General features: G+C 45.0%; 5 protein-coding genes across 10 annotated transcripts in view; 1 reads left to right on the top strand and 4 right to left on the bottom strand.

The window, feature by feature from the left end:
* The window catches only part of ABCF1 (ATP binding cassette subfamily F member 1), a 12854-nt gene extending 7825 nt beyond the window's left edge, over window positions 1-5029 (bottom strand). Inside the window, exons 1-6 of one of the 2 annotated variants that reach the window (XM_082663821.1) lie at window positions 4915-5029; window positions 1241-1287; window positions 946-1041; window positions 659-788; window positions 471-508; window positions 276-386 (exon numbers count right to left, since the gene is read on the bottom strand). In XM_082663821.1, the coding sequence (XP_082519947.1) occupies window positions 276-386; window positions 471-508; window positions 659-788; window positions 946-1041; window positions 1241-1287; window positions 4915-4987 (495 nt within the window). In that variant the 5' untranslated portion in view covers window positions 4988-5029. The remainder of the gene's footprint in view (window positions 1-275; window positions 387-470; window positions 509-658; window positions 789-945; window positions 1042-1240; window positions 1288-4914) is intronic. The other variant, XM_082663822.1, reaches the window with a different exon arrangement.
* A 3727-nt stretch (window positions 5030-8756) lies between these two features.
* On the bottom strand, window positions 8757-13969 carry PRR3 (proline rich 3). Of its 2 annotated transcripts, XM_082663747.1 has the most exons (4): window positions 13798-13957; window positions 13010-13072; window positions 10327-10617; window positions 8757-10043 (listed from the first exon to the last, which is right to left on the bottom strand). In XM_082663747.1, exons 1-4 carry the CDS (start codon window positions 13901-13903, stop codon window positions 9937-9939), a joined length of 567 nt encoding a protein of 188 aa, XP_082519873.1. In that variant the 5' UTR covers window positions 13904-13957; the 3' UTR covers window positions 8757-9936. The 2 variants fall into 2 exon arrangements, with proteins under 2 accessions (XP_082519873.1, XP_082519874.1); XM_082663748.1 differs by lacking the exon at window positions 10327-10617 and having other exon boundaries at window positions 13798-13969.
* Window positions 13970-14757: 788 nt separating this feature from the next.
* Window positions 14758-22833, top strand: GNL1 (G protein nucleolar 1 (putative)). Its single transcript, XM_082663631.1, has 12 exons — window positions 14758-15123; window positions 15541-15706; window positions 16072-16208; window positions 16374-16525; window positions 16643-16714; window positions 17694-17901; window positions 18049-18144; window positions 18554-18748; window positions 21314-21492; window positions 21571-21733; window positions 21972-22112; window positions 22491-22833. Exons 1-12 carry the CDS (start codon window positions 15051-15053, stop codon window positions 22727-22729), a joined length of 1821 nt encoding a protein of 606 aa, XP_082519757.1. The 5' UTR covers window positions 14758-15050; the 3' UTR covers window positions 22730-22833.
* A 13547-nt stretch (window positions 22834-36380) lies between these two features.
* On the bottom strand, window positions 36381-52359 carry RPP21 (ribonuclease P subunit p21). Of its 3 annotated transcripts, XR_014297286.1 has the most exons (6): window positions 52247-52359; window positions 52070-52170; window positions 51893-51975; window positions 50768-50893; window positions 49298-50622; window positions 36381-36465 (listed from the first exon to the last, which is right to left on the bottom strand). XR_014297286.1 is itself a non-coding variant. In XM_082663094.1 (5 exons), exons 1-5 carry the CDS (start codon window positions 52301-52303, stop codon window positions 50562-50564), a joined length of 435 nt encoding a protein of 144 aa, XP_082519220.1. In that variant the 5' UTR covers window positions 52304-52359; the 3' UTR covers window positions 48943-50561. The 3 variants fall into 3 exon arrangements, 2 of the variants coding, with proteins under 2 accessions (XP_082519220.1, XP_082519219.1); XM_082663094.1 differs by lacking the exon at window positions 36381-36465 and having other exon boundaries at window positions 48943-50622; window positions 50761-50893; XM_082663093.1 differs by lacking the exon at window positions 36381-36465 and having other exon boundaries at window positions 48943-50622.
* A 1232-nt stretch (window positions 52360-53591) lies between these two features.
* LOC309828033 (E3 ubiquitin-protein ligase TRIM39) lies at window positions 53592-66461 on the bottom strand. Of its 2 annotated transcripts, XM_082663078.1 has the most exons (8): window positions 66395-66461; window positions 63870-64329; window positions 62735-62830; window positions 58239-58469; window positions 57033-57055; window positions 56340-56455; window positions 55412-55596; window positions 53592-55113 (listed from the first exon to the last, which is right to left on the bottom strand). In XM_082663078.1, exons 2-8 carry the CDS (start codon window positions 64320-64322, stop codon window positions 55042-55044), a joined length of 1176 nt encoding a protein of 391 aa, XP_082519204.1. In that variant the 5' UTR covers window positions 64323-64329; window positions 66395-66461; the 3' UTR covers window positions 53592-55041. The 2 variants fall into 2 exon arrangements, with proteins under 2 accessions (XP_082519204.1, XP_082519203.1); XM_082663077.1 differs by having other exon boundaries at window positions 53592-55596.
* Window positions 66462-108499: the final 42038 nt, after the last annotated feature.

Here is a 108499-nt window from a genome sequence, read left to right as displayed (position 1 = left end):
TATACATGGAGAAGTCCCAAGTAACCCTGCAGAGGGGTCCAAGTGGAAGGGCAAAGACCCAAAGGCCTTTGTTTTATATTTGGAGTTTGAAAGCAACAGGATCACTGTAAATTTCCGAGTGATGAAGAGTATTTTAAAAAGCTGACTCTGACAGTGTAAGCAAGACTGGCCTAGAAGAGCTAGCTGAAAAGTAAGAAAAGAAGCCGGGAAATTACCACACTGTGGCCAGAGGTGCTACACGGGGTGGGAGTGACTGGTAGAGCCACCACTATCACCTTATTGATCCGATTTTTCTCTGGCTTGGCTGGCTTAGGAGGATGTTTTTCTTCCTCCTCCTCTTCTTCCTCACTCTGATCCTGAATCAGGGCTGCAAAAACATTACCACCCTGGAGAATGAAAGGGCCAGAGAAGTCAGCGGGATGGTCAAGGCTGCACCCCTGGGGTCTCTGTCTACCACACAGATGGCTTACCTTGGTTTTCTTCCCTCCTCGGGGTACTGGGGCAGGTACTGAAATGACAAGGGGAGAAGGTGAGACAGGAAAGGAGAATTACGATGTCCTGCTCCTTAATCTAATCCAACTCCACAAGCAAGGAACGCAGCTCCTGACTCTTCATGACTAAAGAGTTCCAGGTGCCCATTTCCCCTCGGGACATTTACCCTCATCCTCCTCATCACTGGCCGGCACTGAGAGCTTCTTAAGACGCTCCATGAGCTCCTTCTCCTCTCCGTCATCATCCACATCCTTTTTCCGACGGCTTTTTCGAGCATCTCGCTTCTTTTTTTGCTGCTGAAAGCCAAACAGTGAGAGAATGAAGCCCAGGCCGCTGATGTATCCCTGCTCCCGAGAGAGCTCCCCGTCAGCTGAGTGAACCAGTGTGGGCTGCAGAGGGGCTGGCGGACCCATGGATGCCTCCATGTAGTGGTGGGTCCCCTGACACCTGTACCTGCTGCTGCTGCTGCTGCTGTTGCTGCTCCTTCTCCTTGAGCACTTTCTTTTCTTCCCCAGCTTGTCTGTCTTCTACTGCCAGCTCTTCGAAGAACTATAACGGGAGTTAAGATCCAGGTAAACATGGCTCAGAAACCAACCAAGCCCTTCACCACCACACACGAGCCCAGGGACCTTCCACTCCATCCCACCTTGCTCCCTCTCCTGACAAGACCTCTTCCCCTCCCTTGGGCCACCACCGCCTTCAAAGGGCCACCTTCTGCTCAGAAACACCCACAGTCCCCTCTCCTCACCGTCTTTTTGGTCTTCCTGTCCTTCTTCCCTTTCTTCACCACTTTGTCTAGAAGGTTAAGCAGACATTGTGAATGATGATTTGCAAATTCCAAAGCACTCTGATCTCTCCTGCCAAGCTCTCAGTGGTCCCCACCCTATTTACTGTTTTCCTAGCTCAACTACCGCTCCCTAGACATTGGCCACAGACACAAGACACTTGCAACCAGACAGACAATGGTGGCTGGTCTAGGGTAGCAGTGGGAGGCAGAGAAGGAGAATCCACAGGGTGATGGCAGAGGTGAGGAGTAAGAGTATTCAGAGATGACTGCAATGTTTTTAGCTGGCAAAATTAGCTGGGTTAGTGGTACCATTGATTATCGCAGGATATACTGGAAGAGAAGGACCCCTTTCCCCACTCCTACCACCCATGTGGGAGAAAGGTAGGACAAAAATATGAATTCAGTTGGGGATATGTCATTTTTGGAACCTGCAGGCCACGGAAACAGCCATCTAGTAAGTCAACAAGAACCTGGGTCTATGCCGCACCTGCTCCACTAGCACTTCTAGCACAAGTCACTAGCTGTGATTGTACTTAATTGGGCATCAGTCCTTCATCCTAGAGAGCGACCTGAGACTACTTAGCTCGTGTTCCCAGGAAGCAAAGTGGGAAGTCGATAAAAGTTTACTGACTGAACAAATTCCAGCTTCTCCTTTCTGTCCATTCCCATTATCCTGAAGGCAGGGGACTAGGTCTAACTCCCTCCCACATCAGACTGGGAGGCAGCCAGCAGCCTCATGACTTCCCTCCACGCCCAGGCCTGTCCACTATCACATTCGTCTCCCAACCATCCCATCCACCCACTGCTACCCAATTCTATCCAAAAGCACTCCTGCAATCACTTGGGTTTTTTTTCCCCAAAAAACCCCAAAACAAAGGCTTTCTGCTATCTACCACACTGAGTATTCTCACACCAGATTTCCACCTAGTCCATAGTAATCATTTATTCAGATACTGAGCATCTACAGTGTCAAAAACTGGAGATAATAAAGGACAATCGCTATAACTTAGGACCTCACAGACTAAAAGGGTGCATCCTATCTTGTCTGCTATCTCTGTTTCCCTAACCATACCCGTGTTCTGGACACTGGCTTCTCCCCGCTCCTTGGTTAACTCCCAGGCACGCTTATGCCTGTCTTTGCTTAATCTGTGACCTCCATCCTGAACACATTTCAAAATCTGATCCCCATATTGGGTGACTAGCGTGATGGAACTGAAAAGATGTGCAGGAGAAGATAATGAAAGGTTTTATAAGCTATTCCACAGAGTCTAACCCTAAAGCCATTAAGAAGGAGGATCCACTGCAGTACATGAGAAGGAATGACATGATCAGCTCACCCTAACAACACAGACTGACTTAGACACTAAGTATCTCCAAGGACTAACACAACCACACCTCCTGACCGTAGGGAGAGAAGCCTGTGCACAGGTTCAGGCGTGAGAAAGTATTATCAGCAAGGAACAGGAAAAGGCTAAGTGTGGCTAAAGCTATGCTGTATCCTCCACATCTCCCCCTCTAATGGCTCCTCCCTAAGTACATCACTGAAGTGACTCCTAATTTCAAAGCCAAGTAAAGCACTTTCCGTAACCTTACAATCTCCTCCCCCAATTACTGTTTCTATCCCGTCTTCATTGAGTCTCAGTGCAGTCTACGCTAGCTCCACCTCCTCATCTCCCGTTCCTTTTTGAATATACTGCAACCTGATTCAGCTGTCATCTTCTAATGAATACTACTTTTCTCAGAGTTGTCACTGTCCCCTTAGTTGTTCAACCCGAAAAGGTTTCTTTGTAGTCCTTATTTTGCGTGATTACTTGGCAACATTCCATGCTACCTACCTCCTCATGCTTTTAATTCTCCTTTCCTGTTGTTACTTAGCGTCAGGGATCCTGCTGCTGCTGGTCTGCCTCTAGTTTCTCTGGCTGCTCTCCTTTCTCGGTCTCATCTCCTCAGCCTCCTTCTCCACCTTACTTCCCTTAATCTTTTGGGTTCCCACCTTCTACGTCTTTTCGCTTCAATCTGCATACACTCTCTAGGGGATGCCCCGTACAACTACACTCACCTGTGGCTTTACTCCTAGTCCAGAGCTCTCTCCACAGCCACCGAACAAACTCTCTCCTTGCCATCTCCTCTTAAAATTCCCCAGAAATCTCCAACTCAGCATTCAAAAGCTGACCTTACCTCTTCCCGCTCCCCACTCTACAGCCCACTACTGCTTTCAATAAATAGCCTACTAACCGCTGCAGTATTCAAGTGAGTGTCAGCCTTAATTCTTCTCCCTTGATTTAGCTGGTTCCCAGTTCCAGTCAATGCCCTGGCTTACTCTCTTACCACTTCTCACCTGGCTCATTACCAGAGCCTCCTAAATGGTCTCCCTCCCTCCAACCATTCCTTATGCACTTCAATGGGTCCTCCTTCTTAATGTTTTTAGGACTAAGTTCCTTGGAGTAGTGTATAACACCTTTCATTATCTGTCTCCCACACGTCTTTCCAACCCCATCACACTAGTCACACAATACTGGGAACCAGCCAGGCTCAACGACACCTCTACCTCTGCACTAACTGCGCCCTCTGCTTGCTTAGGATGTTCTTCCCCTTGCTAACTCACACTGATCCTTCAAGAACGAACTCGGCTATCACATATTCCTGGGAGGCTTTGCTGACACTCCCGCCCTGTCTGATAGATGTTGCCCCTCTCTTTTCTAGTCTCAACACATTCATCACACTCTGTCAGCCTCTGTCTGATTAATGCTCTGTCCCCACCACTAGACTTGCCCCTTCTCGATAGGCAAGGCTTATCTTTCATCCCTACACCTCCAGTTCTTCTGCACAGCACCAGGTACAAAGTAGGCATCCAATAAATGCCTGTAAAATTAGTCACTGTATACCTACTATAATTATTTTCATTCATTTTTATCTCCCTCTTGAAGTACCTTCAAGCCTGGTAGGATGTCTTCGTATTTTTTTCTCCCCTCCCCAAAGCACAGCATTTACACTGCATAATTAAAAACAGGTGCTCCATAAACATCCGCTGCTTTTAAGTAAACCTTAATCCTCCATTCCAACACCCAGTGTCTATGCTCTTGCTCCAGCTGAGTCAGAAAGGTGTCTTACGAAAGAGCGCAAGGAGTCATCCTTTCTTAAGAAGCAGGTGGGATGATGGTTTCCACGGGTGAGTGTGAGAATGTGTGTGTGTTTGTGTGCGCGCGCGCACGAGAGAGAGAGAGAGAGAGAGAGAGAGAGAGAGAGAGAGAGAGAGAGAGAAGGTCGAGGCACAACTTATATCAATATGTAAGTGCCGGATGTGGAATACCGTGTGGTGGGGAAGATGTCCAAATGAGAAGAAATCAGGACTTTCTCAGTTCTCCCCATCTCTCCCTCGGTACCATACGCTCTTCCTCGTCTCTTTCCCAGTCTTACTGAAGTTCCTGCGTGACACCCCGGCACCTCTACTTTCGCCGGCACCCCAAAAGCCCTCCTGCCAGGGCAAACTCTTCCCGGCCCCACTGAACGCATGCGCAGTAGCCCTCGCACGGCCCGGTCAGTCTCGCGCCCCGTGACTCTCTCCTAAGACACGCACACACGTCTCTCTCTTCTTCTCTTGCCTATCTCCTTCCCTCCCTGCCTACCAGCCTCACCTGTGGGGCTCGTGGTCTCTCCGTCCCCGATCCACTCGGGCTCCGGCGGCTGCTGCTTGGGTCCCTTCGGCATCGCGATGGCAGTTACTGCAGTCTTGTCGGCGCCGGGCGCTATTTCCGGTTCCGGCAGCTTGGGGCCCGGAACGAGGCGGGCTCTCTACGTCTGCGCTGTCGACCCCGCCCCCGGACGGCCCACGAGCGCCGCGCCATCATCTCCGGGGAGAGCTTGCGGCGGGGGTTCGCCCACTCGGGTCGCGACAGCAAGTTTATGACGGTTGGGGAACCGCAATGCAGTGACTCCGGGGCGCCGCGTGACTAAGGACTGAACATAATTTCCGACTAGTATGAAAGAGTAAAGTCATGTTTTCTCTTTTCTTTTTTTAAGAAACTGAATGCAACCTTGTACCAGCCCCGTAACGTCTGGTTAGGAGCAGGAGGGCGCAGTCCACCGACTCAGGAAGAGGCCTTGTCGGTCAAGTGTTGAGATGTGTCACAAAATCCCGAGGTGTAGAGGTGTAAACGAGGAGGAACTCTAGCCTAACAAACAGAAATCACGGTGCGGTGGAGCTTCAGTTCACCGTTTTTTTTTCTTTTTTGGTAACAGCTTTTCTGAGGTGTAATTGAGTTACCATAAACTGCGTATACAGTAGACAGCCAATAAACTGCAAAGTGTACACTTTGATAAGTTTTGACATGTACACACCGGTTAAATCACCACCACAGTCAATATTTGGGTCACTTCTTTTGTGTGTGACTCTTGGATTCATTGGAACTTCCTGACTTTTTTTTTTTAAATAAATTTGTTTTTACTTTTGGCTGTGTTGGGTCGTTGTTTCGGTGTGCGGGCTTCTCATCGCAGTGGCTTCCCTTGTTGCAGAGCATGTGGGCTCTAGGCGCACGGGCTTAGTTGCTCTGCGGCATGTGGGATCTTCCCGGACCAGGGATTGAACCCGTGTCCCCTGCATTAGCAGGCAGATTCTCAACCACTGCGCCACCAGGGAAGTCCGGCCTTTGTGTTTTTAAGAGCTGGGCTGGCCCTCACATCTAGGCCATGGTGTTCTCACATTGAACATAACCTCAGAACACCCATGCCAGACAAGGCCAATCTGTGACTGTGATGAAGTAAGACAGAGTCTATAATCTTGTGTAAGTGCAGACAAAACAAGGTTACTATGCAAACCATAAATTCTGAACAGGTCCCTCTCAGCTAAAATGAGTAGTGGCTGCTTTTTTGCCAGTTACAGCTTCAGCCATGTTTCATTTCTCCCCCGAGAGGAGACTCTGTTATCTGTGGGTTCCACATATTCGGATTCAACCAACCTAGTATCAAAATATTAGGGGAAAAAAGAAATTCCAGGAAATTCCGAAAAGCAAATCTAAATTTGCTGCATACCAGCTAGTACTTACATAGCATTTACATTGTATTTATAACTATTTACATGGCACTCACATTGCATTCAGTATTATAAGTCATCTAGAGATGACAAAGTATAGGAGAGGATGTGTGCAGGTTATACGCAGATATTATGCCATCGTATACAAGGGACTTGAGCATCCTTGGATTTTGGCACATGAGGGGGTCCTGGAACCAATTCCCCATAGATGCCGAGGGATGACTGTATTAAAATGTGAAATGATACAATTGCTCCCACTTCCTGGGAGCACTCAATCTAGATTCCCCACTTCCTTGAATCTTCCCCCAAATCACAACACTAAACCCTAACACAAACACAAATCCTAATCACTCCTAACCCTCTCCTAGTGAGATCTCTGCAGGTGATAAACCCAACTTTGTTTAACTAGAGGTGGTTCCTGTGTGGTCTTTGGCTGGAGGGCACTGACACTTGACTGTCTTATTCTCTACTTCATGTCCAAATTCTAGCAGGGAGGCACTGGTAGAGGATGTTCATCCTCCTCTAATGTTTTTACCTGCTGAAGGGCCAAGAGTTTGCTTAGTACGTGGCTGCCTGAATAAAGAGTACTTTTCAAGCCTCACTGGGGCCAAGGATTGGCCACAGGACTAAGTTATGGCCAGTGATGTGTAAGTTAAAGAGGGTATGTTAGCTTGGAGGTAATTTCCTCTGCGCTTCCTCCGTCCTGAGGCTTGGAGCATGGATAAGTGAGCTAGAGTTTCACTGCAGACTGTGAATAGGAGGGTCTGGCCCCAAGAATCATGGAGCTGAGAGCTAGGGGGGAGCAGGGGTTCTGAACACCTGAGGACCTTGTGGTGGCATGATTGTCACACATGCCTTGTACTACACTTCTTGACTTGTGAGAGAAATAAACTTCTATCTTGCTTTAAGACTAATTTTGGTTTGTTACAACTGAACTTAAAACTCATAACTGGGTCATAATAGGTGCTTAATATTTAGAGTGAAGGAATGTGTCCACGCTCATAGCTTCAACCACTACCTATATGCAAGTAACTCAGATTTATGTCTCTAGTTTTAATCTGAGTACCAAATCTGTATATCCAGCTACTTACTTTCTCTCTCTCCTTGGATGTCTTAAAAGATGCAACCATTCCAAAAGCAAATTAGTGGCATTCTGCCTGTTTTCTTCTAATACCTTTTCAAACAGCACTTGGTTATGTGAGCCAGAACGACCTGACCCTGGGAAACCTAAAATACTTCCATTTTGGTCTATTTCCAAATGTTCACGTTTCTTCCACTCCGCTACCCAAGTCTATACCACCACCAACTCCCTCGGACTGCTCAAGTAACTTGCTAATGCCACTTCCAAGCCTGGCCAGCTCCATACAGAGGTCATCTCTTTGAAAAACCTATCTAATCTATGATACCCACCTGCCTAAAATTCTTCAAAGGCTTCTGTCTTAAGACCCAAATCCTCATGTTCTGCAAGGCCCTGAGTCGTCTAGCTCCTTTTCCTTCTCCTCTCCTCTCACTCTTCCCATCTCCTCCTAGCAACACCTTTGCCTGGACTCTGCTCTCCCACCTCACCTCCTGCTTGTGCTCAGAGCTTGTCTCACCTGCCATCTCCCCAGACTCCGTTTATTACATGCTCCCCCACCACGCCTTTTTTTTTAAAATATAAATGTATTTATTTTTTATTTATCTTTGGCTGCATTGGGTCTCTGTTGCTGCGCGCAGGCTTTCTCTAGTTGCTGCGAGCTGGGGCTTCTCACTGTGGTGGCTTCTCTTGTTTCAGGGCACAGGCTCTAGGCGTGCAGGCTCGCTAGTTGTGGCACGTGGGCTCAGTAGTTGTGGCTCGCGGGCTCTAGAGTGCAGGCTCAGTATTTGTGGCGCACAGGCTTAGTTGCTCTGCAGCATATGGGATCTTCACGGACCAGAGCTCGAACCCGTGTCCCCTGCATTGGCAGGTGGATTCTTAACCTCTGTGCCACCAGGGAAGTCCCCGTCTCACTTCTTCATAGCACTTCTGACAGGTACTTCACGCATACTGGTGACTTCTTCACTAACGTGTCTCCTCTTGTAGATTTTAAATTCATTGATTTCAGCTCTCCATTTTCTCTAGCATCTAGTACATTGCCTGGCCCACACGCACGCTAGAGATATTTGTTGAAAGATTGCTTTGTCATTACCACTCAATAAACCTCAAACCATAAATGCAGGTAAAATGTTTAAAAATTACTCCATGGATACCCGGCCTTTCCTTTTTCTCAACAAAACTTTACCCTTGAACAAAACGCAACCTGGTCGGGTTGATTCCCATGGGTTAATGGGACGCCACTGGTTTCCTCAGACTGGAAGAAACTTCCAGCAACACTGCGTATGAACTAAATGAAGAATAAACTGACTCCAAGAAGAACAGCCTCACCTGCACCTCCTGAGATGACTGGAACACAGGGATTAAAGAAAATGCTTGTTTCCGCTGCATTTATTACTAATATAAAAACATGTTAGAAAGAAAAAAAAAATTCATTCTCAGTTCTCCAACGGCTCTCAGCCCTCCCTCTTGCCCACACAACTCCTGACCCATTTCCCCAGGGCCAGTTCAAAACTGAACCTGTTCACTGCCGTTTTCACAGAAAACAACCAGTGCCAGGGATGCAGGGGAAGAAGGTTGGAAGAGGGCGACAGTACTGTCCAAGTTCCACCCACAGTTAGACCAGGTGGAGATTCACAGAATTCAAACGAAAGGGCTGGTGGCCTCACAATGACATAGTCTAACTAAAACGGGCTGGAGAGGAGATAGGGTAGAGGACATCTCTCAGGCCTGTGTCAAACCCAGAGAAACTGATACCAGGAGAATGGGGAGGACCAGGCAGGCAGCCTTGTGGAAGTTTCACAGTTCTCCCACGTCGGGAGGTGGGGAAAGTCTAGAGGCCACCAACGGCCCCACGCATTTTGGCAGAAAAACTCACTCTAGCGTTGGGAAGTCACAAAAATGCCATGGACACTGAGAAAGGCTATGAGGGGATGCACAGTCTCACAAAGCACAGTGATCACAGACCATAGCGGTGGAGATCATGCTACTGATGCAGAAACTACAAAATCCAAAAGCAGGGAACGTGGCCTCTCAGGAGTGACTCTGCACCAGTCATCCCAACTTGACCCCAGGTCAGACAAGCTGGTGAGTGTCACAGAGCAGCTGACAACACTGGGGGAAGGGGGTGTCACATAAAAAGGACTTAAAACAAGCAGCGAGAAGGGAATGGTAGGAAACTGCTCCAGGGCTCTCAGGAATCCAGGGCGCTACCTGGGGCTGGGTGGACAGATGCACAAGAAACAGCACCAAAGAGGTTTCCTGTTCTGCAGTCAGCTGGCGAGGGGGAAGAGGATCCAGGAGGCAGTTGAATGGAGCAAAGATGGGGTCCCGGAGACGAGTCTCTGGAGGCTGCATCAGAAGGAAGAGTGCACACCGTGCACCAGTCACGGAACACAGCTCTGGACCCCGAGTGGGGGAGGTGGTGATGGAGCTGGGCATCACTGACTGAGGGTGGCAGGTGAATGGCCTCGCGGTAGCCATCACAGGGCCACAGGGAAGTATATGGCCGCCAAGTCAGAGGGCTCCTTCCAGTCTGGATGGGAAGGCACAGTCTCACAGAGGAGGTCCATTTACGCCAGGGTGGTAGAAGGCACAGAGGTCCTCATATCGACAGTGGCCCTTTTTGGCAAAGTGTCGGCAGACGGGGCGGTCAGATTTGTCTGTGAACAAGCGAAAACCGGGCAGTTTAAAATGCGAGTGAGAAAGAAACAAATGTAACAAAAAGCAGAGATAGAGAAGGCAGTGAGATTTCCTACTCACTACCATTTCCAGATATGATGGAATGGTAGTCTTTCTCCCGGGAGAAAAAACATTCAGGGCTACTCCTACTTCAAAAGGACAAAGGACAGCCCAAAGAAGAAGAGCCATGGGCATTCTGGACATGAGGTCACTTTGGGAGTGATGGGTGTTCAATGTGTGCAGGCATAAAAAAATGGACCTCACCTTCCATAACCTGGGGTCCATCCTTGGGTGGGCAGGTATTCTTGATAAGAGACCAGCTTTTGAGCCTTCGAGGATTTCTCTGCTCTTTGTGAAAGCCTCCCCTGGAGGGACCCCCATGGCCTGGTCCAGGAAAAGGAGGCTCAGCATTGACCCCCCACCAACCACGACCATATGGGCCAGACCTGGGGCCTAGGCCTCCCCGAATTGGGCCTCTGCCCCGGGGAGGAGGTGGGAGACTCAGCAGTGGTGGGATCATTGGTCCCCTTGATCCCGGAGGACCTCTGTGAAGAGCTGAAGAGAGAGAGAGAGAGGGAGAGGGAGAGGGAGAGAGGGAGAGAGAGAGAGAGCAAGAGAGAGAGAAACATGGAAAGGTGATCAATGGCTAGCTTAATCCAGATAATGAAGCCCTGATTTTTTAAAAACTTTTTATTGAAGTACAATATACATACCAAAAAATACACAATTTTAAGTGCACAACTAAATCATCACCGAAGTAAACACACCTGTGTTTCCACTAACACAGGCTAGAGAAGGGATAGAGCCTTATTAGCACTTCAGAAGCCCCACCCCCTCGTGCCCCTCCTCCCCCACTATCCCACCCTACTCCCCAAAAGTAACAACTATCCTGACTTCTAGCATCATAGGTTAGTTTTTGCCTGTTTTTGAACTTTGCATAAATGAAATCATACAGTCTGCATTCTTTTGTGTCTGGATCCTTTCGCTCAACATCATGTTTATGAGATTCATCCAGGTTGCCTGTAGCAGGAGTTCCTTCATTTTCATTGCAGTGTAGTATCTCATTGTATGCACATACAACTTATTTAGCCATTCTACTGTGGTGGATTCCAGTGTGGGGCTATAACGAAAAATGCTGCTATGAGCGTTTTTATACGTGTCTTCAGTACACACATGGATTCATTTCTGTTGAGTGTATACGTAGTAGACATATTACTGGGTCCTTAAGTATATGTATGCTCAAGTTTAAGGAAGTCAAACTTTTTTTTTTCCAAAGTGGTTGTACCAACTCACACCCCCACCAGCAGTTGTTCCATAGACAACCTGTTGTTCCTTGACAACACTTGGTAATGTTGATCTTTTTCAGTTTTGCCATTCTGGTGAGTGTGAAAAGTGGTGTTTTGTTTTGAAATTGTGGTTAAAACATGTAACATAAATTTTGCCATCTTAACTACTTCTAAGTGTACATCTCTGTAGTGTTAAGTAAATTCATCTTGTTGGAAACAGATCTCCAGAAATTTTTCATCTTGCAAAACTGAAAGTTTATAGCTACTAAACAACTCTCTTTTCCCCTCCTCCACCCAGCCCCTGGCAACAACCATTCTACTTTCCATTTCTACGAATTTAACTACTTTAGATACCTCAGATCAGTGGAAACATAGAGCAGTTTTTTTTGTGACTGGCTCATTTCATTTAGCATGGCCTCAAGGTTCATCCGTGCTGTAGCATGTTACAGGATTTTCTTCCTTTTGGGGGCTGGATCATATTCCATTATATGATTATACCACATTTTCTTTATCCATTCATCCATCAACAGACATATGGGTGGCTTCCATCTCTTGTCTACTGTGGATAGTGCTGCTATGAACATGGGTGTGCAAGTCCCTCTTCAAGATCCTGCTTTCCATTCTTTTGGGTAAATACCCAAAAGTGGAATTGCTGGGTCATACAGTAGCTCTATTTTTAATTTTTTGAGGAATCTCCATAATGTTTTCCATAGTGGTTGGACCACTTTACAATCCCAGCAACAGTACACAAGGGGCTCAGTTTCAAATTTATGTGTTTTTATCTTGCATTTATTTGATGACTAATGATGTTGAGTTCTTATTCATGTTTTTGGCTATTTAGAGATTGGTTTTTATCAGGTGGCTGTTCTGGTCTTTTGCCCATTTTTCTAACAGGTTGTCAGAGAGTTTTTATATATTCAAGATATGAGCTCTTTATTGGTTATATTCGTTGCAAGTATCTTCTACTCTGTGGCTTCCTACTAACTTCTTAATGGTGTGATTTGATTAACAGAAGTTCATATTTTCTAACATAGTTCAGTTTATCTTTCCTTTATGGTTAGTGTGTGTGTTTCTTGTCTGTTTAAAAGCTCTCATCTACTTTAAGCCCATGAAATACATTTGTTTTCTAGAATTATTTCTTTACCCATGAATATCCAATTAATTCAGCATCATTTACTGAAAAGACCACTATTTCAGTTCCATCTTCATCATCAATGAAATGGCCACATATGTGTGGGCCTATTACTGGACTCTTTATGCCGTTCTGTTGATTTATGTATCTATTGTTGGGCCAATACCACACTGTTACAACTACTACAAGTTTACAATAAGTCTTGATATTCAGAGTAAGCCCTTCCACTTCAAGATTATCTTTGCAACCTCTCACCCTGATCCTCTGCGTTTCCATACAAAAACGTAGAATGTTTATTTCTACAAAAACACTGTAGGGATTATAATTGGGAGTGCACTGAATCTATAGGTCAGTTTGGGAAGAAATGACATTTTTACAACATTGAGTTTTTCCAGGCTGTCAATACACAACATCTCTCCATTCATTTAAGTACAAAATTCCTGATCTTTTAAGTCCTTTCTGGGTTTTAGTCCCTCCCTTGCTCCCTTCTCAGGACCTAATCAAAGGATGAGAGCCCCTTCCTCCTCACCTGACTTGGGGTCACCAGGCTTTCCATTGGCCATGGGGGGAGGGCCCAGAAGGCTGGGTGGTCCTAAGGGCAGACATAAAAATATGGTCATCAGAATGGACTAAAAAACTGATGATCCTGTTCTTAGATGTTTGTCTTCTATTACTCATTTCTTAATCTAACCAGCAAAGCCAGGTATGTTCTCAGCAGTGTTATGAGTTCTCACCCCATCTATTTCCAAAGCGTTTTCAGGATTTGCAAAGTGGAGACTCAGCCAAGTCAAGGGAGATAATGAGGGAAGGATACTACAAACTTTCTCTTTCCCTTACATTGTTGCTATCCAAAAGATCCCAAGGGATTCCAGAGGTAATCCAATTCCTCTCTTTCACTGCTGGCCAATCAGATAGCTCTCCCCCCACCCCCCACCTCCGAGTAGTTTACAGAAGGCTGCACTTCCACATTCCCCGTGAACGTCTGGTCACAAATTGTCATCCCAGTCATCGCAACCTACAACCTCTCTAGGGCCCCTCTCCCCTGTCGTTTTGCGGCTGCGCACACGAGCTCTTTATCTTCTCCCCTGCCTTCTTGAGAAAGGTTTAGTGGCTGGTTTGAAGTTGAGGGTTCAAGTAAGAGAACTCATTTAGTGTTCCATCCCAGCCAGGCCTCCCCCAGCCCCAGACCCATCCCCAGCCCCAGCGCGTGCGCCCTTCCTCCTTCCGTTGGAGCCCCCTCCCCCGCACCTTTTCAGCCCCCAACCCCTCGCCTCGGCCGGCTGACAGGCATGTGCACACAACTCCCGGGTTCCTCACCGATGGGACTCCCATCCTCCTCATCTCCAGTCTCTTCCCGCTCTGGCAGTGGGGGCTGCTGCTGCGGCTGCTGCTGCTGATGATTCTGCTTCTTTCGTTTCGGCATCGTGGTTGCCGCAATGGCTGCAGCTGGATTTGGAGGGCAGTGAGGAAGGGGCACGCTGAGATTCTGTTTCCGCTTCCGGGGGGGCAGTGGACAGGGAGGGTGAGGCTCCCGCCATTTCACTTCCGGAAGGCTGCGGGGAAACTTAGTGCGGCTGTTCTCACATCAGCCGCCTCCCTCAGTCTCTGCCAGGCATGGCAGCAATCTCAAACCTTTCCTTTGCTGCGTTTCTATAAACGCTGTAGAAAAAATTGCTCGCTCCTCCCCTCGCTGAAAAAACCCTACAGCCGGCTCCTCATAGTGTGCCATAGAGTCGACAGGCTCTCGGGCCAGAAGGCCTGAGAAAAGACGGCTGTCGCACCCTAAGATCGCCACATCCGGTCCCCGGTTTCTATGGTAACAACTGCAGGCACAACTTCGTGCCCTATGACCTCCTTCCAAAAATCCTTGTTCCACCTGGGTTTCCCTCCTCGGCCGCGCGCTTGCACTTAGGTGCTGCTTACCATCGTTCCCACGAGGAATTTGGGTCCCAGCAGGGCGGTGCCCAGGGCTCTCCAGACCACCACTCGCCCCTCAAGACCTCTCACCCTGTCCCCAGTGTAGCCCATCAACTTGGCTTCCTTCCCGGGACGCGCAGTCGCGACTTTCCTCTAAGGTCCAGCCGGAGGATTGGTAAAGTAGGTTCTGCGCGTCCACGCCCCTTTATCCCGCAGGTGGTAGGACCCGCCCTCCGCTCCACCGCCCCCTCCAGGTGAGTGGTAGCTTCTCCCCGGCTCGCAAGGTAGTGATGACACGCGTCCCCCCTCCTCCAAACGCGATTTGGTAGCGTCCGTGACGAAGTTAGCCCGACCCTCCCACGCGCGCCTCCTTCCTAGCCGCTGCTGCGCCCTCTCAGCTCCACTGGCTCTCACGTGCGGGTAGTCCACCCCGCATCCTCTCGCCTCGCTCCCAGTGGGAAGTGACTGTATTTCCCCCTGGTTGCCTTCCACCCGGGCTGCCTGGGCGCATCGGCCTGGCCCGCCCGCTGACGTCACCTTCCAGTCCCGCCCCCTCCAGTGTCCCGGGCCCTTGCGGCGGGGGCTGGCTCGGGGGGAGTCAGTTGAGGCGGCTGGAGCTCGGCGAAGGGCGGGCCAGGTGACTGGTCCGGGCCATGCCGAGGAAGAAGCCTTTCAGCGTGAAGCAGAAGAAGAAGCAGTTGCAGGACAAGCGGGAGCGGAAGCGAGGTCAGTGCGGGAGCCAGGGGAGGGGGCGGGGCTCGGACTCCCGCACATCTGGGAGGAGGGGTGTGCCCGTCTCACCTCTGGGAGGCGTGAGAGGGGGTGGCGGCCGCGCGCCGACGCGCGTGGGCGACCGCGGAGGGGATTCCCTCACCCCAGCCCCCTACATCTGGAAGGGGTGGGGAAGGATGGAGTGTTGGGGGAGGGGAATCCCTCCAGCTCCAACGGGGCGTCATCCCAGTAGATCCCTGGAGGAGAAGTGCCTCCCCCCACGCACATCCGGGAGGGTCCTGAGCAGAGTAGGTGGGAGGGTCCGGCCTCAAAAGACTGGGGTGGTGTGGGGAGGAGCCAGGCCGACCGGGTGGGGGGTCTTCTGGCCCGGGAGAGCTGGCCAGCCCTGGCGTCACCGGCTCCTCCCCGCAGGGCTTCAAGATGGGCTGCGATCCAGTTCCAACAGCCGCAGCGGGAGCCGGGAGCGGCGGGAGGAGCAGACCGACACCTCGGACGGGGAGTCTGTGACCCAACAAATCCGCAGGCTCAACCAGCAGCCTTCCCAGGGGCTGGGCCCACGAGGCTATGACCCAAATCGGTGAGAGTGGACAGGGGGCTCTGGCCCGGGCTTCCCCGCCTACCCGGAAGTCAGAGCGTTGGGGGAAAGCCTGCTGCCGTTGGGGGAGGCTTGAAACTGGTGGGGCTGGGTTACCACGGTTCTCCGCGGGCCGCTGGGTCACCGGAGCGGTCCACAATCTTCCCTTCTGGAGGGGCTGGAGAGAGTTTGGCTTTCAGAAGGGCGAAACTTAGGGGAAGGCCTGCTGTTGCGTGAAAAAGATTTGGGAGAGGGCCGACTCAGAGGGGAGACCTGAACTCTGGAGTGAAAGCTTTGCGAAGTTGCCTGCCCAAGAGGGGAATTTGTGGCCAAGGATTGTGATGGATGACGTGGTCCCTGTCCTGTAGATACCGGCTGCATTTTGAACGAGACAGCCGGGAGGAGGTGGAGAGGAGAAAGAGAGCAGCCCGGGAGCAAGTGCTACAGCCCGTCAGTGCTGAGCTGCTGGTGCTGGACATCTGGGAGGTCTATCAGCCCGGCTCCGGTGAGTGAGAGCTCAACGCCTGGATGCTTGGGACAGGCAGTGGGCTGGGGAAAGGAGTTTGGAAGAGTAAGAGCTGACCGGGAGGAAGAAGGGGTCTGGGATGGATGCACCCTTGAGTCCTGAAACTATCCTCAGACTTATTTGGATTTTTTCTTGATTTCTCAGTCCTGGACTTTCCCCGACGTCCTCCTTGGAGCTATGAGATGTCCAAGGAGCAACTGATGAGCCAGGAGGAACGGAGCTTCCAGGAGTATCTTGGGAAGATTCATGGGGCTTACACCTCTGAGAAACTCAGCTACTTTGAGCACAATCTGGAGGTGAGACTAGAGTGGGGACAGGAGTGGGGCATAGTCACCCGTGGTCAAACTGGTCTGGGGTCATGCAGGAGAGCGACTCTGGGCTCAGGTTCTCTTCCACTGACCTTGTCTTTTCAGACGTGGAGGCAGCTGTGGCGAGTATTAGAGATGTCTGACATTGTTCTGCTAATTACTGATATCCGACATCCAGTGAGTCCTGGGGATGAGGGTGGGTAAGGGGCAGGAGGGGGGAAGATTCTTGCTGGGTAAAGGGCAGAGGCAGGAGTTGGGAGTCAGAGAGGTAACCTCTTCTTTTCCAGTCTCCTCTACCCCATCCTGATGTCTGCAGTCAGGAACTCAGTCTTCATTCATCAGTGTCAGAGCCTGTCACTCCTCCCCTGGCCAACTGCCTTTCCTCTCCTTTATTTCTTTGATGGAAAACTGCATACACATCCTGTTTCCTAGCCCACTAGGGCTAAATAGAAAGTCCCAGTGTGGAGCTCCAGGGGATTCTGTGAAGGGGGCTTCCCTGTCATATTAGTCACTACAGAACTCGTCCTCACCTGGGATGCTAGGGTAGTGGTTAAGGCTCTAGACTCTGCTGCTAGGCAGCCCTTGTGTGACCTGGCTGTGCCACTTCACTGTTGTCCTCCAGTGGGAGAAAGGGAGGTCTGGAGTCTGTGCGGACCTTTAGGTTGGAGCTCCGTAACACGTACACACGCACTCCTACATACTCACAGACATACATGTGCATTCACAAGCTCACTTACGCAGCTACACGTGCTCAACACAAACATGCACACGTGTGCGTGCACACACACGTTTGTGTACACATGTAGACAGTTGTGTACCTGTGAAAATAGATATTAATTTCTATCCCACCCCCAGCCCTGTGAGTGATCTCAGCGTTTAGCCCAGTATGTTGGGGGTCTCTGTTTCCTTGTCTTCTTTTTAGCTCATTTCCATTCCTAATCAGGCCTTACAGGAAGCCCCCCAGAGACAAACACATAGGTGTTACTTATGCCTGCTTTGTCTTCCTAGTTCAGTTTGGCTGATTTATCCTTGTTGCCCCAGAATCTGCTTCCACCAGGGTCTTGTCTCCAATCTGTGCCTGCTGTGTGAGGAGCTGGAGGCAGAGAACTCTGGGTTGACCTCGCATCACTCCCTCCTCCTACCATCCCTGTTCCAGGTTGTGAATTTCCCACCAGCATTTTACGAGTACGTGACTGGAGAGCTAGGGCTGGCCCTGGTGCTGGTCCTGAACAAGGTGGATCTGGCCCCGCCGGCTCTCGTGGTTGCCTGGAAGCATTATTTCCATCAACACTATCCCCAGCTCCACATTGTTCTTTTCACCTCTTTTCCTCGGGATCCCTGCACCCCACAGGACCCTAGCAGTGGTGAGTGGGCAATGAGGAGGGCAGCGTGGGAGAGGTGGGGTGGCAAGGGACGAAGGGGGACCTGATCTAGGGCCTGAGGGTGGTGGGAGAGAGGGGGTACATAAGCCCCATGGGGTGTGCTCACGCTTTTGTGCCCTCTGATCTCAGTCTTGAAGAAGAGTCGGAGGCGGGGGAGAGGATGGACTCGGGCTCTGGGGCCGGAGCAGCTGCTGAGAGCCTGTGAAGCTATCACTGCGGGGAAAGGTATGTGCCCCTTAGAGGGGAGCTGTGGGAGGCCGTGGGGGAGACCCAAAGTCCCAAGTCATTTTGCTCACCTTTCCCAAAGTCAGTCCCTCTATTATGGACTCAGGTGAGAGGCCATGAGGTGGGGTGGGAGAGGGAGCAGCCTGACTTGGTGGGACAAGAGAGGCAGCAGGGAGGCAGGAGCCCCACTGGTTTGCTGTCTTCAGTGTTGCCAGTGCTTTTCAGAAACTCAGAAATGCACCCGATTCCAGGGTGGAGTCAAGTGAAGGCTGGGGAGAGTCGCTGTTGCGCAGCTTGGCCCTACCCAATCCAGAGGGCGCCACTTACATCAGCTGTGCAGTGCATGGTCTGCGCCATCGTATACAGTGGCCCTGGGGAGAACCTTCTTCTTCTTTCCTTCCCTGCACAGTGGACCTGAGCAGCTGGCGGGAGAAGATTGCCCGGGATGTGGCTGGAGCCACCTGGGGTAATGGCTCTGGGGAGGAGGAGGAAGAGGAGGACGGGCCGGCCGTCCTGGTGGAGCAGCAGACTGACTCAGCGATGGAGCCAACAGGCCCCATAGGGGAGCGCTACAAGGACGGGGTGGTGACCATCGGCTGTGTGGGTAAGGAAGCGGCGGCCACGCATGGCGGCCTCCTAGGAGGCACAGGGTTTCAATGTTTGGAAAAGAGGGAAGGTGGTGAGGTCCCATTAGGCTCCAGGGTCTCTGAGGGCAGAGGAGGCTTTCTGCTGTCGCGGAAGGATCACGGCACACCTGAGTTAAATTCTGCTTCTCAGCGTATTGATCTCAAGCAAGTTATTTACCCACTGTCAGTCTTAGTGACTTTGATTTGAAAAATGAGAACAATGATGCTCAATTAAAAGAACGGACGAGGGTTTCCCTGGTGGCGCAGTGGTTAAGAATCCACCTGCCAATGCAGGGGACACAGGTTCGAGCCCTGGTCTGGGAAGATCCCACATGCCGCGGAGCAACTAAGCCAGTGCGCCACAACTACTGAGCCTGCGCTCTAGAGCCCACAAGCCACAACTACTGAGCCCACGTGCACAACTACTGAAGCCCGCGGCACCTAGAGCCCATGCTCCACGACAAGAGAAGCCACTGCAATGAGAAGCCCGCACACTGCAACGAAGAGTAGCCCCCGCTTGCCACAACTAGAGAAAGCCCGCACACAGCAATGAAGACCCAATGCAGCCAAAAATAAAAATAAATTTATATATAAAAAAAAGAATGGATGAGAGGAATGGAGGGAATAGTGTAGAGAGAGCCTAACAAAGCCTGACAGATAGTGATAATAGTAACAATAATAATGTTAAAAATTAACATCTTCGTGATGCTTGCTGTGAACCAGGCACCGTTATACGATTTACATATTAACTTTTGTAGTTGTAATAATCAGTCCATCATAGAATGATCATTAAATTATAGTAGTAGCTTAGAAGTGTCAGTTTCTTTCTTGGTCTTAACTCTTTAAGTCTAAGGAGAATCTTCCCTATTTTAAAAAATATTTTATTTATTTATTATCTAAAAAAAATTTTTTATTTTTCACTGCAATGGGTCTTAGGTGCGGCATGCGGGATCTCTCATTGCGGTGCATGGGCTTCTCTCTAGTTGTGATACGCAGGCTTCTCTCTAGTTGTAGCGTGCGGGTTTTCTCTCTCTAGTTGTGGCGCTTTACAGTAAAACTCTTTTAAAGAGGAGAGAGGAACGAGGCTGGCGGGGGTTGTCAAAGGAGAGTCTTATCCCCCCACCCCCTTTTGAGAGGAGATACAATCAAGGAACCCATGGATACGGAGGGCTGACTGTACTATGCCATTTTATTTATTTATTTATTTTTATTTTAAATTTTTATTATTTATTTTTGGTTGCGTTGGGTCTTCGTTGCTGCGCGTGGGCTTTCTCTAGTCACAGTGAGCGGGGGCTGCTCTTCGTTGTGGTGTGCGGGCTTCTCGTTGTGGTGGCTTCTCTTGTTGCGGGGCATGGGTTCTAGGTGCGCGGGCTTCAGTAGTTGCGGCGCACAGGTTCAGTAGTTGTGGCTCGCAGGCTCTAGAGAGCAGGCTCAGTAGTTGTGGCGCATGGGCTTAATTGCTCCGCGTCATGTGGGATCTTCCTGGACCAGGGCTCGAACCCGTGTCCCCTGCATTGGCAGGTGGATTCTTAACCACTGCGCCACCTGGGAAGCCCTATGCCATTTTATATAAGGGACTTGCGCCTCCAGGGAGTTTGGTATCTATAGGGGCTCCTGGAACCTATCCTCTGTGGATACCAAGGGCCAACTGTACTTGAGTGGGTTGTAAACAGAGTGCAGTCAGCACCATGGTGCATCTTTGCCCAGCCTCAGTCCGCTGCTGAATGGCCAGAGTTGCATTTTACAGGGTTGGAGTTTTGCCAGGTGACTAAGAAGAAGGGGAGAGGTGGGACCAGGGAGTGAAAGGTCTATGAGGCGGACTGGCTGTAGAGCGGGATCATGGAATCTAAGTTGCATAAGAAGGGAAGTGAGGACATGAGTTGGGTATTGAATACTGTTCCCAAGCTAGTCAGTGTCAGAGGTTTATTGGAATGGAGGGACCAGAATAAGTGAGCTGGAAAGACGAGATGTCAGGGCAGAGAGAGGGGTGCTTGCAGGTGAGATTTGGAAGGTGTGAAGTGACAGGTCCAGGGTAAGACCACAGAGGTGGGATGGAAGAAACCTTTTGGAGGGAGATTCTGGCACTGGGAGGCCAGAGTGCTGTAGAGGAGATGTGTGGTGGAAGGTGGTGGTCATGAAGAGAGTGGCAGTGAGCCCCTGGGCTCTGTCTTCTCCTTGGAGAAGTTTGATAATCATGAGATGCATGTCTCACTTAGACTACTGCAGACACAGTGCCACGCGATTGTATTTGTTTCTCATTTCATCCTAACCACTCTGAGATTGGAGGTATCTGCTCTGTAAACTGCGGAAACAGAGACTCAGAAAATTAAGTAAATTGCCATGAGGTCACAAAGCTTAGGTAAATGGGGAGGCCAGGATTCAGCCCTGGCAGCCCAGAGCCTGATTTGTAACTTGCGATGTTATACCGCTTCCTTTCTTTCTTTCTGCACCTTAGTTCTCCATTCATCTATAGCTATAGCACAGCATCCTGCCTGTCACAGAGTAAGGATCTGTCAGGTGTTAATTTTCCTTGTGTTCCTCAGGTTTCCCCAATGTGGGCAAGTCCTCGCTGATCAACGGGCTGGTGGGGCGGAAGGTCGTGAGTGTCTCCAGAACCCCGGGCCACACCCGATACTTTCAGACCTACTTTCTCACCCCCTCCGTGAAGCTCTGTGACTGTCCAGGCCTCATATTCCCCTCGCTTCTGCCCAGGCAGTTGCAGGTATAAGGGCAGAGGGGCCAGAGGTGGGGAGAATGCAGGAGATGGAGGAAGGTGCTGAGTGCTCTTGTTTCCCCTCAGGTCCTGGCAGGGGTCTACCCCATCGCCCAAATCCAGGAGCCATACACTGCCGTGGGCTACCTGGCCTCCCGGATCCCTGTGCAGGCCCTGCTCCACCTGCGCCACCCAGAGGCCGAGGACCCCTCCGCAGAACACCCGTGGTGTGCCTGGGACATCTGTGAAGGTGGGCTCCACACGCCTGGCTTTCCTCCCCTTGCCCTATCTCCTTTCCTCTCCTTCCTCAGAGGTCCTGCCATCGATGGGGCAGCTGGCCAGTCACCCCTAGGCTTCTGTCTCAGGGCCAGCAAGATCTCGGGCCTGGAATATTCTGGGGGAAACTGGAAGGACTGTGTTAGGGGAGTGGGATGATGGTGACTGGGCCTGGTTGATGGTCTTCCCTCCCCATGCTTTTCTCCTTCCAGCCTGGGCAGAGAAACGTGGTTACAAGACAGCCAAGGCGGCCCGAAATGATGTGTACAGAGCGGCCAATAGCCTCCTGCGGCTGGCACTGGATGGCCGCCTCAGCCTGTGTTTTCAGCCCCCAGGCTACAGCGAGCAGAAAGGTCAGTCGGCCAGTGTTCTTCCCTAGCCCCTGCTGTGATGGAGGCAGAAAGGTGTGGGCTTTGTAGGTGTGAGGATTCGGATTCTGTACCCATAGGCCAGCTCTGTGTTACTAAGCAGCTCTGAGATGACTTCCTGCTCTATAGAACCAGGGTGGTTAGTTGCCTTCTGGCAAGGTGGTGGTCACGTTTGGAGTTAACGTGCAACAGAGCTTCTGTTCTGTGCCCAGTACACGAGAGGTTGAATGAATGCGTGAACAAACGAATGGCAGCAGCTATAAAAGTCATTGTTATTCTTAGTCTTTGCCTCGTCCCCATCTTGGCCTGGCGTTAGTTTCTTGCTCAAAACTCTCCATTCTTTTTCTTGTTTTGGTTCCCCAGGCACCTGGGAGTCCCACCCAGAGACCATGGAGCTGGTGGTTTTGCAGGGCAGGGTGGGGCCCGCAGGTGACGAGGAGGAGGAGGAGGAAGAGCTGAGCAGCTCCTGTGAGGAGGAGGGAGAGGAGGACCGGGACGCGGATGAGGAGGGGGAAGGGGATGAGGACACCCCAACCTCAGCCCCAGGGTCCAGCCTGGCCGCCCGAAACCCCTACGCCCTGCTGGGCGAGGACGAGTGCTGAGTCCCTGCCCTGCGCCATCTCCCCCCCGCCCCACCCGTATCTTTGCTTTTGGACTGACCTGGGGGTCTCTCCCGTCTGCCACCCCAATTGTGAATAAAGATTGTCTGCTTTGTAGCCCCTTCCCCAGATGGACTGAGGTGAGAGCAGCTGTCTCAGGCTGACAGCTGTGGGAGGCTCCGCTGCTTTTCTCCCTTCTTTTTTCGTGCATTCTCTGCAAAGGAAGAGTCCTCTTAGGAGTTAATTCAGTGGGTTCTGAGGCCTGAAACCCGCTTCCTCTGCTCACTCTCCCACTTGCACCTTAGGAACCCCATCATCAACATGGGGAGGGGAGGTCACTTCAGGCTTTTGAGGCCTGGTCTAAATTCAGCCCCCTTTGGGAATTTGTGTCAGTCCCTCTGGGATTGGAGCAGCCCCCTGTGCCACCCCCCCCAGCTGTCAGACCTGGGTTATACGAGGAGCTTCTGGGAGAAGAAGCAGTAAGAGAAGATGTCACAGCTGATGTCTCCAGGTGAGATATTTATAGGATTTATTCCAATTCAACAAATATTTATTGAGGTCTGACTGTGTGTCTGGACTTATGCTAAGCACTGAACATATAAAGCTGCACAAACATGCCTGACCTAAATATACTGCCTGGTCGTGGTCAAGACCCCATTAATCAGGCACCTAGCTTTCTGGATTAAGATGGGGGTATAATGTCCTCCAAATCCTTAGGGCTCATATAGTATAACTCTAGAACTTCCTGTTGATGGAGGTATTTAGTTAAGACTCGATGCTTGTGAAAATGTTACTTAAACGTGTATGAGTAGTCTTGATTAGTGGCAAAAAAGTAGCACGCACGTTTATGATTTGAGCAGAAGAGCCCTTTGAGTGCAGTGTCAAGTTTAACTAGTTAAAAGCCTGTAACACTAGGGGGTACTAGATTCATAGGGGAGGGCACAGAGCCAGCTTCCTGAATCCCACTTACCCGGGTTTGAGATGGAGCCAAGGAGACCCAGTGCAGGTTCTTAGCTGGCTTACAGTGTCAGGCACATCTCCGCAGGGGTCAGGTCTCTTGTGAGTCAGGGCCCTTTAGGCCTTGCTGTACTTCTCCCTTGTCAAGCAAGCAGCTGGACTCCCAGATTTAATTCTTGGAGAAAAGGAAGAATGGGCTTTGGTTTATTGGCTGCCACAATGTTGTCTGGGTCGGGTGGTAGCAAAAAGTGTTGTTTGATAGGTTAGCCATTAGGTGTAGGGGTGAGGAGAAGAGGGCGTACCAGATTCTTCTCTTCACTCTAAAGCATTCTATTCAGGTTCTGGGTCTTGGGCCAGTTTCTGTAATTCCAGCAGAGACCCTGTCACCCCAGGAGCAAAAGAGGCTGAGGTGTTTGGGCCACAAATTTCCTCCAGTTCCCTCCTCCACTGGTCCCACTGAGGGCATAAATCCTGGAATTTGCACTCCAATGCAAAGTTTAAGTACTACCAGCATGTGAATATGCGTGAGGGTTGCCCAAAATGTGCCGTAAAAGAGAAGAAGTTTCAGTGGAGAGAAAAACCCACCTGTCTCCCATCTTGGGCTTTTTACCCTCAGGGATGGGTCTTTTGATGGAAGAAAGAGGACCCCAACTCAGCATCCTTTGAAGGTTCATGATGATCAGGGAAGCTCAGGGGACTTCTCTGCTGCTAGAGATGGGTTGGGGATGCTGGAATCATCTCAAAAAGTGGAGAAAAGAAAAATCAGAATTCTGTTTGTACCCCTGCCTCTGTGCTGCTTCTCTTCACTGTCATTTATCTTTTGCTCTCATGAGTTTCACCAGAGGCATTTGGGAGATCTGGGGGTGGGGGTGAAAGTTGAGACCTGGTGCTGGAGGGGAAGCTGAGAAGGGGGATTTTCATGCTGAAGACCTGAAAGGAAGCAACTCTAACATCCCCAAGGGGCCAGACTGTAAATGATTCTTCCCAGGCCCCTGTCAATACTCACTCTGTAGGAAAGTAACACTGGGAGAAGAACTATCTTAGCAACAAATAGATTTGGGAGGAGAAGGGTGTATAATAACTGAAGACCACTGCCTGAGGCTGAGCTTGAAACTGACTAAAAGGGACAAAGGAAACCAGGGGTCCAGTCTCCCCTCCATGATGAAATACCCAGGACGCCTGTCCTCACGCCCCTCCTGGGTCACATCCACTATGGAGACACTTGACCATGGAGGTCTCGGGCTGTGGGAGTTCCCACAGTTCCTGGCCAGTCTCTTGATGGTGAGAAACTAGTGCTTCTCATTCATGCTGGAATTCCATTTAGATGCTGAACAACTTCTTCCGAGCTTCCATTTTTCTAGACTGAGTTCCAGTCCTGGTTCTGGGACAAGGTAGCTGTGTGTCGTCCAGAGTAGTTCAATTATCTGGGCCTCTGTTTCTTTATTTCTCATTATCATTGATATAGTCAGCGAAATTGGTTGAAAACAATGTGCGTCAGGCATGCTGAATTCTGGGACAAAAAAATTGAGTAAGGCATAGACCCTACCCTCCAAGAATAGAACAGCCAGACACTAATACAGTAATTCCATGGCATATGTAAATTATAAAAGAATTGCTGTAAATGAGTCTATTGAGTTGTAACTAAGTAAGGTGGGTAGAACTATAATCACCCCAAGGATTCATTCACCAATCGAACGTTTGTCCATTTGTCAAGTAATTACTATTTGCCAGTCACTGCTAAGTGGTAAGTGACATAGAAATGGTCCTTTGTGGAGCTCACAATTTATTGGACTATGGAAGCAATTAAATAGATAATTACCAAAAAAGTGTGATAAGTGCTGTGAGAAGGATGGAACAGGGTCCTGTGGGATAGTGGTGGCTTCATATAGAAGGGTCTTGTGATGCTGGTCAGAAAGGAGTGGAGGACAGGGCTGGGAGCTGTGATTGTATAGCAAGTTATATAAGACAGAGAAGATCAGTGGCCTGTGGTAAAGAATTGCTATGGGAACACCCAGCAGGGGCCAGTCTTGGTGAGTCAGAGGAAGCCTCCTAGAGGAACAGAGGTCCAAGCTGAGGCCTGAAAACTGAGCAGGAGTAAGCCAGGCATTGAGAGGGAAAGAGCATTCCTGAGGGGACAGCAAAGGGCAAGGAACAGCACGTAACAATTTTGGAAGACTAACTCGTTCAGCATGGCTGGGGCAGAGGGTTCAAGGGAGAAGTGGCGAAAGGTGAAGCTGGAGAGGTAGGCTTGGGTCAGCTCTCACTGGGCCTTGTCAACCATGCTAAAGATTAAGGCTTTATCCAGAGGAGCACTGAGACCAAGAAGGAGAGATTTGTGCCTTAGGTCACTTTGATTGGAGTGTGGAGACTGGTTTGGAAAGGGGAGAGAGATCAGAGGCTTTTGCAGAGATCCCAGAGAAAGAATGGAAACCGGAATTAAGGGTTTCGGGGGAAGAGAGGTGTGGCTGCACACAGAGATTTGGGTGTCAGTAACATATAGGTGGGAGGAGGGTAACTGAGATCATCCACAGAAAGTGTGTAGTGTGAGAAGAGAAGAGGGCTGAGGAAGGACATGGAGAATATAAAAGGGAAGGCAGGGAAAGAGGAACCAGCAGACAGGATAAAACCTAGGAAGTGTGGTGCATTGAAAGCTTAGGGAAGGAGGAAGGAAGGGCGCAGTGCAGAATGCTGCTGAGGATTGATGACAAGAATAAAGAGTGTCCACTGGATTTAGTAAAAAGCCTTGCTGATCTTGGTGGGAGCAGTTCCATTGGACAGATGAGGTCAGAATTCCCAGATGTCAGGGGATTGAGGAATAATTTGGAGGAATGAAGTGGAAGCAGTGGAGAAAAGGATATAATTTTCAAGAAGTTTGGTTGTGTTTGCAATGAGAGAAAAACGGAGAGAGCAAAGTATATAAAATCGAGGAAAACAGTTTTTTAAAGTTTTGAACATTTTCACAGGCTGTTTAGAAGGGTCAAGTGGAGGAGGAAAGGTTGAAAATGCAGGACAGTGGGGATTAGTGATGGAACAAGCCCTGGAGAGCAGGCGGGGGTGGCACTGACAGTCCCGGTGCAGGGATTACCCTCCCGCAGGAGCCTGGTGGCTTCTGTCGTAATAGGAGGAAACAGCGCTGACATTCAGCCGGTTTGCACTGGTACTGCTCAACCAGTTGTTAAAACACTTCTGTACCAGTTAGTAAGTAGTATAAGAGTAACTGCAATAAGCAGTAAAAATAATTAATAAAAATTATAATATGAACTCATCAGTTCAAGTAATTAAGAGATTGCGACAGCCATTGGTAAATGGGCTTCCCGCTGCACCTGAGACGCTTTGCAGCGCCATCTGCCGGTGGAGCATCATCACTGCAGGCTGAGCGGCTGCTTTGAGCCTTATTAAATAAATTCTTTAAAATTACCTGTCTAAATTATCTTTGAATTATGGAGTTGCTATTGCTTCTAAGTAGTTTAGCTTCTACTTTGATTTTATTGCTAGTTCATTGTCACTCTTGTGTCCGTAGTAAACTGCAGTGTTTTAATATTTACAAATTCAAGAATTTTTAATAAAATATTAAAGCCAAACTTGAATAAAGAGATAACAAAGTTTGAACATGTTTCTTAATGTGCCTTCAGAAATATCATAAATGAGAATCTTTTGGTTTCACGGGAGAACAAAGAAGAAATAATTTAATGAGCTGCTGCCTGGAATGTCTTCTGTTACTATGTTAAAAAAAAGAAGAAGAATATGGAAATTCTTTCCAACGTTTTGTTTTGAAAATTGTCTAACACACAAACTGAAAAAAAGGACAGTAAACACCCAAACATTCATACAAGGTTTCAACAAATCCTATCATTTTGCCACATTTGCTTTAGTAGTCTCTATCTTGTTATCCATCTATTTGTCTGTCTACTTATCCTTTCTTTTTCCTGAACCAGTTGGAAGCAAGTTGCAGACATCATGCTCATTCATCCCTAAGTCATCAGTATATATCTTACACAACCACAATAGAATTATCATGTCTAATGAGTTAATAATTCCTAATATAATCTAATATCATATTCAAGCTTTCCCAATTTAAATGTCTTTTATAGCATTAAAGAAACAAACCAGGAATCAAGTTCCACACATTGCCTTTTGTTGTGATTATGTCCTCCTCTTTTCCCTTTTCTTTTTTTTTTTTCTAATATTTATTTATTTATTTATTTGGCTGTGCTGGGTCTTAGTTGCCGCGTGTAGGATCTTCGTTGCGGCATGCAGGATCTTAGTTGTGGCATGTGGGATCTAGTTCCCTGACCAGGGATCGAACCCAGGTCCCCAGCATTGGGAGTGCAGAGTCTTAGCTGCTGGACCACCAGGGAAGTCCCTCCCCTTTTCTTTTTTTAATTTTTAATTAAATTAAATTAATTAATTAATTAATTTTATTATTATTATTTTTGCGGTACTCAGGCCTCTCACTGTTGTGGCCTCTCCCGTTGCGGAGCACAGGCTCCGGACGCGCAGGCTCAGCGGCCATGGCTCACGGGCCCAGCCGCTCCGCGGCATGTGGGATCTTCCCGGACCGGGGCACGAACACGTGTCCCCTGCATCGGCAGGCGGACTCTCAACCACTGCGCCACCAGGGAAGCCCCCCTTTTCTTTTTAATCCAGAAGAATCCAGTCTTTTTCTTCATAGAACTGACTGTTTGAAGAGACTAGGCCAGTCTCTTCTATAGAATGTCCTACATTCTGGATTTGTCTTATTGTTTCTATGCTGCCATTTAACTTGTTCCTCTAGCTCATATTTTTTTAATTAAAAAAATTAGATTCTAGTTACCCAATTTTGGGACTAATTCTTCAAAAGTGCTGCGTTCTTCACATTGCCTCACATTGGAATGCATGTAATAAGAGGTCATACCATAGCTAATGATGCTAAGTGTAATCACTTGGTTAAGGTGGATACTGTCCGAAATGTCCTATGAAGGTAAACTGTTCCCCTTTGCAATTAGCAAGTCATCTGCATGGTTCTTTGACACTGTGATTTTTTTTTTTTTTTTTTTGGCTGCACTACATACCTTGCGGGATCTTAGTTCCCCAACCAGGGATCAAACCCAGGCCCCTGGCAGTGAGAGCATGGAGTCCTAACCACTGGACCACCAGGGAATTCCTGACACTGAATATTCTAAAAAAGCTTTCACCCAATAATTGGCATCCATAGTGATCCTTGCCTGAATGAGTTATTTCATCAGGAATTACAAAATGGTGCTTTTCGACTTCTCCCACGCCCCCATTTATAAGGAGATATTAATCTAGAGAGGAGCTTTCCCTCATCAACTGGAAAAGTAGGGCTCCTTCTAAAAAGCCACGACAAATGCTTAATTATTTCCATTTAATTGCCAATTTTCAGAGTAAGGTGGTGGTATATTAATCTACAAGGGTAGAAAGTTATAGTCTTTTTTTTTAAACTATAGATCCAGGGTTTTTAATCCATTTAGTATTTTATAATCAGTTACAGTCATTATTCCTTTTGTGCTCAAACTGTGTGTCCAGTAGGAGCCCTTTTAAGCTGACTCCTGTGTCCTTTTGACATGCCCCAAAGTTGTCTTGACCACTTTCTTGCTTCTGGCGTGATGAGGTCCCAGGCTCAGTTTTTACTTTCCCGTGCTTCAGACATGGAATCGGCCATTTCTCCAAGGAGCACTGGTTCTTTTCACGAATAATGGTATATACAAACCACTGTTTAGGTTCTCGGAGAGCTCATTGCTATAGAGGTATCACTGCTTTAAGACACTTTTAGTGTTTAGAAAAATCATGAATTCATTGTGATATTTCCAATTCAAATTTTACATTGTAGTTTTCTCTCAACTTCTTTAATTTTGTATTTTATATCTTTTATCAGGCTAATTGAAAATCTTAATAACTTTGATGTATTTATCTATTCATTTTATCCTAAAATATGCGTAAAATAATTTCAAAATTGCAATATTTAATACTACTAACAATAAAATTACTGAGTGAAATTTAATATTTACTAGCTGTTCTTTTAGTCTTTAGAATATTTACCATGAAGGATATACAGAGTACTGTATTCAAAAGTCACCTAAAATAATTATTTTCTCTTAATGGTTACCTCAAAATATGAAAATAAATAGGTTCATATGTTTTAGTTTTCAATTTTAGACTGATTTTTTATATTAAGTTCATTTAAAATATGTAAAATACTTTCAAAGTTCAAAAGTAGAAATAAGATTTTTAAAATGTACTCATGGGACTTCCTGGTGGCACAGTGGTTAAGAATTCTCCTGACAGTTCAGGGGACATGGGTTCGATCCCTGGTCGGGGAAGATGCCACATGCCATGGAGCAACTAAGCCCGTGCGCCACAACTACTGAGCCCACGAGCCACAACTACTGAAGCTTGCACACCTAGACCCCATGCTCTGCAGCAAGGGAGGCCACTGCAATGAGAAGCCCGGACATGGCAATGAAGAGTAGCCCCTTGCTCGCCACAACTAGAGAAAGCCCGTGGGCGCAGCAGTGAACACCCAACACAGCCAAAAAATAAATTAATTAAAAAAAAATGTACTCAGACAAGTATGTTTATCGTATACTCCCCATCAGTTTCTTCCTTCTCCCTTCAAGTAACCATTTTTATTGGTTTCTGTTTTATTCTTACACAGTTTCTTTTTACAAAAATAAACACACATGTTATAAATATTTTTTAGTCTTTCTTATACAAAGAGTAGCATTATACAGACTTAAAAGTTTTTATTGGGCTTCCCTGGTGGCGCAGTGGTTAAGAATCCGCCTGCCAATGCAGGGAACACGGGTTTGAGCCCTGGTCCGGGAAGATCTCACATGCCTCGGAGCAACTAAGCCCGTGCGCCACAACTACTGAGAGCGCATGCCACAACTACTGAAGCCCGCACGCCTAGAGCCTGTCTCTGCACGCAACAAGAGAAGCCACTGCAATGAGAAGCCCGCGCAACGTAATGAAGAGTAGCCCCTGCTCACCGCAACTAGAGAAAGCCCCACGCACAGCAACGAAGACCCAATGCAGCCAAAATAAATAAATTAATTAATTTAAAAAAAGTTTTTATATTCTTAAATTATTTTTACTTTATAAAAATTTTAAAGGTTACTTTCTATTTACAACTATTACTATATTCCTCACATTGTACAATACATCCTTTAGCCTATCTTACACCCAATAGTTTGAACTTCCCAATCCCCCAGCCCTAAGTTGCCCCCACACACACACTGTTAACCACTAGCATGTTGTCTATATCTATGAGTCTGCTTCTTTTTACGTTATATTCATAGTCTGTTGTATATTTTCGATTCCACATATAAGCCATCTCATACAGTATTTATCCTGGTTTGGAGTTTGCTAAGCACTTGAACTTGTGAAAAACTTCCGCTTTGTGAAAGACATTGTTAAAAAGAATAAAAGCCAAGACACAAACTGGGAGAAAATATTTGCAAATCACATATCTGATAAAATACTGGTGCTCAAAATACACAAAGAACTCTTAAAACTCAACCATAAGAGGGCTTCCCTGGTGGCGCAGTGGTTGAGAGTCCGCCTGCCAATGCAGGGGACGTGGGTTCCGTGCCCCAGTCCGGGAAGATCCCACATGCGGTGGAGCGGCTGGACCCGCGAGCCATGGCCGCTGAGCCTGCGCGTCCGGAGCCTGTACTCCGCCACGGAAGAGACCACGGCAGTGAGAGGCCCGCGTACCGCAAAAACAAACAAACAAAAAAAACCCAACCATAAGAAAACTAACAGCCCAATAAAATATGGGCAAAAAATCTGAACAGACACTTCACACCTTACCAAAGAAGATATACAGATGGAAAATAAGTATATGAAAATATGTTCCACATGATATATCATTAGATAATTGCAAATTGAAACAACAATGAAATACCACTACACATCTATTAGAATGGCTAAAATCCAAAACGCTGATAACACAAAATGATGGTGAGGACATGGAACAATAGGAAGTTTCATTCGTTGCTGGTGGGAATGCAAAAAGGTACAGCCTCTCTGCCAGTGTTTTATAAAACCACACATACTCATTTATTTATCATTTTAAAAATGTATTTATTTATCTTTTCAGTCATGCCACGTGGCTATCCTATTTCCCCGACCAGGGATCAAACCCGTGCCCCCTCCGTGAAAGCTCGGAGTCCCTGCTCTTTCTAAGAGAACTGGTAACTGCTCACACCCTTTTCACACACACATCTATTAAAATAATCCCCTCATTAAATTGTACTCTTTTGTCCTGCACCATTTTCTATTCCCAGCAGCAGTTTGCAAGTGTTCTGCTTTCTCTACAGGTTTGCCAATACTTGTTTTCTTTTTTCTTTCTTTTTAAAAAAAAATTAAAATTTTATTTTTTTTATACAGCAGGTTCTTTTTAGCTATCTATTTTATACATAGTGTATGTATGTCAATCCTTATCTCCCAATTCATCCCACCATCATCACCACCGCCCCCAGCTCAGGAGAAGAGGTTTCAGGAACCCACAGACCCGTCACCACTCCTTGGAACCCTATTCTCTGAGTGAGGCTGGCTGCCTGAACTGTCCACTTCCCCCTTCATTAAGTTACACAATGCGTCAGTAATTCCCTGGTGGTCCAGTGGTTAGGACTCCACGCTTTCACTGCCGAGTGCCTGGTTCCATCCCTGGTCAGGGAGATCCCACGAGTGGCTCAGCAAAAAAGAAAAAAAAGAAAAAGTTACACAGTGCCTTGCCAGTAGCAAAATACCATCTCTCCTCCACTTTCTCCCAACCATTCCCTTCTACCCCTTTTCTGGAAAACAACTATTTTCAAGCCTTTTGGCTTATGGGTTTTTTTTTGCTTATTTTTTTTTGTTATCTCCATGTCTCTTGATAGCATACATTCGTGCTTCATTTGATTTTTGTTTTATTGATAGAAATTATCTTTGACATGCCAACATCCCTTCCTCCCACACTTCCAACTCCCCCACCCCCCAATAAATGTAATTTCTTCCTCTTAGGGTAGGTAGTCCAGTTGACTGGACTGAGAGTCTGAGAGTTACAATTGACTGGACTGCGAGTTACAATTATTTACTTATGGGAATTCTACTCATGCTTGAGCCACATGTAAAACTCTCTTAATTGTCCTTTCCATACATACTGGTGTTTGTCATGGATTTAATAATTGCCTGATGTTTTCATTTTCTTACTTTCCATGATGTTTTAATTTTATAAATGTATCCCCCCCAACTCTCCCTCAGTTAAGTGAATCCCTTCTCAATCCCTTCAAAACCATGATGGTTGCTGCCTAGGTAATTTTCTTGGTTAAGGCTCCCCTCTGCCTTCCTGTTGACTCCCTTTCCCTTCTCGTAGGTTGATGCCCTGGTTTCCCAGATCCCACATCTTCCTCTTTTTTGGTATATGCCCTCCTTTTCCTGGAGCACATCCCTCTACTTCCCAAAAAAGAGTTCAAAGGAAAATTTTAGATGTTCTCATGTCTGATTTATTTTTTTACTATTTTACAGGGATGGAATTGGGAGTCATGGTCACCCCCAGTAGGAACAAATGGGTCACAGGAAGATCCCCATCAAGGAGCACAGGTGGCCCCTCTCCTGATTCATAAAGACTCTGAATTTTTCCTATACTGATTTCCCAAGCAGGCAGCAGAATAATACCACAGCCTAAGTTTTAACCACAGGTGTTCTCTCTTATGGATTTACAACCCAAGTTCACATTACATGGATGTTCTGAATATTAGCATGCCATGAATTCAGGATTAAGAAGGCCATACTCCAAGGAATCTGGTGAAAGGAAACACAAGAGAGGTCTGGAGGAATCTACTATCATCCATGCTTTGAAAATTCCAAAAATCATTTCATAAGCAAAATGAATACTTAACACTAAAAAAGAAAATATATGTTCACAAGAAACAAGATACCTTGAAAGAAGAAACAGAAAAAACAAACAACAGAATCCTATAACTTTTAAATTAGAGTAATAAAAATAGGTTATAAAATAGCTTATTCTTACTGTGAATAAAAGACAAAATTTTAAATATTTTCAGCTAATAAGAAATTGTAAAGAATATCCAAGAAAATTTGAAAAGAATTATATACAACATTTTATAAATGAAAATATAGGAATTTCCCTGGTGGCACAGTGGTTAAGAATCCGCCTGTTAATGCAGGGGACATGGGTTTGAGCCCTGGTCCAGGAATATCCCACATGGCACAGAGCAACTAAGCCCGCGAGCCACACCTACCAAAGCCCGCACGCCTAGAGCCCGTGCTCCTCAACGAAGAGCAGCCCCCGCTCTCTGCAACTAGAGAAAGCCTGCACGCAGCAACGAAGACCCAACGCAGCCAAAATTAATTAATTAATTTTTAAAAACACAATAATTAAAACTAAAATTTCAATGGGATTTTCCAAAGGCAGACAATTTGACACAAACAGACCATTACTAAAGGAACTCTGAAGAATGTACTTCAGGCAAAAGGAGAGGTCTCAGGAGGAGGGTGTGAGTTTAAATAAAAAATAAACAAGAAATAAGGGTAAGTGTGTGCATAACATTGAATGAAGATAAACTATGGAAAAAATTGAAATGTCTTGTGAGGTTAAAAAGGATAATAAATTGGGAGGGGATAATCAAAGTTAATTGAAATCTGAATTCTTTCTCTTTCCTCCACAATACTGAATTTATTTATATCCTGACAAAAAACTTAAAGATAGGGCTTCCCTGGTGGCACAGTGGTTGGGAGTCCGCCTGCCGATGCAGGGGACACAGGTTCGTGCCCCGGTCTGGGAAGATCCCACATGCCGCGGAGCGGCTAGGCCTGTGAGGCATGGCCGCTGAGCCTGCACGTCTGGAGCCTGTGCTCCACAACGGGAGAGGCCACAACAGTGAGAGGCCCGCGTACCGCAAAAAAAAAAAAAAAAAAAAACAAAAAAAACCTTAAAGATAAACTTCTCACTCATTCTGTGGTCTATTTTTGTTTTGTTCTGTACATTTCAGTATAGGGCATAAGAGAATATTTTTTGGATCTTTCTATATGTTATCTTCCCAACTTATTGCTGGATTGTTCAGTAACTCAGATGCTCTAAACTTATAAATAACGAATGTACAAATTCAATGGTAGAGCAATTTTCCACAATAAGAAGGCCATTCATGGAGTTGGTGGAATTTCAGCACTGTGGACAGATCTACATGTCCTAGTGTACAGGGAGCTGGAGTTCTCTCTCAACTGGATACAATGGGATACCAGAGAGGAAAGTTTAAGATAAACCCTAATGGTCACGAAACTGTGATTTTAAACACAGTCATTAATCACAATCTCAAATTCTGATTCTACCCCACTTCCAATACATCATTAACCGTGATGTCACTATAATAGAAGAGCCAGGCTGGGCAGAAGAGGAAGTGACTCACAGAGGCAGTAAGTCACCTGAGCCTCTGTTCTGCCAAGCAGCCCATCTACAGTGAACCTACAGTGTAACAGCATTTAGACCAAAGTAAGCACTTCAAGAGAAATAAAAACACGTCCACACAAAAACATTGTACACAAGTGTTTATAACAACATTATTTATAATAGCAAAAAATGGAAACAACCCAAATGTTTGTCAAATAATAAATGAATAAACAAATTGTAGTATGTCTATACAATGGAATATTATTCAGTAAAGAAGAAGAAGAAGGAGGAGAGAAGAAGAGGAAGAGGAAGAAGAAGGGGGAGGGGAGGAGGAGGAGAAAAAGAAGAAGAGGAAGAAGAAGGGAAGAAAGGAAGTACTAATAATGCTACAAAAAGGATAAACCTTGAAAACATTATCCTAAGTGAAAGAAGTCAGACCCAAAAGGCCACATATTGTATGATTTAATTTATGTGTAATATTCAGAAGAGGAAATCTGTAGAAATAAAACATACGTTGGTAGTTGCCTAAGACTGGGGTCTTGGGGGAAATGGAGAGTGACAGCTAATGAGTATGGTGTTTCTTTTGGGGGTGATAAGTGTTCTAGAATTGATTGTGGTAATGGTGGCACAACTCTGTTAATATATTAAAACCACCAAATTGTACACTTTGCGTGAATTGTATGGTATGTGATTTATATCTCAAGTTGTTAAGAATGATTGTGTCAAGTAAAATTAGTGTGTTTCTTTGCTTAAAAAAAGAAGCTATGAGAGAAAAACACCCAATATAGTTTTGTTGTTGTTGTTGCTTTCTGTTTTTTGTTTTTTTGGCCACGCCATGCGGCATGTGGGATCTTAGTTCCCAGGCCAGGGATTGAACCTGTGACCCCTGCAGTGGAAACACAGAATCTTAACCACCGGACCGCCAGGGAACTCCCTCAATACAAGTGTTTATGAAAATGGAGAAATCGAAAATATAGGGAGTAGATTGATAGTATTAATTACCTCAATAAAGTGGGTGTGGGTTTAGTGATGGAAGAGATTTAAAAATATATTTATACAAATTTGATTGTTTCATTTCCTGTGTGAGTATGCATTATTTTTATAGTCAATTTTTAAAAAATAATTAATTTTATTTATTTACTTTTGGCTGCATTGGGTCTTCGTTGCTGCATGCAGGCTTTCTCTAGTTGTGGCGAGCCAGGTGCTACTCTTTGTTACAGTACGCAGGCTTTTCTTGTTGCGGAGCACGGGCTCTAGAGCGCAGGCTCAGTAGTTGTGGCGCTCGGGCTCAGTTGCTCCACGGCATGTGGGATCTTCCCCGAGTAGGGCTTGAACCCGTGTCCGCTGCATTGGCAGGTGGATTCTTAACCACTGTGCCACCAGGGAAGCTCTATAGTCAATTTTGTAAAATAGAAAGTTAAGAAACTTGAGAGCTTGCCCCATAAACTCTGCAGCCAAATAAAAACAGTAACTAACAAATAACGAAGAGGTGTCTGGAATTTCTTCTTGGAGAATTGGCTTACTTGTGTGCAAGCCAGGAAGAGTACAATGATAAGAATCGAGGCAGGACTACAGTGTTGGAAGAGAAGAAAAACACAAACATGAAGATACATGAGAGGACAGAGAGAAGATGACAAATCCAGGAACTGAACACAAATCATGTTAAAAGCCCTTTCAGTCAGGAATTGGCTGGGGTCAATGTGACAGGAAAATTGCAGCCCAGAGCCCAAGAGGACCAGACACCATGGACAAGGGACAGGGGCTTTCTGATGATTCCTTTTTTTCCTCCTTCCATTGCCCCGGCAAGATCATTGCCTAATTTATACCTATTGCATATTAAGAAATCAGCACCATTTGGAGACTTTGGGATAATAGGAGCACAATTTTTCAGCTCTTCTTGTATCAGTGTAGGCTTTTTCAGAAAAACAGCCCTACTCTGGTATTCCAAGAATAAAAAAATTAACACAGGAATAACAGTTTCCACCACAGTTGAAAATCTGGGGAGCAAACATCAGTGAAGTCATGTGGTAGGCATGACAATGGTCTCCTAAAGAAGCCCATGTCTTAATCCCTGGAACATGTGAAAATGTCACCTGATACGACAAAAGGGACTTTTTGGCTCTTGAGATGGGAGTATTATCCTGGACTATACAGGCAGGTCCAATGTAACACAGGGTTCTTTACAAGTGAAAAAGGAAGGCAGGAGAGTCAGAGTTAGAGAATGAGATTCGACGACAGAGTCAGAGGTCACAGTGATTTGATTGTTGACTCAGAAGATGGAGGAAGGGGCCACAAGCTGAGAAATGCAGGCAGCTTCTGGAGACTGGAGAAGGCAAGGAAACAGATTCTCTCCTAGAGGCTGAAGAAGGAACACAGCCTCGCCGACATCTTGATTTTAGCCTCGTGAAACTATTTCAGACTTTGACATCCAGAACTGTAAAATAACAAATTCATGTTGGTTTTTTTGTTTTTAAGTTTTATTTTTATTTATTTATTTTATTTGTTTATTATTTTTGGATGCGTTGGGTCTTCGTTGCTGCCCGCGGGCTTTCTCCAGTTGCAGCGAGCGGGGGCTACTCTTCATTGTGATGCGCGGGCTTCTCACTGCAGTGGCTTCTCTTGTTGTGGAGCACGAGCTCTAGGCGCGTGGGCTTCAGTAGCTGTGGCTCATGGGCTCAGTAGTTGTGGCTCGCGGGCTCTAGAGTGCAGGCTCAGTAGCTGTGGTGCACGGGCTTAGTTGCTCATGGCATGTGGGGTCTTCCCGGACCAGGGCTCGAACTCGTGTCCCCTGCACTGGCAGGCAGATTCCTAACCACTGTGCCACCAGGGAAGCCCCGAAGCTCAGGTTCTTGATGTCTGATCGCAGAAAGAATTCAGTGAGAGACAAAGTGATAGGTAAGAAGTGGATTTATTTAGAGAGAAACACACTCCACAGAGTGTGGGCCATCTCAGAAGGTGAGAAAGGCCTCATGCTGTTTTAAGCCACTAAGTTTGTGGTAATTTGCTATGGCAGATATAGGAAAATAATACCAGTCACCACCAAAATTCTCAGGAGCTGAAGTTGGAAAGTTAGGGAAGCAAATGCTGGAGACCTCAGCTCAAAGAACTGGTGGGTGGTTCTCACAAGCTTTCCGGGAGATTGCTGTAATTCTCTAGAACCTGTGAGAAAACTCCCATCCTGTGTCTCAGTCTGCAAGGCAAAGCAGGTGGGTGTCAAACCTAGTACAGTAGCTGCTGAGAATTTCACACGTGCCTGCTCACTCATGTGCCCGATGGATAGTGAGATCTCCCTCTTCTGGGCCCCATATCTCATGCAAGTCTCTCCCACTGGAAAACTTGAACTTGAGCTATGGGAATTCTGGGACATACATTCCCTGGGTTCTCTTCTGCAGACGTGCTAGAAGTGGGGCTGCTGATTTGGTAGGATACAATTCTGCACATTGGTTAATAATGGCAAGTGCAGGAGCGTGGGCTGGCCCCTGGTGGACAAGCAAAGTTTCTGCAAGCTGATGTAAACCAGTGATGTATTTAAGAGATCCATTTAAATTCAGCAAACACTTTTTTTCTTTTTTTTTTCTTTTTGGCCACACTGTGTGGCATGTGGGATCTTAGTTTCCTGACCAGGGATCCAGCCCGCGCCCCCTGTGGTGGAAGCGCAGAGTCTTAACCACTGGACCGCCAGGGAAGTCCCCATAAATTCAGTAAACATTTTTGGTAGCTATGATGTGTCAAGGTAACTCATGGTTTTCTTGATTTTCCCTAGTATGACTCAAGAATGATCCTGAAAGACCATTGTTCTAGCCAGATCAGAACCATATATTTGAATTGGAAAAGTTGTGTTGGATCCTCCAAGTCTTAGGGGCTCATCTGAGGGGCAAAAAATTTTATTCTCTTACAGGTCTTGAGGTCAGAAGTCCAAAATTAGTTTCAGTGGACTAAAGTCAGAGTGTCAGCTGGGCTTGTTCCTGCTGGAGGCTCGAAGGAAAAACTCATTCTCTTACACTTTCCAGCTTCTAGAGTCTGCCTGTGTTGCTTGGTTTGTAGCTCCTTCCTCCACCGTTAAAAGTACATCACTTCAATCTCTGCTTCCATCATCACATCACCTTCTCTTCTGACTCTGACTCCTCCTTCCTTCTCTGATAAGGACCGTTGTGATTACATCTGGGCCCACCCTGCAAATTCAGGATAACCTCCCTTTTTCAAGATCTTCAGTTTCATCATATCTGCAAAGTCCCTTTTGCCATCTAAGGCAATATTCACAGTTTTCAGGCATTAGGATGTGATTAGGGGCCACTAGTCAGCCTAAGGCCAGTAGTAATTTGTAAGTAAAATGATTAAAGGGAAGCAAATTATTGACATCCTATAGTTTGTAGTGCAATGTTATTTACTGTGACTTTGGCATACATTTTCTGCAATTAAAATGCTTTACAGATGTATACTACATATTGATAGCTTTTGTTTTATATGTATTCAAGACTATATGCAATTTGGGGCTATGTTTTCTAGAAATGATTGTGTGGGCCACTGAAGATTTTTAAGTAGAGGAAGGATCAAATGACATTTTGCTCTACAAATATCTCTCTGGTGGCTGGCAGAGTCTTTGGAGGACAGTAAGACTGGAAGAAAAGAAGTGTGTTAGGAAAACTTGGCAGAAATCTCAGGGACAGATAATGACGATCTCAGCTAGGCCAGTGGCCACGCACTGCGACTGGCATCCCAGCCAAGGGCAAATGCCTGAGATGGAGCAGCCACAAAGGGTGGAAGGGAAGGCAGAACAGACCAGGGCAGCGGTCTCTGGTTCTGCTAGAGTAGAAGCCCGCGCTGTCAGAGGTCCCGAGGCGAAAGGGACATGGATCTCCTGGGTTGGGGCACTGTTAGGTAAATCAGGTTTGAGCGCTATTTGTGTACTTGGAATGAGCTGGGGTAGCTGAGGGGCCCTGTGTGAGGGCAGGGACGCGCAATCAGCGGAGAACAAGAGCCGCAACTCAGGCCGGGTGGAGCTGCCACAAGGTGGCGCCAAAGGAGCGGACTCTGGGCGAGGGAAACTGACAATCTGTGACCAATGAAACTGCAGAGGAACTTCTGCAAAGCCACCTTTCCTCCCGGTTTTAGACTGCATTAGGTTTCTCGTGAACTATTTTCTAGCACCGGAGCCCATCATCTTCTCTTCTTCTCTCGGCTCTTTCTCCAATTTGACTTTTCCCCTCATATTGAGGAAAAATCCTCCTATTGAGGTATTGCAAATTTCCAATGAGGGAAAAAAGGACCGTGAACTCTGTCCCTTGAGTCTCCTCTGGTTTCTCACCAACCCACAGCGTCTCACGCTTCCCAGACACAACAAGAAGCTCAAAGGACAAAGTCGAATTGCTTCTTCCCTACACCTCTGGGAAGCAAAAGGCATGTCCAAGCTTGGGGAACACATCTGAGCTGGGAGAACCGTGAAACTCGCAAGACAAGTCCCATATCTGTGTGTGTGTGGCGGGGTTGGAGCGGTGTCTGAGAAGCGTGACAATAGGGAGAGACCAGCGGAAGCTCTCAGGTGGGAGTCAGAGCAGGACCTCCCAGCGAAGTCGAAAAGGGAAAGGGAAAGGAAGAATCTCAGCAGCTGGAAAAGACAGCCAGACCCAGAAGTGGCCCGGGAGTGTTTGCGGCTTCCCGGCTGTGCAGCTCAGACGCATCGCTGCGTCGGTCATTCCTTAAACCAACCAACGGTTATTTAACGTCCTCTATCCGCCAGCCACGATGCTGGACTGTGCGGGTACAAAACTCCAGGAACTCGTGCAGAGACACCGATCTGGTGTCGCGGAGCTGGCCCCGCGGCCAGCCGTAGGCGGATCCGCGCACCCTGGGCCTCCGTCCCTGCTCGCCTGGGGCAGGGCCCGTCCCAGCCGCCGCTCCCAGCCCGCAGCTCTGTCCTGATTTGGCAAGGCTCTGCCAAGCGGAAGACTCAACAACGCTGTGAAGCCCCGAGGAAGACAGAAATTGACGAACAAAACCTCTAAATGCCTAAATCATAGATAGCTCCCGGAGATTTTTAGTGGGAGAATGTTACGAGATCAGGATTCCTGGAGTCAGTATCCACTTTGGCTATATACTTATCAGAACCCAAAACACTTCAGGATCATTCACTTCAGCAAATACACATCTCTGGAATGGATGTTATGAAATCATTGGCTCCCCAGGGTAACTGCACACTGGAGGAAGATCAACAGTGTGGTTTAGGTGACCTTGGAGAGCTTGCAAGTTTAAGAGGCTTGGTTGTACAACACCCACCTTCTCTAAATATAAATTCATATGTTAATAGCAATTCATATTCAACCCCTGAGATGGTGGAAAATTCTTTTGTTCAGGGAATGCTTCCTAATCCTTGTGTAATAAGACAGAGAGAAAGGGCAGAACCCAAATGCAGCAGCTGAGACAGAAATTCAAGGATCAGTCACATGCTTAATAATCTAGATGTAATAAGATAAGTGCTGAAACACATCAGGAAAACAGCAATGATGCAAGAAATGACAAACAAATATCAAGGCAGAATTTCAAGAAAATCTTGAGTGCTTATTACATGAGCAATTGTTTTAAGAGGCCAGAACACTGATGGATTGTGAGGAACTGAAACCGTGTAACTCAGACTGGGACTTGAACCCACGGTCTTTTAACTGAGATCACACACCTGGTCTCAGGACTTAATGAAGCTCAGGTCCTTGATGTCTCATTGCAGAAAGAATTCAGTGAGAGACAAAGTGATAGATAAGAAGTGGATTCATTTAGAGAGAAACACACTCCACAGACAGAGTGTGGGCCATCTCAGAAGGTGAGAGACCTTGGGAGAAACAAGTGGAAATGAAACAGGAGGGAAGGGGGCAGGGCACAACCTTTAAAAGAATGACATAGCCATAGGACATGACAAAAACTGGTTAGAACCAACTAGGTCCAAGATGGCAGACAAGTTGACTTCCAGTAGACCTTGAGCCTCAGTATACGCTCATTGTAATACATTAGCAGACTAAATGACACACCCACCAGCGCTATGACAGATCCTGCAAGCCGTGAAGAGTGACAAAAAAAGGGGGGGGGCAAAGGTCTTGAATAGATATTTTTCCAAAGATGTACAAATGGTCAACAAGTATAGGAAAAGATGCTCAACATCATTAGTCTTAGGGAAATGCAAATCAAAACCATAAGGAGATAGCACTTCACACCCACTAGGATGGCTATAATAAACAAACAAAATAACAAGTGCAAGAATGGAGAGAAATTAGAATGCTTGTATATTGCTAGTGGGAGTGTAAAATGGTGCAGCAGTTGTGGAAGAGAGTTTGGTGGTTCCCCCCAAAACAGAACTACCATATGATCCAGCAATTCCACTCCTAAGTATAGACCCCAAAGAACTGAAAACAGGTGTTCAAACAGAAACTTGTAAATAAATCTGGTCACAGCCTACAGAGTCTGAGGACAGAATCCTCCTCTGGACTCCTGTCTCCCCCATCCTAAGGCTCCTTCTCTGACCCTCCTACCTACTTACTCAGTTTCAGGGAAAAAAAGTCCCAGTCTTTACCCCTTATGAGGAGAAAACATCCTTTGAGATGCCAGGGTGAACACTCTTAAGGAGCTGCTACTCTTGGGCCCCAGTGAAGTTTCCAGAACTATCTCAGTCCAGACTAGGGCAGGATCAGGAAGCAATACGGGAAAGGGAAGTGTTGGTGAAACCGTGCACCCCAGATTGGGACTTGAACCCACGTGCCGGGACACGAACCCAGCCTAAACCCAGATTGGAACTTGAACCTGACCAAAACCCACAGTCTTTTTTTTTTTTTTTAATTTATTTATTTGTTTTTTTAAAATTTTTGGCTGTGTTGGGTCCTTGTTGCTGTGCATGGACTTTCTCTAGTTGCAGTGAGTGGGGGCTACTCTTTGTTGCGGTGCGCCGGACCAGGGCTCGAACCCACGTCCCCTGCATTGGCAGGTGGATTCTTAATCCACTGTGCCACCAGGGAAGCCCCCACGGTCTTTTATCTGAGATCAGGTTAACACCTGGTTTCAGGACTTAATGAAGCTCAGGTTTTGATGTCTCATGGCAGAAAGTATTCAGTGAGAGATAAAGTGATAGGTAAGTGGATTTAGAGAGAAACACTCCACAGAGTCTGGGCCATCTCAGAAGGTGAAGAGTGGCACCAGGGTATGGGGTTGTCAGTTTTTATAGGAGTGGGTAATTTCATAGGCTAATGAGTGGGAGGAGTATTCCAGCTGTTGTGGGGATTTCCAGAAATCGGGCCACCACCCACTTTTTTGGTCTTTTGATGGTCGGTGTTGGAACTGCCATGGCACCTGTGAGTGTGTCATTTAGCTTGCTGATGTGTTACAATGAGCATATACTGAGGCTCAAGGTCTACTGGAAGTCAACTTGTCTGCCATCTTGGACCTATTTGGTTCTAATCAGTTTATGTCATGTCCTCGGGCTCTATCACTCTTTTAAAGATTGTGCCCTGCCCCCTTCCCTGTTTCATTGGGACTAGTCAGTCGCTCTCCCAAAGCCTATCCTGCAGCAGAGACCCTAGGCCTCTGACCTGTAACTTCTGGGTGTGAGTATGTTAACCATATTTTCCAGTTTCTGAAGTTTTTGACCTGTTGGGCCTTGCAGATTAGGGAGGGACTGCCCCTCCTGGGGTTAGCCTACTCTTAGAGATAGCAATCAGCTCTCCCAGGAGCTCACCCTTTGACATGCAAACTAACCAATCTGGAGTCTGCACCCCCCCCACCCACCTGCTTTATTCCCTCTTAAGCTTGTGAGACATTAACCCTAGGCCCTAACCGCCCCAGCACCAGGCATCAGACAACTAGGGGTACACCCTGGAGCTCGCTAAGATTATTCAAACTAGCAATGCCAAACCTGGTCGGCCCGCTGTTGCCCTGCCTCACCAGTTCCTTCCCACAAAAACCACAATCCAGGCTTTCCTGCTGTTCCGCTTGCTCTCTATCTGCAACTGACCTCGACCTCAGTGTTCTGCCTGTGGCCCTGCTCAGTGTGATGTGCAACGCCCCCTCCTCACTTCTTGGGAACCAGAGTAAAACTATCTTTTCAATGGTAATCATCTCCTGATCTGTTGGCGTCACCATACATACCAGAGTAGAAGCAAAATCCCAGGTACCTTTTAAAACAGGGAGAACACCCAATTCTGGTGGCCTGAGCTCTGTTCCTCTGTCCTCGCCTGTGCTGGCTACAGTTAACCTGCCGCCCTCACCTAATGCTTAAGCTTGCGAGGCATCTATGTACACACGTTCACCAAATTTTCTCACTTATTCACATATCTGTTACGCTAACATTTAACTTCATATAAAAAATTTATAAAAACCAAGGACAGAATTTATAGGAGGGTGAACTGTATTATGGAAATCTGATTTCCAGGCATCCTGGGTGCCTCTCAGGTACACCCCAGACCTACTGAGCAGAGACCTCAAGGCGATAGCAGGGGAAATCTGGCTTCAAACAGATCTCTGTGACCTGTAAATACCACGAAGTGGCCCGCTCTGCTGAAGCAGCAGTCTGACCCCAGAAAGTCCTGGGATGCAGGGACTATGGTTCAACAGGCAGCAGCCTCCCTGCTCTGCTTCTAGCCTAAGCTTTCTCAGTCTGCCCACCTGACAATCAAGCTTCTAATGCAGAAAACTCCTACCCCAAGTACCCAGTCCCAGCGAGCCTGGCTCCTTGCAGATTTCGGCCAGCCAGGCCGTGGTTGCTCAACTAGGCTAAGGCCTTGCCCACCTGAGAGCCAGTCTCCTTCCCACAGCCTGCTGCATATCTAGGTGTAGTCATTTCTAGCCCAGCGGTAACAGGGGCAGAAAATGGGGCAATTCTGCCACTTAGGGTGGGGAAGCCATAAGGAAATGGGGGCTCTCTTTCCTACCTGGACTCTTTCTCTTCCCTATAACAAGCATCAAGGTAACAGCAAGAAGATAAAGGCAAGTCCAATAGGTGGGAGGATAATGACTCACACAGGGAATATGATGGTCTTGGATATGATAGGCCAGGAAAGCAGCTCTTAGAAGGGAAGGTGAAAGGTGCTGATCTTCAGGTTTAACCCTTGAAGATCTGTGGTCTTTGGGTTTCAATACTCCAGCCCTCTCTGCTCCACCCTGTGCTCAAGGCTCCATCCTCAGACTCTGTAGAAATACTTCATGGAGGTAGGGAGGAGCTGATACCTTGCTCCTTCCTGTGGTCCAAGGTTGATGGGGCAGGGAAGGGGTAGGGGGTGAAGGGGCTCCTGAGACAGAAAAGGGGCAGCAAGATAGAGAAAGGCAGTGACTAGGAGATGGGTGAGAGGAGGGCTGAGGAGACCAGTGGATTGAAGTTACCTTTTTTTGCATATGGATAAGCAATTTTTTCAGCATCATTTGTTGTAAAGAAATGTCATTTCTTTACCGAATTGCCTTTTTGCCTTTGCCCAAAATAAGTTATCCATATATGTGTTGATCTACTTCTGGACTTTATTCTGCTCCATTGATCTATTTGTCTATCTTTACACCAAGACTATATTGTCTACTATTGCTTTATAAGTCTTGAACTCAAGTCTTTAATTCCAATTTGTTATTCTTTTTCAGAGTTGTTTTGGCTATTAATATATGACTTTCAGAGTAAAAAAAAAAAGGTCTTGAGATTGCTTTAAATCTAGGGAGACATGTTTTGGGAGAATTGACATCTCAATAATATTGAGTCTTCCAATTCATGAACACGCTATATCTCTCTATTTATTCGGGTCTTGGAACAATATTTTGTAGTTTTCAGTACATAGGCCTTTCATAATTTTTGTCATATTTACCCCTAAGTATTTAATATCTGGATGCTATTGTAAATGGTACTGGTTTTAATATTAATTTCTAATTGTGTATAGAAATACAATTTCTAGTATATAGAAATACAATTTTTTTTTTTATATCCTGCACTCTTGCTAAACTCACTTATTAGGTGTAGGAGCTTTTTATTTTTTATTTTTATTTATTTATTTTTTGGCTGCATTGCACAGCGTTCAGGGATCAAACCCACGTGGACCAGGGATCAAACCCACGCTCCCTGCAGTGGAAGTGTACAGTCTTAACCACCGGATCACCAGGGAAGTCCCCGTAGGAGTTTTCAAGTGATGTCTTAAGACTTCCTGCATAGATGATCATGTCTTCTGCAAACTAAAACAATTTTACTCCTTCCTTTCCAATCTGGATGCCTTTTGTTTCTTTTTCTTGCCTTGTTGCACTGGCTAGAGCCACTAGTTGAATGATGAGTAGAAGAGGCGACAGTAGCCAACCTTGTTTTTTTCCTGACTTTAGGGGGAATGCATTCATTTTTTCACCATTAAATGTGATGCTAGTTGTAGCTTTTTCATAGATGTCCTTTTAAGGTTGAGGAACTTTTCATCTATTCCTCATTTGCTGAGAGATCTTATTAGGAATAAATGTTAGATTCTGTCAAATGCTTTTTCTACATTTACTGAAATTATATGATTTTTTTTCTCTTTTAGTTCATTAACATAGTGAATTATTGTTCTCTCTCATTCTTCTTTGAAATCGGAAAATATTCCCCGATTTATACAACAGATCCTCAAAAGGCTCAGTGGACAGCATCAGGTACTTTGATTATCTTTATAATGAGAGGATATATGCTAAGAACCTTATAGCATTAACATTACAGAGAGAGAGAGTTACAGAAGTGATGGCATGTCTCTCCATTCTACATACAGTATACTTTCCAGAAGCCCTGGGAATGATTAGATTGAATTCCAAACCCAACTTCCACCCTGCACTGAGATGAATAATGTCCCCCACCAAGTTTTTGTCCACCTAGAACATGTGAATGTGACCTTATTTGGAAATAGGGTCTTTGCAGATATAATCAAGTTAAGATGACATCATATTGGATTAGGGTGGGCCCTACTCCAATGACTGATGTCCTTGTAAGAGGGAAACGTGGACAGAGATGGAGACAAACAGGGAGAATGCCATACAATGTTGGAGGCAGAGACTGGAGTGACGTATCTACAAGCCAAGGATCACCAAGGATTGCTGATAAACATCAGAAGTTAGGAACAAGCAAGGAGGACTCCTTCTACAGAGCCTTTGGAGAAAGCACTGTCCTGTGGATGGCTTGACTTCTAGCCTCCAGCACTGTGAGAGGATAAACTTCTGTTGTTGTAAGCCACCCATTTTGTGGCACTTTGTTATGGCAGCCCTAGGAAACTAATACACACATCAGGGCTGGAGATATACTGGACTCTGTACATTTGGATCAAATAGGAATTCATAAAATATCCTTTTCAGAGAATATTTTCAAAGTACAGACCAATATCTTGTTCTGAATATATTATAGCACATATCACGAGACCATTTAAACTTTAGTTTTGTGGAATTGTTTGTCCTTTTTCTTACATCCCTCTGCTAGCCCATCAGGAAATCTATGGGTTCTACCTTCAAACTAGATCTAAAATCTGAACACTGCTCTCCCTCTGTTAAGACCCTGGTCCAAGCCAGTATCACCTCTCACATGGGTGACCACAACAGCTTCCTGTTTTCCTTTCTTCCAATCTTGCTCTCCCAGTCAACTGTTAGATCAGAGTGATCCTTTTTAAATGTTAAGCCAGATCACGTCATTTCTTGCTAAAAACCTCCAACGGCCTCCCAATGAACAAGTCAATTTCCTTATGATGGCCTAGAGATCCTTGGCCTCCCATTATCTCCTGGCCACATTTACTACTCTCCACCTGGCTCTCTCTGTTCACTCACACCAGCCTCTTGCGAACTATGAATACTCTGCGCAGGCTCCCTCTTCAGGACACTTGCCCTAGCTGCTCCCTCTGCCTGAAGTTTCTCCCAGATATCTGCGTGACTGTTGAAGGAGGTAATCAAGAAAACATGACTGCTGGTTGACCCTCGAACTGGACTCGGGCAATCAGGGGCTCCTCACCCACTCCCCTGTCCTTGGAGTGTGAGTTCTGCCCACTGTTCCCTCAGTGGGAGCTGTTCCAAGGGCATAGCTTTGAGAGAATAAGGTGTTGTTGAGACCATCTGGACTGAAGGCATGACTGAACCCTATTAAGGCCTCTATATAAACTTTTTAAGATTCTGGTGGGTGAGTGTGGAGGTCTAACTCGTCTTGCTGCTGCCCAAGACAAAGCTTCGTATGTAAGTTTCCTTGCTTATTTTAAACCTGCCACCTACCAATCTGGAGTGGTCTGCCTCTTTCTCTGATCTCTCCTTGCTCTCCATGTACAGGGGCTGGTTTCAGATTTTCCCTAGGAAGCTCCTGAGGTTTTGAACCAACAATGACTAGATCCCTTACCTTCCTCAAATCTTTTTGCTTCCTTTTTTTTGGCGACACCATGCGGCCTGCCAGATCTTAGTTCCCCAGTCAGAGATGGAACCCGAGCCCTCTGCAGTGGAAGTGCAGAGTCCTAACCACTGGACTGCCAGGGGATTCCCAGACCTTGTTTTTTTGATTCAGTTGGGATGACATAAGTTTCTTCTCTCTCCTCTATTTAATTTTATCTAACAGGTCCTAAAAGAGCACAGATTTTGAATTATTGAATTGCTTAGAAACATTAAAGAAAACTATTGAATAATAGGGCTTTGATCTCCTCTTTGTTATAGGAAATCCATTTTTGCACATACTGACAACTATTCTATCATAATAAGTAAATATGAAAAAGGACAGAGTTTTGGGAGGAGGAGGAAGAGGGCTATGATCTCTAGTTAGAGGAACCCCAGTGCTATCCCACTGTGGACATGTTCAGTCATGTGCAATCATAAACACACTCAAAACAACTTGGCCAAGAATCAGATTTAGTGCATAAGAACCAACCAGCTCAGAAATGACACTCAAGGAGGGAACCAAGGAAGGTGAGCTGAGGACACAAAGGGTCCAGGCCTGCATGGGGTGCACCTTCAGGCTACATGTTTGTGTTGGCTGCTACAGTTGACCCGTTGAGTACTATCTCCAGAAATAAACGTCAAAGAATAACTTAGAAACATTTAGTTACTTGCACACTGATAAGTATTTTCCATGCATACAGTGTACTGGCATGTGAAGGAATCAGTGAAGAGAATGAGTCAGGGACAAAGGCAAAACAAGGATGTGGTAGACTGCTACACTGGTGGTCCTCAAGGAACCAATGAACCTCCAAGTATCCACGCCCCAGTGTAGCCCCTTCCACACTGAACGTGGGCTTGGCCACATGACTTACTCTGGTCAAGGTGACATTAGCAAGCGTGACGAGGACAGAGCCTTGATAAGCACTTGCACCGTGGAGCTTGTCTTCTTGGAATACTCTCTGTGGAAGCCAGAAGCTTTGTAAGGAAGTCCAACCACCCAGAGACAGCCATGCTGTGAGGACGTCAAGGCCAGTTACAGAGCAAGGCCACATGGAGAAGCAATGAGGTGCACACATGCAAATGAAGCTTCTTGAGTCTTCCAGACCAGGTACCAGCCTCCAGTTAAATGCAGCTGAGTGATTCCAGCTGATGCCATACGGAACAGAAGAACCACCCAGACAGGCCCTCAATCAGTCTAGCCCACAGAATCAGGGGAAATAACACATCATTGCTGTTTTAAGCTACAACGTTATGCAGTGATTTTTATGCAGCAATGAATAAGTGCAACCAGGATTTACAAGAGAAAGGGAAGAGAGGAAACTGCATTCTGGGAAGAGTGAATTTTGTTTGTCTACTTTTGGGGTAAACTGATTAGCTGGCACCTAGCAAAGAGGTCAGTCTGAAATTCTGACTTCGAGTAAATTGTCCAGGGATAGCAAATAAAACAATTTTGGTTGTTTACTGATTCTCAAGAAAACCTTGAAGGTTTACCTACAGAACTTACTTGTGTAATATTTGACAGTGTCCGTTTGTTAGTACCTTTGACTTTATTAGTTCAGGTTGTACAACTTCTCTTAGTAGAATTTTATAGAAGAAAACACAGAGATTGGGAAAAGACCCAAAAGGAAGTGGGCCTGGAGAATCTAAACCCTCCCTCCACCAACCCCACCCAAACTTTTTTCCCCTCCTTTAAAAACAGCATCAGTGGCATCAGCAGTCTGTCTGTCCAGCCCTTTAGCCAACAGTCAGGGCTACCTAAAAATGGACTGCCTTAAGGAGGATCAGGGCCTCGCAGACAACCCCGGAGCCTGCGTTCCAATCGTGGCACTGCACTGAGGAAGCAGGGCTGGAGGGGCACTGGAGGCAGGGTCCTGGAAGTGGGAGCTGCTTCATGGGGCAAGTGGTAATTGGGATCTCCCTGAATGGTGGGAGTATAAGGATGATAATGACAAAGGACTAAAAGGACAAAGAAGAGGTTAGCTGGTGACAGAGAAATACAGACAGAAACAGAGGAAAATGGAGTTAAGAGCTGAAATACAGAACAGAATCATGCAAAGTTAAAGAGAATTAAAATTTATTTGGAAGACGGGGTGAATCCATCACTGGCGATTGGAACTCTGAGGCTGCACTTTCTCCTCAGGAAGGTGGGCTGGAATGCGGTGGGTTGTGTTTGGCAGGGGTTGTGGTGGTTTGGGATCTGAGTAGATGAGCAGAATTAGTTTTTTAAGACTGTGGCACCTTTCACACCAACCCAGAACCCACCAATGTGTCCACCGCAGCTCTATGTTACCCACTGTCCCTACTCCCCTGGGGTACCCCCCATTTTCTCAACCACCTCTCACCTGCCTGGCTCCCCAGCTGGGCCTCAGGCCGGTCTCCCCAGAGCAGATGCCTAGGATCGTTGAGGAACCGTTGGCTGCGCTGGCATGTCAGGCAGGTCTGTACAGTCCAGCGCTGAGCCTTGCAGCCTGGGGTGCATGTGGGGAAAAGAGAGTGCCCAGGTTTAGGATAAGAAAAGGTCTCCTGCACCCAGTTTTGCCTCCACCATTTTCCAGTAGGGATTCTACTCCCTCCCCACCTTGATTTGATGGTGTCAGGTCTCTGCATAAAGTCTGTCATTTTCTTGGTACCCTTTATTTATTTATTTGGTTGTGCTGGGTCTTAGTGGCAGCACGTGAGATCTTTGTTGCAGCGTGCGGGTCGTGAGGGATCTTCGTTGCTGCATGCGGGATCTAGCTCCCTGACTAGGGATTGAACCTGGGCCCCTTGCATTGGGACCACGGAGTCTTAACCACTAGACCACCAGGGAAGTCCCTCTTGGTACCCTTTAAGATAAAGTCCAAACTCCTTAACAAGACTCTTCAAGATCTGCCCTGTTTCCCTCTCCGGCCTCCTGTCTTGCCCTTGCCCACCTCAGAGCCAGCCTCCTGGGCTCTCAGTTCCTTGACAGCACCACAAGCTCTCTTGTCTGAGGTCTCACAAATGCCTAGGATTTCCATCTCCCACTCCCTTCCCTTATAATGAACCTCATCATCACTGGTTTAAGTAACTTATATTCTACTTCCCTAATTAAAGCATTTTTCTACGCTATTCTAATTGTTTCTGTCTTTGTCCCATCAGACTATAATTTCATGAGAATAATGACTCTAGAGCAATACTTGACACATCTCAGAAAAATAATTATTGAATGAATGAATGAATATGGGAATCATGTCCTCCATGATGTCGAATAACATCTATTATCATGCACAGGCGAGGTTGCTTCTCATGGCAACATCATTTCTCTACCGCCCAGACCTAGTTTGTCCAAGTGGAGTTAAGTTGTTAACTCAGAGCTGGAGAAAGCCGACGCCTCCAAATCCCACACCTGGCACCCATCTACATCGAGGAACGGATCATTGCCCGTGCCCTCCCCCAGCCCACAGGTGTTCCTCAAACATCCCCCCTCGGCAGCAGGGAGCACTCACGTCTCTGGCGCTGGGTGCAGGTCAGGCCCGGGATGAGGAGGGAAGAGCAGCCACGACAGAGGGTCCTCTTCACCGAAGGGTCCCTGGGGGCGGAGGTGGGTGGTGGTCTGGGCGCCCGCTCTCCCTCTCCCCTCCTTCCCCCGTCCAGCCCGCCGCCGGGCTCCGCACCCCTCTCACCGCCGCAATACGAGCCGCTTCGCTATGGTCCTCTCCGTGTGGCAGTAAAACCTCGCCAGTGCCTGGTTCTCGGGGTCCTGCGCGAGGACGCAGTGGGCAGCCTGAGGGAAGGAGCCGTCAGTGGGGGCCCTCCGCACTGGGCCGCCTCCCTGTGCGTGCGCCGCAACGCGGACTCACCTGGTACAGGAAGCTGAGCCTCTGGAAGGCCTCGCGGTCCTTCACCTGCCCGGCCATCCGAGCCGCAATAGCTCCCCACACGCCGCAGTCCACAGGCCCCACCCTAGGATAGCCCCGCTCCCGGGCGTCCGCGCAAGGCCTCCTGGGAACTGTAGTTCCTGGGGCCGTGCGCGCTCCTGTGCCGTCCTTACTCTGGCGACACCCTGCGGCCTCACAGACCCATCTATTTGCAAACCCACACCATCCCCTGCAATCCAAGTCAGGGGTTCCTTTATGAGTTTTGGCTTCCTTTTAGTCTTCCTCAAGCCCATGATTATATTAGGTAGAGACTGGAGAGGTTAGTGGAGCAGGAGAGAATCTTAAACTGCTAAACATCTTCAGGACAGAAGACTGGTCTCTTTATGCAGATAGGTTGGGGAGATGGTTATGTGCAATATATACCCGGCTAGACCTCCTGCCCTATGCTCCTGAAGCCAAAGGCAGATGCCCGGAAGACCTACAGACTGAAGGAGCAGTTGATACATTCAAAAAACCCACTAGTGCCAGTGACAGTGAAATTGGAAAGGATCTTGAGGGCAGTGGAGGGAGGGAAGAGGGCTCCTGGCCCTTAGAAAGCACAGCTTACTCCCAATCTTTTCCACTTACCAAAATGCAGTGCTGGACACACAGTAAGTAGGTGATCCTCACTAACTCCTGGTCTTAGGTACTGGAAGAAACCTGTCAACAGCATCCCCTGCCCCCGAAAAAATATCCCCTGTAGTGTTCCACACGCTTTCCTCACTTCCCTCCCTTAGACCTCTGCCTCTCCTTTGCTCTGTTTGACATCCTGTGATTACTTCTGCTTCATAGTTAATAACCACTCATTCCTGAGGATAAGTAGAGGGACAGAACATGAATAAATCCTGAGATGGGGAGAGGGCAGAATAAGTCAGGAGAGAATGAGGGTTCTCTCCTCTCAGACCCCCTCCTCCTCACCCCCCATCAGGCTGGACAGGGAACCAGGCCTCCAGTTTGAAGGAAATGGCTGAAATTTCCTCTCAGATTAGTTTCACAAGTGTCTCCAGGCTCAAATGAGGAGTGTTTAAAAGGTAGATGCCCAGGCCCACTCCAGACCTTGATCAACCACTGAAGGTAAGCCCCAGGAACACAATTTTTTTTTTTCGCCACGCCGTGCAGCTTGTGGGATGTTAGTTCCCCGACCAGGGATCAAACCTGGGCCCCTGACAGTGAGAGCGTGGAGTCCTGACCACTGGATCACCAGGGAATTCCAAGGAACATGCATTTTTAACACCCATTTCTTACACATCAACAGAGATTATCATCAAATTAACACAGGACACATAGATCACTTCAGTGGATCCTTTGTTCCATATTATGTTTTACCAACCAAAGCATCTTGCCACAAAGAACCACAGTCAAGGCACAAAGGTAAGAGGAGAGTCTGGACAAAGTCCTGTTGAGGTGGTAGGAGCAGCTGAAATGCCCTCAATAAACTGCAGTTTCTTGTCCTAATCTTCTGTGAACCCCTGATTACCCAAGTAGCAGATAATCCAGTCATTTTAGTTTGGTTTGGCATGCATTGCTTTACCTTTTTTGACAACATATGTACCCTACAGGTTGTTTATTTTGGCCTAACATTAAAATGATTTACATTCTCTGATATGAGAAATGGCAAAAGGTGAAGGATGGCAACAAACAAAATCCGGCTCTTGTGAACACTAGTTCCAGGCCAGATGCACACAGGCCAAATGAAATTGCCTATCTGGCCCTTCCCTATACATACCACCCTCTTCTACCCTGTCCCCAGGGTGAGGAAGACTCCGTTTTCTTTTTCCCTGTCTGGCTTGGACACCTTAGCCAGGTAACAAGGCTGACAACTTGGGAGTAGCTACTTAGTAGCATTCTTTAAGGCCAGGGCTTTGGATAGGAATACTTTTCTCTTTCCTCTAATACCTGACTCTCTCCTTTCCAAGTTCCCTTGGGAAAGCAGTGAAAGGGTAGATGTGTCTTGCAGGATCTTTTGCATCTTGCCTCTCCAGATGAGCAAGGTAACAGCTCGTGGAGATGAGCAACTACAAGGAGGTGGGCGATGAGCCATCTCTGCTGAAGGCTAAGGCAGGGACCTGGGTTCTCTTTCTTCCTACCCCCTCCTCCCCACATTCCTACCTCTGGCCAATCCTACTCATAATGGCAACCAAAGAAACCCTTCTCCCCTTCATTATTCTTTAGGAATGTGTTCATTTAGCCCCCTTTCCTGACCTTATTTCTAACCTTCTTGATGCCCAATCTCTGCCCTGAAAATAACTCCTCAACTTCTACACCCACGAGAGCAACTGTCATTCATCTTTATTTCAATTTAGAGGTACCAAGACCCCTGTGATCTTCCTAAAAAAACAAGACTGTTTTGGGTCAAAGAACCCCCTAAAAGGATGTACAGGGGGTTCTGTTTCCTCCTCTGGTTTGAGCAAGTCAGACCCTCCCACAGACTTGTTGTTTCTGGAAAAGCCTCTCCTTCCTTCCAACCCATCCTTGTGCAATAGAAAACCTGATGGACTTCAGAGGAGACTACCCCCTGGGAACCAGCTCTCCACCCTAACAGTGAGGAGGGAGACATTGCAGTGCTCTCGTCCCAGCCCAGTCCTAACTACTCCTCCCCATAAACCATTCTAGAAACCAAGGTGTTCTCCCAGATGGTTCAGGACTGGAACCAGGCAGACACGAAGACGTTCCAGCAGGTCACAGGAAGGAAGGCCCGTAGCTCTTGACCCTGCCTCACCCTGATTATTCCCACGTCCCTACCTGTCACTCCCAATCTGTTGGGGGCCTGATGGTAAGTGGTGCAGCATTCTTCCGACCAGCCCGGATGCCTGGGTAGAAGAGGGGCCAAAGTTTCTCAGTAAAAGTATCAGTGAAGGTGTAGATATGAGAGCGGTCTGTGACGTTGTAAAAAGACAGTGTACCGGCCTCATAGTCTAGGAATATGCCTACCCGCCTGGGTTTCACCTTGATGTGCAAAGGGGTAAAAGGTGTGGTAGTGGCTGCATACTTGTCCCCGTTCCACAGCCGCACCCGCCAGTAGCCAGTCTCAGGGAGTGGGGTCAGTTCGCCCTTTCGGCTCACAGAGTCCCGGCACACACCCACTGCCCAGTGGGTCTTGTCGCCCACCTCCACCTCCCAGTAATGTCGACCTGAGGTGAAACCCTCAGTAGCCAGGACACAAGGGTAGAAGGTGAAACGTTGTGGTGTATCAGGGAGATCCCGGAGTCTTGTCTCCACGAACTTGACGCTCTTACGATCTTCCGACAGGACTAGGTTAGGATGAGCAGTCTCAGGGTCCAGGGTCACATCCGCTGGCGGGAGAAGCCAGAGTGGGGAGCTAGATGAGGACGGGAATAGCTAAACGCCCCTGCCTCACTCTTCCAGCCTGCCTTTGCAGAGCCTGCTCCCTGAAAGCCCCCAGAACCCCGTGGTTTGCTTAACTTTCTCAATCCTTGGTGTCACCTAAGGGAGGGGAGGGGAGGGAACAATGGCTTTGTTTCTCATCCTGGCCCTAAAATAAACAGGTAATGATCTCTTGATTCTGCAAGGGCTGGTGGTTTAGGCTCCTGCCTGGTCCTCCCTCCATCCCCCCCGACATCATCATCCATCTCACTGTGTGGAGAAGCACAAGGCACAGTCCAATGGTAAGAAAAAATAAAAATGTTAAGAAGGGTACAGAGCCAGATAGCATTATAGTCTAGCGATACAGTGACCATGTGTCTGTTTCCCTGGACAGTCTGGCTTATGACTATTTTCCAAGTAAGTATTAATAAGACTCCCTTTCACTCTCAAGAGGGGACCAGTTTCAGCAAATTATTTAACCTCTCTGGGTCCCTATTTAGAAAAGTATGGGACTAAGAGTAAACGACACCTGAGGCTTCTCACTTTGAGTTCTGTGACTCAGAGTGAGATTGAAAACCAGGTAAAGGAGTGGGTGTGAATATGGACATGAAAAGTGACAGAGGGGATAAGTGAAGTCCAGATAAAGTAGGACCTAAAGACTTTCTTCTCTCTGTCAATTCCCTCTGCTAGTTTCCTTTTGGGAACAACTCACCAATTAGTTGTTTAAGGATTTTCCTTAGTGCAAAGTACTGTCGGGGGAAATTGCTGAAGTTCTTTTCCAGCTCTATGGATACTGAAGTCACCTCCATGGTCTTCACCTTCTCACATCTAGGAGGGATGGGAAGATAGGGGAAGAAAGGGCAGGGTCAGGGGAAGCTCCAGCTTAGTGAGTATTAAGATGTTGTCATCTCTAGGGAGAAACTAAAATTCTCCATCCTCACACTTTCTCCTCCCTCAAGACAAGTTCTTGCTTATTGCTTTCTTTTGCCTATCTATGGAAAGCCATATGGTCCCCTAGACAAACCCTTATCTTAATAATCAGTCTTAGAACTTTCTGGAGGTACTGTTATATTTCATGCAAACAGATAACCACCTCCCCCCCGCCCCCAACCAGTTCCTCCTTCCATCTTGTTTGGACACAATTCCACCCATAAGCCCAGGTAGAATCTGGTTCTATTTCATTATCTTTGTATCTAGGAAGTCCTGATGCTCAGAGGGAAAAGGTAAGGGACTAGTACTCCCAGTGATTTGCTCTCTAACTGGCTTCATGGATGCAATAAACCTTCTCCCTTTTTCTACCCAGACACTGCATGACTTTCCCATCCTTATTCCCCCAACTCCTTATTGTAGCCCTACTCTTTAAGCCAAGACCTAACTCACTCAAAGAGATACAAGAATCACTTACTTTTCCAGGGTACTTTTGACATCCTAGAGGAAGGAGAAAAGAAAGCAATATTGGTCCTGGTAGTCAAGGGTCCTAAAGGCAAAAGGTTTCCCTCCTCCCAAAAGTTCTAGATCTATTAAATAGGCATAAGGCAAACTATGGGTCACAGTGCAAGGGGCCGAGCTCCAGAGGGATCTGAGTACATCTCTCCCAACCTAACCCCCACTTTCAACTCTCAGTCATCATGAAGCTTGGTAATTGATATCACTTCCAAATAGTTTCTTGTGTGCTTGTCTTTGTTCCTCAAGAACACTGGGACTCAATGCCAGGGACAGGGATTGTGCCTGCTCTTTACTCTGTCCCCCAAGTACCAACCACACACCTGTCTCCTTGAGGATCAGTACAGATAGTTCCAGACGGCTGGCATAGGAACGAATCACACTCTCCCGTTGTGGTTTGGTATCCCTTGTCTAGTATTGGTTAATAAATATTAATAACTGTGTGCCAATCCTGATTTGTGAATACTTGGGGTCCAGAAGACAAAGAAGACAAATCTCTGCCCCCCAAGGATTTCCCAGTTTAATGTGGAAGGCAGAACACACATACATGAAAGGACACGAGAGTAAATACCAAGCAATATATAACATGCAGATAAATGTACAACGAAGCCTCACTGATTCAAATGCTGGTAATGTGATCTCTAAGATAAGAAATATGTTTCCTGCAGCCTTGCTAAGACCATTCATTTGCTTAAGAAAACAGATTATTTCAAACATTTTAGAGGCACCATTTACATATCAAAAGCAATATATTACTTATACATTATTTCAAGTGTCCTTCAAACTATGCTTCTATTCTTTCTGTGCACTAGGTAAATCAAGTTCCAGGACTTAAAAGTAACGGTTACTGCATCTACACAATTTTTAATGCATAGTTTTTTCACTAATTCAGACTAGACTGCCCTCCTCTCAAAAGAGTGAATTTTTTCTTTGGTACAAGTTAAGCACATAATTGTTGACAAGACATAAGAACACCAAAATGATCAGAAGGGGATGGGAGAAATCAGAGAAGGCTTTCTGTAGAGAAAGATCCTTTGAGCCTGTCTGGAAGAAAGAATTGGATTTAGAGAGGCAGAGCGGAGGAGTGAGCATTGCAGGCTGACAGAATGGCCTGTGCAAAGCTAGACTGCGCTTGGCCTGAGGGGCTATGCAGGGGCAAAGGTCGAACCTTAAGCATCTCGAAGCCCGACTGTAAGCACTTGCCCTCCACCTCAGCAGCCAAGTGGGCCAGGTCCCGGCGCTTGTCTCCAAGGTGAGCAGCATTTTCTCGGAGGCGCTGTAGAATGTCCTGTTCCTCCTCCTCTAGTCGTGAAAGTAACACCTGCTGCTCTTCATCCAGCCGCCGATGAAGCTCTTCAAATTCCTTTAGGATCTGCTGTCGACGACTCTCCACTAGTCTCTGAGAACAGAGGGTGGGTATTATGTTTAACAGGGCCAGTGGGGCATAAAGTGCCTTTCCCCACCCACCATGTGTATGAATTCACACAGACTTCCAGTGTCATTGGAAAGAGCTTAACAGGACACTCATGATTCTCTCCACTGGAATTTCCCTTTGTAAAGAATGGCTCCATCCCTAACTAGTAAGAACCTACTGTACAGCACAGGGAATTCTACTCAGTGCTCTGTAGTGACCTAAATGGGAAGGAAATCCAAAAAAGAGGGGATATATATATATATACGTATAGCTGATTCACTTTGCTGTACAGTAGAAATGAACAAAATATTCTACACTATACTCCAATAAAAATTTAAAAAAAAGAAAAGAAAAGAATGTCTCCATCCTCATTGTCACCCCTACTGATGATGGGATGAAGAACACTGGGGAGATAAAAAAATAAACCAATGTTAAAAAATTTATCTTCTTTATTAAATTAGCTTCTAAAAAAGCTACACTTCTATGTTTTAGTAAAAATATTCAAGACATAAGAACCCAATAATATGACATGTACTATTACAGATATCAGAGATACCTCTGCTATCGCCTACTCTAAAGTTCTAGTTAATGCAATCTGTCAAGAAAAGGAAAGTACTGGAAAGTCTGAGATTGTTATCATTTGTACATTGCAAGACATTTACTTGATAAAAACCAGAGAAGCAACTGGAAAAATATCAGAATCAACAAGATTTTAGTAACGGGTTGTTATAAATGTAGATTTCAAGGCTGAACCTGTTCAACAGTTTCAAGTCACTTCAGAGACTGACAGTTTACACCCCAGAAACAGGTTATAGAAGTTTGTGAGTAAATTATTTGCTTGAAATTTGAAACATGCTTTCTTTCAGTTAAACCTCTAACATTTCTGAAACTGGATAATATATGACTCAAACTCCAGCCATAACGCATTCTGAGAGTTATCAGCAGGCATATCCTCCCTTCTGCACCTCAACAGCAACAAGAAGTGATCTCCCCAAAGGATTCCCTAAGCATCACGTGTCTGATGGGGAGGAATCAGCCAAGAGGAAAGCAAAGTTAGAAGCAGAGACTGGGACTCTGGAAGAAGGAAGTGGATAGGGCCTGGAAGGCAGGGTTGAGGGTGAATAGAGAGTGGGGCTGCAAAGCCAGGTGGGCCTTACAAGCCTTGTGTTTCTGGATTTCAAGCTAGTTCCCAGCAGAGGCTGACTAGCTCCAGTTCTAGAGCTGCTTGCTGCTTCCCATTTCACTGCTGCCTCCTCAGGAGCATGTTGGAACAAAATATATTCTCACAACATTTACCATTAAGTAAAACACAGCCTTTTTTCCTGTGTGTCTGTGTGTTTAGGGGTGATGTATGGGTAGAATTTAGGTTCATAACTGTGGTAAAAAGAAAGCAAAGGGCTCTCGTATAATCTCATAATCCCTTCTCTTTTATTCCCTCTATTTTGTAGGGCAGTGGTTCTTAATCAGGGTGTTACCTCCCTCTAGAAATGTTTTGGAAACAGGGGGCATTTTTGTTTGCATGATTGGGGGAGCTCCTGGGAAGGATGCTAACACTCCTCCGATGTGTGAAGACAACCCAGTAATATGAACTGCACCATTTTCTAATGTTCTGCTGGATATTAAAAAAATGGAGTCCTAGACTTGAATGCCACTTTATATACAAACACAGAGTAATTCTTATATGGTTTTAATATACCTGAATTTTTCAGGAATGGCTGAAAACTCATTAAGACTGTATTTTGTTTTTCTTAGAACTTTACTGTAAGTTATTTATCATTTTGAAAAATTATGGCACCAACAGCTAAACTGCTAGTGGCATTCGAGTCAACATTACTACACAATTCCGTCAGTCTGAATTTGTATTTGTTGCATGTTGATATAGGTGCAAGGATAAAACTACACTGTAGTGTCTTTCAGGGTAGTCATGCCTAAATGTTTACATACCAGATTTTATTATAAATTACTTTTATGTTGTATTATATTACACTATATTTGGGCATGATAGTCTCTTTTAAAAATTATATGGATAGATCATTTTATCCATAATTTTCATTTCAGCATGATTAATTACAAATTATTTATTTCTAAAAGGGGCATTGGGTCTGGAGGTGGGGATGAGGGAGAGAGTTCAAAAGGTCACTGAAGGAATGCTGGTAGTTGGTGACAGTTTCCGAGACCATTAAAATGATAATATACATTAAAAAAAAAAAAACCACAGTTCTGTTCAAGCATTTAGCAGGTTTTTTTTTTTTCTGTGGTACGCGGGCCTCTCACTGTTGTGGCCTCTCCCGCTGCAGAACACAGGCTCCGGACACACAGGCCCAGTGACCATGGCTCACGGGCCCAGCTGCTCCGCGGCATGTGGGATCTTCCCCGACCAGGGCACAAACCCATGTCCCCTGCATCGGCAGGTGGACTCTCAACCACTGCGCCACCAGGGAAGCCCTATTTAGCAGGTTTTTAAAATTTTTATTCCCCTCTCCATCCTTTACCTTTAAGAAGGTGATCAACAGGAAGAGGAAAGCTAATGACTGGGAATAAGCTTCATTTTCACATATTTTAAGTTCTTCAGGAGCCCTCCAAAAGGACAAATAACTTTTTTTTTTAACGTTCACCTTTGCAATCAAAATTAGTTCAAATTTAAAAAAAATTCAAATGTTTGTTTGTTAAAATGTATAAAGGACTAAGGTAATAATACTTGCTTCCTGTTGAAATGTCATTGTTAAAAAAAAAAATAGTGTTTCTACTGATTTCAAACCTGTGTTTAATTTCTGGTGATCCCTAAATCTCAACTCCAAAAACTCATTATTTCTTCTGGAAGCCTTTAATGCAATCAAGTTTCTCTGCTGTCTTCTTAGGAATATGCAACTGTGCTTTTTGTGCCATGTCATTTGTATTTTCTCTACTTGACTGTAAGCTCAAGGAGGGCAGGGACTGTGCTTTTGCTCATCATTGTTCCCCAGTGTCAAAGACAGGGTTTGGCCTATACTGGAAGCTTAGTAAATATTTACTGATTTCTGCAGAATTAGTATCTCTGATTTTGCACATACTGGCTATATGATCTTGGACTAGACACTTATCCAAGTTCTGTTTCCTACTGTGTAAACTGGGGATAACAATACTTACCTTACAGGGTATCTAAGTTCACTCTTGTCAAATATGACTTCCTGGACTCCCTTCTCCTTGTCTTGTACCTCCTCTATGTCCCACTTGGGCCAAGTATAGCCTGAACTCTTAGAACTTAAAACTGGGCAGGGCTTCCCTGGTGGTGCAGTGGTTGAGAGTCTGCCTGCCGATGCAGGGGACACGGGTTCGTGCCCCGGTCTGCGAAGATCCCACATGCCGCGGAGCGGCTGGGCCTGTGAGCCATGGTCGCCAAGCCTGCGCGTCTGAAGCCTGTGCTCCGCAACGGGAGAGGCCACAGCAGTGAGAGGCCCACGTACCACAAAAAAAAACAAACCAAAAAACAAAACAAAAAAAACTGGGCAGACCTAATACAATCTTCTAAGTTTGGAATGTCATGGACACCTAAGGAATTAATGCACAGGATTCAATAAATACTAGGTATTATTACCACTATAATTAATACATGTTTCACTGTCCAACAGAAGAAATAAGGCAGATACCAAACTACCATGCTACAAATATGGTAATGCTATGGAAGAGATGTGAAACTGTATGAAAATTAAGAAAGCTAATTTCTGAAGGGTCAGGAAAGGCTACATAGGAAGTGGTTTTCATCTTAGGATGGACAGGATCCTATAGGTAGAGGATGAGGGGGGTAAGAACATTCTAGGAACCATTATCATCCAGCATACTTGAGCTTACTTGAATTAAGAGAATGTGGTCCTAATGTTGCTGGGAGGTTCTTCCGGGTGCTGTTGGGCAGCTCCTTCATCCTTCCTCCCCAGTGCACCTTCCACATTCTCCTTTCCTCAATCCCTCTAAGGATCTCTCAGCAGAGAGCCTCCTTCCCTGCTTTACAAAGAAAAGGAGGCCAAGGGGCATGAACTCCCTCAACTCGCCAGATATAAGATGTTCTGTCCTTCACTTCTTACATCCTTCTCCTCAATTCTTAATCCATGACAATTTAAGTACAATGTTTAATCACAGTCAAGCCTAATAAAATATCATTTTTTTTGAGAGAACAGCATTTTTCTAATAAACCAGAACTGGTAGATTAAATAATGTGTGGTTAATGTTCAGTTAATTGCCTGCAGAGCAGCCCAAATGGGATTGCCTGCCTTTACCTTGAGTTCCCCAGGCTTCTTCTCCTCAGAGGACTTGCAGCGGGTGATCTCCTGCAGCTTCCGCTCCAGGGGCTCCAGGCACTTCTGCAGTTTTTCCTGAGGGGTGAGAAGTGGGAGAATGGCATTTGGGGTTGGCTAGTACATCCTACGTTCAGAGGCTAACCCATTTGTTTTAAACCATTTGTTTGCTTCCTATCCATCTGTCTCTTGATCCAACTCCCTTCCTGGCCTGTCATTTGAGGTGTCAGCTTCCTACAGGTCCCTTCTCCTGCCACCAGTCTGTCTCCATCACCTCCCTTGCTCACCAAACCTTCCTTTCACTGAATCTCACTGTTCCACTGTCACCAACTCTCTGTCTTTCCCCAGCCCTATTAATTTTTTAACTCAAGGAACTGCTTGTTACTGTCAAAGTGACCTCCTGTACCCTGATATCCTTCTTTAAACTTGTTTTCCTATCCAATTCTAACCACTTGCCAATATAATAAAATCTTGATTACTTATTCTGCAAACTACCATAAAGTCTTATTGCCAAGATTTTATTAACATTATTAACACTTATTAATTACACAAAGTACTTGATAAAGTGCTAAGACATTAAAATCTCTAATTCCTATTACTCAAACATTTACCCTGTGTCCCAGCAGTAAGTTAAACCAGATGCCATATTATCCTTTATTGGGGGAAGATGCAAACAGACTGGCTCAGCTTAGCCTGGTGGGGATCATTCTAAAATGCTGATACCTGTTCCCAATACCAGTGGGTAAACAAGGGGTGTGCTGAGCAGGGGGACAGAATGAAGAAACCAGACCATTTTTCAGTTCTTAAGTTTGATCTTCTCCACATGGTTTCATTCATTTATGAAAAATATGATACATTCCAAGACCACACATACTCAAATGTGTTACAAAAGTCAGACAGAATTTTTTTGGGTAGTCCTTACTGCTCTTCTTCATGCCTGAGGATAACTGATCAGACATACTGCGTGCCCCCGTGTACGTAGCTCTGAGGGGACTATAGAGTGAGGATCAGATACCGTCTTGCCCTCAGACACTTACAATCCTCTACCCAGGGAGTCTCCCATCCTCTGTGCTCCTCCCTCCTGCCCTGCATTGGCATCATGTGTCTGGTTCCCTACCTTGTACTCCTGTGTGGCATCGTCCAGTGGCACGACGGTGTGGGCCCGGTGGGTGTGGGAAATTGCACATATCAAACACACAGCCTCCTGGTCCTCATAGCAGAAGAGGCTGAGGGCTTCATGGTGCTGGGGGCAGAGGCTCTCATCTCGGATCTTCCGCTTGACGGCCTGGAGCTGCTTGGCAATTTCCACCATGCTGCCCAGCTGTCGATTAGGTCGGAGACTGCGGTAGCGGGACGTCTTTCGACATACAGGACAAGGGAAGTCCCTCTCTAGGTCCTCCCACCAGCGAGTGATGCAAGCTTTGCAGAAGTTGTGCCCACACTCAATGATGACAGGCTCCTTCAGATACTCCAGGCACACAGAGCAACTTGCCTCCACCTGTAAGTTCTCCAGAGCTGCAGCTGTGGAGGCTGCAGAGGCCCCGGCCTCTAACAGGCTTGTCTCTGCCATTATTTAACTTGAGGTTAGGATGGGAGAAGAGAAAAAAAAGTCAGTTGGAGGTTTAGTTTATTTTGCATCCCTGGCCTGACAGTTACCCCCGTGTTAAATCCTAACTCCAGATTTAGCCCCATCATAGTATTTTACATCTTCTCTTCCATTACATCAACCTCTTTTGTTTCTCCATTTCTAAAACTTGTGACTCCCAGCCATCAATTTTTTCTCTTCAGCAAAATGACACACAACCCTCAATCTCTTGTCTTTTACCACTGCTTTCTCTTGCTAGAAACAGAGGCTTCCTTCAACTCTAGCTGAGTACTTCTCCTGATCCAGGTTCATTCCACTTGTATCTTAGAACCAATAGTTTCAGACCAATGTATTCCTAGTGTGACATCTTCTTCTAATAGATGAGAAAAGAGTATGGGAAAGCGAAGAGTGCCAAAGCATTAATTAAGATTTCTTAAATTGAGTATATTTTAAAGTTTAATATTACAGAAGAGTTTTACTACAATAGCCCATTGGAGCCTAAGCTTGATTCTCTGCCACTGTTCTCTCAGTCTTTCAAAGGGTAATAAATAGAATGAGTTAGGCAAGGGTGACAACCTCGTCTTTTCAGAAAGTTTGAAATTATTCTTCCTTTTATCAGGCTAGCCTAGAGAAAGTGTGCCCTTTTCTTGGAATGAAATTATTCATACAACTCATTTCTATTTGAGTGCATCTGGACATCTGGAACTGCTGAAAAGTGATAAATTCATGGCAACTAAAGAGTCTATTACTGAGCCCAGGGCAATAATTTTTTGAAGAGAGAGCTGACAAGTCTATTTTAAGTATTCAGCAGTGACTGGAGTCTTTTGAAATAGTTATCAATAACTAACTCCTTGGATGTACTGTACCTCCAACTAATAGGTTCTGGAGTGGTTGGGAATTAAGAGAGAGAAAAGTAAAGAGGCAATCAAAAACTTCTAATGAAGCCTCAAAAGAATTGGAAATGCATCTAAGAGATTTATAAAGTAGAAGGCTGGTCCTCTATTCCATCCTTAAAACATCACCACTTTTATCCATGAAATAGTTGATTTCTCCATCCCCTTAACCCCCCTCCCTAAGGGATCCAACAGAAGGAAATTTAGTAAGTCTATGTGTTGAGAGAGAAGTGGCCATGTAATGAGTTGGGTTAACAATGATTATTCCTGTATATGTTGACGGCACACGTGAAAAGTGTTTAATTTGGAGTAGGAACTGACACCTTATTTGGACCTGAATTTCCTCCCTCAACCAGGAGAGAAGTTCAGTCAGATGATTTTTCTCTACCTCTGGGAATCCAACTTTGACGAGTAACCCTTCCCTTTCCCTAATCTTCTAGAAATTAGGTGGTCTCCTCACCTGGGGTGAGTTGAACTGTATGCAGAGTTAGGGGGCAGAATGGATCTAGACTAGCAAAGAAGTAGTGTGGAAGAGAAATGGGGAAAGGTTAGGGAGGTATGGGGAGAGGACTTGGAGCTACAGCACTAGTTAAGCCTTCGGTGTCTCTGGGTTGGTCATTTTCCCCCCTCTATTCCTCGTGTCTCAGTAGAAGGGCAAACTTCAAAGCCGTCCTCATTTTGTTTCTACCACTGTCGGGGGTCCCACCTTGCAACCCTTTCCTGAGCGTGGTCCACAACTCGGTCCCACCCCCGTCTCCATCTTCTCCCGCCAGATCTGGCGCAGGGGGACTGGAGTGCGGGGAGAGGAAACGTCGTTGTTGGCAGGGAGGGAGGGATGCGTGTCCAGGTGAGGAGGAGGTGTGACGTGAAGGTGGGACGCCCGCCGCTATGACGCAGCCGAGAGCCGCGGTGACGGCGTAAGAGTTTCACCCGGGGAGGCGAGCGGCAGCGGGACGGGGGAACGGCGGGGTAGCCAAGCAACGCCGGACGCGCTGACGTCGCCGGGGCGGCAAAACGTCCGCCCGGGCCCGAGGCGGGCGGAGGCAGCTGTGGTTACGTGCGGGTGGCCGGTGACGCAGTCGCGGGGCGCTAGGACGCGGCGTGCGGAGCCGGTCAGCAGGGGCAGGCCCCAAGGCCCCGGCGCGGCGGCGGGACAGCACCTACCTTCCCGGCTTCGGGTCCGGGAGTGCGGGGCGCAGAGCCGCCGGAGCGCTGCCTCCCTCCTTCCTCCTCCCCCCGCCCCCGCCCCGCAGCGCGACACACAATACTCGCCGGAAGCGGAAGCCGCGCCGAGAGGCTCGTGTCAGTGGAAGCCTGGGTGTCGGCGGGCGAACGCGGGAGGGCCTAGCGGCGCCTGCGGAACAAGGAGAAGGCGGGGGGCCGGAGGGGAGAACCAGCAGGAGGAGTGAAGGGCGAGAAGAGACCCGGAGGGGCAGGTGGCTGAAATGCAGTCGTCCAGGTGACCCGAGGAATCCTCTGGAGAAAGAGGGCCGCGCATGCGCGTGGCCGAGCGCTGAAGCCCATTGCCCACAGGGCGCCTACGGGCGCCGGGGCAGGCGGGCCCGTCCCGCCCAGGGTGTGGGCCCGGGCGCTGACCCGGCTCGGGCTGGTCCCGGTTGGGGCTGGGAGCCGCCGGGGGCGGGGCAAGGGCGGGTTGCGGACATTGAGCTACACTGCTCCTCTCTCCAGGTTAGTCCCGGGAGAAGGTGGCTCGCCGAGTCGGCGGCCAATTACGTGGTGGACCTGCGGGTCTCAGCTGGCACGTCACTTCCGACAAGTTGAGTTTAAGCCTTTTAACATTAAAGGATTAGCTCAGTTTTCCCTGCCGTGGGCTTCGGATGCTTGGTCACCTTGTCCTTGCTAGGCGAGCTTTACGGAAATGATCTACCTCCTCCGATGGAGTGGGAGCCCCGAAAGAGCTGGTACTGTGACTCTGCTGCTCACCTTTGTGTCCTCAGCTCCTCGCTCGGTGCCCGACCGCAGCGAGCGCGCAGTGAGCACCCCTTCTGGGTGCGAGCCAATCCCGACTTTTTCCAGTTTTGTGGCTTTGGCTTGAGGTTCTCCGCAAGAGCAGATGGTGGTTTTGCGGCGGCTCCGGACTCCTGCGTTATAGCTTCCTTACTTTCCTCTCCTGTTGCTGGAAGCTTCGCAGCCTTGTGACTTTGGAGGACGAGGGCGAGATGATGAGGAAGAGTCGGTGGACAGAGGTGTGATGAGACTGGGAGGGAGGAGGTGCTGAGTTGAGTTGATGGAGCTGGGGAGGAGTGGATGCTGGGTAAAGGGGTGATGGGACTGGGGAGAAGTTGGGGCTGGGGAAAGGTGTGCCGCGGCTGGGCAGGAGTTAGTGCTAAGAGTAGACACTGCTGGTTGAAAACGCAGCTTGCCCCGCCTACTCTTTGGCAACACTTGGCATACAGAATGCTAACCGAAAGAAATGAACAAATTTTGGTGTACCCTTCGAGGTGAAATGGCCCAATGGCCCAACTTGTTCCTGTGTAAGTTGTGATGCTGTTTACAAACACTGTGCAGTATTTAACCTCTCATCCTGGGAGCCAGGAACTATTTATTTGCAGAAAATATCTCATGTGGGAAGTATAAAGATTTAGGGTCAGGCATGCTAAATACAGCTGGTCTGCTTTTTCTTCATTGTTCTTTAGTTTTTGTTCACTTTTTTTCAGTAGCAGTGATTTGAAGAGGATTAAGCTTGATAAAATTACATTTATTAACTTTTTTTTCCCTCATTGTTATTTGACCATTGGGAATTTTAGCAGCAGTACTCTTTCTAGTTCATGGACTGCCTCATTCTAAGGTAGGGTAGTTTGAAAGCCACAAATTGGGCGGTCAGCTTCTTTATCCTTACTTTATAGGGAGCGTGGTGAGGTTTGGTTCTGGTTATGATTTGTAACTTTTAAGGTGTTGGCTAGCACTTCATTCTGGCTTTCTGTTTGTAGGTGGCCAGGGGTGTGGTAATGTTAAGCAAATTTCCAGGAGGAAGTGCATTTCTGAGGAGTATGAAGAATGTGGTGGCCTGGAGACTAATAGATTATTAAGATGACTTTACGCTCAATATGGAAGGAAAGAGGGGAGAATGTCTAGGTAAAACTATAAAATTATGAAGGGCATGTACTATGTCATAGAACAGGGTTTGGCAAACCTTTCCTGTAAGGAGCCAAATAGGACATATTTTTGGCTTTGTTGCCCATACTCAATTCTGTCTTTGTAGTATGAAAATAGCGTTAGACTATAGTAAATGAGTGAGCGTTGCTGAAATTTGAATTTCATATAAATTCTTCACTTGCCTTGAAATTTTATTCTCCTTTTGATTTTACCCCCAATCATTTAAAAATGTAAACACATATTTTAGGTTGTGGGCTGTACAAGCACAGGTAGCAGACCATAGTTCGTTGACCCCTGACATAGAACAGTAATGAAGTACCCAGTATTTTTCAAGAGAGAATGCCTGGGAAAGTGGGTGAACACAATGCTATGATCTCTTATTTCCATCTGTCTATATGATAACACACAAAATAATAATAAAGGAAATTTGAAATCTTAACACAAATTTGTTATGACCTGTGAAACTTGGTTGGCTGAGATTTATGAATATACTAAGATACAAGTACATTTTTTAAACAAGGAAAAGTATTCGTTGTCTAAAATTAAACGAGATTGTAGTTCAGGAGAGGTGGAATAACACTGAATTGTGACGTTGATTTATATCAACAAGGGATTTCCAACATAGGAATATGCAAAAATGAGTAATAGTAATATGAAGGATAATTAAAAAAATTTAAATATACACTTTAATATTGTTTTTATATCAATAAAAGATATATCTGATATATCTTTTATATCAGAAGATATCTTGGAACCACTGAGTCACATAGAGGAAAAAGATGTATTAGCAGTGCAGGTAGAAAACTGCTTGAGGTCAGATATGAGATATGGTAGGTTGGGGAGGGAGAGGGTTCAACTGTCCAGACTTCCGAAATTCTTCCTCAGAAGAAGGCAAAGCATCTAATTTTCCCCCACCATTTTTTTAAATTATAAAAAATTTAAACTACAGAAAGACGGTCGTCAGTCTTTTTACACTTTACACTGTGCTTTTTATACTTTATACTGGCTGTCTATTATCTTTCCAATTCAGTAACATTGGAACTACCTTGTTCTTTTTCAAGTCTATATCACTGCTTCATTGTGTAGGTGTATAATTTATTCAGCCATTTTGTTTAGAGAAAACATTTAGGGTTTTTCCAAGTCTTATTAAATAAAGGCTGTAGTGAACATTCTTGTACATATATCTTTTTCCCTCAGTTTTATTGTGATATAACTGACGTGTAACACTGTGTTAGTTCAGGGTGTACAACGTAATGATTTGATATATTTGCCCATATGTCTTTTTTGTTTTTTTTAACTTCTCAATAAGGAATGTGTCTTTTATTTTTTTTTGAATTTTATTTAATTTATTTTTTTAAACAGCAGGTTCTTATTAGTTATCCATTTTATACATATTAGTGTATACATGTTAATCCCAATCTCCCAGTTAATCCCACCACCACCACCCTGCCCCCCGCCACTCTCCCTCCTTGGTGTCCATACCTTTGTTCTCTACATCTGTGTCTATTTCTGCCTGCAAACTGGTTCATCTGTACCATTTTTCTAGGTTCCACATATATGCGTTAATATACGGTATTTGTTTTTCTCTTTCTGACTTACTTCACTCTGTATAACAGTCTCTACATCCATCTACTTCACTACAAATGACCCAATTTCGTTCCTTTTAATGGCTGAGTAATATTCCATTGTATATATGTACCACATCTTCTTTATCCATGTGACTGTAGATGGGCATTTAGGTTGCTTCCATGACCTGGCTATTGTAAATAGTGCTGCAATGAACATTGGGGTGCATGTGTCTTTTTGAGTTATGGTTTTCTCTTGAGTATATGCCCAGTAGTGGGATTGCTGGGTCATATGGTAGTTCTATTTTTAGTTTTTTAAGGAACCTCCATACTGTTCTCCATAGTGGCTGTATCAATTTACATTCCCACCAACAGTGCAAGGGGGTTCCCTTTTCTCCACACCCTCTCCAGCATTTGTTGCTTGTAGATTTTCTGATGATGCCAATTCTAACTGGTGTGAGATGATACCTCATTGTAGTTTTGACTTGCATTTCTCTAATAATTAGTGATGTTGAGCAGCTTTTCATGTGCTTCTTGGCCATCTGTATGTCTTCTTTGGAGAAATGTCTATTTAGGTCTTCTGCCCATTTTTTGATTGGGTTGTTTGGTTTTTTTTTACATTGAGCTGCATGAGCTGTTTATATATTTTGGAGATTAATCCTTTGTCCATTGATTCATTTGCAGATATTTTCTCCCATTCTGAGGGTTGTCCTTTCGTCTTGTTTGTAGTTTACTTTGCTTTGCAAGAGCTTTTAAGTTTCATTAGGTCCCATTTGTCTATTTTTGTTTTTATTTCGATTACTCTAGGAGGTGGATCAAAAAAGATCTTGCTGTGATTTATGTCAGAGTGTTCTTCCTACATTTTCCTCTAAGAGTTTTACAGTGTCCGGTCTTACATTTAGGTCTCTACTCCATTTTGAGTTTATTTTTGTGTATGGTGTTAGGGAGTATTCTAATTTCATTCTTTTACATGTAGCTGTCCAGTTTTCCCAGCACCACTTATTGAAGAGACTGTCTTTTCTCCATTATATATCCTTGCCTCCTTTGTCATAGGTTAGTTGACTACAGGTGCACGGGTTTATCTCTGGGCTTTCTATCCTGTTCCATTGATCTATATTTCTGTTTTTGTGCCAGTACCATATTGTCTTTTTTTTCTTTTTCATTTTATTTATTTATTATTTTTGGCTTCGTTGGGTCTTCATTGCTGCACGCAGACTTTCTTTAGTTGTGGCGAGCGGGGGCTACTCTTCTTTGCAGTGCGTGGGATTCTCATTGCAGTGGCCTCTCTTGTTGTGGAGCACGGGCTCTAGGTGTGCGGGCTTCAGTAGTTGTGGCTCATGGGCTCTAGAGCACAGGCTCAGTAGTTGTGGCACACAGGCTTAGTTGCTCTGTGGTATGTGGGACCTTCCCGGACCAGACCTCGAACCCGTGTCCCCTGCATTGGCAGGCGGATTCTTAACCACTGCGCCACGAGGGAAGCCCTATCATATTGTCTTGATTACTGTAGCTTTGTAGTATAGTCTGAAGTCAGGGAGTCTGATTCCTCCAGCTCCGTTTTTTTTCCCTCAAGACTGCTTTGGCTATTCGGGGTCTTTTGTGTCTCCATACAAATTTTAAGATTTTTTTTGTTCTAGTTCTGTAAAAAATGCCACTGGTAATTTGATAGGGGTTGCATTGAATCTGTAGATTGCTTTGGGTAGTATAGTCATTTTCATGATATTGATTCTTCCAATCCAAGAACATGTTGTATCTCTCCATCTGTTGGTATCATCTTTAATTTTTTTCATCAGTGTCTTATAGTTTTCTGCATACAGGTCTTTTGTCTCCCTAGGTAGGTTTATTCCTAGGTATTTTATTCTTTTTGTTGCAGTGGTAAATGGGAGTGTTTCCTTAATTTCTCTTTCAGATTTTTGATCATTAGTGTATAGGAATGCAAGAGATTTCTGTGCATTAATTTTGTATCCTGCAACTTTACCAAATTCATTGATTAGCTCTAGTAGTTTTCTGGTGGCATCATTAGGATTATCTATGTATAGTATCATGTCATCTGCAAACAGTGACAGTTTTACTTTTTCTTTTCCAATTTGTATTCCTCTTATTTCTTTTTCTTCTCTGATTGCTGTGGCTAGGACTTCCAAAATATGTTGAATAATAGTGGCGAGAGTTGACATCCTCATCTTTTTCCTGATCTTAGAGGAAATGCCTTCAGTTTTTCACCATTGAGAATGATGTTTGCTATGGGTTTATCGTATATGGCCTTTATTACGTTGAGGTAGGTTCCCTCTATGCCCACTTTCTGGAGAGTTTTTATCATAAAGGGTGTTGTGTTGAATTTTGTCAAAAGCTTTTTCTGCATCTATTGAGATGATCATATGGTTTTATTCTTCAATTTGTTAATATGGTGTATCACATTGATTAATTTGCATGTATTGAAGAATCCTTGCATCCCTGGGATAAATCCCACTTATTCATGGTGTATGATCCTTTTAATGTGTTGTTGGATTCTGTTTGCTAGTATTTTGTTGAAGATTTTTGCATCTATATTCATCAGTGATATTCATCTGTAATTTTCTTTTTTTGTTGTATCTTTGTCTGGTTTTGGTATCAGGGTGATGGTGGCCTCATAGAATGAGTTTGGGAGTCTTTCTTCCTCTGCAATTTTTTGGAAGAGTTTGAGAAGGATGAGTGTTAGCTCTTCTCTAAGTGTTTGATAGAATTCACATATGAAGCCATCTGGTCCTGGACTTTTGTTTGTTGGAAGATTTTTTTTTTTTTTTGTGGTACGCGGGCCTCTCACTGTTGTGGCCTCTCCCGTTGCGGAGCACAGGCTCCGGACACGCAGGCTCAGCGCCCATGGCTCACGGGCCTAGCTGCTCCACGGCATGTGGGATCTTCCCGGACCAGGGCACAAACCCATGTTCCCTGCATCGGCAGGCGGACTCTCAACCACTGTGCCACCAGGGAAGCCCTGTTGGAAGATATTTAATCACAGTTTCAATTTCCTTACTTGTGATTGGTCTGTTCATATTTTCTATTTCTTCTTGGTTCAGTCTTGGAAGGTTATACCTTTCTAAGAATTTGTCCATTTCTTCCAGATTGTCCATTTTATTGGCATAGAGTTGCTTGTAGTAGTCTCTTACGACACTTTCTATTTCTGCGGTGTCTGTTGCAACTTCTTCTTTTTCATTTCTAATTTTGTTGATTTGAGTCCTCTCCCTCCTTTTCTTGATGAGTCTGGCTAAAGGTTTATCAATTTTGTTTATCTTCTCAAAGAACCAGTTTTATTGATCTTTGCTATTGTTTTCATTGTTTCTATTTCATTTATTTCTGCTCTGATCTTTATGATTTCTTTCCTTCTGCTAACTTTGGGTTTTGTTTGTTCTACTTTCTCTGGTTCTTTCAGGTGTAGGAACCTAAGATTGTTTATTTAAGATTTTTCTTGTTTCTTGAGGTAGGATTGTATTGCTATAAACTTCCCTCTTAGAACTGCTTTTGCTGCATCCCATAGGTTTTGGATCAACATGTTTTCGTTGTCATTTGTCTCTAGGTATTTTTTGATTTCCTCTTTGATTTCTTCAGTGATCTCTTGGTTATTTAGTAACACATTGTTTAGCCTCCATGTGCTTGTGTTTTTAATGTTTTTTTCCCTGTAATTGATTTCTAATACAATTAGAAATTGCTTGATATGATTTCAGTTTTTTAAATTTACTGAGGCTTGGGCTTCCCTGGTGGCACAGTCGTTGAGAGTCCGCCTGCCGATGCAGGGGATGCGGGTTCATGCCCTGGTCCAGGAAGATCCCACATGCCACAGAGCAGCTGGACCAGTGAGCCATGGCCGCTGAGCCTGTGCTCCGCAATGGGAGAGGCCACAACAGTGAGTGGCCTGCGTACCGCAAAAAAAGAAAAAAAAAAAATTTACTGAGGCTTGATTTGTGACCCAAGATGTGATCTGTCCTGGAGAAGGTTCCATGTGCACTTGAGAAGAAAGTGTAATCTGCTGTTTTTGGATGGAATGTCCCATAAATACTAATTAAATCTATCTGATCTATTGTGTCATTTAAAGCTTGTGTTTCCTTATAATTTTCTGTTTGGATGATCTGTCCATTGGTGTAAATGAGGTGTTAAAGGCCCCCACTATTATTGTGTTACTGTTGATTCCCTCTTTTATAGCTGTTAGCAGTTGCCTTATGTATATATATATGTGTGTGTGTGTGTATACGTATATATATATGTGTGTGTGTATATATATATATATATATGTAATTGTTATACTTTCTTTTTGGATTGATCCCTTGATCATTATGTAGTGTCCTTCCTTGTCTCTTACATCATTCTTTATTTTAAAGTCTATTTTATCTTATATGAGTATTGCTACTCCAGCTTTCTTTTGATTTCCATTTGCATGGATATCAAATGGAATTTCCATTTCCATCCCCTCACTTTCAGAGTGTATGTGTCCCTAGGTCTGAAGTGGGTCTCTTGTAGACAGCATATATACGGGTCTTGTTTTTGTATCCATTCAGCGAGCCTGTGTCTTTTGGTTGGAGCATTTAATCCATTCACATTTAAGGTAATTATCGATATGTATGTTCCTATGACCATTTTCTTGTTTTGGGTTTGTTTTTGTAGGTCCTTTTCTTCTCTTGTGTTTCCCACTTAGAGAAGTTCCTTTAGCATTAGTTGCAGAGCTGGTTTGGTGGCGCTGAATTCTCTTAGATTTTGCTTGTCTGTAAAGCTTTTGATTTCTCCGTTGAATCTGAATGAGATCCTTCCCAGGTAGAGTAATCTTGGTTGTAGTTTCTTCCCTTTTATCACTTTAAATATATCATGCCACTCCCTTCTGGCTTGTAGAGTTTCTGCTGAGAAATCAGCTGTTAACCTTATGGGAGTTTCCTTGTAAGTTATTTGTTGTTTTTCCCTTGTTGCCTTCAGTAATTTTTTTTTGTCTTTATTTTTTGTCGATTTGATTACTGTGTGTCTCCTTGGGTTTATCCTGCCTGGGACTCTCTGTGCTTCCTGGACTTGGGTGGCTATTTCCTTTCCCATGTTAGGGAAGTTTTCGACTATAATCTCTTCAAATATTTTCTCTGGTCCTTTCTCTCTCTCCTCCTCTGGGACCCCTATAATGTGAATGTTGTTGCATTTAATGTTGTCCCAGAGGTCTCTTAGGCTGTCTTCATTTCTTTTCATTCTTTTTTCTTTATTCTGTTCTGTGGCAGTGAATTCCACCACTCTGTCTCCAGGTCACTTACCTGTTCTTCTGCCTCAGTTATTCTGCTATTGATTCCTTCTAGTGTAGTTTTCATTTCAGTTATTGTATTGTTCATCTCTGTTTGTTTGTTCTTCTATGTCTTTGTTAAACATTTCTTGCATATTCTCGATCTTGGCCTCCATTCTTTTTCCAAGTTCCTGGATCATCTTCCCTATCATTATTCTGAATTCTTTTTCTGGAAGGTTGCCTATCTCCATTTCATTTAGTTGTTTTGCTGGGGTTTTATCTTGTTCCTTCATCTGGTAAAAAGTCCTCTGCCTTTTCATTTTGTCTATCTTTCTGTGAATGTGGTTTTTCTTCCATAGGCTTCAGAATTGTAGTTCTTCTTGCTTCTGCTCTGCGTGTATGTCTTAAATTTTCATACCATCTGTATTAGTAGGACAGATTCCTGGAAACTGAGCTGCTGAATCAAAAGGCACGGAAATTTAAAATTCTAATTGTCTTCTAGTTTCCTTCCCATAAGGTTGTACCGATTTCTGCCCACACCAGCATGTTATGAGATAGTCTCTTTGCTTACAGTGGAGCCAGTGTTGACATTTTCATATTTAAAAATTTTTGCTAATTATTTTCATTAAAAAATTTTAATGATTGCATAACAGGTCTTGTTCTGCAGGTGACATACATTGTCCAACCTTTATTAGCAGATGGGCATTTACTTAGTTTTCTGTTGTTACTTAGTTTCCTTTCTTTTGCCTTAGTTTCCTCTTTATTTTATTTTATTTTACTGCTGCATAAGTAGTGTTAGACTAAAGATTCTCTGAACATTTGTCCTTATGTGCTAGTGGATTCATTACTGTGAAAACGGTTCTGGGGTTGAAGGGTATTATTTACAATCAGCTCTCTGTATCCGTGGGTTCTGTATCTGTAGGTTCTCCATCTGTGGATACAGAGGGCTGCCATTTTTTAGAAGGGTCTTGAGCATCAGTGGATTTTGGTATCTGTGCGGAACAACTGTAGTACTAATTTTTATGCATATTTCATTACTGCATTTTAAAAAAAAATTTAAATTTTGGTTGTGTTGGGTCTTTGTTGCTGCATGTGGGCTTTCTTTAGTTGTGGCGAGCAGGGGCTACTCTTCGTTGTGGTGTGTGGGCTTCTCATTGCGGTGGCTTCTCTTGTTGCAGAGCATGGGCTCTAGGTGTGCGGGCTGCAGTAGTTGCGGTAGTAGTAGGTGGATTCTTAATCACTGCGCCACCAGGGAAGCCCCCTTACTGCTTTTTAAGAAGGCTGTTATTCTTTACATTTACCTTGGCAGCAGTGTATGAACTTTCCCCTTTCCCACATCCCCAGGAGAGAGAGTTATTATCTGCTTTTATTTTCTTCTGGCCAGTAAAAAATGTCTTGGTTATTTGAATTACACTTTTTCTTACTTAGTAATTTTGAATATCTTTTTGTTGTTATTTGTTTGTTTGTTATTCGGATTTGTTTTCTGTGCATTTCCAATCCTGTCTTTTGCCTGTTTTTCCTGTTGGGTTGTCTGTCTTTTGCTTATCAATTTATACATACATACATACACACACATGACACACTGTCCTCATTAAGAAATCTAGCCTGACCCTCAGATTCTAATTTACTTCCCTAGGTTTTCTTACAGTGTTTTTTATTTTTTACATTTAAGTCTTTATCTTTGTTTTTAAAAATATGATGTAAAGGGAAGATCTTTATTTTTCTCTAGAGCAGTGCTGTCCAGTAGAAATAAAATGCAAGATACTTATGTAATTTTAAGTCAAAGTTGCATTAAAAAAAGTAAAAAGAAACAAGTGAAATTAATCGTAATGTTTTATTTCACCAACTTAACCCATTATATCAAAAATATTTTTACATGTAATCCATTTTAAGCAATTATTAGTGGGATATTTTATGTTTTCTCAGACTAAGTCTTTGAAATCCAATGTATATTTTACACTCATCAAATCTCAATTCTAGACTAGGTGCATTTTAGGTGCTCAGTGGCCACATGTGGCTAGTGGTTACTGTTGAATAGCATGCATTAGATGGCTTAGATGGATGGCTAGTTGTGCTAGCTACATTTATTAAATAATCATCCTCTTTTCATTGAATTAAACTATCACACTTGTCATATCTGAAATTCTTTCATAGTGAGATCTGTTTCTGGATTTTTGATTCTATATTCTAATCTTCTATTTATCTCTTCTTAACACCAACACCATAGATTTTATTTCATTGATTTTATAGTATTTTCTGAAATCTAGACAGGCAAGTCTCTCTTTCCTGTTATTTTTGTACTTTTTCTTAGATGTTTTTGGACATGTATTCCGTATACACTCTGAAATCATTTTTTACTGTTCCCTCCCGTCAAAGAAAAAGAGAAAAACCTATTGTGATTCTAAACAGAAAAACATTAAATGTATAATTTAATTTGGGTATTGTTGGCATTTTTTATGTGTCTTCCCAGCCAAGAATGTGGTTTGCTTTCCATTTATTTAGGGCTTATTTTATTTCTTCAATAGATCTTCATTTTTTAAAAAAAATTTATTTAATTTTAGCTGTGCTGGGTCTTTGTTGCTGTGCACAGGCTTTCTCTAGTTCCTGCAAGCGGGGGCTACTCTTTGTTGTGGTGCGCGAGTTTCTCACTGTGGTGGCTTCTCTTGTTGCGGAGCTCGGGCTCTAGGCGAGCGGGTTTCAGTAGTTGTGGCACACGGGTTCAGTAGTTGTGGCTTGTGGGCTCTAGAGCGCAGGCTCAGTAGTTATGGCACATGGGCTTAGTTGCTCCACGGCATGTGGGATCTTCCCAGACCAGGGCTCAAACCCGTGTCCCCTGCATTGGCAGGTGGATTCTCGACCACTGTGCCACCAGGGAAGTCCCAAGATCTTCATTTTTAAAAAACAGATTAATTTAGCATTTTTTTGGGCTGTTATGAATTTTTGGCTGTTTTTTTGGCTGTTACCATTTTTTTGGCTGTTTCTGATAAGCATACCAGGTGCTTCATTGCTTGGATAAAGAAGTAAGAAATAATTGATATTTGATTATTTCTCATATCTAGACCCCCATCACAATCTCTTACTAGTAGTAGTAAATTTTTAATTATAGAGTTCATTTAAATATTAACTGGCACTCCGTGTTTTCATAGGTTTCCCCAGACAGTTGTTGTGCATTTGGCCAGAGAAGCTCATTTGAGATCTGCTAATCTGTATGCTAAAGTTTCTCAAAATTTGTTTCTGGCTTATATGTCTCTCCTGAAACTCACACATCTGGAGTTCAACATGTATGAACTGAGATTTTTCCCTCTCACTCTTTCACAACTAATGTGTTACTGAGTTCCAGGAATTCTTAACTGCTGCCCTTTTCTCCCTCCCTAGAGTATCAAAGAATTTGTAGGTATTTTAAAAAACTACTGCAGAGATTAAAGGGTCTCAATTTATAGAGCCTTCAGAAGTAAATTTCCCTGCCCTTTACATCGCCTGTGAAGGTGCTCTTTTGGTTTGAACTGCTCAGTCATTCTGTTGCTCTCACGAGTACCCCTTTCCATGTGCTAATACAGTTACTAGCACTGATATCTATCCTTTTCTGTCTGAGAAGATAAAAAAAATCCTAAATCCTAGGGCACATAGAAGGAAACCATGTACTGGGAGGGGGTTATGTATTAGTTTCCTAGCATGCTATAACAAGGTATCACAAACTGGTGGCTTAAAAGAACAAAATTTATTTTCTCACAGTTCTGGAGGAAGACTGAAATCAAGGTGTTGGTCAGGTTGATTGCTTCTGGAGGCTTTGAGGGAGAATATGTTCCATGCCTCTCTCCTAGCTTCTTGTGGTGGCCGGCAATCCTTTGTTTCTTGGCAGTCTCTCTCTCCACTGTCACATGGTGTTCTCGTTGTGTGTCTGTGTGTCTGTGTCCGTGTCCAAAATTCCTTCTTCTAAAAAGAACATCAGTCATTGGATTAATGCCCACCTTAATCCAGTATGCCCTCATTTTAACTTGATTACATTTACAAAGACCCTATTTCCAAATAAGATTGCATTCTGAGGTTCCTAGTGGACATGAATTTTGGGGGGACACTATTCAACCCAATATAGGGTATAAATTTTAAATTTCACTGGTGTCTGTAGACACTTCACCAGAGAGAAGTTTCCATGACACTGCAATATCCAGATGTCCTTGATGTAGACATTGAGTTGGTCAGTGGACTAGTCATATTGTAGAACCACGGCTGCTACTTGTTCATATGCAAATATTTGGTTTTGGGAAGCTAAGAGAATTAGTACTAAGTAGGAGAAGTTGAAAATAGTAACTGGCATGAAGATGATTTTTCTAACCACTTTTACGTATGCTTTCATTGTCAGCTGAGCCTGGGAAATTTGCCACTTTTGATCATCTGACTCTGTGTCGTGATACCACCTTGCTTGATTACTTGGTGCCAAGGGGATCATACCAGAGGTCATCCCTGGTATTCTTTGGTCTGTAGGCAAAGCCTTTTTTCAAATCACACAAGTGCAAGATGTGCTTATCTAAGTGGCACTTCAGTAGAGGAATCATGGGATTGTCATGCTCTCCTCCACTCCCCTTACTTGATATGCATAGAAGAGGCACTTTTACCTCCAGGAAAGATTGCAGAATTTGGTTTTCTTGATTCTCAAGCTGGCTCTATTTTAGGGAGGGGATCAAAAGGAGAAGTGGCTGCTCCTAGTACAGTGAGTATGTAGTAGGTATTCTATAAATGTTTGTTGAATTAAGGAATCTTTTTCTCATAGGGGTAGCTGTTGGCATAATACATAGCTAATATTTATCTATATAGTGCTTTGTCTCCTTTGACTTCCACAACATTAGTATGTGGAAGGTTTTATTACTCCAGCTCTTCCCACTGCCAAATTATCATCCATCAGAACTAAGTTATTGTTATTTGTAGTTCCCTAAATCTAGTGCCCTATTTCACAGCTTGATGCCTTTGTTTTCCTGGATTCCTCCTAATCTTGCTCCCACCTCCAAGTTGTTAATATTTTTCTTTGCAAAACTTCTGTACTTTTATAGTGTTCTTGAACTATTGATTTTTTTTTTTTTTTTTTTTTTTTTTTTTTGCGGTACACGGGCCTCTCGCTGCCGTGGCCTCTCCCGCTGTGGAGCACAGGCTCCGGACACGCAGGCTCCGCGGCCATGGCTCACAGACCCAGCCGCTCCACGGCATGTGGGATCCTCCCGGACCGGGGCATGAACCCCTGTCCCCTGCATCGGCAGGCGGACTCTGAACCACTGCGCCACCAGGGAAGCTCCTATTGATGTTTTTATATCTGTCCTCCACTGGACTAGGAACTACTTGAGAGCAGAAATTGTCTTTGTTTTCCCATTGCTTCACAGTGTCTGACACACAGGAAGCCTTAGCTCAAAGAAGGAGATCAAGGCTTGGAATGAATGAGTAATTTGCCTGAGGTCACACAGCTGGTGTATGGCAGAGCCAGAGGAGAATCTAAATCCTTAACCACTCAACAACTATAAAGAAGAAAACACTGCCCGGGTGTCAGGAGACCCAAGGACTAACCTTGAGTTGGCAGCTCTTGTGTTATCCTACCTCGGTGAGATTCTTTACCTTTATGGTATCAGTATTTCAGTTCTTGTTTGTAATGCTCTTTTTAGGACCATCAACCAAAGGTTCTTTTTGTATGCATTTCTTCCAAGGAAATTTGAAAAAGTCTCAATTCCCTATAGATTCCTTTTGAGATAAGTCGCTGAAGAGAACTGTTGGCTATAATGAAGGTATGAAGAATTTCCTTTTATGGCTCAAGAGTATCCCTCCTATGAGGAGTTCAGACTAGGTGCTCTATAGGGCCCTTTTGGATTTTATATTCCAAGTCTTTCTACCTCACCTGAATGCTCTCCGTTGATGACTACCCTTTATTCTTTCTTTCCCTCATCTTCATGTTGAGATGGAACGTTTCCTCAGGAGCGACCACCTTCTGCTCTCCATGGTCCTGAAAAGATGTCTCTGGGCTTCCTGAAAGTTTCTGTTTCCCAAATGCAAATTTGAGTTTTGATTGGTTCTTGAAGAAAAAGAAGATGGCAGATGATCTGCTAATGACTTACTGGAAAACACAGGAGAATGAAAGGCACTACCCAGGTGGTAGAGTCAGATCTTCTGTTATTTTGCATTTCTCCATCTCTCCCTCTTTCTTTTGGCTGCCTCAGTGAGTCCAACTCTGCTTCTCTTGTTGCTGAGGTCTCAGACCTTATGATTTACTCTAGAGGTGCTGGCATAACTGAGCTCAGATTTAGGATTAAGGAGATTAGGACTGGAGAAGGATTAGCTAGGTTCCAGAGGCTGATGGGTTTATCTGTCAGAGAGACTTCAGGAGCTCTGTATCTCTCACACTCAGACCTTTGTCCACCCTGGGAGCAACACAGTGTTGTCACTGATCATGCCCTCATTCACTTCAGTGAATCCCTGAGGAGCTAGAATGTCCTCCCTCCCATCCTAAGAATTCCACTGCTTAGGAAGTGACCCAAAAGTGATAGCCTCTAAAGTCCTCTCCCTGTTCCCATAGAGCACCACAGAAAGATTCCAGGTGGAGATCCTGACCCACCTTTCACAGTAGGATGTGAAACTACTGGAATGAGATTTTTTTTTCTTTCTTTCTTTTTTCTTTTTAAAGGTCATTTTCTTTGCTGTTGATATCCAGTGCTTCACTGCTTTGTTAATTATGTTGTAATTCCTCTCCTGTATCCCTCCCATTTAATTAATTGCCAGTTTCTGACATTTCTAAACATCTTAGCTGTCCCCTCCTTCCTTTTCCACTTTGACTGTCCTATTTCAGGCCCTTCCTATACTGTGGCAACTGACTCCCTACCTTTATCTGAGCATTTGGTCTCACTCCCTTGCCTCACTCCCAGTCTTTCCTCTGTACTGCCTCCTCGGTGATATTTCTGACTCAGAACTCTGTAGTATTCCCCTACTCAGTCATCCTTGATGGTGACTTTTATCCTTCACTGATTGGGTAAGACCTAAATCTCTCTGGAATGGCTTACAAGTCTCTTTATGATCTTGTTCAGTGGGCTGTCCTAACTTTATAGGTGGGAGATTTGTGAGGAAGAACAGACCACTTGTAGAGAAATAGACACTGCATCTTTGTGCACTTAGGTATATGGGGGATTCCATATGTGATCCCATTCAAATGTAAGGAGAGAAAGTTTAAAACAGCTTTCTACAGTCTTCGTTTTGGCTGGTGAAAGGAGCAAAGTGATCCTTCTTGTTTGTCAAACTGAGCACTTTCTAGGGAAGCCAAGATCTTTGCAAACTGCTCATGGAAATTACTCTTTCTCTTTGCAATAGATGTGGGCCATGGACCACTGAGGACACTCATTAAGCATGTACTCCTCAAATATTGAAGGAAGAGTCCATCAGAAACAAACTTTTATTGAGAGACTGTGTTAGGCATTGTGCTAGGTCCCATGGATACCAGTGAACAAGACATAGTCCCTTCAGGAATCTGAGGTCATAGCTGGGAAAAGAGACAGCTAATTCCAAAATGTTTCTCCAGAGATATAGCCAGTTCCAAACTAACTCTAGTCTTGATCATAATTCCTTTATTTTTTTATTTTTTATTTTTTTCATAACTCCTTTAGAGTTATTGTTTTCATAGTCTTTTTTCTTTTATCAGTCTTTATAGTGCTTCCTCTTTTTTGCTTTCAAATCAGCATTTAACAAAGCCTTTATTGGCCCTGCTGACCTATGTAGCAACAATCTTCCCTTTGCTGCAGTGAGAGAAGTAGTCTGCATTTATTTTACTTTCCTCAATTCTCATCTTTCCCCATGGGGGCCCAGCGTGCAGTGGTTGCAAACAGCAGCCTCCTCAGTAGTGTGTGCAGCCTGTTGCCTGAATGGGTTGCCCTAAGGGACCTTGGAGACAGCCCTTTCCAGTGGACATTCATGACTGGCATGCTGCCCCCAATCTAGGCTCCAGACAGGTATGTGCGGCGTCTTTGGAAAGCCCCAGGGCACAGTGGCCAGGGTCCACATTGGCCAAATCATAATGTCCATCCACACCAAGCTACAGAACAAGGAACATCTGCTTGAGGCCCTCTGCAGGGCCGAGTTCAAGTTCCCTGGCCGCCAGAAGAGCTACATCTCCAAGAAGTGGGGATTTACTAAGTTTAATGGGGATGAATTTGAAAGCATGGTGGCAAAAAAGTGGCTCATCCCGGATGGCTGTGGGGTCAGATGCATCCCTAATTGTTGCCCCTGGACAAATGGTGGGCCCTGCACTCTTTAGAGTTTTGGCGCTGTCCCCTTCTTACTCATGCCCACCAATAAATCCTACTTTCCTGTCAGAAAACAAATTCTCATCTTTCTTTGACTTCTGCAGTCCCACTTCTTCTCGCCACTTAATTTACACTGTCTTCCAATGGTCCTCAGAGGCCTTTCCTTAGTCTTCTCTATGGCACCTGCCACCACTCATGGTGCTCCCTCAGTCTCAGAGCACTGTTGGATACCGTCCAGTCTGCTCAGTCTCTCCCTTTGTCCCCACCACCTCTTCCCCCCTGCCCCCCCCGACTTGCCTCTCCCATGAACCTCTAACAGACTCTTCCTCAACACCCTCCTCACATTCCCAAGATAAGGTGAGTCAAACTTTGAAGTGAAAAGAAAGTTTTATTTGGACATCATCTGCATTTCTTTTTTTTTTTAACATCTTTATTGGAGTATAATTGCTTTACAGTGGTGTGTTAGTTTCTGCTTTACAGCAAAGTGAATCAGCTATACATATACATATATCCCCATATCTCCTCCCTCTTGCATCTCCCTCCCACCCTCCCTATCCCACCCCTCTAGGTGGTCACAAAGCACCGAGCTGATCTCCCTGTGCTATGCAGCTGCTTCCCACTAGCTATTTTACATTTGGTAGTGTATATATGTCCGTGCCACTCTCTCACTTCGTTCCAGCTTACCCTTCCCCCTCCCCGTGTCTTCAAGTCCATTCTCTACGTCTGTGTCTTTTATTCCTGTCCTGCCCCTAGGTTCTTCAGAACCGTTTTTTTTTTAAGATTCCATATATATATGTTAGCATACAGTATTTGTTTTTCTCTTTCTGACTTCACTCTGTCTAGGTCCATCCACCTCACTACAAATAACTCAATTTCGTTTCTTTTTATGAGCCCCACTCTTGCCAACACCTTGATTGCAGCCTTGTAGGCACCCTGAAATAGATGACCCAGCTTATGCTGTGCTTGGATTGCTGACCCACAGAAACTGTGAGATGCTGTGAGATCCTCTTGTTTGGGGTAATTTGTTATGCAGTAATAGATAATATATTCTGATGTATGGAAATGCCAACTGCCCAATAACTGGAGGCCTGGGGGCCCATGGCAAATTATAGACTCCTTTGCCAAGTGTTAAAAACACCACTGATCCAACTGGTCGGTGATTTCTTGCAGCCCCACTTGCTGGGAGAAGAAGGAACCCCAGGTTCTAATTAGCTTATTATTCAGGCTACCCAGCATGAGCTCCCAGTGTTATTTTCAGACAGTTCTGCTTCTTGCATCATAAAGATAATAGAATAACAATAGAGTGAGTTAATAAGGTTAGGACAGTGGGTTATAGACCCTCTTATGTAGGGATGTGTTTTTCTATTGAAATCTCACTATGAGGAGAAAGAGTTATTGAAGGCACTAAATAAACTTAAGAGAAAGGAGTTTCCAAGAAAATGTCAGTATCTTAACTAAGAAGTAATTTTGTGACCTCAAAGGGCAGGAAACAGGAAGCTGTAGGTAAGATGTGGTAGAAGTGAAGGCTGATTTCTAGCCAAATAAATTTCAAGAGAAAAAACCAAAAAGGATCAGTAAGTTAGGAGACATAGCAACCAAAATCAGTGAGTACATCTCTTTGAATCCTGGTTTAAACACTTCAGTTTTTAAGAAAAAAATATAATTAGGGAAGTGTGAACATGCACTGGATATTTGATGATGTTAAGAATTGTTATTTTTATTTACTTATTTATTTTTTTTACGGTACGCAGGCCTCTCACTGTTGTGGCCTCTCCCGTTGCGGAGCACAGGCTCCGGACGCACAGGATCAGCAGCCATGGCTCACGGGCCCAGCCGCTCCACGGCATGTGGGATCTTCCCGGACCAGGGCACGAACCTGTGTCCCCTGAGTCGGCAGGTGGACTCTCAACCACTGCGCCACCAGGGAAGCCCAAGAATTGTTATTTTTAGAAATGATATTGTAATTATGAAATTTATAAAATTAATTTTAGGGATACATTAAAAATATTACAGATGGGGCTTCCCTGGTGGCTCAGTGGTTGAGAGTCCGCCTGCTGATGCAGGGGACATGGGTTCGTGCCTCGGTCCAGGAAGATCCCTCGTGCCGCGGAGCGGCTAGGCCCGTGAGCTATGGCCACTGAGCCTGCGCGTCCGGAGCCTGTGCTCCGCAACGGGAGAGGCCACAACAGTGAGAGGCCCGCGTACAGCAAAAAAAAAAAAAAAAAAAAAATTACAGATGAAATGATATATCTATAATTTTGTTTAAAATATCCAGCATGTACTGGGGGAGAACTAGGCGGGAATATAAATGATGCAAGGTTGATTCCAGCTATATGACATATGGAAAAGGCAAAACTACAGAGACAAGAAAACCTAGTGGTAACTGGTGGGGGGGGGTGGGGTGGGGTAGGGAGATAAATAGGCAGAACACAGAGGATTTTTAGGGCAATGAAAATGCTTTGTATGCTATAATAATAATGAATATATGTCATACATTTGTTCAAACCATAGTATGTACAACTCCAAGAGTGAACACTAAGGAGAACTATGGACTTCATGATTATGATGTGTCAATGTAGGTTCATCCTTGGTAAAAAATGTACCATTCTGGTGAGTGGTGTTGATAATGGGGGAGACTGTGTAAGTGTGGGGCGGAGGGTATATGGAAAATCTCTGTACCTTCCTCTCAATTTTGTTGAAAATCTAAAACTTTTCTAAAACAAAATCTTTAAAAAAATTTTAAAAATACACATACAAAGCAAAAAAACCCAAAAAACCAAAATAAAACCTGTTCAGTAGAAGGACTCAATAGCAGAATTGAGCGGGCAGAAGAAAGAATTTGAAGATAGTTCAATAGAGTTTATCTGGTATGAAGAATTGGAAGAAATAAGAATAAAAAAATATGAACAGAGCCTCAGATACTGTGGGACAACATTAGTACCAACATATGCATAATAGGAGTCTCAGCAAAGGAGGAAAGAGAAAAAGCAGAAAAAATAAAGAAATAAAGGCTTAAAACTTCCCACATTTGATGAGAAACTTGAATCTATACACTCAAGAGATGTAAGATGATCCACACACACCAAGACACATTATGGTCAAAAGATTGTGAACAAAAGAAAGGAGAAAAATTTGCAAGCAGTAGGAGAAAAAGCTCATTACATATTAAACACACACCCACACACAATAAGAATAACAGCTAACTTCTCATCAGAAACAATAGAGGCCAGAAAGCATTGATACATTCAAAATGAAAAGCAAAATAAAGCTAAACAAAAACACAGAAACCACCAAATAACCTGTTAACAAAGAATCCTGTATCTAGCAAAACTATGATTTGAAACTGAAGACAAAAACATTCCCAAAGACACTGAGAGGATTTATTGCTAGCAGATCTGTTTTACAAGAAATACTATAGTTAAGTTCTTTAGGCTGAGAAGAAATGACACCAGACAATAACCCCAATCCGCATGAAAAAAAGAGCACCAGGAAAGGTAATATGAACATAATTATGAAAAACATTATAAATGTATTTTTATCTTATCTGACTTAAATTATATAAAGCAATAATAAATTTATTGCATTGGGCTTCCAACATTTTCAGATGTAATATATATTCATGTGAATAATTGGACAAAGGATGGAGGAGGGAATGGAACTCTTTTGGAGTAAGGAAATGACAAAAATGGTAATTTGAATCCACAAGAGGAAGAGTACTGGAAATGCTAAGTACAGGGTTTAAAATGAAAGGCTCAAGTATGTTTTTTCTCTTTTCTCAACTTCTTTAAAAGAAAATTATATAAATCAGTATGATGCTATGTTATAAATATAGCTTTGTAATATATGTAGATGTAATATATATGACAGTAATAACACGAAGGAGAGGAGTTATAACAAAACTATATCAGAGCAACGTTTCTGTGCTTACTGGAATTAAATTAGTATTTATCCAAAGTATACTGTGATAAGGTAGAGATTGTAATTCCGAAAGAAACCACTATAGTTCAGAATTACACTTAGAAATGAACAAAATAATTTATATGGCTCCTAGCAAAATATCTACTTAATAAAAGACAATAAGGAAGGAACAGAGGAACAAAAAGACGTGAGATACATAAAAAAATGAAAAAAAAGGTAAACAAATCCACTCAGATAAAAAATAATATTAAATGTGAATGGATTAAACGTACTTAGTTTTCTGTGCTATATAATAAGTGACCACAAACCTAGCCCCCAAATCAACGCACATTTATTATCTCACAGTTTCTGTGGGTCAGGACTCCAAGTATGCCTCAGCTGGGTTCTCTGCAAGGCTGTATTAAGGTGTCAGTTGTGTTCTTAACTGGAGGATTGACTGTATGATCCACTTCCACACTCACTAAGGACGTCAGTAGAATTCAGTTCCCTGTGGTTATAAGACTGAGGGACTTGACTTCTTGCTGGTTGTTGGCTGGAGGTTGCCCTCAGCTCCTAGTAGCCACCCTGAGCTCCTTGTCACATGGGAGCCTCAACATGGCTGCTGCTTCAAAGCCAGCACAGGAGAGTGTCTCAACAAAGTCTACTAGCAAAACAGACTCTGTAGCAATGTGATCATAGGCATGACATCCCATCACTTTTGCCATATTCTCTCCGTTAGAAGTAAGTCAAAGGTCCCAGAGACAGTCGAGGGGAGGGTTATAATAAAAGGGCGTAAATATTAGAAGATGAGGATCGTTAAGGGTGATCTTAGAGTTTGTCTGCCACAGAGAGAACTTCTTTAACCTGATAAAGAGCATTTATGAAAAAACCTAACATCTTAATGGTGAAAGAATGAATGCTTTCCCCCAAGATTGAGAACAAGGTATGTCTGCTGCCACCATTTCTATAAGCATTGTACTAGAGGTTATAGCTAGTGCAATTAGAAGAAAAAAAAAAAAAGACGTCTACATTGGAAAGGAAGAAATAACGCTATCTTTATTTGAAAATAATGTGATCCTGCATTTTGAAAACCCTAAGGTACTCTCCCAAACACACAGATTACTGGAATGAATAAATTAATTCAGCCAGATAATACAGTACAAGATTGTGGCAGATAGATTCTAAGGTAACCCCTATAGTCCCTGCCTCCTGGTGCTCATTCATTTGTGTGATAACTTACACTTGAGGCTCTTGACCAATGGACTATGGCTAGGGTTATGGGATATCACTTATGTGATTACATTACATAGGATTGTCACTTCTATCTTAGAAAGAGGCTTTCTTTAGTGGCTTTGATGAAGCAAGCAGCCATGTTGGGAGGAACATGGAAAGTAACTGAGGGCTGCTTCTTGGAGCTGGGGTGGCCTCTGGTCAGCAGTCAGCAACAAGCTGAAGCCCTTCTTCCTATAGCCACATGGAATTGAATTCTGCCAACAGTTTGGGAGCTTGAAAGCAGATCCTTCTCTTGTCAAGTCTTGAGATGGCCAATACCTTGATTGCAGGCTTGTGAGACCCTAAGCAGAGGACCCACTAATCTGTGCCCAGATTCCTGCCCCACAAAGCCTGCAAGACAATAAATGTTTATGGTTTTAGCCATTGAATTGATGGTAATATTGTTACGCATTAGTAGAAATGTAATATGTATTTTAGTACCTGAAAGTGGGATATTGCTATAACAAAGACCTACAAATGGAATAGCAGGTTTGGAACCAGGCAGTTGGTAGAGGCTAGGAGAATTTTAAGCATGGTGGGGGACTTCCCTGGTGGTGCAGTGGTTAAGACTCTGTGCTCCCAGTGCAGGGGGTCCGGGTTTGATCCCTGGTCAGTGAACTAGACTCCACATGCATGCTGCAACTAAGAGTTCATATGCCTCAACTAAGGAGACTGTGAGTTGTAACTAAGGAGCCTGCCTGCTGCAACTAAGACCTGGCGAAACCAAATAAATAAATATTAAAAAAAAAAAAAGCAGGGATGCGGGTTCGTGCCTCAGTTCCGGGAAGATCCCACATGCCGCGGAGCGGCTGGGCCCGTGAGCCATGGCCGCTGAGCCTGCACATCCGGAGCCTGTGCTCCGCAACGGGAGAGGCCACAACAGTGAGAGGCCCGAGTACCGCAAAAAAAAAAAAAAGCATGGTGAAGGGAAGTCCCTGGTGGTCCAGTGGTTAGGACTCAGTGCTTTCACGGGAAAGGAAAGGAAAAGAAGAAGGAAAGGAAGAGGAAGGAAGGAAGAGAAAGGGAAGAAAAGAAAAAGGGAGGAAGGAAGGAAGGAAGGGAAGACTCCCTCTTGCGAGAGCATTGGAATCGCAGCTAACTGCTGAACAATCATCGACAGGAAGACACTGGAACTCACCAAAAAAGATATCCTACATCCAAAGACAAAGGAGAAGCCACAATAAGATGGTAGGAGGGGCACAGTCACAGCAAAATCAAATCCCATAACTGCTGGGTAGATGACTCACAAAATGAAGAACACTTATACCAAGGAAGTCCACCCACTAGAGTGAAGGTTCTGAGCCCCACGTCAGGCTTCCGAACCTGGGGGTCTGGCAACCGGAGGACGAATTCCCAGAGATTCAGACTTTGAAGGCTAGCGGGATTTGATTGCAGGACTTCGACATGACTGGGGGAAACAGACTCCACTCTTGGAGGGCACACACAAAGTGATGTGTGCATCAGGACCTGGGGGAAGGAGCAATGACCCCATAAGATGCTGAACCCGACCTACCTGCTAGTGTTGGAGGGTCTCCTGAAGAGGCGGGGGTGGCTGTGGCTCACTGTGGGGACAAGAACACTGGAGGCAGAAGTTCTGGGAAGTACTCCTTGGCATGAGCCCTCCCAGAGTCTGCCATTAGCCCTACCAAAGAGCCCAGGTAGTCTCCAGTGTTGGGTTACCTCAGGCCAAACAACTAACAGGGAGGGAACCCAGCCCCACCCATCAGCAGTCAAGTGGATTAAAGATTTACTGAGCTCTGCCCACCAGAGCAACACCCAGCTCTACCCACCACCACTCCCTCCCATCAGGAAACCTGCACAAGCCTCTTAGATAGCCTCATCCACCAGAGGGCAGACAGCAGAAACAAGAAGAACTACAATCCTGCAGGCTGTTGAACAAAAACCACATTCACAGAAAGATAGACAAGACGAAAAAGCAGAGGGCTATGTACCAGATTAAGGAACACGATAAAACCCCAGAAAAACAACTAAATGAAATGGAGATAGGGAACATTCCAGAAAAAGAACTAAGAATACTGATAGTGAAGATGATCCAGGACCTCAGAAAAAGAATGGAGGCAAAGATTGAGAAGATGCAAGAAATGTTTAACAAAGACATAGAAGAATTAAAGAACAACGAATAGAGATGAGCAATACAATAACTGAAATGAAAACTCTGAATAGAAGATCAAACCCACCACAACATTTTCTTCAGCCAAATTCTAAACCACAGCAAGGCCCTAACTCTCTTAAATTCTATGAAGGCCGAGAAGGTGAGGAAGCTGCAGAAGAATAGTTTGAAGCTAGCAGAGGTTGGTTCATGAGGTTGAAAGAAGCCGCCTCTGTAACATGAAAATGCGAGGTGAAGCAGCACGTGCTGATGTAGAAGCTGCAGCAAGTTATCCAGAAGGTCTAGCTAAGACCATTAATGAAGCCGGCCACACAAAATAACAAATTTTCTGTATAGATGAAACAGCCTTCTATTGGAAGAAGATGCCATCTAGGACTTCCATAGCTAGAGAGGAGAAGTCAATGCCTGGCTTCAAAACTTCAAAGGCCAGGCTGACTCTCTTGTTAGGGGCTAATGCAGCTGGTGACTTAAATTTGAAGCCAGTGCTTATTTACCATTCCTCAAATCCCAGGCCCTTTGAGGTTTATGCTAAATCTACTCTGCCTGTGACCTGTAAATAGAACAACAAAGCCTAGATGAGAGCACATCTGTTTACAACATGGTGGACTAAATGTTTTCAGCTCACTATTGAAACTTACTGCTCAGAAAAAGATTCCTTTCAAACTATTACTGCTCATTGCCGATGCACTTGGTCACCCAGGAGCTCTGATGGAGATACACAATGAGACTTTCCCTTCTCTCCTGCATTCCTTGGTTGCTCATGGACCAATGACATGGTCTTAGGTATGTTGGGTCATGCTGATAAGGGCAACATCCCAGGCACAGCAGAAAACAAAGATCAAGGAGACCTGGATGCTTGGACATCCTCGTGGTGCAGAGCCACCCTAGCAGCCCTGGAACTGCCTGCCTCACTGTCATGGGAGACACACACTAGCTTCCATCCTGTGAGACCACTGTTATTTGGGTTTCTGCTGCACATACTGAATTAATACATATCGAGAGAGTAGGACTTCCCAGGAGTGTGTGGCCATAGTGGTCTGTTCTGGAGATGAGTAGAGATATATTTTGTGTCACCTCTGTGGGCTCTTGGGACATTACTGTGAGTTAGAGAAAGGGAGAACTGGGCCAGAGGGGGCAGCACAGGGAGATTGGAGATTGTTACCCTCCTCATCTTTCTAGCCATGGGGTCTGGCCTAGGCAAGTGTTTGGGTCACCGGGTGTTAGATTTGGCAGTCCTTGTTTCTTCACTTCCTGTCCTCCTTGCGGACCAGACCTCCTGCTCATCCTACCTAGGACCAGAATCACTGCTGGTCCCCTCCTCATCACCCTGTCTGATGACAGGGACTGTGGAGGTGGAAATCTAGAGGATTAACCCCTCAGGTAGAAAAGGAGTGCAGGGTCATTCCGCCTCAGATTCCGTGAGGAGTGTGTGCTTCCCCCAACTGGTTTGAACAGCTGACCTCATTCCCTGTGCCCTGGTGATCATAAAATTCTATCACTTCACTGTATTCTCTCTATTACAAATGAGTCACTAGGTCCAGCTTATACTCCAAAGGTGGGAATTACACAAGTGCATGAACACCAGGAGATGGGAATCACATCTTAGAAGTGTGCTCACCACAAGGGGGACTCTGGCAACCACCTGAAAGTGTGGCATCTCACAGGGCTGTAGCCAGGAGTGCAGAGATCAGAGCTGAGGTCCAAGGGATTTTGTATTCATCCCACAGGAATACAGGACAAAATTATGATGCCAGAAAGGTAGCCCAGTCTTCTAGGTAATTTGGGGAATGGAAGAGGCAAAAGGCTAGGTAGAAATATAAAGGAGAGGAAATAAAAGGACACCCAGCAGTTCTAATAGTTAATGTTCTCACTTATTTTCTTATGTTTCTGAGAATTTGCAAAAGTCATTTTGTTTAATCGTTACATGGTTTAATAATCAGCGTGACCTTAAATAACTTAGGAAATGTAATGAACCGAGGGATGAGGAAATCACATGACTCAGGCCCGACAAGTCAGGTTACCACGTTGTACCACATCCACCTAGCAACAGGGACTGGTCCAAGGGTAGTCTTTCCTCTCCAGTACTTTATGTATGGTCAGTGTGAGAAAGATGTTTATCTTTCTGCTAAAGTTGTGAAAGTGGGTAATGTGAGGGGCTTAGAGATCATATTGTCTGTCTTCCCCAGGAACAGTGAAAGAGAAGAGAAATTGAGGTCTGATGACAAGTTTGAGTCTCCGGGTCCAGTCATGTATCTAACTGGCCTCACCTCCGGCCTTCCCTGGTAAATCAACATGTTAAACCTCTTTTGCCAAAGATAGATCCATTCGACTTTTGTTAACTTGTAAGTGAAAGAGTCCTCTCACAAGAAGGCAGACTTTTCTGTGATGCTGGATATTTAGATAACACTCGTTCACATATTATTAAGACTTTATTTTTATAGAGTAGTTTTTTTTGTTTTTTGGTTTTTTTTTGCGGTACACAGACCTCTCACTGTTGTGTCCTCTCCCGCTGCGGAGCACAGGCTCCAGGCGCGCAGGCTCCGCGGCCATGACTCACGGGCCCAGCCGCTCCGCGGCATGTGGGATCCTCCCGGACCGGGGCACGAACCCGTGTCCCCTGCATCGGCAGGCAGACTCTCAACCACTGCGCCACCAGGGAAGCCCTTGTAGAGTAGTTTTAGGTGCACAGCAAGATTGAGGGGGATATACAGAGATTTCCCATATACTCCCTGCCCCCATACATGCATAGCATGCCCCATTATCAATGTTCCCTGAAGAGCGGTGCGTTTGTTACCGCTGATGAACCTACACTGACACATCATCATCACCCACAGTCCGTAGTTTATATTATGATTCACTCTTGGAACTCTACATTCTGTGGGTTTGGACAAATGTATAGGAACATGTGTCCATTATTATAGTGTCAGACAGAGTGTTTCACTACCCTAAAAATCCTCTATTTTCTGCCTACTTATTCCTCCCCTCACTCCCCAACCCCTGGCAACACATCTTTTTACTGTCTCCAGAGTTTTGCCTTTTCCAGAATGTCATATGCTTGGAATCATACAGTATATAGACTTTTCAGATTGGCTTCTTTCACATGGTAGTATGCATTTAAGGTTCCTCCAAGTCTTTACAAGTCTTGCTAGTTCGTTTCTTTTTGACACTGCATAACATCCCATTGTCTGGATGTACCACAGTTTATTTATCCCTTCACCTACCGATGGATGTCTGAGTTGCTTCCGAGTTTTGACAATTATGAATAAAAGTTCTATAAATATTCATATGCAGATTTTTGTGTAGACAGGTTTTTAACTCCTTTAGGTAAATACCGAGGAACACAACCGCTGGATTGTCTGCTGGATTGTCTGGTAAGAGTACATGTATTTAGTTTTGTAAAAAACTGCCAAACCGTCTTCCAAAGTAGCTGTACCATTTTGCCTTCCCACCAGCAATGAATGAGAGTTCTTGTTATTCCACATCCTCTCCAGCATTTGGTCTTCTTAGTGTTCTGGATTTTGGCCATTCCAATGCGTGCGTAGTAGTATCTCATTGTTTGAATATGCATTTCCATAATGACATAAAATGGGAACATCTTTTCATATGCTTATGTGCCATGTGTATATCTTCTTTGGTAAGGTGTCTATTAAGGTCTTTGGTACTTTTTTTGTTTTTTGGCTGCATTTGGGTCTTCGTAGCTGCACGCAAGCTTTTCTCTAGTTGTGGCGAGCGGGGGCTACTCTTCGTTGCAGTGCGTGGGCTCCTCATTGCGGTGGCTTCTCTTGTTGTGGAGCACGGGCTCTAGGTGCACGGGCTTCAGTAGTTGTATCACGTGGGCTCAGTAGTTGTGGCTCACGGGCTCTAGAGTGCAGGCTCAGTAGATGTGGCGCACAGGCTTAGTTGCTCCGCGGCATGTGGAATCTTCCCGGCCCAGGGATTGAACCCGTGTTCTCTTCATTGGCAGGCAGATTCTTAACCACTGTGCCACCAGGGAAGTCCCTTTGGCCCATTTTTAAATGAGACTGTTTTCTTATTGTTGAGGTGTAAGTGTTCTTTGCCTATTTTGAATAAGATTCTTTATCAGATGCGTCTTTTGCAAATTTTTATCCCAGTCTCTGTCTTGTCTTCTCATTCTCTTGACATTGCCTTTCTGTGAGCAGATATTTTTCATTTCAGTGAAGTCCAGCTTATCACTTGTTTCTTTTATGGATTGTGCCTTTGGTGTTTTATCTAAAAAGTCACTGCCATACTCTAGGTAATCTAGGTTTCCTCCTATGTTACTTCTAGGTGTTTTACACTTTTGCTTTTACCTTTAGGTCTGTGGTCCATTTTGATTTAAATTTTTTGAAGGGTGTAAGGTCTACATCTAGATTCTGTTTATTTTTTCGCATGTGCACGTCCAGTTGTCCCAGCCCCATTTTTCTTTTTAACATCTTTATTGGAGTATAATTGCTTTACAGTGATGTGTTAGTTTCTGCAGTATAACAAAGTGAATCAGCTATATGTATACATATATCCCCATATCTCCTCCCTCAAGGCTTACCTCTGGGCTTTCTATCTTGTTCCGTTGATCTGTGTTTCTGTGTTTGTGCCAGTACCATATTGTCTTGATTACTGTAGCTTTGTAGTATAGTCTGAAGTCAGGGGATCTGATTCCTCCAGCTCCGTTTTTTCCCCTCAAGTCTGCTTTGGCTATTGGGGGTCTTTTGTGTCTCCATACAAATTTTAAGATGTTTTGTTCTAGTTCTGTAAAAAATGCCACTGGTAATTTGATAGGGATTGCATTGAATCTGTAGATTGCTTTGAGTAGTATAGTCATTTTCACAATATTGATTCTTCCGATTCAAGAACATGGTATTTCTCTCCATCTGTTGCCATCATCTTTAATTTCTTTCAGCAGTGTCTTATAGTTTTCTGCATACAGGTCTTTTGTCTCCCTAGGTAGGTATATTCCTAGGTATTTTATTCTTTTTGTTGCAGTGGTAAATGGGAGTGTTTCCTTAATTTCTCGTTCAGATTTTTCATCAGTATTGTATAGGAATGCAAGAAATTTCTGTGTATTAATTTTGTATCCTGTAACTTTACCAAATTCATTGATTAGCTCTAGTAGTTTTCTGGTGGCATCTTTAGGATTCTCTATGTATAGTATCCTGTCATCTGCAAACAGTGACAGTTTTACTTCTTCTTTTCCAATTTGTATTCCTTTTATTTCTTTTTCTTCTCTGATTGCCGGGGCTAGGACTTCCAAAACTATGTTGAATAATAGCGGTGAGAGTGGACATCCTTTTCTGGTTCCTGATCTTAGAGGAAATGCTTTCAGTTTTTCACCATTGAGAATGATGTTTCCTGTGGGTTTGTCGTATATGTTCTTTATTATGTTGAGGTAGGTTCCCTCTATGCCCACTTTCTGGAGAGTTTTTATCATAAATGGGTGTTGTGTTGAATTTTGTCAAAAGCTTTTTCTGCATCTATTGAGATGATCGTATGGTTATTATTCTTCAATTTGTTGATATGGTGTGTCACATTGATTGATTTCATGTATTGAAGAATCCTTGCATTCCTGGGATAAATCCCACTTATTCATGGTGTATGATCCTTTTAATGTGTTATTGGATTCTGTTTGCTAGTATTTTGTTGAGGATTTTTGCATCTATATTCATCAGTGATATTGGTCTGTAATATTCTTTTCTTGTAGTATCTTTGTCTAGTTTTGCTATCAGGGTGATGGTGGCCTCACAGAATGAGTGTGGAAGTGCATCTTCCTCCACAATTTTTTGGAAGAGTTTGAGAAGGATGAGTGTTAGCTCTTCTCTAAATTTTTGATAGAATTCACCTGGGAAGCCATCTGCTCCTGGGCTTTTGTGTGTTGGAAGATTTTTAATCACAGTTTCAATTTCCTTACTTGTGATTGGTCTGTTCATATTTTCTATTTCTTCCTAGTTCAGTCTTGGAAGGTTATACCTTTCTAAGAATTTGTCCATTTCTTCCAGGTTGTCCATTTTATTGGCATAGAGTTGCTTGTAGTAGTCTCCTAGGATGCTTTGTATTTCTGCAGTGTCTGTTGTAACTTCCCCTTTTTCATTTCTAATTTTATTGGTGTGAGTCCTCTCCCTCTTTTTCTTGATGAGTCTGGCTAATGGTTTATCAATTTTGTTTATCTTCTCAAAGAACCAGCTTTTAGTTTTATTGATCTTTGCTATTCTTTTATTTTTTTCTATTTCATTTATTTCTGCTCTGATCTTTATGATTCTTTCCTTCTGCTAACTTTGGGTTTTGTTTGTTCTTCTTTCTCTAGTTCCTTTAGGTGTAAGGTTAGATTATTTATTTGAGATTTTTATTGTTTCTTGAGTTAGGCTTGTATAGCTATAAACTTCCTTCTTAGAACTGCTTTTGCTGCATCCCATAGGTTTTGGATTGTCGTGTTTTCATTGTCATTTGTCTCTAGGTATTTTTTGATGTCCTCTTTGATTTCTTCAGTGATCTCTTGGTTATTTAGCGATGTAGTGTTTAGCCTCCATGTGTTTGTGTCTTTTACATTTTTTCCCCTGTAATTCATTTCTAATCTCATAGCGTTGTGGTCAGAAAAGATGCTTGATATGCTTTCAATTTTCTTAAATTTACTGAGGCTTGATTTGTGACCCAAGATGTGATCTATCCTGGAGAATGTTCCGTGAGCACTTGAGAAGAAAGTGTAATCTGCAGTTTTTGCATGGAATGTCCTATAAATATCAATTAAATCTAACTGGTCTACTGTGTAATTTAAAGCTTTTGTTTCCTTATTTATTTTCATTTTGGATGATATGTCCATTGGTGTAAGTGAGGTGTTAAAGTCCCCCCACTATTATTGTGTTACTGTTGACTTCCTCTCTTACAGGTGTTAGCAGTTGCCTTATTTATTGAGGTGCTCTTATGTTGGGTGCATATATATTTATAATTGTTATATCTTCTTCTTGGATTGGTCCCTTGATCATTATGTAGTGTCCTTCCTTGTCTCTTGTAACATTCTTTATTTTAAAGTCGATTTTATCTGATACGAATATTGCTACTCCAGCTTTCTTTTGATTTCCATTTGCATGGAATATCTTTTTTCCATCCCCTCGCTTTCAGTCTGTATGTGTCCCTAGGTCTGAAGTGGGTCTCTTGTAGACAGCATATATGTGTTCTTGTTTTTGTATCCATTCAGCAAGCCTGTGTCTTTTGGTTGGAGCATTTAATCCATTCACGTTTAAGGCAATTATTGATTTGTATGTTCCTATGGCGATTTTCTTAATTTTGGGGGGTTTGTTTTTGTTGGTTCTTTTCTTCTCTTGTGTTTCCCACTTACAGAAGTTCCTTTAGCATTTGTTGTAGAGCTGGTTTGGTGGTGCTGAATTCTCTTAGGTTTTGCTTGTCTGTAAAGCTTTTGATTTCTCCATTGAATCTGAATGAGATCCTTGCCGGGTAGTGTAATCTTGGTTGTAGGCTCTTCCCTTTCATCACTTTACATATATCATGGCACTCCCTTCTGACTTGCAGAGTTTCTGCTGAGAAATCAGCTGTTAACCTTATGGGAGTTACCTTGTATGTTATTTGTCATTTTTCCTTTGCTGCTTTCAATAATTTTTCTTTGTCTTTAATTTTTGCCCGTTTGATTACTATGTGTCTTGGCGTGTTTCTCCTTGTGTTTCTCCTACAGGAGACTCACAGCGCTTCCTGGACTTCGGTGGCTATTTCGTTTCCCATGTTAGGGAAGTTTTTGACTATAATCTCTTCAAAAATTTTCTCGGGTCCTTTCTCCCTCTCTTCTCCTTCTGGGACCCCTATAATGCGAATGTTGTTGCGTTTAATATTGTCCCAGAGGTCTCTTAGGCTGTCTTCATTTATTTTCATTCTTTTTTCTTTATTCAGTTTTGCAGCAGTGAATTCCACCATTCTGTCTTCCACGTCACTTATCCGTTCTTCTGCCTAAGTTATTCTGCTATTGATTCCTTCTAGTGTAGTTTTCATTTCCGTTATTGTATTGTTCATCTCTTTTTGTTGTTCTTTAATTCTTCTATGTCTTTGTTAAACATTTCTTTCATCTTCTCTATCTTTGCCTCCATTCTTTTTCCGAGGTCCTGGATCATCTTCACTATCATTATTCTGAATTCTTTTTCTGGAAGGTTGCCTATCTCCACTTCATTTAGTTGTTTTTCTGGGGTTTTATCTTGTTCCTTCACCTGGTCCATAGCCCTCTGCCTTTTCATCTTGTCTATCTTTCTGTGAATGTGGTTTTTGTTCCACAGGCTGCAGGATTGTAGTTCTTCTTGTTTCTGCTGTCTGCCCTCTGGTGGATGAGTCTGTCTAAGAGGCTTGTGCACGTTTTCTGATGGGAGGGAGTGGTGGTGGGTAGAGCTGGGCGTTGCTCTGGTGGGCAGAGCTCAGTAAATCTTTAATCCCCTTGACTGCTGATGGGTGGGGCTGGGTTCCCTCCCTGTTGGTTGTTTGGCCTGAGGCAACCCAACACTGGAGCCTACCTGGGCTCTTTGGTAGGGCTAAAGACAACCCAACACTGGAGCCTACCTGGGCTCTTTGGTAGGGCTCATGCCAAGGAATACTTGCCAGAACTTCTGCTGCCAGTGTTCTTGTCCCCACGGTGAGCCACATCCATCCCCCGCCTCTGCAGGAGACCCTCCAACACTAGCAGGTAGGTCGGGTTCAGTCTCTTATGGGGTCATTGCTCCTTCCCCCAGGTCCTGATGCACACATCACTTTGTGTGTGCCCTGCAGGAGTAGAGTCTCTTTTTTACCCAGTCCTGTCAAAGTCCTGCAGTCAAATCCCACTAGCCTTCAAAGTCTGTTTCTCTAGGAATTTCTCCTCCCATTGCCGGAACCCCAGGTCGAGAAGCCTGAGGTGGGGCTCAGAACCTTCAATCCAGTGGGTGGACTTCTGTGGTATAAGTGTTCTCCAGTCTGTGAGGCACCCACCCAGCGCTTATGGGATTTGATTTTGCTGTGATTGTGCCCCTCCTACCATCTTATTGTGGCTTCTCCTTTGTCTTTGGATGTGAGATATCTTTTTTGGTGAGTTCCAGTGTCTTCCTGTCAGTGATTGTCCAGCAGGTAGTTGTGATTCTGGTATTCTCAAAGAGGGAGCGAGAGCATGTCCTTCTACTCCTCCCTCTTGGTTCAGGCTCTGTATGACTTCTAATCTTCCAAATGTGTTAAGTGGGGACTTCCCTGGTGGAGCAGTGGTTAAGAATCCGCCTGCCAATGCAGGGGACACCGGTTCGATCCCTGGTCTGGAAAGATCCCACATGCCGAGGAGCAAGTAAGCCCGTGCGCCACAACTACTGAGCCTGCGCTCTAGAGCCCGTGAGCCAGAACTACTGAAGCTTGTGTGCCTAGTGCCCGTGCTCTGCAACAAGAGAAGCCACCACAATGAGAAGCCCGTGCACCACAATGAAGTGTACCCTCCGCTTGCTGCAACTAGAGAAAGCCTGTGCATAGCAAGGAAGACCCAACGCAGCCAGAAATAACATAAATAAATTTATTTAAAAAAAATTTTGTTGAGGTGTGTATTATGGCCCAGAATGTGGTGTATCTTTGTGAATGTTTAATGTGAGCTTGAGAAGACTGTGTATTCTGCTGTTGTTGGCTGAACTAGTCTATAGATATTGATTATATCCAGTTGATTGATAGTGTTTTGAGTTCAATTATGTCCTTGCTGATTTTCTGCCTGCTTGCTCTGTCCATTCCTGAGAGAGGGATGTTGAAGTCTCCAACTAAAAGAGTGGATTCATCTATTTGTCTTATCAATTCTATCAGTTTTTGCCTCACATCGTTTGACCCTCTGTTGTTAGGTGCATTCACATTAAAGATTGTTATGTCTTTTTGGAGAATTGACTCTTTTATCAGTATGTGACGCCTTTCTTGCTATTTCTGATAACCTTCCATGTGTTGAAGTCTGCTGTGTCTGAAATTAATATTGCTACTCTTGCTTTCATTAGACTAGTGTTAGCATGGTATATTTTTCTCTATCCAGAACCTCTGTGCCATGAGTTGGGTTCTCCCTATCATGCTGCCAGATCAGTGTTACTCGACAAGGTAGAAGCCCAGAGCCCAGCATCTTAGGGTGACCTCACGGTCAGAGATAGAGTGGTGGGTTGCATGTGTCTTTGGGAGAATCTGAGAGAATGAATCAGAAAATTCAGACATCTTACAACTCTCATGGGACACTCCAGCAGCACTCATGTGACCATCCTCGGAACAGACAGGACAGTTGAGTTAGGGGGAGAAAGACACCAGCCTGGACGTGGGGTCTGGGATAATCTCCTGTTCCTTGGATAGCTGTAAATTCAGGTTGAGACAACTCAGAGTAAGAGGCTCCAGGTTTCTGGGTTGGAGAACACCACTTCTGGTCCTGACCTGTGTGGGGGCCGAGTAACTCAGAAAAGCTGGAGGCAGACCTCCAAGACAGATTGAGGGTGAGGCAGAGAGCAAGGCCTGAGAGAGAGAAAGTCGCCCAGAGTATAGTGCCCATTGCTGCCGCCGGGGTCAAAGGGAACTGCTAATCAGTTACTTCGGGGATTGTCTTCCCCTCCATACCTGGAGAGACTGGATGCCTTAGTTGTCCTGAGAGAAGGGCGGGACCTCAGAGTCACTCTCTTGGCACAGAATCTGGAATCCCCAGAGGACTCTTCCTGTGGTTCTACTATCAGACATAATTTCTTTTCTTGGCTTCTTTTTTCTGACTTTTTTTCTATTTATCTGTCTAATAAGTATCTTATTAACATTAATTGTTGACTTAAGAAACATTCTAAAGAGGAACAGTTTCAACATTGTCTTGCTAAATTCTGACCCTGTTCTTTAGTAATTACTCACATTTCATCTCATAATTACTTCTAACCAAAAGCACTGCAACATCCTCTATCTACATCCTTAACCTATAAAATCTGTTCCCTTCAGTTTGTAAGTGAAACATGGACTGCACTGTCATTGAATATAATAGTTAAAACCTTTGGCCACTCACCATATAGAAAAAATCTGTTTGCACGTTGCTTTGTCCCCTCTACAATGAGGATCTGAACATACAACGTCAGCACTCGACTTGTACTTGCTTGTATTGATAGATACAGTTATAGGAATCTTCTGTTGTTTGGTCATATTTTTTTTTACAAAACATTCTTATACAACTGAGCTATCAGAGCAAGTATACCCACATCTCTTGAACCCAGCAATTTAAATAAGGGACGTTCTTCTTAGGCAACTAGCATCTGCTCCCATGTCTTGAGAATGCTAAACTACGTGAGTCTTGATGAGACCACCTCTCGTTACAGAAGCCAAAAGCACGCTTTCCTAACCTTTAATATTGCTGGGGCACAGGCAGGCATCCTATTCTCTGGCAATCTGGTGCACTTATGCCAGATTTTTCTTTAGGAGTTACTTACATGAAGAACTACGGCCTGTTCTATCCACTAATTTCCTGAGACCATTCCCTCCTCAACTCTTCATTCTCATCTCTATGTCCAGGAGAACTATACCCATCAGCTGGGTCTATGAATCCACCAAGATAGCTGCTGCCAAACCCAGCTCTGGCTCGACCCCTGTGTGTGTTCATTACTTCTTCCTCCTCTGCTCCCCACCAGATCACACCCGCTCTCCACTAGCTTGTCCTCATGTGTGGTATGTTCTGTTTAGGTTCCGCCAACCCCAACCATCCTCTCAACCCCTGCGACCCCCCCAACTGCTCCTCCCTCTCACTGCAGCGCCGACAGTGACTCCCAGCTCTCTTGGGGCAGAATTTGCAAGCAGGTAGGCACACACATCCCTCCTTCTTTACACTCTACAAGCCCCAGTAACGTTTAATAAGTTTACCTTTTTCTAAAATAAGCCAAATTTGTTTTCTGCTGCTTATACTTAAGACTACTAATTTAATATTAAGCGAAGTATCTATTTCTACCACCTCAAAACACAGCTGACATAAGACTGAACTTCAGGTCAAAGTGACCTCCAAAAACTCATATACACCTGAACTTCACACTCTCCCCTTCTTTTTGAAAAAATTATCAGAGCATAGCAGAAAGAAATAAACCAATTCCCACTCCAGATAGCTCAAGTCTCATAATGTATCAATGGTAAGCAGGTCTGAGTTGCAAAACATTTACTGTTTCCTCAGCTGCTTAGAAGGATGGCAGGAGAAATTATGTGACAGAAAAGGTGCTCAAGAAATGGATATGGATGTTGTAATCAATTCCTATTCGTGGCAGGGGCTGCAGTCCTATGATATAGTCACTCGTTCTCATACCTTTATCTCCGTGGCGGTGAAGAACCAAATCAAAGGCAACTGAAGAGAAAAATTAATAATTAACACGCATTTTAATAAGTACTTTAAAGACATTTCAACCATTCCCTTGTAGACAAAGCAGATCAAGCGTTACTACTCCCATTTTAGAGACAAAGCGGTGAGGACAAGAGAGTCCTGACTACCGTAAGGCTCCAGTCATCTAAGCGCATTCAGAAACCCAGCAGGACCACCCAGCTGAGGCAGCGAGTTGGGAATGATGTAAAGGAGCAGAGGATCAATGCAAACACCCAGGGCTGTGCCCAGGAGGTCTCCTCTCAGGGTCTCAGCGTAAGTCTGGATCTCATGCAGTCAAGCCACAGGAAAGGGGAAATTCTCCCAGTGAAGGAAGATGAGAATTCATAGGGAAACTCTTGAGTTCTGGCATTGGTAAAGGTTACCTTCCCACCATCATAATCCAGAGCAGCTCCAGTCAGCCTCGGACAGTAGGACAGGATCTGTCAAGGCTCAGGGCCGGTGCATATATAGACCCCAGCTGAAGACAGCTGCAGAGTCCAGAACCCCTCCTCGGGGGTGAAGCTGAGAAACCCGTTTCTCACCACTGACTCTCCTGCTGCCCTCAGCAGGCAGAATTCTGGCCACATTCCAATGTCCTGCGACCATTCCCCTCCGACTGCTCCTCCTCACCTCTATATCCAGGAGAGCTAGACCCATCAGGGATGCCTCGAAATCCACCAAGATAGCCACTGCCAAACACACCTCTGCTTCCACCCCCGTATTTCACTGCTTCTTCTTCCTCCCCTGCTCCCCACCAGATCCTGTCCTCTGTCACTTCCTGATACACTTTGCCCCGCGTGAAGCCCTTACTGCCCAGCACACCAGGCTCCGGATCAAATCGCTGACCATGCTGCTATGTGTTCATCCACAAGCCAGTGAATATCATGCTCTTCCCATTTGGAAACACTGAGAGGTAGCCTTTGGCTGTCTGGGAATTCAGGATGATCCTCACTGTGGGGACAAGGAGACGAATGTGTGGCATCAAAAAGACAGCAATTGAGATTTATCCCATAGGTTCTGGGGCCTTTATGACAATGGGGGTGGACTCCTCAGGGGAGCAGGCCAGAAACTGCTTGCGACCTTGTGCTCATACTATTAGCAACCACATCTGGAAAATGAAGAGAACACAGAAAATTCAAGGGCACAGGCAGTGTGATGAGACTTGAGAGGGCAAAACGGTAAGGACTGAGATCACTGCAGCTGCACAAATCTGGGGAAAGGTTTGTGGGTTTGAAATCTGAATTCTCAGGATAAAGAATTTGGATACATTAGTCACACGAAGACCTTCCTCTTTAAAACGAAAGAGCTGACCCATAAGTAATGGAGCTTCATAGGAAAGCTGCAATTAGCAAACTTCAGCCACTATCCCCTCCAGATGCTCACTTGTTTTATATTCCAGATCCCTCATCAATTTTCCTGGAATAAAAGTACCAAAGGACAGTAAGCAATTCTGACACCACATCTTCTAGGTTAAATTCTCTTACTGTTGGCTAATATAATTTTAGAAGGTGACAAAGCACCGTGAAAACTCAAGTGAAATAGAGAAATCAATTCAGGAGACACCCAGAGCTGTCCAGTCTAAAGTGGTTCATGTAAGTATCCCGGCCAACATCTGCTGAACCCACCTGGTGCTTCATTAAAGAGTACCTTCGGGCATATTCCTGTTTTTAAACTAAGCCCTAAACTTCTAGTCCTAGACAATACTATTTCTCTCCACTCTCAAAGATACCTCTTTTAGATTCATTCTCCCAGTACTCCTTAAATTAAAAAAATTTTTTTTTTTCGGTACGCGGGCCTCTCACACTGGTGGCCTCTCCCATTGCAGAGCACAGGCTCCAGACGCGCAGGCTCAGCGGCCATGGCTCACGGGCCCAGCCGCTCTGCGGCATGTGGGATCCTCCCGGACCAGGGCACAAACCCGTGTCCCCTGCATCGGCAGGCAGACTCTCAACCACTGCGCCACCAGGGAAGCCCCTAAATATACATCTTTTAAAGCTTTAAAGTTAAAATTAAGGAAGTGCTGGGCAGAGATGTGTAAGCTAAATACGAAATGAAAGAAATCTGAGGTCTTGATCTTATTTTCGAACAGGAGTGTATTCAAAGCAAAAAATTATTAAGTGAGACAACAGAGGGTGTTTTATGTTACTAAGAAAATTATAATCCACAATTAAGATATAACTCTCCTTAAAGGTCATACAGAAAAAAAGTATCAAAATATAAAAAGCAAAAACTATAAGAATACAAGTAAAATGGGCAAAAACTCATTGCTAATAGGAATCTTTGAGTGATTTCTTCTAGTCCATAACATATCAAGAAGTCAAAAAATAAGTGTCAATACAAAATACCTAAATAACAAAACTACTAAGGAAAACTTCCTGGAGATATAGCAAATCCTATTCCAAGAACACAGAGAATGTACCTTCTTTTCAAATGTTTGGAACTGTTCAAAAGTTTACAACGTACAATACAGAAAGCCTCAATAAGTGCAGAATGGTAGAAATGGCAACAAACTTGTCTGGTCACAAGATTTAGAAACTATGAAACCTAAAACTATTAGAAAAAACCCTGCACACCACTGACAGGAAAACAAAACAAAAAAAAGAGGCAGGGGAGTCCTTGAAGAGGATCTTATCCTGGAGGAGAATGTTGGACAGAGTTCTCACCTCCGTGTCCTGGACCTGGCTGTCTAGTGCTCGTTCCCTTCACCCGCTGCCTATAGGACGGTCCCTGCCTTGTGCTGGTTGGCAGCCAAACCATCAGGAGTTATGGTGTCTTGATCTTTGGAGTCGATGCTACTCAGCAAGCCCCTGCCTGGGCCCTCCCTGCTTTGTCTACCAGAGCCTCCAGAGCACAGACGACACACCATCCCAGCCCTGACGGAGAGGGCACCCTGAGATCTTAGGCCCTGGGCTTGCACCCTCAGAGGTCACCCTAACCTGGCAGTGTGGTGAGGAGGACCAGACCCAGGCCGTGGAGCCTGTAGAGACCAGGCCTTCAGAGGACAGAACGTTCCAGAAGTGGGCGGCCCTGGTGTTGCCTTCTGGAGACGAGCAGAGACACACGTGCCACGTGCAGCACCAGGGGCTGCCTGAACCCCTCTTCCTGAGGTCCGGTGTGGAGGGATCTGAGGGGGAACCTTCTCAGGGAAGTAGGAGCCCTTCTGGGGACATTCAGCAGGGTCAGGGCTCAGGTGTGAGGTCAGGGCCCCTCCCTCTCCTTTCCTCTTCAAAGCCGTCTTCCCAGCCCAACATCCCCATCAAGGGAGCATTTGCTGGCCAGGTTCTCCTTGCAGCTGCTGTCAGTGGGGTTGTGTTTGCAGGAGTTTAAATGGGTCGAACTTTGCCTGCGAGAACTGTGCTCTAGACCAACAAGAGCTCAGCTTAGGAAGGGATTCTGGGATTCATGGTTCTGACCCAAGGGTCTCTCGCCTCAGGGCTTGAACTGCAGCTCCTGTGCTCGTGACTTCTGCAGCCAACGTGCAGACATCCTGTTGCGCAGCAAAGCCTGGAGGGACCCTGGCTGGTGGGAGGCCAGCTGAGGAAGTGCAGGTGAGCTGGGAGGCTGGGGACCTGCTGGATCCCCCGAGCCCCTGTTCCAGGTCGGGCCAGTGTACGTGGCTGCCTTTGGACTCCTGGACCTTGATCTAAGTTCAGCTCCCCTTCTCCTCTGTGAGGGTTCCAGGAGCAGGGCCACATGAGGCCCAGAAAGTACCACATTGCCTGGGGAATGGGTCTCTTTCTAGTGGGACAAAAATTCTCAGGTTGGTCTCCAGCAGGATCCTAAATTTTTTTTACAAAGATGAAGTAGTATTAAGCCCAGTCCTACAATGAACTGGCAAATCTGAAGGGAGAGTGTAACCTGCATGTGTGTCTGTCTGTGTGTGTTCACATGCGGATAGAAATGTGTGTGGATGTCTGTGTATATGTGTGTGGGTGAGTGTACACAAGCATGTGTGGGCCTCTGTATGTGTATGTGTGTTTTTGTGGTGTGCGGGTGTGCATTGCTCTGATGCGTCCTCATCCTGGCCCCCACCCTGGCCTTCTCCAGGTGCCCCTCCCACCTCAGGGGATATAAGAGACAGGCCAGTTCTCCATCTGCACATGAGTAAGAAGAGGCTGAGGTGATGAGTGTTGGGGAGAAGTGGTCCTCATCCTCTCGGAAGAAAGAAACAGGAGCTGCATGCGTGGACTCTCTTCTTTCCGAGGATTTTGCCTTAATTAATGTGTCAGATACCATTTTAAGGGACTTACATGAATCAAATCATTTAAATCTCATCAGAGTCCTCTGAGATAGGGACAGCTATCAACCCCATTTTACAGACAAGGAAACTGAGGCCTCAGAGAGCTTGGCTGGCTCTCAATGGCTGAGCCATGACTAAGGAAGCGGTCTGACTGCTGCGCCCAGGTCTGTACTCACTCTGCTGTGTTGACTCCCATACACTGTTCACCAGCCTCACTAAGGGTCACCTCCTCTGGGGGCTCTGACAGCTTCCCTGTCCGCTCTGGGCTCTGAGACTGGCTGGGAGTCTATTGCGTTTCTCACACTCCCTATAGGTGTGTCCATGGGGTCTGAAGTGACAGGAGAGTTGGTTCTCCATTGGCTGCTGGAGTGTGTTTGCCGGAGGTTGGGGGAAGTGAGGGTCACATCTGTGTGTGAGTAGGCTTTCCAGATGCTGAAGGGTGACGACCAGCAGGGCCCATGCAGAGTTTACTCATCACTGTGTTATTCCACAGCCTGAAACCACGGCCCCTCGTGGGCCTGAGAGTCACAGGGGTGCTCACGCATCTCCTTCCCATCCCTGCTGCCCCGACTGCTTTTCTGCCAGCTGACTTCCTGGGAACATCTGCTGTCCAAGGTGACACATGAGGAGGGGTCTGGCCACACCCCTGCTCACCAGCACTTCCTCCCACCCTGCCTGCTGCTCCCTTCTGGGGCCTCCTGGATGAACTGAGAGGACAGCAACTAGGATAGACAGAGAAGCTGACATTACGCTGCTAAAGAGAAAGCAGAATGTCTGTCACCAAGGGAAGGAAAGCGTTGGCTTAGGGAAGAAGACTGAGTAGTTTCTTGTGGGCTGTTACACTGGCAGCCTCAGACTTCTGCTGCATGTTGACAGGAGGCTGACCTTAATTTCCTGCCATGTAGGACTTGCCAACGCGGCTGCTTCCTTTCTCAGAGCTTGCAAGCAGTGAAGACAGTAGAAAGTCAGCCAGCAAGATGGGGTCTTGCTCTTCTATGATCTAATCTCAGGAGTGACATCCCTGTTGTCATATTCTATTGGTCAGAAGCAAGTCACAGGTCCCACCCACACTCAGGGGTGGAGAGCCACAAGGTGTGAACCCCAGGAGGCAGGGATCCTTGGGTAGCATCTCAGAGTCTGTCTGCACTGGGACATTCCAGGTCAGAGAAGCAGGAGCACGAGGTAGTGAGGACTCTGCCCTGGCCGTGTTCACACACGGATTGCACAGTCACTGAACAGTCATTGT

The sequence above is a fragment of the Grampus griseus genome (genome assembly GCF_964374135.1).
Source record: "Grampus griseus genome assembly, chromosome: 10".
Classification (NCBI taxonomy): domain Eukaryota; kingdom Metazoa; phylum Chordata; class Mammalia; order Artiodactyla; family Delphinidae; genus Grampus; species Grampus griseus.
Note: the sequence above shows the minus strand (reverse complement) of the source record. Positions and strands in the feature narration are given on the sequence as shown.

Excerpts from the sequence above, each read along its gene's own strand:
- LOC309828033 (XM_082663077.1), bottom strand. The coding sequence starts at position 64,322 with ATGGCAGAGACAAGCCTGTTAGAGGCCGGGGCCTCTGCAGCCTCCACA. Across the intron at positions 57,056-58,238 it reads CGGGCTTCGAGATGCTTAAG|GATGTCAAAAGTACCCTGGA; the intron begins GTTCGACCTTTG and ends TCCTTCCTCTAG. Across the intron at positions 56,456-57,032 it reads GTCAAAAGTACCCTGGAAAA|ATGTGAGAAGGTGAAGACCA; the intron begins GTAAGTGATTCT and ends CATCCCTCCTAG.
- GNL1 (XM_082663631.1), top strand. The coding sequence starts at position 15,051 with ATGCCGAGGAAGAAGCCTTTCAGCGTGAAGCAGAAGAAGAAGCAGTTG. Across the intron at positions 18,749-21,313 it reads GGTGACCATCGGCTGTGTGG|GTTTCCCCAATGTGGGCAAG; the intron begins GTAAGGAAGCGG and ends TGTGTTCCTCAG. Across the intron at positions 22,113-22,490 it reads AGGCTACAGCGAGCAGAAAG|GCACCTGGGAGTCCCACCCA; the intron begins GTCAGTCGGCCA and ends TTGGTTCCCCAG.
- RPP21 (XM_082663093.1), bottom strand. The coding sequence starts at position 52,303 with ATGGCCGGGCAGGTGAAGGACCGCGAGGCCTTCCAGAGGCTCAGCTTC. Across the intron at positions 52,171-52,246 it reads GGCTCAGCTTCCTGTACCAG|GCTGCCCACTGCGTCCTCGC; the intron begins GTGAGTCCGCGT and ends TCCTTCCCTCAG. Across the intron at positions 50,894-51,892 it reads CTGCACCCAGCGCCAGAGAC|GCTGCAAGGCTCAGCGCTGG; the intron begins GTGAGTGCTCCC and ends CATGCACCCCAG.
- PRR3 (XM_082663747.1), bottom strand. The coding sequence starts at position 13,903 with ATGCCGAAACGAAAGAAGCAGAATCATCAGCAGCAGCAGCCGCAGCAG. Across the intron at positions 13,073-13,797 it reads GGAGGATGGGAGTCCCATCG|GACCACCCAGCCTTCTGGGC; the intron begins GTGAGGAACCCG and ends GTCTGCCCTTAG. Across the intron at positions 10,618-13,009 it reads GCCTGGTGACCCCAAGTCAG|CTCTTCACAGAGGTCCTCCG; the intron begins GTGAGGAGGAAG and ends CTCTCTCTTCAG.